Source organism: Alligator mississippiensis, chromosome 4 (genome assembly GCF_030867095.1).
Source record: "Alligator mississippiensis isolate rAllMis1 chromosome 4, rAllMis1, whole genome shotgun sequence".
Lineage (NCBI taxonomy): Eukaryota > Metazoa > Chordata > Crocodylia > Alligatoridae > Alligator > Alligator mississippiensis.
In genome coordinates this window covers 253,982,408-254,108,094 of record NC_081827.1, presented here as the reverse complement: position 1 = coordinate 254,108,094, position 125,687 = coordinate 253,982,408, and the positions used below count along the sequence as shown (strand labels likewise).

Here is a 125,687-nt window from a genome sequence, read left to right as displayed (position 1 = left end):
AGAAAGACCCCGACTGGCCATCGAGGACCGCCTCCCAGCCTGGACAGGTAGCTATCACTCCCATCCTCTCTCCAACCAGGACTTGGACTCTGTTTCTCTTTCCTACCTGGACTCCAGCCCTTCCACTGAGTCTCTTTCTCCTGCTGCCATCGTGTGAGTGTCTGTGGGAGTGCTTGTGTGTGAGTGTGTGGGAGCCAAGCTGTACAGTACAGTGTTCACTTAATAAAACTGGTATTGGGAACCCTGAGTTGGGTTTTGCTTTACTACGGTCCGGGCCTGCTCCAGTCTCTGCTCCTCGCCCCTCTCAGTTCTGTCTTGTTTCTCCCTCTCCTGCTTCTGGCTCACCGCCACCTCCAACACCTGCTCCACGCTCCTGTGGCTCCAGCTGTCCCGAGCTCCCCTCTGCCTGCAAACCCCTGGTTCTGTGCTATTGCCTCCTCCCCACTGCCTTTTCCCCCGGATCTGTGCCACTGTTATTGCTTTGTCCCCACTGCCTTTTCCCCTGATCTGTGCCACTTGTTCTTTAGTTACCAAGCACCCCAAGCCTCAGTTCCTTAGCCGGCTTCTCTCCAGTCTACCAGTTCTAATCCCAGTGCCAGCAACTTTCATTCCCAGCAACGTTCACTCCTTACACTTTCACTCTCTCACCTTAACCTTACCCCAAGCATAGGTACCCCACATACACACACCGTACCATCCAAGTTAGGAACTCACCTGTGTGTACGTGTAGGTGGGTGGTATGCGTGTGAACTAGTGAATATACATATATGGTTATATGTCATTGTGTGTGTGATGTACGAATTAGTGATCTATGTATGTGTATTAGGTGTGCGGGTATTGACAATTGATTTTTGTCTAACTTTTGGTGTGTATAGTGTGTAGGTGCTTGAATTAGTGATAGGTGTGCATATGCCTAGGCTGGTAATTTTGGATGTGTATGTGCCTGAGTTGGTAGTGTGTGTGCACGCGCACCTGGTAGGGGTGTATGCACCTAGATTGTGTGTGTGCACCTAATTGATTTTTGTGTGTCATGTGCAATTGTACACCACACCCTCCTGTCTAACAGTGCAATATTGGGATTCTGAGTGCTGGCCTGACCCCACAGGGCAACAATTTTATTGATAACCGTACACTAAATTAGAATGTATTATCATCCTGTGAGTTGGTCCTTTGTAGCCAACAAAGCGTCCTTAGTTCACTCTATTTCCTGCATTTCTTGATAGTCAGCTGCATTTGCAACGGTGCCGCTGAGGACATGCAGGCTGCCAAGGCAGGCTGCCACTGATGCACGCATGGACAGGGGCAGAAATGTGGGTGCAGAAGGAGGGCTTCCAGGCATTTTCCAGGATTGCCCCCCCCGTGAGATAATGCAGGGAGCGCATTATCAGAGTTCCAGTTAGTGCACCACAGCACTCCAATAGGTGTGTGAAGATATACAGAAGAAATTCATGGGGTGCAGATTTGTGCGAATATTATCAGTGATGGGAGAATTTCGGCACTCTGTTCGTAGGGGTGGTTGTTTGAGTGAAATAAAAAAGAAAAGTGGATTTACACATGAAATAAAGTTTACTCGCTGACCTAGAAATGGTGGGGGGAAGTAAGATAAGAATAAAAATAAAAATAATAAATCAAGATAGGAATGAAAAGGATAAAAAAGAGGGTTTTTAAAAAAAATTGGTTAAATTCAAAATTAAAACATACATGTAAATATATGTGTAAAAATAATTAAATGACATATTATTTAAATTAATCAAAATGCACCTCTTTCAATTATCTGTACAGTTCAGGAAGCTGTGAGTGATAGGTGCTCTCTGCTGTAATTTAGTACAAGGAGATCAGCGGGGTGGGTTGTTATGCAGCACTCCCTGCAGTCATTTACTGTGAATAGCGCACTGAGCAATTTATGAGATTTCAGACTAATGACATGTACACAATAACAGATAAAATAAAACCAACCGCTTCAATTTAAGGTCTAAACTCCCATCACGTGTGCAAGTGCCCAAAGGACTACATGGGTGCCTGTACACATCACGGGGTTTAATCCTCATTAAATGTTATAAACCTATTTAATTTAAACTTGTTTATTTTGGAGCGCTGCATCAGTGTTTGCACATGCCAGGTTTTCAAACAAATTAAGCCCAGTCCCCAGCCACTGCTGCAGGAGACTGGGATGGTCCCATGCTGCCTTCCCAGCCTGGAGCCCCATCCCCCCATGCCCTGCCATGCAGCTGTGGGAGCAGGGAGCCAGCACACAGCACAAGAAAAAAAAAAAAGCAGAAGCAATTCAAAAGTGGCAGCAATTCAAAAGGGATGAACTACAAAAAACTCGCAGTGCCTTCTGGTGGACAAAGAGGCTCATTACCCATCTTTGAGTGCAGTTGGGTTTGCACGCAACAAATCCATGGACGTGACACTTTAATTTGCAGTGAGCCAAACTAAACTACATCCAAGGAGTTTCAGTTTAATGCACCAGAAATACTTTTAAAGCATCTGGAAAACCCACTCATGCAAACATTCACACTGTTGCAGTACAAGAAAGGGCAAAAAATGTGGTATGTACAAACACCCCGTCTCACCACCACTGTCAGGAACCATCACAGGTAGCCCCCACCCAGGCTGCCTGTCCACACCTGGGCTTCCCAACTGCCCAAGGCAGGCAGCAGGTCTCGACCTTTGTGCTGAACTAGAATCCTTTTAGCTTGCTGTAACAGGGTCCATGCCCCATTACTGAGAAGGGAGAGCAAACCCGGGGGCCTGCCAGCCAGACAAGCCTCAGGTGCAGACTTTAGGGTGGAAAATACTCAGTGCAAACACTTACGATGGAACCAGCAGCGACAGCAACACCAGAGGACAGAGGCTTGCATAGAAACCCTGCAGGTCCCGGCAGCAAGAGGCCTCACTGAGACTGCCAAATCAGAGGCAGGTGACCAGAAAGAAGGGTTATGGAAGGGACTGGGAAGGGTGGCTTTTTGGAGGGATCATTACTGCCCTCGGGGCACAGGATTGCCTGGGGTCCCGCTGGGGGCAGGCTCAAGGCAGAGTGAACAAGCAGAGCCCGCAGCATGGCAGCATGCGGGGCTGCAGGGCCCGGAGCCCAGAGCAGGGCAATGTTTGGAGGCCAGAGAGCCCAGAAACAAAGCCCAAAGCGGGCCAGGACAAGGCTGGGCCCCAGAAGCCAGGTCCGGTGCAATGGGAACGAACCAATAGAAAGAAGGGGCTGAGGCTGGGAAGGCCGTGTCCCAACAAACACATACAGGAACCCCAAGACATAGAATTAGCCCGTGAGCCAGTGAGTGAGACCAGGCTTCCTTGAAAGGGCTAAAGCATCAAGGCAAGTGGGGTGAGCAAAGGGGAGCGCTCCCCAGAAGGGTGGGCCAAGCTAGGACTGAGCAACCCCCACGGGGCATTGCAGCCACCCCCTGGACAAGCACGTGGGTACACTTGCATCCTAGTAGGCTTTTATCTATGTTGCCTTTAAGTTAGCATCAGTGAGGCTAAGGGAAGCAAAAGAAACCGAGTCGCAGGTGAGAGAGACCTCTTGGAAGACTAACCAGTCTTAGGACATCTACCCTGGTCAGCGTATGCCATCGTGACTAACAGAGCGACGTGACGGCATCTCCCCAGCACTGGATTTGTTGAAGTTTCTATCACGTAAGGATGTCAGCCTTCGTTTGAGGGAGGGAATAAGAAGGGGCTCGGTGCTCTGAGACAGGTCCCTCTGGCTCTTCTGCTGCGGTTCCCATCTGCACAGGTCACAAAAACCCAGCCTTGTCTGGGATGATGCAGTTGGGGCTGGTCCTGCTTGGGGCAGGGGGTTGGACCAGATGTGACCTCCTGAGCTCCCTTCCACCCTCCTTGTCTATGATTTTATATGCTTTGCATTACTTTATTGCTAGCAATAGTCATAATTAGAAATTATGATAAATTGTCTTATATATTCACTCCACTGAAGGACTCATTTTGCATGAGAACAGGGGGTGTCAAAAGAAACCAGCAGGCCCCCAGATCTCTTCTAGGAGTTAACACAAGGCCCCTGGGCGAGCCCACCTGGGACCATGGAGAACAGGCTGCTCCCCCCCGCTCGCTGCAGACCCAGCGTCAGGCTCGCAGCCCTGGTCTCGACTCCTGGCTCGGTCCTGACTTCAGCTCTTTCGAGGGCATGAGGCTGCCCGTGTCCTGATAGCACAACTCAGGCCATGCGAAGGGAGATCCTGCCGCACGCTCGCACCCACATCTGCAGACAGGGCTGTGGCAGGTGCAGTGGGAGGCGGACCAAAGATAAGAGACTTCTTGTCCCTCTTGGACCAGTTGCTGGTCAGATGTGACAAGAGTGAGGCGGGTTTGAAGCACACCAGGTCCTGGATATGACAGCAGGCCCAACTGCCCCGTGCATTTATTGTCCATGGCCCCAGTGCAGGGTTCCTGACTCGAGCATCGAGCCACAGCTGCTGCATCCCCCGCAGCCAGACACAGCGCACCAGAACCTGCCTCGGGTGAGCTGGGGCTCGAGCTGGCCCAGGGCTGCCCCCACGGGGGGAAGCTTCCCCCAGGGCAAATCTCCACGGGGGAGAGGAGCCCAGAACAGACACATGCGCACAGGTGATAAGTGTTCAACCTGCAGGAACTTCCCCCAGGGAGAGGGGCAGGGTCCAGCATCGGGGCAGGCAGAGCCCCGTTCAGAGGAGCCAGGAGTGCGAGTCTGAACGGACCCTGCGGCACCGGGGAGATACTCCTGCTGCGGGGAGACGGCGAGGAGCTCCGTCTGCGAGAGCGAGCTCTTCGCTCCTCCACACTGGAGGTGAGTAACATCAGCGCAGGGCTTTCCCTTGCAGGACGTGCCCGCTTCTTTCCGTGTCGGGGACCGGTCCAAGGGGGGGACGCCCGCAGCTAAAACACCAGGGCAGCAGCACCCCGGCCCACGGCCGCCCCTTCCCCCTGACTCCGATCCCCTCCTGGCACAAGTCAAACCCCTTTATCAAGGGTCTGGGAGAGCACGGGGAATCGGGGTGCTGACACAGGCAGTATTTCTGGGAGACGGGCAGCCCCCGGCTCCGGCCACGGGCAGCTGGGAGGGGGCAGCAAGTCGCACCACAGGGCAGGCCAGCGCTGCCCCCGGGGCTTTCCCCGGCCCCGGCCCCGGCCCCGGCCCCGGCTGGAGGTGGGATACGGGCTCCTGGGGACGCACCGCTGACCTGCTGCAGCCTGGCGGCCCCACGCCGAGTCCGGGGGTGCTCGCCCGCACGAGTCCAGCGCCGGGCGCACGAGGACGCAGCTGCCACGCAAGGCGACAGGCGAGAGGTGCGTGGCACAGCAGCCGCCCTTGCACACCCGGGACACGGATCTCTGCACATGCACACCGCACACAACACACCTGCAAAGCGAAGCGACATCTGGTGGGCAAAGGGGCTCATGACGCGTCATTCGGTGACGTCCCACGGACACGTGACACATCAGCGGCTGCGTCACAGGAATTGGCGCTGATGCAGCGGGATGTGATTTATTTTGCGCAGCAGCAAACTCATTTAAATCACCAACAAATCCCATTCGTGTGAAGCGTGATGCAATTAAACCGCAGAAAAGGGCACTATTTGTCGCGTGTCCCAGAGCCCTTGGAGACCTTCCCCGAGCTCGGGAGCCGCGTGGGGCAGGCCGCAGCGGGTCCTTGGGCTCTTGCCAGCGCCGTGGACAAGGCGCGCGGAGGCACCACGATAGCAAGCGCTGCCAGGGCGGCGGTGGGCAGCGTGGGCAGGATTCAGAGACTCGTAGATCTCCCGGGTCGGAAGGGACCTGGTGGATCATCGGGTCCGACCCCTGCTCCAGGCAGGAAAGAGCGCTGGGGTAGGTAACCCCAGCCCCATGCCAGTCTAACCTCCTCTTGAAGACCCCCAGGGCAGGGGAGAGCGCCACCTCCCTTGGGAGCCCGTTCCAGACCTTGGCAACCCTTACCATACAAAAATTCTTCCTCATGTCCAATCTAAATCTGGTCTCCTTCAGTTTGTGGCCATTATTTCTGGTAACCCCGAGGGGCGCCCTGGTACACAGTGTCCCCTTTTCCCTGCTGACCCCCCTGATGAGTTTGTAGGCAGCCACAAGATCGCCTCTCAGCCTCCTCTTGCAGAGGCTGAAGAGATCCAGATCCCTCAGTCTGTCTTACCTGCAGGCCCTCAACCATACGAGCAGCCTCCTCTGGCCCCTCTCCATGCTGGCCACATCCCTCCTGACGTGCGGTGCCCAGACCTGGACGCAGTACTCCAGCTGCGGCCTGACCAGTGCCGCATGGAGGGGGATTATCACTTCCCTGCTCGTTATGCTCCTGCTGATGCAAGACAGAGTGCGCTTGCCTAGCCTTGCTTATCACTCTCTCAAGCTTCTCCACATCCTTTTTTAATTGTGGGGCCCAAAACTGGGCTCGATGATCTTCCGAGGTCCCTTCCAGCCCTAATGTCTATGAAATCTATGAAATCACCTCGTTGCACCGACGACTCATGGTCATGTTTGCGTCAACCAGGACCCCGAGATCTCTTTCCGCCGTTGTGGTGCTCAGAAGGGTCCCCCCCCCCCCCAGTCTATAGGTGTGCTGGAGAGTCTTTCTCCCCAGGTGCACACTCTGCATTTATCCTTGTTGAATTGCATCCTATTCTGATCCGCCCACTTCCCCAGTCTGTCCAAATCTCCTGAATTCGCTCCCTGCCCTCCGGTGTGTTTCCTACGCCCCATAGTTTAGTGTCATCTGCAAATTTGGACAAGGTGCTTTCAACTCCCTCATCCAAACCACTGATGAAGATATTAAACAGCACTGGTCCAAGGACAGAGCCTTGGGGGACCCCGCTGCCCACATGGCTCCATCCACCACCACTGCCTGGGTGCATCCCTTGAGACAGTTTTTCACGCACTTTACTATGAAAAAATCCACATCACAGCTACTCAGTTTATGCGTAAGAACTGGGTGCGACACTGTGTCAAAAGCCTTTTTAAAATCCAGGTAAATGATATCTACTTCCTCCCCTGCATCTAAGCACTTCGTGACCTGGTCATAAAAAGAGACCAGGTTAATCAGGCAGGATCTGCCTGCCATAAACCCCTGCTGGTTGCCCCTTACCATGGTGTGACCCGCCGGCCCCCTGCAAATGTGATCCTTAATGATTTTTCTAAGGTCTTGCTGAGAATGGAGGTGAGGCTAACTGGCCGATAATTACCCAGGTCCTCCTTCCTCCCCTGCTTGAAGATAGGGACTATTATGGCCCTTTTCCAGCCCTCTGGGACCTGTCCCGAGTGCCACGAGCGCTCAAACCGCTGCGCCAGTGGTTCTACTATGTCATCGGCCAATTCCTTTGGTCCCCTTGGGCGAAAATCATCGGGGCCCGCTGACTTAAATACGTCCAACCCCTCCAAGTGCCCCTCCACTAGGTTAGTGCTAACCGTTGGTGGATTGGTATTACTCGCACTCCAGACTAAAGACACGTTGGGAGGTGGGTTTGTATCCATGTCCAGGAACACAGAAGCAAAGAAATTATTTAAGAGCTCCATTTTTTCCATCATATCAGTTATGAGTTGCTCTAGTCCATCCTGTAGCGACCCTGTGTTACCCTGTGCCTTCTTCCTGCTCCCTATGTACTTAAAGAAGGACTTCTTGTTATCCTGAATCTTTGCTGCCAACTTGAGTCCTGTATCTGCTTTGGCCTTCCTCACTGCTTCCCTGCAAGCACGACCCAGGCAGGTGCACTCCTCCTTGGTGGCTGCCTCCTGCTTCCTCCCCTGGATTTCCCCGCTCAGCCAAGAAGGTTGTTTGGCTCTCTTGCTTTCCTTTGCATGTACTGGGCTGGTGCCCCTTTGTGCCTGTAGGATCAGTCCCTTGAGGAGCTCCCACCCTTCTTGGACCCCCCCCCTCACCAATGACAGGGACACCCACCAGGATGCGTGAGCTAAGGTTATAAGGCACCCCTACCCCCCTTTCACTGGGAAGGCAACTGGCCTGGCATTTCTGGGGAGCTCCCCCACCACGGGGAGTCCCGCCAGGCCATTCTTCCACAGCAGGGTGCATTTTCAAGCCATACGCAGGACCAGGAGCCTCCTGCCATCCCCACAGCTCCTGCCCTCACCTCTAAGGATGATCCGAGCAGCAGCTCCACGGGGTGAGCTTTCCCTGGCCGCCAGCAGCAGACTGCTGCTTCCCTGCGGTCCCCTGACCCCCTGGTTGGGGCCGGCCCGCACCTGCCAGCTGCTCTCAGCCCTTAAAGCGGCAGGTGCCAAAGGTGCCCGGCCACAAGCTGCGAAGCCAAAGGCTGCCAGCCCCCAGCAGGAGGGGCCGACCCGCCAGTGCTGCCCTGAGGGCTCACCAAAATCTCTGATTCCTCCCAATCTCTCGGCAGTGCATGGGTGTGAACAACCTCCATTTTCCAGGAATGAACCTGGTCTTTCCTGCTACTGGCTCCGATTTCACAGCCCTGAGGATGGTTTTAACTCCAGCTCGAAACCTCCCCTCGGTGCAGCGATGACTTCCACTGAAGCCCTGGCAGCACGGCAAAGATGCTGGAGAAGACCACGTTTTGTTAGGAATGGAGGAAGAGCCGTGCGTTTCACCGCGATGGCTGCAGGGTGAATGACACAATCTCATTGGACTATTTCTGGCTCCGTTTGTGTTTTATAAACAAACACATGATCTAGGGAATTAGAACGTGTTCCAATAGAGGTAAGAGGGGAGCTGGAAAGCGCCGGCCAGGCACCGATGACCACGTCTGACCCCAGGGTAATGAGGATCGGCTCCCAGGCAAGGCAACAGGCAACAGGCACAGCAGCTGCTATTGCAGAGCTAGGAAATCCCGCTGGCTCCAACCCAGGTTCCCAGTCTGTCGAGATCCTCCCAAATTGTGCTCCTGTCCTCCAACGGCATAGAAGTGCTAGCGCCGTGGGGCTGCCAAGGAGCTCCTCACCCCTGACACAGCCCCAGGCATTGCTCCCGCCCCTACCCCCGGGGATATAGTGGTGCAGTGGCCCAATGTCCTGCTGCTGCCAGGGGGGTGGTGGGGGCTGGGGAGAGCCCAGGCCCAGGCCGTGCCCTGCTGCAGAGGGAGGGAAACCCCCCCCGGACAGGCCAAGCTGAGTCAAATCCCTGCCTGCCCCCCACGGCCGCACAAGCAGGGCAAGAGCCTGTAGCCAGGACTCTGCGGGGCTGAGTCCTGTCATGAGCATTGGCACAGCCGGGCACAGCCCCAGCACCCAGCGCCTCTGGGGGGGCTTCAACCCCCTGACCCCATGGGACTATTGAAAAGTCTCAGTTCACAAAGAGATCGTAGGGCCACCCCGGTTGGGTGGCCAATGTTGAAGCCGGCGTCTGGCTGGTTGCCAGACAGATGACGATGTTGGTAGCTGAATGAAAAAATTCTTCGGGGGCCGCCACTGTTTTATTGGGCGGCCGGGCTCCCGACATTTAAATAAACATTACGGGGGACAACTCAAAGAAAAACAGGGTGTGCACGTGGGGGGTCAAAGGTTCAAAACGAGTGCTCCCCCGGGGGACAGTGAGCAGAGCACCCCGGACAGCGCCCACCGGCCCGCAAACTGCTTCAGCTTGCCGGCGGCTACTGCCCAGCGGTGCTCCGCTCGGAGACGGGCACGAAGGACACCAAGGAAGAACGCCCCGAGGTGACCGGGAGCCTTCCCGGCCAGAGCCTCCTTCCTGGATAGCCAGATGACGAGCTTGGCCAGAGCCAGGAGGAGGTTGACCAGTCGGTCCCGGGCCTTGGTGGGGCGATGGATGGGGAGTGCGTAAACCAAAAGGCGCGGGGAATAGTGCAGCCAGAACTTCAGCAAGAGGTTCTGGAGGAGGAGGTGCAGGGGCTGCAGCCTGGCGCACTCGAGGACTATAAGGTGGTGGCGAAGGCCGTCTCGCTGCGCCTGCGGTCCGTGCTGGCGGACGTGATCCATCCCGACCAGACGTACACGGTGCAAGGTCGCTCCATCTTCGACAACCTGTACCTGGTGCGGGACCTCCTGGAGCTGGCGCACCAGGAGGGCCTGTCGTTCGGCCTGCTCTCCCTCGATCAGGAGAAGGCATTCGACAGGATGGACCACGGGGATCTGACAGGTACGCTGCGGGCATTCGGCTTCGGACCGCACTTTGTGCGGGCTCTCCAGGTGCTGTGCGCCTCCGCGGAGTGCCTGGTTGAGCTCCGCTGGTCCCTGACGGAGCCCATCCCGTTCAGGCAGGGGTGCGTCAAGGCTGCCCGATGTCGGGCCAGCTGTACGCGCTAGGCCTGGAGCCCTTCCTGTGCCTCCTGCGGAGGCGGGTGGCCGGGTCGGTGCTGCGGGAACCGGCGCTGCGGCTGGTCCTCTCGGCGTACGCCGACGACGTGCTCCTTGTGGTCCAGGGCCCGGAAGATCTGGAGCGGGTGGCGGCCTGCCAGGCGGTTTATTCGGCGGCCTCCTCCGCCCGGGTCAACTGGGCCAAGAGCTCCGGGCTGACGGTGGGTGCCGGGTGGCAGGTGGGCTCGCTCCCACCCGCGCTCCGGGGCATCGGGTGGAGCACGGAGCGCGGGCCCGCTGCTCTACCTGGGGGTCTCCCTGTCCCCCACGGACCCCTCCCCGCCGGGGAATTGGGCAGATCTAGAACTGAGGGTGGCGAGGCAGATCGGGGCGTGGACGGGGCTGCTGCAGTGCCTGTCCCTCCGGGGTTGGGCGCTGGTGTTGAACCAGTTGGTCCTGTCCATGCTCTGGTACCGCTTCAATACCCTCCCCGTGCCCCCCCGAGGTTCTTGCCAGGCTCCAGAGATGGGCGCTGGGGTTTTTCTGGCCAAGACGGCACTGGGTCTCTGCACGGGTGCTGACCCTCCCCTTGCGGGAGGGGGGCAGGGCCTGGGGTGCCTCCGCAGCCAGGTCCTGCCGTTCCGCCTTGGGGCCCTGCAGAGACTGCTGGACAGTGACGGGAGCCACGCGGCGTGGAGCCTGTTGGGGCGAGCCTTCCTCCGCCGCCTCCGGGGGCTCCGATATGACCGGCAGCTCTTCTTCCTGCGTGGCCTGGAGCTCGTGCGGGTGGCGGGGGAGCTGCCGGTCTTTTACCGAGACCTCCTCCAGGCTTGGGGGCTGGTCTCCGCCTCCAGGTCTCCGTTGAGGGTGGCCAGGGACGGCGACCTGCTGGCCGAGCCGCTGTTTTTCAACCTGCATCTGGCGGTCTCGGCGGCAGCCTCGCCCGAGGCCTCCTGAGGATGGCCTGGGTGGGAATCACCCGGCTCGGAGACCTCCTGGACTACGACGAGCAAGGATGGTTGAGCCCCACGGTGCCGGCCCGGCGCACAGGCCTGACCATAGGCCGCGCAACTTGCTCGCGCCTAGTCCGGGAGGTGAAAGCCGCGCTGCCCGCAGACGCCCTTGCCTACATCGAGCGGACCCTGCGAGAGGGTGGTCCTCCCCCTCCCGAGTCCCCCAGCCCGGTGGAGTTCCTGGTCAGGCCCGCACAGCGGCGGGCCCCGATGCACTCCGCCCCTCACCACCTCTGCAGGCTGGGGGACACCCCGCCGGTCCGCTTCTCGACAGCCCACCGGCGCCAGCTCTACACGCTCGTCCGCAGGACGATCCACCACGCCGCCCTCGCGTCCCGCCAAGACACCAAATGGCAGGACTACTTTGGCAAGGGCAATGCCAATGGTCCTCGGTGGCTCAGCATCTACTCGGAGCTCGTCCCGAGAGCCGCCGGGGACCTAGGCTGGCGGCTCCTTCACGGGGCCGTCGCGACGCGCGTGTATCTGGCGCGAGTCGACACGGTCTCCGACCAGTGCCCGTTTTGTGATCAGAGGGAGACCCTGGCACACCTGGTCCCTGACCCCATGGGGGGCAGCCAGCACAGCCCCAGCCTGGGACACCCCCAGCAGAGCACGGGCATCGCTGCACCTCGACCCTCCTGCCCAGCGCCCGCCCAGCCTCACCTTGCACCCTCCTGTGCTCCCGCGTCTCCCCTGCGGCTGCCCCACTTGGATCCCCATATCCAACCTAAATTGCCTCCAGTCCCGGGTCCGCGTCCCGCTCTCTGCGATGAAATAAAGAAGCTGCTCGCCTTCTTCTTCAGGGCAGCCCCTGGGTATCGGCCGGCTGCTCCCACTTCCCCTCTGAACCCCTTTTTCCACAAAGGGTCCGATGAGGGGAGTGAAGAGCTGGGGCCTGGAGGTGGGCTGGGGGTGGGCCTGGGGGTTTGGAGGTTGGGGACCGGGGGACATGGGGGCATCAGCTGCCCCCGTGCGTGGTAGGGCCCCCCATCTTGGCACTGTCCCCCCCACTCTGAGCCACAGGGTCCTCACCCAGCCCCCCTGACCCTGCTCAGCCCGTGGCCATGGTCCGTGGCAGCAGGGTTCCCTGCCCGGTCCCGCAGCCTCCTGCTCGTGCTGCCCCCCAGCCCTGCCACGTTCCCCCTTGCTGCTGGGCAAGGCAGGGGGGCCAGGGCCCAAGCCCCAGGGCTGCCAGACCTGCTGTCCTCAAGCATCTCAGGGCAGAGTGGAGTCGAGCTGCAGACCAAGGGCAGGGAGCTGGGCCGTGGCTGGGGCCGGGGTTTCAGCCAGGGGGATGGCTTGGGCACCCTCCCCTCCCTGCCGCCAGCCCATACCCATCTTGTGTTGCAGCCGCGGCAGGCCTGGACCCAGGAACCACCAGGAATGCAGCCCCTGTTGCCAGGCAGGGCAGCGGTGTCTAAACCTGCTGGGCAGCACCTGGGAGCCAGAGCCCAGGGAGGAAAGGATAGGCGTCCTGGCAGGGAGGGGATAGTGCGTGGTGGTCTATGGGTTTGCACGTGTCCCTGCAGAGACACAGAGCACAGCACTCCATGTGTTTGGCGTGTGCTTGGCGTGGCCCTCGAGGTCCCTCCCAGTCCTCGGGCCCCATGATGTCACCCATGCAGGCGTGTGCAAGCCCATGCGTGGCTCCCGGGCTGCTGTTCTTCCCACTCCCCGGTCACGGTCCTGCTGCCAGAACAGCCAGCGTGCCCCCAGTGCCCAGACGCGTGGCAGCACCGGGCTGCCCCGGCCCCTGCCTGCCGGGCAGGGGTGTGTGTGGGCCCAGGGGCACGGAGGCGCGCTGCACGTGGCACTGGCCTGTGTTTAGCCCATGAGTCACCCAGCTCCCGGCCGTAAATCAGTCCCCCCAGGCCGCCCCCCCCCACTGGCTGCCTGCCCGAGCCCTGCAGAAACAAGCCCATAAATAATGGCAGCACGGCGAGCGCCGGCCCCGGCCCTGGGCGCGAGGGAGGCGCCATCCATCACCGCCGCGCGGGTACTTTGCAAATTAAAACTGTCACCGCCATCAAGGGGACGTCCTCGGCCCCCTCCCCCCATTCTCCTTCCCCTTCCTCATGCCCTCCTCTTCTCTGCCCCCAGCTCATCCCAGCCCCCCACGCAGCCGGCTCCGGTCCGTGCTGCTCTGCACCCCAGAGACACGGGGGTCGGGTCCTGTGCCGGGTGGGGGGTGGATCAGGCCCAGACAGCCCTACCCTACCCACCCCCCTGGGGGCTTAGACCCCAGGCTGAGTGCAGGGCACCTGGGCTGTGTTCCCCACACCCCGCTCATGGCAGGATGGCCTGGCAGGGGACCAGGCCCTGGGGTCAGGACGACAGGGGCAGCCATGGTGCCCTGGGCTGGCTCCGTCAATACACATGGCCGGGCAGGGAGGAGCTGCCCGCGAGCCCTGGTCCCAGGGTTGGGGCTGGAGCTGCTGCCCCCTCCCTGCCACAGCCTCTCCCAGCGTCCAGGGCCACCAGCCAGGGACCCCCACAGCCCACCCCAAGGGCAGGGGCCTACCTCCCACCCCCAGCCAGCCCAGTGTGACAGGGGTGCTGGGGCAGCAGGTCCACCCCTGCCCCGTGCTGGGCAATGGGGGGTCGGGGCAACAGCCGGGCACCAGGGGCCTGGATTTGCTTCTCCTGGGCTGGGCTGGGTCCAAGTGCCCCCAGGGGGGCAGATGGGACAGAGCTGCAGTAGCATCAGGCACCCACCGGGGGGCACTGCTGCCCCACAGAGGACCCCCCCCCCCCAAAATCCCTCACCCCCAGGTCCAGCCTCTGCCCAGCATCACCCAGGCCGCAATCCAGCTCCTCACAGCCCCCTGGGCTCAATTCTCCCTGCCCTGGCACTGGGCACCGTGCTCCGAGTGCTGCCCTGGGCAAGGATGGGCTTTGCTTTGTGCCCCTCACCCCTTGGCAAGGGCTGGCTGGTGCCTGCTGGCAGGGAGATGAGGCCTGCAGCGGGCACCGGGCTCGGGTGCATTCAGAGCTGGGTGCCCCGACAGCTGTGGGATGCAGGCTGGAGACAGGGGACTGGCCCCCCAACTTTGCCCCCGTGCATGGACCTTCCTGCCCATGCCCGTCCCCTGGGCCATGGGGTCGTGGGTGATGGGGGCAGGCACAGGCTGGGGAGGTGGTAGCAGGGGGTGGAGGTGGGTACACCAGGCCCCGGCTGCCGGGGGGGCAGGGGGGTGATGGGGGCAGGCAGGGCCCAGGGGGGCACGGGACCCTTGCCCACTGGCTCAGCACCTCTGTGCCCGCGTGGCCGGTCCCGGGGCCGAGCCCCCTGCCCAGTCGTGGGTGGACGGGGCAAGGAAGAGCCGGAGCTCGGTGCCGCACGGTAGCAAAGAGCTTTATAGGGGCGCAGGGGGGCCGGCCCCGGCCCCGGCCCGCTGCACACACAGGACACGACACGTTAAATACACTCCGCACACACATAACTTAGGGCTCGGGCCCGGCCTGGGCACAGTCTCTGAGTCTGCTGGGGCGGACGGAGGGGGCACGGCCTCCCCCGCACCCCGGCGCTGCCCCAATCCCCTCAGCTCTGGCCGTGCGGGGGGCTGGGCACATCCTCGTCCTCGTCCTCCCCCGAGGAGCCGGGGCCGCAGCTGCGTGGGGGCAGAGACCCGGGGCCGTCCCCGCCGGGCGCGCGCGGGTCCCCGGGCAGCAGCTTGGGGCCAGGCCGGGCCCCCCCACCCTGCCGCTCGCCCTCGCCCGGCGCCCCCGGCTCCTTGGCCTTGCGGCTCCGCTTCCACTTCATGCGCCGGTTCTGGAACCAGATCTTCACCTGCGGGGAGACGTCGGGGTGAAGGGGGTCCCCAAGAGCCCCCTGCCCTCCCTCCAGGGCCGGGGCCCCCGCGGTCAGCAGGGGTCACTGCCGGGGGGGCTGGTGGGGCAAAGAGCCTGGATGGGGGGCTTGCTCCCCCCCAGCTTGACTGCAGGGAAGCCCCTGAGACCCCCCCCTCCCTTTGCCCCCCAGTACCTGTGTCTCGGTGAGCATGAGTGCCGTGGCCACCTCGAAGCGCTTGGGCCGCGACAGGTACTTGTTGAGCTTGAACTGGTTTTCCAGCTCCAGGAGCTGCTGGCTGGTGAAGGCGGTGCGCGGCCGGCGGCACTTCCCCAGCAGCCCGGGCTGCGGCACGGCTGCAATGACAGGGACAGGCATGGTCAGGCCGGGGCAGCAGGGTGAACCTGTTGCCCCCTCCCTGGCTGGCCGGCCCCGGCCCCAGCCCCAGCCCCAGCCCCTGTTGGGGCGCAGCCGGGGCCCTGGGCTGCAAGCTGCGGCTTCAAGCCATGAGCTCAGGGAGGAGGAGGACAGGAGCTAGAGACCTAGAAGTGGCCCCCTGCTCTGCTACAGGTGCCCCTGCATGCCCTTGGGCGTATCACTTAGCCCAAGGGAAGCGGAGCTTGGCCTAGAGAAGAGACAGGGGTGGGGGTGGGGGTCACAGCAGAGATAAGCTGGGATTTACCCATTTGCTCCTAGGCCCCCGGGGCAAGGCGAGCAGGGCGGAGGGGAGGCCGAGAGTCTCTGGGCTGCAGAGCGGGTGGGACTTCTGGTGCAGGGCCGGGCACAAGCATCCCTAGCACTGGGCACAAGGTCCAAGGTGAGCTGCCCACGGCCTCTGGAGGCTGCAGAGGGAGGGGGTGGCCAGGTCCCACGTGCCCCCCCTGGCACCTGCTTGGAGGCCGTGGGCGCCCCGAGTGTGGCTCTCGTCGCCTCACCTCCCGTAATGGCTTTATGGCCCCACCGCCATGCCCGGGCACATCCCTTATCAGGGTGGGCCCAGGCCGTTAGTGCAATTAGTGCCATTTTATTGGCCCGAGACCTGTTTGATCCCCCCCAGCTGGTGCAGGCGGCACTCAGGGGGCTGCTGGGGGCAACGACCCCTTATCGGTGCGGTGCTGAATCAGGAGGAGTCGGAACAAAGGCGCCTTTGATGGGGCCACGGCCCCTCCCCGAGCCCAGGCCCCGACGTGCTGTTCAATCCCCACTGCTATCTCTGCGCTGCCGCTTTATTGCCCGCTTCCGCTGACACCTGAAAGCTGCTGGGAAGGGGCTGGGGCGTGCGGCTCCGCTCCACGGCCTGGCAGAGCAGGCGGAGGGAGAGGGCATGAGGCCGCTCTGCAGCTTGATGTCAGGAAAGCGCCAGGCGCAGAGCCCACGTGCCCCTGGGGCAGCACCGCGGGGTGGGCACTCTTCCACCGACCCCGGGCAGCAGGGCACCAGCGCCCTGCCGGCCTGGCAGGGGTGCCTGGGCTGGGGTCACCTCTGGGAGGGCTGGAGGCCACAATGATGCCATGTGCCAGCGTCCCAAAGATACAGCTCACGCCCTAGCTTGTGGCTGGGCTGGGGGGCATGAGCCCCCAATACCCACCCTTGGCCCAGAGAGGTTTATGATCAATGGAGCAAGGATGGGACGCTGCCCCACGGTCCTCTCTGCCTCTCAGCCCCATCTCTCCCCCTCCTTCCCCTGCGCAGGCCACAGTCCGCAGCTCTCAGGGATTGCCCCCTCCTCCAAACTCCCCTACAGCTCTCCTTCCCCTCCCTCCAGCTGCCATCAGCTCCAGGGATGCGCCAGAGGGAAGCTGTGACCCTAGGGGCTGGGCCCTAGTGTAGACAGGCCTCTGCCACAGTGCCTGGGCCCAGGTGCGAGACTCTGTGGCCCTGGGAAGGACTCCGCTGCAGGGATTCGGGCACCGTGCTGGATCTAGGGGTGCCAGCTGCAAGCTATATTTACCTAAAGGAAGCAGAGGACAACTAGGCAGGTATAGGGACAAAGTGGGGAAGAGGATTTATAGGGCCAGGACATGGGTTGGGATTGGGCTTTGGTGGAGAAGAGGGTCCTAAAAGGGAGGGATTTCATTAGCTATCCAGGGGGTGCATCTGCTCTGCCTGCCACGGCCCCTGTGACGGCCTGGGGGCAAGGGGGTGCAGGAGGGAGCTTGTTGGCATCAGGACTGATCAAAGGGACACAGACGAATCCTCCCTGAAATAACAGCTCCAGGCAAGAGGGAGCCACTGCCTACAGGGGCGTGAGGGGACACGGGGGAGTTGATGGGCCTCATGTGATGCTGAGGCGAGGTATCTATGCCTACAGCCCACGGCCAGGGCCCCGGAGCCCCTTGGATGGTCCTGGAAACCCAGAGCAAGGCTGGAATCGAACCTAGCCCCCTGCCCCTAATGGCCAGGGCCCCTGGGAGAGTCTCTGGAGACTGTATGGGGCCTATGACATGGCTTCACACATGCACATATGTGTGATCACACTGACGCAGACACACCTGCACCTGCACGTGCAACCTCATGCAAGTACCGTACATGCATGTGCACACGCATGCATGCATGCACATACACGCACCCACATTAATTCAAACACATGCGTCCATGCAGACACACATGCAGGCACCCACCTATGCATGCACACACCCACGCACATGCACATACACACATCCATGCACACCCGCCCACATGCAAACACTTGTGCAGGCATGCACATGTATACATGTGTGTGCATACACACGCAGCTATCGATATGCAGGGATGAACCCGCTGGGTTTGCAGAAGCCGGCTGAGACCTCTTGCTCCTGCTCCATCGTTGCCCAGCTGACACCACGGTCACAGACTGGACGACCTCCCCCAGAGCCCGATGGTCCCGTGTCCCAGGGCAGCGGAGCCAGTGACCCACACAGAAAATGCAGCCCAGTTCCCCACAGCTCGTGCCCCCTGGCCCAGCTCTGGCCCAGCTCCAGGCCCCTGGACATGCCGTCCTGGCTGGAGGAAGGGTCCACAGCTTCCCCCCACTATGTAGAGTCCCAGCACCACGGGGCCAGCAGGGAGCTGTGGGGTCACATCCAGCCTGAGGCAGGATCTGTCCCATCCAAACAAGCCCATGTAAACCCTGTGTGTGACCTTGGACCTGTTCAATACCATTGCCCTGACACAACCCCAGGCATCGCCCCCACTGCTGCCCCTGCCCCCGGGATACAGGGGGGCTGCAGCCACCAACATCCTGCTGCTGGCAGGGGGGTTGGTGGGCGCTGGGGAGAGCCCAGGCCCAGGCCGTGCCCCCGCTGCAGAGGGAGGGGAACCCCCCCTGGCCTGGCCCCCAAGGCAGTGTGAGTGGGGGGCAAGAGCCTGCTGCCGGTAACGTGCGGGGCCGAGTCCCAGCAGGAGGACTGGCACCCCTGCCCGTCGACCGGCCCCAGTGCCTGCTCCGAGCTGCCTGATGGCTGGCAGTGGGAGCATGCATGTGCATGTGCGTGCACATGTGTGCACCTGTGTGCATGTGTTGGGGGAGGGGCTCCAAGGGAGGGAATGTGTCTGCAACTCTCTCGGCCTCCCAGCGCCTGCACCCGGCTGTCGAGAAGACGGATGCCCGGGGCGGGTGTCGGATGCTCTGATCCTGACAAATGGGGTTGTTTGTTCCCTCTGGCGGTGGTGGGAGGCGGCGGGTGCGGAGCTGCTCCGTCTGCAGGGACTGCCGGAGCCCTGACCCTAGCCCTGACCCTGACCCTAACCCTGGCCCAGCTGCTGCCTGGAGGTGCTTGGACCCCAGTATCAGCCAGAGGATAAAGGCAGGCACCGAGATGGGTATTGCCCCAGGGCACCGGGGGCAGGAGTGAAATGAGGCAGTCACATCCCCATAACTGGACAATGCCTCTAAGGAGCGGCAGGTCTCTCAGGGCCATGCTCCCTGCTAACGAGGGGCTGCTCTTCGCCCTGTGGGGCTCTGGCTGGGCTGGCTGGAAAGCAGGACTCCCAAGCCCTGAGCAAGGCTTTCCTGCTGGCAGAGCTGGGGCCGGTGGTGGAGCTGAGGCTGAGCCCCAGGGTTGGAGGCTGGGCACCTAAGCTGCCTCCCCCATCCTCGGGCACCATCACACACCCTGGCTCTGCCCCCTGGTTTGCCCCCTCCTGCCTGCCCTCCACAGCCATGGGCCATGCTGGGAGGTCGCTGGTGCAGCCACCCCTGCCCCAGCAGGCTCCGTGTCCCCTGCCCCTCATCATCCCTCTGCCAGCCTCCATGCCCTTTGCCAGGACTCAGGGCAGGAGATCCCCAGCTCCTCCCCGTGACTGGGCCCTGCAGGGAGGGTGAGGGGGCTGGGACCTGCAGCCAGCACGGTCTCCCCAAGTGCCCCTGGCATGGGCACTGCTCCCCTGTCCTGGGCCTGAAGGAGTTAACATGTTTGGGGGTGGGGGGCATGTGCTCAATGCAGCCGGGTCCGGCCTCACTCAGCCCCAATGTGTGAGCTCGGGGTGCTCTCGCCCATGGGACCCCAGAGCAGAGCAGGGGCCTGGCCCGGGGAGGGCAGCGGGCATGGGTGGTTGCAGCAGGCAGCCCTGAGCCGGACCTCTCCATGCCGGGTGCCCATGAATCTCCAGCCGGGGTCTGTCCTCTGCCCCCATGTGTGGCTCACACTGGCCATAAATCACAGCTGTCACATGCATCAGGGTCAGGCCCCCCCCCACCCCCCGCCTTGCTCCCGTGACTCAGTTTCCCCACCAGTGACATAGGGAGCCAGAGACTGATGCCCATGTCCAGGGTCTGGGAGGGCCAGCTGGGGAATGAGTGAGGTTCACCCCTGTCCACAGCACAGGCCAGGATTTTAGTGCTGCCGCAGGCCGTGTCCAGACCCATGCAGCGCTGCTGAGATGGCCCTTGGGCCGGGCGCTGGGAGACGCTGCCCCGGGTCCTTAGCTACTGCATGAGCTAAGGGCCGGGTGACACAGCCCATGGTCATCTCAGACCCGCATCTCCCGTGGGCTTGGTCTGTGGTGGGGGTTACCAGTCAGGGTCAGCTGTGGTCCCACAGCTCTGGTGCCCTCCTGGGTTCAGCCCAGCCCTGCCACTGACTCCCCGAGTGGCCACAGGCACATCCCTCAGCCCTGGCTCCACACCGCTGTTTCTGATCCCCGGTGCCCGGACCGCTCTGTGCAGTGGGGGAAGGTCCCAGGTGGGAGGTCCCGGCCAGTCCTGGGGGCACATGGGCTGCGGTCCTGGCTCTGAACCCAGGTCTGCTGCTGCGCTCTGCTCCAGGCCTCTCTCTCCGACGGGCTTTGACTCACTTCATCTCCCTTATCAGGGGTTTCCCGCATCCTCTCCCCTGGAGCCAGAGCTTTTCTTACTGGCCTTGGCCTCTTCGGCTGCTCCCACGGCCTTCATGGTCCCTTGCTTCAGCTGGGAGCTGATCTGCTCTGCAGTCTGTGGTGGTCCCCAGTGGCATGGACGGACGGCCTGCCCAAGTCCTCCCCCTGCCCTGGGGGGCTTTGCCTCCCGCACTGGGCTCGCTGCCGCCAGGGCCGTGCTGCTCCTGGTGCCCAGCAGGGATAGATCCATGCCAGCGGTGTTGAGCGACCTGGGGAATCAACCACTGCCTGGACCAGGGTTAAAATCATAGATCCCAGAGCCATGGGGCCAGTGGGGAGTGGCGGGGTCACATCCAACCCGAGGCAGGATCAGCCCCATCCGAACCCGCCCAGACAAACCACATGTGCCATCTTGGAGCTGCATGACACTGTTGTTCCTGACACAGCCCTGGGCATCACCCCTGCCCCTGCCCCTGGGATACAGGGGGGCCATGGCCACCACATCCCGCTGCTGCCAGGGGGTTGGCAGGTGCTGCAGAGAGCCCAGGCCCAGGCCGTGCCCCTCATGCAGAAGGAGGGGAAACCCCCAAGGCCAGGCCAGGCTGAGCAGGGGGCAAATCCCTGCCTGCCCCCCAAGGCAGCGTGAGTGGGGGGCAAGAGCCTCTAGCTAGGACCTTGCAGGGCTGAGTCCCAGCAAGAGCATTGGCACAGCCCCAGCACCTCGGCGGGGGGCGGGGAAATTAAACACCCCTGAGCCTGGTAGGAGGGCAACCAGCACAGCCTCAGGCTGGGACACCCCCCAGAAGAGCACGGGCATTGCTGCATCTCAGCCCTTCTCCTCAGCACCCATCCAACCTCGCCTGGGACCCTCCTGTGCTGCAGCGTCCCCTGGCCCTGGCTCTTCCCATGGCTGCCCTGCTCGGGCAGGTCCCAGGTTTTCGCTCCGTCTTTCCTCAGCCTTCCCTCAGACTCAGCCCCCAGGGACCCTGTCCCCGCGAGGAGGAGTAGCCAAGTGTAGAGCCTGATCCAGGAGCCCATTGCTCCAAGAAGATGCTTGTTCCAGTAGCGCCTCCCAGCCCAGCCGTGCCCACCATGATGCCAATCCAGTACCCTTTTCCCTGGGCTCTCTCTGCTGTCTCTTCACCCCCCACACTCTCCTAGGGACCCTCACAAGCACCCTCCAACATGCCCCCAGCCCCAAACAGCCTTGGGGGTGCAGTGTGCTGCTCTTCTGCTGCCTGGAAGAAGGCACCCCAGCTCCTGGCCTGCACAGGGGGAAGGCAATGGGGCGCCGGACCCCACTGGCCTGGGCTTTAGCTTCACTTCCACACCCTGGGGCGCTTGGGTCCATACAGGGCACAGGCTGGGCTCCCACAGAGCTCAAGGCAAGACCAGATCTGGGCTCCATCCATCTGGGGACAGGCCGGGTGCTGGCAGCTGGAGCCCAGCTCTGGGCAGGGGCTTCAGCTGCAGGTGACAGGCCTGTCCTGGGCCCTGCTGTCCTGCTGCGACAGGGTAACAACCTACTCCAGTGCCCAGCCTCCTGGCATGCATGTTAGGTTTAGGCTCCTGGGAGCAGGTGCAAGATTCACCCCACAAGGGCCAGCGCCAGCCTGTGGCCAAGTCCCCACTCCCGTGTGTGTGTGTGTGTGTGTGTGTGTGTGTGTGTGTGTGTGTGTGTGTGTTTTGGGGGGCGGGGGGTATAAGTCCCATGGTGCCCAAGGACACTGCTTGTTCATCTGTCCCACATCACCCAGTCAGACCCCCCCCACTGCCGGCTGGTTTAACCCTCCCCGTTAAATGACAGAACCAAGCCAGGCGGGAGGTCACAGCCAGCCCAGCCCCCAGCCCTGCCTCTGACCCAGGCCAGACAGGTGCAGGGGGCCCTGCCCCAGCTCCAGCCGCCCTCAGCCGGGAAGGTGCTTCCTCCTCTCCAGTCTCCAGGGAACAGGCCAAGGAGGCCTCTGCGGGACCGGGGGCCTGGGCTCCCCACGCACCAGGCTGCGGTGTCCGTGCCCGGCACTCCCTGCATTTGGCCCCCATGGCAGGAATCCTTCTGTGCAGCCTCTCCCTGCGCAGGGGCCCGTCTCCGAGTGCAGGAGGCCGAGGCCCCAGTGGGGTTCGGGGCCCTTGGTGGAGAGGCAGGCTGGCAGGGCTCTGCTGAGATGTGCCACTTGGCACTGGGGAGCCATGGCCCAGAGTGGAGCCCAGGGCATGGAGGCTGGGGGGGGCACGGCCAGGCATGGGGGTCGTGAGGTGCCTGAGGGGCTCAGCAAAGCCCAGGGCGGCGACAGCACGGGGTCAAGCTCCGTCTGCTGGCGCGGGGGCTGCGGGGGTCAAACGGCGGGTCCAGGACGCGCACAGACGGGACTGACAGGGTGCACTGGAGGGGACACGCGTGCGTCCCAGGGTCCGAGCCCTGTCTGTGTCCCCCCTCCCGGTCCAAGCCCGTCCCCCCCACACGGCGGCCCCAGGGGAGACTTCCCCTTTCCCGCGGGTAACCATTAACCGCGGCGGCCTTGACCCGGCGGCCCCGGCCTGATTGATGTGGGAACCGCGCGGCTCAGGGCGGCTGCGCCCTCGCGGGCCCCGCGGCCGCCCCCGCCTGCCCCGGGCCGGGCCGGGCCGGGCCGCGCCGTCGGGCCACTCACCGTGGAAGTGCGAGAGCCGGGGCGGCCCCACGAGGCCGGCGCGGATCCAGGGCTCCAGCGGGAAGGGCCCGATCGCCGCCGCCTTCAGGTGCTCGGGGCCGGGCGGGGGCAGCGGCGGGAGCGCCCCGCAGGCGAAGGCGGCGGCCGGGGCGGGCAGCGCCGGGTAGAGGCCGGGCAGGGCCAGGGGCAGCAGCGCGGCCGGGGCCGGCGGGGGGCTCCGCGCCGGCCGGGCCGGATCCTGCGCCAGCAGCGCGTCGATGAGGAAGGTGCGAGACTTCTCCATGGCTCCAGTCCCGGCTCTCGACGGCGCCCCCGGCCCCCGCCCGGCCCGGCCCGCCTGCGGCTCCCGGGCGCTGGCTCCGCGCTCGGGGCACTGGAGCCCGGCGGCTCCTCGCCGCCCCCCGCCGCTTCCCCGCCCCTCCCCGCCCCGCCTGCCGGGGCCTGCCCCCCCCCCCCCCGGTTCCCATTGGCTCCTGAGCCCCCCCCGGGACCGGCGGCTGCGGGGCTGGGGGGCGGGGGCGGCCCCCGGGGCCGGGAGAAGGGGCGCAGGGAACGGGCTCGGAGCCGGGAGGGCGCGGGATGAGCCCCGACCCGCGGGCATCGCGGGCTGCCCGAGCTCCGGAGGGGGCACCTGCGCCCGGGCGGGGGGGCTGCGAGCTCCCCTCGAGGGTGCCGCGCTGTGCTGGCCCTGCCCGACGTGCGACCCGGCAGCGCGGCCCCCGGGTCCCCGCGGGGCTCTGCCTGCCCCCTCCACTGCCCTTCCCTCCCCGGGCAGCGCGGACGGGCGAGCAGCCGGCCCCAGCCCCCGACCCACGCGTGCCGCCGGGGCCAGCGCCGGGCTGCGGGCACAGCCCGTCCCATGGCCGGGCTCTGGCACTGGGGCTGATCCCAGCCAGGGGGGATCCCTGCCAGGGAGGCTCGATCCCAGCTGGGGGCTCCCGATTCTAGCCAGGGAGGCCCGATCCCACCCATGGGCGCCCATCGCTGCCGGAGGGTCTTGATGCCAGCCGGGGAGGGGGCGCAGATTCCAGCCAGGGAGGTTTGATCCCTACCAAGGGGGCTCAATCCCAGCTAGGGGGGGCGATCCCTGCCAGGGAGGCTTGATCCCGGCCAGGGGGGCCGATCCCAGCTGGAGGATGTTCATCCCAGCCAGCGGGGGCCGATCGCGGTCGAGGGGGCCCCGAGCCCAGGCAGGTCCCGCACAGGCACGAGGGGGTAGGGCAGCATCGCCCCCCACCTCCCCGCGATGAACCCGCAGACGCCGGGCACCGCGCAGGGCAGGGCGGGGGCCAGTGGGAGGCCGGGAAGAGCCCCGTTGGTGCCCAAGGGGTTAATGGGCAAGGCGAGCTCCCCCCCCCCTTCCAAGCGCTGTTTATTTAATAAAGCGGCTCCTCAAACACGCGCTGCCGCCCGCGCGGAAGAGCTGCCTAATGAAGCGCGGCCCGCGCCAGGCCCGGGGGCGGGGGGGACCCTGCCCCGCTGGCACCAGGACCCCGCAGGATCGGGCCCACGCCGGGCTGGGAGGGTCGTGGGCCCGATACCCTCCCACCCTCCCCAGCCCCACGTAACGGGCTCGGCAGGGATCGGGGCCGCCCGCCGCAGCTCCCAGGACCTTGGGCTCTAATTAATGTCCGCTCATTAGGGAGATAACGGTCGTTTATTACCCGGCTCTGGCTACAGATTAACCCTTCCCTAGTGGGGGGGGGGTGCTCGGGGTTGGCACCGCGGTGCCAGGCGCTGGGGGGGCGGGGGGGGGCGCGGCGCTGGTGGAGGGCCCGGACTCCTGGGGTCTCTCTGCCCTGGACAGGGTGAGGGGGTCCCTTCCCTGGCCCCTTGCCCCCCTCCCTCCGGGGTCCGGGCCCCTCCGGGGGGTCGCAGGGAGCTGGGCTCTGCCCAGCCGGGGGCGGGGGGGGGCAGGGACGGGCGCAGGGGTCGGGGGGAGCGGGGGGCGCGGAGGCGGAGGTCCCCGCGGGAGCGGCGGGAGCTGTCCAGCGCCGAGACCTCCTGAAGTGCCGAGACCTGGGCCGAGGCACGGGGGGACGGGGAGGGGGCAAGGTCCTCGCTGGGTTTGTGGGGCGTGGGGGCGAGGCCCGGGCGGGGATGCGCACAGCCGAGCCCCCCCACGTCTCCCCTCCAGGCTCCAACCGCGGCCGGACCTGCTTAGCTTGTGCGGCCGGTCCCAGCACTGCGGGGTCGGGGGGGCACCCCGTCCCGGCCTCCCCTGAGCCCGCGCTGCCCCGGGAGCAATTAGCGCTAATTGAACAGCCCCAGCGCCCGGCCCTGGGAGACCCCCGCCCACCTCATTTGCTAATTAGAAGCTCCTGTTCCCCCCCTCCCGCCCACACACACACACACACACACACACACACACACACACACACACACCAGGAGGAAAATAAATCGTTGCACGAGGCTGACGGTGGCAGCTGCCGGGGTGGGGTGGGGTGGGATGGGACCCCCCGACCCCCCCCAGGAGCCAGCCCCTTCCCCCGCTCCGGCAAGGTCACTGCGAGCGGCCCCAGACCCGCGACGCCTGGGCTCTCTCCCCGCCGGGCGGGGGGCAGGGCGGTGCCCCCGGAGCCCCCCCCCCGGCCCGGCTCAGTCACCGGGCTGGGAGCGCCCGCGGAGGGCCGGCATCTGGGATCTTCCCCCCCTCCGGGGGCCGCCCACGATGGGGCAGCGATGGGGGGCGGGGGCGGCGGAGCCCGCTCCCATCTGTCGGCCTCGGACCGCGACCAGCCGCGCTGCGGGGCTCCCGCCCCTTCCCCCCTGTCCCGCAGCCCCCGAGCCCCGTCCCTGCCCGGCCGCTTTAACCCCCCTCTGCCCGGGCTGGACCGGCTGAATCCCGGGGTTCCCAGCGGGACCCCCCTTCTCCCGGCTCCAGGGGACCCCATAGAGCCCCAGGGCCGCGGGGCGGGGAGGCGGCGGGGTCCAGCTCGAGGCAGGATCGGCCCCGTCCAAGGCAAACCTCGCATGCGACCTCGGAGCCGCGCGGCACCGTCACCCCCGACAGCCCCGGGCATCGCCCCCGCCCCTGCCCCCGGGATACAGGGTGCCGCGGCCGCCAACGTCCTGCTGCTGCCGGGGGGTTGTGGGCCCCGGGGAGAGCCCAGGCCCGGGCCGTGCCCCCGCTGCAGAGGGAGGGGAACCCCCCCTGGCCTGGTAACGCTGAGCAGGGGGCAAATCCCTGCCTGCCCCTCCAAGGCAGAGTGACTAGGGGGCACGAGCCTGTGGCCAGGACCCTGCGGGGCCGAGCCCCGGGGGCAGGAGCACTGGCACAGCCGGGCACAGCCCCCGCCTGGGCTGCAGCAGCACGCAGCGCCTCTGCAGGGGCTTCCTACATATCATAGACTCACAGATCTCCCGGGTCGGAAGGGACCTGGTGGATCATCGGGTCCGACCCCTGCTCCAGGCAGGAAAGAGCGCTGGGGTTAGGTAACCCCAGCCCGATGCCAGTCTAACCTCCTCTTGAAGACCCCCAGGGTAGGGGACAGCACCACCTCCCTTGGGAGCCCAGTCCAGATTTTGGCAACCCTTACCATAAAGCATTTCTTCCTTATGTCCAATCTAAATTTATTCTCCTTCAGTTTGTGGCCATTATTTCTGGTAACCCCGAGGGGCGCCCTGGTACACAGTGTCCCCTATTCCCTGCTGACTCCCCCCCCCCCACAAATGAGTTTGTAGGCAGCCACAAGATCACCTCTCAGCCTCCTCTTGCGGAGGCTGAAGAGATTCAGGTCCCTCAGTCTGTCTTCATAGGGTCTTGCCTGCAGGCCCTCAACCATAGGAGTAGCCTCCTCTGAACCCCCTCAAGGTTGTCCCCATTCAACCCCTGACTTCTGGGGGCGGGGGGAGGGGGCTGCACAGCCCCAGCCTGGGACACCCCCCAAGCAGAGCACGGGCATCGCTGCGCCTCGACCCTCGTGCCCAGCGCCCGTCCAGCCCCTCCTTGGACCCCCCCCCCCCCCCAGTGCTGCAGAGTCCCCCCGGCCCTGGCGTCTCCCCAAATCCAGCCTCAACCTGTCTGGCTGCAGCCTCCAGCCCTCGAGCCCTGCCCGCTCCGGGCACCTTTGTGGGCACCCCCTGCCCTGTCTCTGGGCACCTGCTCTGGCTGCAGGAGAGAAGCTGCTCTCCCCCGTCTCCGCGCAGCCCCCAGGTCCCCGCCGGCTGCTCCCACGTCCCCCTGCAGCCCCTTCCCCCCGCGGAACATGCCCGGCGCCCCCGCGGGACTTGCCCTTGACCCCCGTTACCACCTCGGCCCCGCGCGGAGCTGCCCCGTGGGCCCGAGCGCAGCCTCCGTCCCCGTCCCCGTCCCGGGTGCAGCCGGGCGCCCCCCGCAGGAGCCCGGCCCGGGACCCCCGCCCTGCCCGGGAGGGGACAGACGGGCGGGCGGGGGCCGTGTTAACAGGCCGGGCTGTGTCGGCCCATTCAGGAGCCCTGAATAGGGGGCGGCCCGGCCCGCCCCGCAGCTGCCCCGGCGGCCCCGCGCCTTTGGCATGGAAATGAGGACAAATGGCTGGAGACGTCCCCGTGGTGGGAGGCCCGGGCAGGCCGCCGCCACCCACCGGCAGCGCCATCCATCACGGCCCGGCCCGGGCTGGGCCGCCGGGGCACGGGGGAGACCCCGGCCCGGGCTCCGCCCCGCCGGATCGAAGCTCACTCCATCAAGCCCCTGACCCCGCCGCCCCCGGGGACCGACGGCTTCTTCTTGCTAATGAGCAGCTAATTCAATTAGCCGAGCCTCCGTCGGCAGCCGCTGCTGCGCGCCGATCCCGGGCGCGATGCTGCGTGGGGAGGCAGAGGGGTGCCCGGCCCGGGCTCCCGCACGTGCCCGCGCCTCTGCTCCCACCCGCGCCCCGGCCCCCACCGCCTGTCCCTATTCCCCAGGGCCCCACTCGGGACCGCCCCTCCCGGGGCACAGACCCCCCCTGCCCCGTGGCTGACCTTGCGCGTGGGGCGCCCGCACGTGTTCTGTCCAAGGGCTGAGTGCGGGGAGCGGGGCCAGGCGGTCTCGCGTGGGAGGGGCACCGTGGGAACCCCCCATAAGGGCATGGCTTGAATGTGAGAGAACGGGCGACCCACGGGCACCAGTGGGACAGTCGGGAGCAGGCGGAGGCACCCCGGGGGTGCGGCAGGTAAAGCCCCCCCAAACCTAACCCCCACCCCCGCGTGGGCCGTGTCCCTGGGACCCCCCCCCCCCCGCCCCCAGCCTAGTCAACCGCTCTCCCAAGCTAAGCAGGGGCGAGCCAGGTCCAGGACTGGATGGGATATGTGGGTCCTGTTGGTTTAGAGGCCGGCAGTCGGGGGTGGCCTGTGCATCCCCTCCCCCAGCAAGACTGGGGGCGCTCTGGCCTTCTCCACAAGGTCCAGGCCCATATCTGGGGGGTCACAGCCCATCCCAGGGCTGTTTCTCCCTCTGCGGGGCACCCCCGGCCTCACGCCACGATCCGTGACACTGTGGGTGCTCCCAGGCAAGAGACACTTTGGACACAGGTGAGGCGATGGGGGCAGGTCCCAGGCAGTGGGGGCTGAACGATAGCTCCTGGCCTGGGGGACGCTGGCACCAGCCCTGGGTCAGATCAGCCCTCCCAAAGGATCCAGCTTGGTCCTGAGCTCGGGGACTGTGGCCCCCACAGCCGCCTTGGGCGGACGGGAGGATGGGAGAACGGGAGCACAGGAGTGGGTGGGCGATCCTGGTGCGCTGGGGTCTGAACTGGATGCCTGTGCTGTCTCAGGGTGCCCCCCCACCCCACCTCACCCCCCGAGCAGACCCCAGTTCAGGGCTTTTGTCCCCACTTAAACCCAGGCCCCGAATCAGCCAACTGCCTCCCGTGGCAGCCTGGGTCTGGCTCCCCCGGCTATGCCAGGCTCTGCTGCCCAGCCCTGTCCTCACCCCGGGCCTATTATCAGTGCCTGGCGCTGGCAGGCCAGGCCACGGCCCCACGGTACCACCCCACACCGGGCAGGTGCGCGAAGCCTCCAAGGCTGGTGGCCGCTCGGACTGGGGGGCAGTGGGAGCCTCCCCCAGCTCCACCTCCCCCCAAGAAGGACGGGCTGGAACCAGTGGGTCAAGAGATTTATTGGACTCGTCCCAACGTCCATCCAGTGAAGAGACAACAGACACGCGCCAACGCCTCCGTCCCCGCAACAGCTGCGCTGCATCTGCCCGTGGGCTTTAAACCCCCTGCCTGGCCGGCCACCCCTCCCCTGCCCCACGCTGCCCCGGCCCCCATAGCTTCCCGGGGCTTCCCAAGAGCAGATCAATAAATAAGGGTGTCTGCTGCGGCAGGGCCTGGGGTCACCCCCCCCTGCCCTCCCAGCTGACCCGGGAGCAGGAGACTGCCAGCAGGAGGCGCCCTGCTCCCCGCTCCAGGGAGAGCAGCAAGGAATGACCCCGAGGGTTGCGGGTTGGAGGCCGGGGGCTGGGTGGGAGCCCGGCAATGGAGACAGGACTGTGGTGGGGAAGCTCCTCATCCCCTCCTGCCGTGCGCGTGACCCCAGGCTGGCCTGGTGGGTGGGGGGCCCTGGGGGTTACCCCCAACCGGCTTCCTCCCTGCAGCCAGAGCTGCCCCTGCTGTGACCCCCCACCTGCTCCTGGGCCCCGGGGTCCTGCTGGGGCAGTGGGGTCATCCCCAGCCCCCGGAAGCTGCCTTGGTGTCAGCTGCTGCCCCCCTGCAGCCTGGGGGCAATGAAGGTCCCCATTGCCTCCACCACGTGTGAGCTGCCTAGGATCGGGGCCTCTCCAGCCCCAGCGTGGCTTGGCCATTCGCTCAGTCCTCAGTTAATGTCGCACCAAACTAGCAGCATGTGGAGCCAGCCAAGAGCATCCCCGCAGCTGTGGGGGCCTGGTGCACCAAGCCCCCCCGGGCCAGGCTGCCTTGAGCCATCCATGACCCTGGATCCAGAGCCCAGGGGACCCAAGTCCCGAGCGTGCTCCGGCCGATACTAGGTCCAGCCGGGGTGGAGGGCTGCCATCTCCGTGCCTGGCATGTCCGGGCCCTTTTGCAGCCCGGATGTGGGAGAGCCAGGAGCCTTGTGGCAGCGATGGCTCCATCCTCACCCGTGTGCCCTCAGCTGTGCAGCGGGGCCGTGCCCAGGGGGTGGAAGCTCTCCGGGGGCAGCAGCAGGCGGCCCAGGTGGTAGAGCAGCCCCGAGTACCAGTGCAGCCCCTCGGGCTGGCCGTAGGATGCCCCGACCAGGCCGTGGTAGAGCCGCAGGGGCCAGAAGGCCAGCTGGGCCAAGGCCTGCTCCTCCACCAGGGCAAAGCAGGAGGCCACGATGCCGTCCACCACCAGCGTCCCGTGGCGGGTGAGTGGGGCGTAGGCGCCCACATCCGTCCGGACCGACACGGTCTCCACGCGTGCCGGCTGCAGCCCCTGCCCCAGCCCGGCCACCAGCACGTACTGGCCCAGGCGCACACGGCTGGCGAAGGTGGCGCGGAAGTGGGAGGCGGGCACCGTGGCATTGTCAGCCACAAAGAGCAGGTGGGACGGAGTCAGGGCCAGGCGGCGCGGCGGGTCCCAGGTCTCCAGCACGTGGAAGACGGGCTGGGCTGCAGCTGCCTTGTCCAGGAAGGCCACAACCTCGCTGTAGGTGGCCTGGCCCCGTGTGTCCATCGCCAGCACACGCTGCCCTGGGCGCAGCGCCCGCACCGGAGTCCGTGCCCCATCCTCCAGCGTCGCCAGCGCCTCTGCTGGGAAGCAGCCGCCCGTCTTTGCTGCTGCCGAATGCTCTGCGCCAGGAGAGAGAAAGAGAGAGGACAGCATAGTTAGCCCGGGGCCTCCAGCCTGGCACCCCCTCCGGCAGGGGCTGATTTATCCAGCCCCCTGCCAGCCCCCTGCAGAGATGCACCCACTTCTGGGGTGCGGCCCCAGGGTGGGGTAGACAGGCCCAGAGGGGGAGACATGGGGGGCAGAGGGGTAGCTGCTCAGAGACCTCCCAGCCCTGGGCAGACATGCGCCCAGCTCTGGGGTGTGGTACAGCTGGCACTGGGAGTTATGCTGTGGGGGGGAGGAGAGGCCAGGCACTGCCGCCAATGGGCATGAATGTAGGCTGGGAATTGCCCCCCCAAGCTGGGGCTTGGCACCCCAGAGCACCGTCCAGCTCCTGCCTGGAGCCGTGCTGCACCTGGGCACCTTCCCCCCCCTGCAGCCCAGACACCAGCCCGAGCCTGCAGCCTCTGCCCAGGCCGGAGCACCTGGGCTGTTGGCCCCAGCTGGGGGAGCAGGTCCTGGGGGGCACGGGGGTGGGATCTGCATGGGGTGAGGAGGGGCTCCAGGCAGGGCTGGGCAGGGCTGGAGGCACCTGGTGGGGGGTATGCATAGGCAAGCAGCCCAACTTTGGAGTCCCAGCTTCGCCCCTCCCTGGGCACCCCCAGTGCCAGCAGCTCCCAGACCCCCATGCCGGCTCCTATGGCTTCCAGCCCCCCCTCCCTGTGACCCCTGAGCAGCCCCTGCAGGGAGGCTGAGGGGGCAGGTCCTGGGGGTCACACTGCACCCCCATGGCTCATGGGCGCGGATGGAGACAAGCCGCAGGTTGTAGGAGAGAAGCTTTTATTGCTCATGGGCCGGGCACAGTGTCAGTCCTCCCCCGCCCCCCGTCCCCCCCCAGTCACTTCCCAGCAGGCAGTGGGGGTCCAGCTGGGGCCACAGGAGCTGGTGCCCTGAGGGGAGCAGGGCCAGGGGGCACAAGGGCCCTGGCAGCACCGTACAAAAATAAAGCCATCTGTGCAGGCAGGCCGGCTGCCCGCGGGCACGGCGCGGGGCTCTGGTGCCAGCCACGCGGGGCGCCGGGGATCGGGGCCCTGCCCCCACTGCGGTGCCTCGGTGCCGTCCCCCGGTATCCGGCTGCGTCACACCGTCGGGTCAGTGCGGGGAGCCGCGGCGGCGTCCGGGCGCGTCGGGCCGGCGGCTCCGGTCTGTGGCATCGGGACAGAGCACGTGGGAGCAGGGCCACGATTGTGCACCCCACACAGTACCGCCCCCCACTCCCCACTGCAGGCACTGCTGGGCAGGGGACAGGGCCCAGGTGCCGATGCTGGCAGGGCCCAGCAGGTCCAGGCCACGCTTCCCCTGTGGGCACAGCCCCAGCCTGGCACAGAGCTGCAGTGAGGGCAGAGCTGATGTGCACTTGTGCGCGTGCACGTATGTGTGATTGTGTGTGTGAGTGCAAGCATTTGTGTGCATGAACATAGGTGTGAGTGTATGTATTTGTGTCTGTGAGTATGTGCGAGTGTGTGTATTTGTGTGAGTGTGTGTGAACATTTTGTGTGTAAGCACGTGCACATGAGCGTGTGTGTGTGTGTGTGAGCACCTACTGCAGTCCACAGGAGGAGCAGGTGTAGCTTTGCATGCGTGTGTGCAGTGCCTCTCAGTGGTGTGTCTAGGCGTGCATGCACACGTGTGATCACTGCACCCTGGTGCATGGTCTCACTGCTCTATTGTGGTGTGGGGATCGCATGGACAAAACCATTGCGCCTTCCTGGGGTGACTGCCTGTGGCTTGTGTGTGCGCACATGCACATGTGGGTCTGAATCATGTGTGTGGGTGAGCACGTGTGTGCATATGTGTCTGTTTCAACGTGTGTCCATGCATCGGGGGGTGCACGCACGCATGCATGGATGCATGTGTATACACATCCGTGGACATGTGTGTATGCAAATTCATGGGTGTGTAATAAATTGATCCCTGCCCCTGCGTGCTGGGCATGTGCACACATGCCTGCTTTCAGTGCAATGTGGACACATGTATGTAAGCCCTACCCCATGCCAGGCTATGTGTGCTTGCATGTGCGGGCACTGGGGGGATCTGCACAGCAGTGGGACATGGCACTGCCCCATGGAGGGGCTGGAGACACAGTGCGGCCAGTGCCTGCCACCAGCACAGAGCCCCCAAGACCCTGGGGCATGGCCCTGCATACTCAGAGACCCCCAGGTGGCACATGGTTGCGGGGGGCACCCAGTGCCCCTCAGTTCTCAAGGCAGCCCCCAGACTATTGCCCCACACTGCTGTCACACACACAGCCCCTCTGGTGCCCCTCAATCCCCCACCCTGCCGGTGCCCACCACTCCCCACCTGCAGCCCCTGCCCCCCCAGCCCTGCCAGTGCCCTTCACTCCCAACCCATAGCCCCTACCAGTGCACCTCACTCCTGACCCATAGCCCCCTCCCCCCCCGCCCTGCTGGTGCCCCTCACTCCCAGTTCCCTCCTCCCACATGCATCCCTCGCCCCCGAGATGGGCGCTCGGTGATGCCACGTTTTACCCCCTGCCCCTGTTCCCAGTGCTGCTGCCTCTGCCAGCATCCACCTCAGGAGCCCCGGGCGCATCAGGGAGGGGAGATGCTCAGGGTAGTGGGGCCGGGGGGCTGCCTGGCTCCGGGCTCTGAGGTGGGAGCCTGGGAGATGAGTTGGCTTGGGGTAGGGGGCACCTGCGTGGGGCAGGGAGCCCTGGGGGGCTAGACCGTGCGCCCGGCCTCACCTGACTTGACAGAGCAGTGGATGTGGGCCTTGGACTCGTAGTAGACCCAGTCGAAGCCGGCCTCCACGGCCAGGCGTGCCAGCATGCCGTACTTGTTGCGGTCGCGGTCGGAGGTGGTGATATCCACAGCACGGCCCTCGTAGTGCAATGACTCCTCCGAGTGGTGCCCGTCCTCGTCCCAGCCCTCGGTCACCCGCAGCTTCACGCCCGGCCACTGGTTCATCACCGAGATGGCCAGCGCATTCAGGCGGTCCTTGCAGCGCTGTGGGGCAGGGCAGAGCGGGGGTCAGCAGGGGAGCCCCTCACTCCTGACCCACAGCTCCACTGTCCCAGCCCAGGAGGTGCCCCTCACTCCTGACCCGCAGCCCCCTACCCCACCAGCTCTGCTGGTGCCCTTCTCTCGATCCGCAGCCCCTGCCCCCCCAGCCCTGCCACAGCCCCTCACTCCTGATCTGTAGCTCCAGTATCCCAGCCCATACAGTGCCCCTTAGTCACCCGCAGCCCCTGCCCCGACAGCCAAGATGGTGCTCCTCACTCCCGACCTGCAGCCCCCAGCAGAGGCCAGGGCCCCGGGTGGGCAGCCAGGCTGAGCCATGCTAGCCCCTGCTCACAGCCCCAGCCCCTGGGTCGGCAGCAAAGGCGGCTGCCCCCTCCCAGCCCCTCCATGAAGGCAGCAGAGCTGGGACCCTGCCACTGCCACAGGCTGCAGGGGTCATGGATCGGGGCGCAGTCCCTGCTTCTGCCCCCCTTAGCCGTGCATGGGCTTGAACTTGCTTTTGGTCCCCCCAGAGCCTCCTTCTCCAGGGGCAGCCCTGCCCAGCCCAGCCCGGCCCCAAGCCCTGGGGAGGGGAGGGGTCCAGCAGGGAAAGCAGAGACCCCAGCGCCCACCTGGCCACACAGGCTGCAGGGAGAGTGCGGAGCCAGAAGGTGCAGGAGCAGAGCCGGAGAGAAAGCAGAGCTGAAGCACAGCGCCCTGCACCCCCTGCCCCACCAGTGCCCCTCACTCCCGACCCACAGCCCCCTGCTTCCCCAACCTGCCCCTCACTCCAAACCTGCAGCCCCTGACTCCCCAGCCCTGCCAGTGCCCCTCACTCCAAACCTGCAGCCCCCTACCCTGCCAGCCCTGCCGGTGCCCCTCACTCCAAACCTTCAGCCCCTGACTCCCCAGCCCTGCTGGTGCCCCCCACCCCTGACCCACAGCCCCCTGCTTCCCCAACCTGCCCCTCACTCCAAACCTGCAGCCTCCTACCCCTCCAACCCTGCTTATGCCCCTCACTCCTGACTCGCAGCCCCTGACTCCCCAGCTCTGCCAGTGCCCCCCACTCCTGACCCACAGCCCCTGCCCCTGCAACCCTGCTGGTGCCCCCCACTCCTGACCCGCAGCCCCCTGCCCCCAGCCCTGCTGGTGCCCCTCACTCCCAACCCACAGGTCCCTGCTGCCCCAACCCTGCCGGTGCCTTTCACCCCTGACCTGCAGCCCCTGCCCCCCCAGAAAGCAGCTGCTGGGCCCCAGCCCCTCTGGGCTGTGCGGTGGGGAGGGGGGAGCAGGAAGCTGGGGGCGCCCGTGCGGGGTCCTTGCCCTGGGGCTGAGGGGAGCTCAGGTGATGCCTTTGCCCCACACTGCCCTGTGCCCTCTGCAGCTCCTGCCCCTGGGGCATCTTCGGCCGCAGGGAGATCAGCCTGGAGATCAGCGGGGCGGCGGAGTCGGGACTTTTGCCCCCATGCAACACTAGTACCGGGATGGGGGTTGGGGGTGCTGGGGGCAGCCACCAGGGGGCAGCGCTGCGGGGGTCGCCCAGCCCCTGCTCCTCCATGCTCAGACCCTGGTGCCCCGCACTCCTGGCCTCTCGGTCCAGCCCGGCAGCACCCCCCGCCCCCGCCTGCTGCCAAGGGCACGTGCAGAGACACGAACACACGTGCACACTCACACGTGTGCACACACAGATGCGTAGAGTCACACTGTCGCACAGATGGGTTCACTCCCAGACATGGGTGTGCAGGCACACACAGACATGAACTCACATGCGCGCACACACGTGTGTACACTTCCAAGGGCACACGCACACTCGCAGGCATATGCCCTCACATAGGCACACACAGGCGTGTACAGTCCCTTGCATGTTCACACTCACACGCACGTGTCCGCTCCCACACACCTGCACAAGCACCCTCGTCCCCCCCCCAGCCCCAGATGCCTGGACTTACCCCCCCAAGCTCCTCAATCGCCCTCCTCTATCCCGGGCAGACCGGCCCGTGCCCCCCGCCCCGGGAGAAGCCGGGCCCGGCCCCTGCCCCATGGGGGAGCCGGCGGGGGGACGCAGTCCCCAAGGGCCGGGCAGGGCGGGTGTAGCGCCCGCGGCAGCCAGCAGGTGTCAGTGCCGCCCAGGGACGGGGCAGGGGTGCCCCCCCGGGGCAGGTTGGGGGGCGGCTGCAGCCGGAGGGGCAGGGGCTGACACGGGCGAGGGGGCATGGAGGGGGCACCCCATTGCCAGGCCTCTGGGGCACGGCTGGGGGGGGTGGGCAGAGGTGCCCGGCCCCGGCCCCTGCCCCTGCCCCGGGGGGCGAGGGGGACATTCCTCCGGACGGGCGCGGCCTTATCAGGGCCGGGCCCCGCCGAGCAAACACGGGACATTCTTCAGGGAGATGCGGCGACGGGAGCGGGGGGGGCAGACCCTTGGACCTGGGCGAGGGAACAGGTCCCCCGGCCCGGCCCGGCCCGGCCCGGCCCGGCCCCGCTCGGCGCTGCGCACGGGGAGCCCGGGGGGCACCCAGGAGTCCGAGCCGCCGGGGCAGAGTCCGCTGCCGGGGGAGCGGGGCCGGCCCGCGGGGCCGGGGCGGGGCGGGGCGAGCTGCTGTCCGGAGCCGGGGACCTGCGGGGCCGGGCCGGGGTGACCCGGGGTGCCCGAAGGAGCCGGAGCGGGAGAAGCTGCGGGGCTGGAGAAGGGCAGGAGCGGGGCGCCCGGGGCCCGGAGCGGGGGTGGCCGGGCCCGGGGTGCAGAGAGGAGCGGGACGTGCTGCGGGGCTGTTGCCCGGAGCCATGGGGCTGCGGGCCCGGGGTGGTCCGGCGGGTGCCCCGAGGAGCCGGAGCCGGGGAGCTGCAGGGCTGGAGCGGGATGCCCGGTACCCGGGGGGTGCGCGGAGAAGCCGGAGGCGGGGAGCGGCAGAGCTGCGCGGCCGGAGTGGGGTGCCCGCGGGTGCCTGGAGGAACCGGGACCGGGGATCGCCGGGGCCGCGGCGGGGTGTCCTGTGCCGGGGAGCTGCGGGGCCGGAGCGGCGTGCCCGGTGGTGCCCAGCGTCCGGGGGTCGGAGAAGCCGGAGCGGGAGTAGCTGCGGGGCGGCCGGGGGTGCCTGGGACGGTCGGAGGAGCCGGGGCCGGGGCCCGGCGGGGCCGCAGCGGGGTGCCCGGTGCCCGGGAGGTGCCCAGAGGAGCCGGAGCCGGAGCCGGAGCCGGCGAGCTGCGGGTGCCCGGGGCCGTACCTGGGTCATGAGCCGGTCGGCGCCCGTGTTCTCCTCGTCCTTGAAGACGATGTCGGGGTTGTAGTTGGGCGTGAGCTCGGCGAAGCGCTCGCCCTGCCGGGCCACCTTGCCCTCGGCGCGGCCGCTGGCGCCCAGCGTCTTCTCGGGCACGTTGGGGCTGAACTGCTTGTAGGCCAGCGGCACGAGCCTGCGCGGCGCCCGGCGGCGGCTGCCCACCACGCGGCCCGGCCCGCACCCGCCCGCGCCCCGCGGCGCCAGCGCCAGCGCCAGCCCCAGCGCCAGCCCCAGCCCCAGCGCCAGCGCCCGCCGCATGGCCCCGCCGCGCTCAGCCCATGGGCGCACTAATACGGACCCGGCCCGGCCGGCCCGGCCCGGCCCAGCGCCGCGGGGAGTGCCGCGCCCGGCCCGGCCCGGCCCGTCCCGGCCGCCGCCGCCCGCCCCGCGCCGCCCCGGTCCCTCCCCGTGCCGCCCCCGGCCCCCGCCTGTCCGCCCGCCCGCCGCACCTGGCCGCAGGTGGGCGCGCCCCGCCCCGCCCCGCCCCGCCTCGCCCCGCCCCGCCCGCACGACGCGCGGCTTCCCGCTCCCGCCCGTGCCTCAGTTTCCCACCGCGGAGCGGCTGCGGCTCTCGGGGGCAGCAGCCCCCTGCCCCGGCTCGCAGGACGCCTGGGTGCCCGGCGCTGACACCCGCCCTGGGGCACTTGAGCTCGGGCTGTGCCTCAGTTTCCCCCTCCTGGAGCTCTGCTTCGGCTCGTAGGACGCCGGGGTTCCTTGCGCAGCACTGACACCCGCCCTGGGGGACTTGAGCCCGGGCTCTGCCTCAGTTTCCCATCTGGAGCAGCTGGGGCTCCTGGGGGCGCAGGGAAAGGCCCTAGGGGAGCAGGGAGAGCAGCCCCCTGCCCCTGAGCCCTGCTGCCAGCCTGCGGGATGCCTGGGTCCTCTGCCCAGCACCGACCCCTGCCCTGGGGGGCTGGAGCCTGGGCTGTGCCTCAGTTTCCCCTCCAGAGGAAGGGGTGCAGGAAGAGCAGCCCCCTGCCCCTAAGCTCTGCTCGCTGGGTCCCGTGCCAAGCACTGACCCCCACCCAGGGGGACTTGATCCCGGGCTGTGCCTCAGTTTCCCCCCGGGAGCAGCTGGAGCTCCGGAGGGCGCAGGGCCAGCAGCCCCCCGCCGCCCTGCGCTGGGATGAGCCGGTGCCCGGGGCCGGCGGAGGGGAGCGGGCCCCGGGGATCAAACAGAGCAGGGCGGCAGCTGGTTGAAATTTAACCACAATATTCTCGGGCTCTATTGTTTCCAGAGAGGCCCGATATTTCCACAACAGGATTATGGGATCTGATTAACTGGCTGAGACAACAATGCGGCCTGGGATGGGCTTCCCCTTCCAGCTGCCAATAGGGCAAAGTAAATACAACACCCTGATTTCGCCAGCCGGGCCCTGCGGGGCCCTGGCCCTGCCCCACCGCCCGGGCCCGGCCCCCCCGGCCCGGCTGTGGTCTGCGCCCCGGATCGAGGCTGGTGCCCGAGGGGCTGGCACCCCCGGCAGCTCTGCACACACCGGCTCCGAGGGGTCACGCTTGCTGCACGTGTGTCCTATGTGCTGGTGCATGAGAAAGCACTAGGTGGGGGGGAGCGGGGGCAGCTGGACCCCTGCCCCTCATTTCTCCCGCCAGGGCTGTTGACAGGTGGCACTGACCCCATCAGACCTCCTGGGGCAACGTGATCCTCCTGGGTGCCAAGCCCCTGCCCCTTGCTGTGCCCGGAGGGTGCAGACCTGCCCAGGCAGCCCCCGGGGAGGGGGACGGGACTGTGCAGAGCCCCCCAGAGCTGCCTTGTACCTGCTCCCAGCCCCGGGGCCATCCTGCCGGGCACAGTGCCCCTGGCTCATGCTGGATGGCATCCTCCCACCTGGGACCCGCCCTGCCTTGCGCCTGCTGGTGCTGGTGGGGGCTTGGCCCCAGAGGGCCTGATCCCATGCGGTGTGCTGCTGAGGGGCACGGGCAGGGGTGGATATGTGCCAGGGTATGTGGACAGCCACCCTCCTGCCCACAGGATGCCTAGGTCCCCCACACAGCAGCAATGGCAGCCCAGGCCCGTCTTAGGCTGTGCCTCAGTTTCCCCTCCAGGCGCAGGGCAGCTGAGTGCAGTGGCCAGGGGGAGAGATCTGGGCCTGCAGACCCCAGGCTCTGGCGCTGGCCCTCGGGGCAGGGGCGGGAGGCTGCTGTCCCTGTCTGGCCCTGGGCTGGGGCAGCTCTCGGGGGCCGGGGCAAACTGCAGCCCAGGGGGTGCTCTATCCCTACTTTTGCCCAGCCGGGCTGGGACCCCCCTCCCCTCCCCTCTGGCGTTTGGGTTTTTTTTCTCTGCTTTCCCTTTTCTAAAAATACCGGCGGGGCTGAAAGGTCCCTTTAATCGCGGGCACAGAGCCGGCTTTAAGGCAGGTCGGGGCACAGGGCCGTGCCCGGAGAGCACTAATATTTATGGAAGCGCCTTTATGGCCGGTCCGCGGCCTTTCCCGGCGCCCCTGGGGGCAGGCAGGCAGCCTGGGCTGGGCCCCCGCCCCGCTCCATGGGAGCCCCCCTGGCTGTGGCTGCCTCCGGAGGGGTCAGGCAGGGCTTGGGGGACCCGCCAGTGCTCAGGGAGGTGCCCCCGGGAGAGGGGGGAGAGCAGCCCCCCACCCTCAAGCCTGTCCCCCCTAGCTGGGGATGGGGGTCCTGGGAAGCTCTGCCTCCAGCCCCTCTGATTGGCTGCCCTTCTCCAGGGGGAGGGGCAGTGGGGGAAGGCAGCCAATGGAGGGGGGGCTTCCCCCTACCCCCAGCACTTGGGGTCTCCATCCTAAGAGCAGGCTGGTGTCCCCCCACCCACCATGCAATGGCCACGTGTGGCAAAGCCAGCTCTGGGCCAGAGCTTGGACCTCAGCCTGGCCCCCCGGCAGCACGTCAGTGCTCAGCCCAGTCGCCCCAGCCCACCCCGGGGTCCCCCCACATCCCAGTCCCCCATGGCCTCTACCCTCTTTGCTTGCTGGGGGCGCAGGGTGGGCAGGGGGGGCTTGGCCAGGCAACGGATCCATGCTAGCAAGGGCAGGGCAGGACAGGGGAGTCCGGGTCTGTGAGAAGCAGAGAAGGGGGCCGTCGTCCCGGCTGCAGCCGGACCTGGGGCGCAGACGGTCCACGGGGCTGGGAGGCCCTGCTTCCATGTGATCCTCAGAAGAAAGCCAGCAGAGCCAATGTCGGATGCCCCCGGCCAGGGACCAGGGCCCTTTATTGCGGAGCAGTGCAAGTGGCCACCAAAGGAGCGGAGACCCCAATACCCCCTCCCCTGCCCTGTAGCCCCTGAGCACGGGTAGTGTCTCCCCAAATATGTGCAGTGTCCTGGAGCTGGGGTGGGATGTGGTGGGGCAGCGACAGGTACGGCAAGGCAAGAAGGGGCCGAATTCGGTGCAGTGTGGACGGGGCAGGGAGGGGGTCAGAGCGGGGGCCGGGGGGAGCGGTGACCCCACAGGGAGGGGGACAGAGCCGGAGGTCAGCTGAAGAGACCCTTGGCCTTCTTGGCTTTGGGCTTGGACACGAGCAGCCGCGGCTTCTGGCTGGGAGATGAGCCCTCCTGGGAAAAAAGGGAGCGTCAGGCATGGGGGGCAGTTCCCAGGCCCGCTGGGGTCTGGCGGGGACCTGGACACCTTTTGAGAGCCCCAGGGCAGGACCGGGGCCCTCCGCCCCCAAGTCAGCTGGCCCCCCTGGATCAGGATCGGGGCCAGGCCTCCACCCCCTTCCCCGAGCCCCTGGTACCCTGCTCCTGAGCTGGGGGGCAGCAAAGGCCTCGGGCTCCCTCGGCACTTACCACAGCGGCTCCGTTGCTCCGGGCTGGAGACTGCGGGGGCTCCGATGTGCCCTGCGGCGGCTCCGGTGGCAGTGCCGAGTCTGTGGCCCCTGCAGCCTCGTCGTGGGGTGCAGCGAGCTCCGGGGTCTCTTCTGGGACCGGGGCAAAAACACAGGTCGGTGCAGGGGCAGGACCGAAAGGGCGAGGAGCTCCCGACACCCCGGCTACAGGGCAAGGGTCTGCAGCCCTGGGGAGCAGCCTCCTCTCACCCAGCAAATGTCCCTGCGGCAGAGAGGGAGGCACAGTCCAGCCAGCTCAGACCCGCAGCCCCTGGCAGAGGCCTGGTGCCCCCAGCGCAGCCCGTGACGCTGTCCCACCCTCCTTCTTGCCCCCCTCACCTGAGCCACGCCGTGTCCGGGCTCCCTGCTGGACCACGGCTATGTAGAGGGGTTGCAGCTCATCTGCAAATGCCTGCCCATCCTCAGGCCCGCACACCTGGGCCAGGCTCTGCGGGGGAAGAGTCACTGTCAGGTCTGGGGACAGCTGTGGCAGAGACCCCCGGGCTCCAGGGAGCAGGCAGGTCCCACCCAGGTGCCGAGTGCGAGGGAGTGCGGCCCTGCCTTGTTACCCCCCTTGCTGCACAGCATTCCCGGGGCAGGGGCTGGCACTGCCGCCTGGGCACGGTGCATTGCAATACACCTGCAGGGTATTGCAGCTGGCAGGGGTGGGTGCCACAGGAGCTGGGGGCAGGAAGGCACAGCCCAGTGCCCTGAACAGAGCTGGCATGCCCCGGTCATCGCCTGCCCTGGGGATGGCAGGGGATTCCCCAGCACCAAGTGTACCAGATGGGCGCCAAACAGCCAGAGCCAGATCTAGAGCCAGCACCAGGTCCCAGGACCTCGAGCGTCCCCGTGGGACCTCCCAGGACCCTGTGCTCCCCACAGCCAGGCAGGGCCATCCTTGGCCCCCACCTCTACGTGCTCCAAGTCAGGCCCCAGCAGGCAGCAGAGCAGGGGTCATGGGCAGCACCTGGCACAGTGCCCAGCTCCCGGCAGAGGCTGCATTGGGTGGGGGGTCCCTGAGGGCACCCCCCTTGTGACAGCCCCGTGGCCTCCTGGCTCTGGGCAAACCTGAGAAGCCGCCCCGGCGCGTGCGTGCCAAAGGTGCGGGCGCTAACCTCTGCCCCACTAGCCGCTCCCTGCCCGGGCAGACGGGAACAAAGTGTAAGAGATAAAGGCCCTGCTCCTCTCGGCGGAGGAGGAGGAGGAGGATGGGGGGCGGCTGCTACTCAAGGCCAAAGTCCATGTCCTGCTCCGAGCTTCAAGGCACAGCCCCCCCCTCATTCCCCAGCTGGGGCTGGGGCAGGGGGGCCAGGTGGCGGTGCAGGCCCCTGCCCTGCCGGACTCTCCCTTCTGCCATCCCCCGGGGCTTCGTGCATTACCCCCCAGCTGTGCCAGCTGCGAGACCCCCATCCCTGAGCCCCAGGCAGCAGGACCCCTGGGGTGTGCTGCCCCAGCTCCCAGGATCAGGGCTTGCAGTCAGGTGCCCCACGGTCGTTGCACTCAGCTGTGCCGCCCCGAGCCGGCCTGGGCTGGGCAGGGCACGGGAGTGCCCGGGCACGGGCTGAGTCACGGCCACCGCTGCCACCTGCAGCCAGCGCTCAGGCCAGGATACGGCTCCTCCGCCTCTCCCGGAGCCGCCCGGGAGCAACTGCGCCGTGCCCAGGCCGTGCCACGCCGCGCCCGCTATCGACCCATCCCCGGGGGCGGCGGGCGAGGCAGGGAAGCGAAGGCGCTTCCAAGGCAGGACAATGGCAGCCCGGAGCCGCCCAGATCAAAGGCACCAGCCGGAGCCATAATTCAGCGCAAAGCAAACAGCAGCTGCCCGGGAGTTTGCAATGTGTGCCCGGAGCGCGGGGGCAGGGCAGCGCCTACCCCACGCCGCATGGGCACGGTGCCGCCGGTGGCCCGCCTCGCCCCGCTCCCCTGGCGCGGCTGGCATGAGACGTGAGGCCCAGCGCTGTGGAGGGCCTGCCCCTGCCTCTCCCCCCTGTCCGAGTGCTCCAGCCTGCACCCAGGCTGCCGGGGCACGGGACCTGCCCTCAGGGCCATGCCAACCTCCCCAGAGCATCCAAGGCTGGAGGCACCGGGCTCGACCAGCCCAGATCCTGCCGCACGTGATGGGCACAGGAGGGACCTCCTCGGAGGCGTCCAGCCCACAGGGCATTTGCCACGGTCCCACGGCCTGGCAAGAGACTCTGGGGATGAGCTCCCACCCTGGCATGGACGGGGGAGACGGTGGCTCCATGCCCACAGCAGCCAGGGGCCAAGGGAGCTGGCAGCCGTGCCTGCCACGTCCTTGGGAGCAGGAGCCTCTGGCTGGGGGTGAGAGGGCAGCTCATCCCCCGCCCGGGACGCGGGGGCCGGCCCAGCTGTTATGACTGCCCGGACACAAGGCCGTGCGCGCCGCCCCTATCGGATGCCGGCGAGTCAAGGCTGCGGCCGTGGGCACCAAGTGCACCCCAAGCTGCCTGGAGCCTTGACTGCCCCCTACTATCCCATGCCCAGGTGGCAGCTGCCCAGGGTGGGGGTGGGACAGACGAGGGCTGCCCTGCCCACCTGCCCCCAGGTTGGGCTGGGGTCCCCTCCCTTACACCCAGGGCCAGACTCAGGTGCACCCCAGAGCAGCCCCCCCCTATCCAGGCTCCTTGTCTCCAGGCATGGAGGGGGCTCTCGGGTGCTCATGGCACGGGCTGCTCCCTCCCCTGGGGACAGGCCACGATCCTGTCTCCATGGCACGAACTGGTGCCAGGGAGGAGAGGCAGCGTGGGTCAATGGTTAGTGATAAAAGGGGATGGCACTGGAGGGGGCACGCGTCTCCAGACTGGTGAGACGCTGGCAGGTGCCTGTGGCATCTGGGAGCGCCTGTGCCCTGCCAGGTAAATGTCACCGACGCTGGCCCTGGGGACAGGGCATCACCATGCCCAGATGGAGCAGAAGGTGCTGGTGCTGCCTGCCCTGCCCCACGGCTGCACAAGGGAGGAGGGGGTAACCCCAGGGTCCCCCAGCCCCTACCCGCTTTGCTGCTGGTACAGATCGTCTCTCCCCTGCCAGCGCCGGGGCTACAAACCCTGTCCTGGCTCCCCCCAGCCCTGGCTCCCCGGCACCAAGCTGGCAGCAAGGAGCTGCTCTCGGTGCCCCCCACCACCTGGCTCAGGGCAGGCCGGGCACCAGGCCAGCACCCGGAGCCGTCTCCGCAGCCCAGCGCCTGGGGCCCTGCAGCCCCCCCTGCTCCCGTTTCCTCGTGTATTTTTAACTGGAAAACAGTGGGCTCGGGGCCGGCGTGGAAATTACAACCCAGCGGCTGCGGCCGGGCGCTGGGCTCTGCCCACATTCCCGCGGCCGGCCTCAGCACATGTTCCACCAGGGGCACGCTTCATAACTCACGCTGCGGCCGGCGCGGAGGGCGTGGGCCCGGGAGGGGAAGCCGCGGCTTTCCCCGGCTCCATGGAAGTGGCGTGGTGGAGCGGGGCGGCCGGGGAATGGCAGGACGAGGGCGCTGCCGAGCCCAGGGCAAAGCCTGCTCCTGGCACCAGCCTCTCTCTGCTCGGGGCCCTCGGGGCATTGCCCCGCACTCCCCACATCACTGCACCGGGGCCCTAGGATGGAGCTGGTGCCTGGGATGGAGCAACCTGGAGCAGGGCACCGCACGGCCCTCCTCTCCCTGCTGCCTGCCACCCAGCACCAGCGTCTGGCTGATGGGCACCCGCAGGCCCGTGCCGCAGCCCCCCAGGACTGTCCCCTGTGCAGCACGGAGCCGAGACAGGAGCCGTGGAACTCCTTGCTGCAGGAAGCCGCAGCCCCACCATCCCCACACGTGCTCACGATGCACCCCCAGAAAGGGCCGGGGGTAGCCAGCCGGACGGGCTATGAACAGCCAAGAGGGCACAGAGGGGGCTCAGCACCCATGAGACATGGGCAGGAAGTGCAGTACAGGCACAGCTGGGCTGCCCCAACCCTCCCAGCACCCCAAAAGATGGCACGGAGGAACAGAGAGCAGAGCGCCGGGGCCCCAAGACAGGCTTCGGTCGCCCTGCTGGGGTGGGGCAGGAGCAGGCTGGGGGCTCCTGGGGCTGGCCCACAGGTCTTTCCTGCTCCCCGGGCTCAGCTGTCCCCTCCCACAGGAAACAGGGGAGCTGAGGCAGGACCCCGTCAGGAAGCAGCTACAGAGGGGCTGCACAGGGGGGAGAGGGTCCTGGCAGGGCATGGGGAAGCAGGGGGTTCACTTGCCCACACCCTGCCTGCACCCCTGCCCGCCTGTTTGCCTTTCCCTGGTCTGGGCAGGGAGCGTGTCAGGTGCAGAACGGCGTCCCTGTGGCCCGGTCCTGGGCCCACGACCCCCAAGCAAGTCCCACTCGAGGCGCATCCCCAGGGCACCCAAGCAGCAGCCGGCTGGTGGGTCGTGTGGGCCAGGCAGAGCACCCCAGCCTCCTCCCGGCCGGCTCTGCCAGGAAGTCCCGGCGGGCTGGGAGCCGGGCACGGCTCACCCTAGTGTCCCCGTCACCGTGGGGCAGGGCAGGGAAGTGGGTCAGTTGTGGCCGCGCCGTCATTGTTATTATAGAGTGGCTCACGCTGCTGCCAGCTCATGCAGGCGGTGGGTGGACATGGGGATGGGCCTCACCCCGAACACCTCACCGGAGGGATTACCCGCCAAGACAAAGGCGGGGGCAGGAGTGGCCTGGGGCCGCGCCAGGCGGGATTAGGGGTTTTGGGGGAATCTGGGCGCGTTCGGGGCACCCCCTGGCCCGGCAGACGGAAGCGGGCATGCACGGGGAGCCACGCTAATCCCACGCATGAGTCAGGCTCCGCCAGCGGGGACATGGCCCCGTGCCCCCCCTCCCAGCCAAGCCCCCAGGTGCCAGCCGGGTGCCCAGGTGCCCCCCAGGTGCCTGCCAGGTGCTTCCCTGGGCCTGGCTGGAGCGGGTCCAGGCAGCCCGGCTGCGGCCCCGGGAGCGAGCGCACAGCCCCTCCATTCATGGCAAAAATAACGCACTGGGGTGTGGCCCCGGGGCTGGCGCGGCCCCCGCCCGGTCCTGTTTATTCAGCATCTGGAAAACACTCCACCCCCCGCCACCGTCCCCAGCCCCCAAATCGCCGCAGTGACCTTTCTTCCTGGCCCCGGCCCCGCGGGCTTCTCCCCCGGCCAAAACACACAGGCCTAGGGGCTGCGGGTGGAAGGGGGGGTGATGTCAACCCCCCCACCCCAAAAGCTGAGGTTTTCCTGGCAGGAGGGGCCGCTCCGAGTGATGTCATGCAAGCTGACAGCAGCCACATGAAAGGGCCTCGCTGCCCAGGAAACCCGCGGCCAGACAGACCCGCGATTCTTCCCGGGCCGGGGAGGAGACCCGGGGGTGCCCTCTCCCCGGCCGGACCCCCGCCCGGGGACCCTATGGCTGCAGCCCAGCCGGCGAGAGGTGCCCACTGGCTCCGTGCTGCCTGGGGCAGGTGCATCCCGGACCCTTTGCGTCCCCAGGGAGTGCCCGCAGCAGCGTGGGCAGGGGCCATCCATCAGATGGGGATTTTCTTTCTAGGGGATTACACGCGGGACAGCTGGGAACACACAGGCATGACCCCACTGGCCCCGCTTCCTGCAGACCCTGGAGGGGGGAGAGGGGCTCCCAGACTAGCCCCTATCCCACCCCGGGGCTCAGAGGGGGTAGGAGTGCTCAGGGCAGCCGGGCAGAGCGGCACGAAGCTGCCCACAATGACTACCACGGGCCCTGTTTGGCACCGAGGAGGCTGGGGTGGGAGCAGCCATCGAGACCCCTGCAAGGCATGGGGCATCACAACCCCATGCCTGTGGCATTTGGGGGCCATCTGTCGAGCCAGGCTAGAGTCTCCTGGTGCCCACAGCCCCGTGCCCAGCTTGGGGGCAAGGGGGGCAGTGTCAGAGCACAGGGCGCCAGGGCTAGCGCAGCACCCGGTGACGGGGCACCGTGAGCTGGGTGCAGCAGGGAGAGCTCGGGGGTGGCAGGGACCCCAGGAATGCCCTGCCCTGGCTCTGGACGGCCCTGCTCCAGGCAGGTGAGGGCTAGGGGCTCTGCCCCCTGCCCCGGATGCACAAGGCTCAGGGCCCGATTTTGCACCCAGGCAGCTCTGGACGCAGCGGCCGCGAGGCCGCACGGGTGTGTGCTTGGGCCCGCGCATCAAAGCAGCCGGCTCGAGTCGGTCTCGGGCAGCGGGCGTGTGGGTTTGGCCTGGAGCGCAAGCCAGAGGCGCTGCGGGCAGCCCGTGGGGATAGGAGGCGCACACATGGACCCGTGCATGCCTGCACACACCTACACGTGTGTGTACATGGACATACATGCACACACACAGGCACACATGCACATGCGCGCACACGTGCCCATGCACATGCATGTGCAGACTTACACATTCCCACACACCTACACATGCACATGGGTGCACACACGCGCAGGCCCGTGTGCACACACACATGCAGGCACACTTACACATTCCCTGCTGCCTACACATGCATACACACTCATGCACATACACAGGCAGGCCCACATGCACACACAGAGACATGTGCGCACACACGCACGCACAAGTGCCCACACGTGCATATGCATGTATGTGTTCCCACACATGTAGATACACACGTGTATGCACACCCAATGCAACACATCCCCCAACTCCCCCTAATAAAGGGCAGCCTTCAAGGCCGCGCGCCGGGAAGGCCGCGGGCTGGGCCGGGCGCGAGATACCTGCCGCGCCGGAGCGCTCGGTCTTATCGGGCAGGCGGCGGGCGGGCGGGCGGGCGGGGGCGGCAGGGGTGTTTGGGCTGGCCGCGGGCCAGCAGCCTCCCGCATTCCAGCGCACGCGAAGCCAGTCAAAGCTACCCGGGCCTGGAGCCACCAGGAAGCGACACCGGAGCAGAGAAGCCCATGGGACCGGGCAGGGAAGCTGGCGAAGCGGGCGTGGGGGGCATGGCCCTGCCGGCAGCTCCCAACCGGGCATGACCGGGGGTGAGGGGGCTGTGTGTTGCACTGCTATGGGGGCAGCAGCCAGGCATGGGGCACGGCGTGATGCAGGGCAGGGAGCACTGGGAGCACGTCAGAGTGGCCCCCCGGGCGCCATCCCCATGTCCCTGCTCTGTGGCACTGCCAGGCACCATCCCCCGTGCACACGTATCCCCATGTCCCTGCTCCATGGCAGTGCCGAGTGCCATGTACAGCAGACATGCGTGGCATCACCACGGGGCACCCAGTGCCCAGCATGGTGGCACCCAGCGGGACATGGACCCTGCTCCACGCTCCCCACAAGAGCCCCCGCGTGCAACCCGGACTCCAGCGCTGGCAGGTGGAGCTGGGCCTCTGCCCTCCACCCCCACGGCCCGCACCAGTGCCAGAGCCCCAGGCAGCGCCCGTGACCTAGTACCTGCTGCAGGACCATGCCCGCCCCACCTCTGGTGCAAGCAGGTCCCAGAGGTAGACGACTCCTTGGTGCTGGGGGCACCAGCAGCCAGGCTTAAATCTTGGCCTAATCCCACCCGACAAGACCCTTCGCAGGGCTGGGGGCGGGCCACAGGGCACCGGGGGGCTGCGAAATCACGCGTTACGCGCCTGTCGTCTGCCTGCCTCCGGCGCCGGGCTGGCACCGTGGGGTGACTCTGGCAGGTGCCCCTGCCCCTGCCCTGGCTGGGGTCATCTCCAGGCGAGGAGAGGGGGGCTCCAATGCGCGGGTCCCATTACAGGCACCTGCCGCCCATAAAACATGCTGTCAGGGGCAGAGGCATTGCACACCCTGGAGGCGCCTCCTGCCCCGCAGACCCCAGGCCTGAGCTTGCTCCAGAGACCGGACTGGGGTGGGGGGCATAGAGGTGCCAGGATCAGCGCACAAATGACCCCAACCCCACCATTGCACCCCTCAGCCCTCGTCCCCAAGGGCTGCGTGGGCACCAGGCTACACTTGTGTGTGACTGGCGTGAGCCCAGGTCACGACTGTCCTCGGCCTGAACCCTCCAACCCCCCACCACTCGTGTGCTGTGACCTTTGAGCCAGGCTCCCCGACTGCCTGCTCCCCAAGATAATCCAAGCCCAACACCTCCTTGCACATGAATCCAGGTGGTCGCACAAGACCCATGTCCCTGAAGCCCCATGACAGGCAGCAGCACATTCAAGGCTATGGACCCCTCACTAATGAGCCCCCCCCAGCCTACTTGGGAGCAGGCCCAGGATTGGTGCCCCCAGGCTGTCTGGCCAGCCCCTCTTTACAAATTGGCTCAGCACCTTCCATCTCCCAGGTGCTCCCAAATTCGTTCAAAAAAGGCTTGGTGGCCGGAGGTGCCCTCGGCCGGCTCTTTCAGAACTCTTGGGTGTGAAGCAACCCGGCTGCCCGGTCAAAGAGGGCGAGCTCTGGTTTCAGATCTTACTGGATGCCGCAGCGCTTCCCCCTTGTTGGGTGGCCCCAGCCCCTCCCCAAGTCTGGGATGGCTTTTCACCAAGTGAAGCCCACCTCTTTCCCCCTCCAGCCCAGCTGGCACCAAGGGTCATGGCACATCCCAGCCCCTTCGGCAAACATCCAGCAGACATCTGAACACGCCGGCTGCCCACCCAGTGGCGGCCCACAGAGACCAGCAGTTTATTCTCTGCGAAATGAGGACACCAAATAGTCCCGGAGGGTGAGGAGCAATCCCCGGGGCTGCCACTCTGATCCCAGGAATCCGGGTGCTGGAGCTTAAAGGAGACCAGGACGGCGAGACCTGCCCTAGAGCTGCCCAACACGGGTCCAAGCAGCCTGGCAATGCGGGAGCCCGGAAGGGGTGGGGCTGCCCTTGCCGTGCCTGGGCCTTCTCCGGAGAGCTCGGTGCCGGCAGCCCGGTGCCATTCCCAGCTCGGCGGGTGCCACGCGTGGGCTGGGGGGGCGCCAGGCCCAGGGCAGGGGAGGGCTGGGGCCGGCGGCAGCTGCCGGCTGGGCTTGGCTCCGAACCCCTGCCAGATGTGAGCAGATGTGCCCATGGTTACTGCGGCAGCCACTTGAAAGGCCCTGGTATGGAACAGCTGGCGAACGCCGGGCCGCCTCGCCCATGCCCACCCGCCAGCTATTTATAGGGCGCCCGGTGCCCACCCCTAACTGCTCAGCCCCCAAACCCCTGCCAGGGCCAGCTGAAGTGGGGGTAGCACTGGAGCTGAGGGACTCCATCCCTACCCCAAGACAGCCAGGCACAGACACGGCTGCTGGCGAGGCACGGTTGGGGCATCTCTAGCCATGTCTAGGTGGGCCAGGTGCTAACGAAGGCTAGGTGCTAACGAGGCCAACAGTGCTGGGGCTGTGCCCTGGACACTGGGGTCCTGTGCATGCCCCCCCACTGCCCCTTGCTGCCTCTGGCCCTGGGGACCCCAGACCCACTCAGCTCAGTGCCCCTTGTCCTGACTGGCAGACAGAGGGGGACACCACCCCCAGGGCCACCAGAGACGGGACCCAGGCGGCTGAGGAATGCCCATGCCCGGCCTGAGTCAGTGACTGGGCTCCGAGGGGGGCAGTAGCCTGTCCTAGGGTCTCCAATAAGAAGCAGGTGTGGGCGCCTGGTGAGCTGCAGCCAGCACAGTGGGGGCCAGCCGGGCATGGAGCGCGGGAGCCCGGAGCCGCAGGACTGTCACGACATGAGCTCGTGGCCTGGCTGGGGGTGGGGGGAAGGCCCAGGCTTGCCCACGCCCCAGCCAGGCCTCGGAGGCTGGCAGCCGGGGCTGGCGCGGAAAAGGAACAGAGAGAAACAGCAAACCTCAGTGCCCACAGGGCGGGCAGCAAAACATGGAGCCAGGGCAGGGCGGGGCAGGCCTCTGGCTCCACCGGGGCGCCGGCCTCTGCACCACGGGCACCGCTGCCTCCACCACGGTGCCAGTCTGTACTGGGGCCTGCCCCTGCCAACATCACCCCCGACTGCAGGACACGGGGGCTCCCACTGAACCAGGGCAGGCGTGACATGCACGCTGCTCCGTGCAAGGCCTGGGCACTGCCAAGACACGCGTGTGACATGCACGCTGCTTTGTACAAGGCCTGGGCACTGCTAGGGCAGGTGTGTGACACTCGCGCTGCTCGATGAAAGGCCTGGGCACTGCTAGGGCAGGCAGGGGACACGCACGCTGTTCTGTGCAAGGCCTGGGCACTGCCAGGGCGGGTGTGTGACGCACACGAGGAGCTGGGATCAGAGCAGCCAGGTCAACAGAGACGAATGGATGGGCTCAGGTGAGAGCCGCAGACACCAGCTGGTCCCCGGGGGCCGTGCCCGCAGGAAAGAGGGAGAGACCCTGCCTGTGTGGCCAGGCCTGGCTGCCCGCAGCCCTCACAGGGCACTGAGGGCACCACCCAGCCACCACGTCTGGCCCACGGGTGCCCTCTGCCCAGGCCTGTGGGTTGCACCGATGCCGGACACACACAGGCCCCCCCCAGGCCTGGGCCGAGCTGGCAAGCCCCTGCATCCCGTGTGCGTGTGCCCGTGCACACATGTGCCAGCCCCAAGCTCCCTGGGGCCGGGGGCTGTGGGAGAGACCTGGGACAGCAGGGCAGCCTCAGCAAACAACTGCTCGTTAAGTTAAAATTAACCTCGCACAAATATTGACCTTTGGAGGGGACGAGCTGGTCCCCACGTATTTACTGACCACGGCCCCGGCCCGCGGCTCTGCCCTGCACACACGTGCCCACACATGCACCCAGCTGGGGGGCTGTCCAGGGATGCAGCACGCCCCACACCACCCTGGGGACCCGGGCTCCATCCCCAGATGCCTGGGCTGACCGGGGCAGCGGGGAGATCCCTTGCACAAGTGGGCATAGGCACTCCCAGCACAGGCTGGGCCCACGAAGACATGCAGCTCACGGACCCAGAGCTGCCGGCTTGAGAGCCAGGAGGGTGCTGGAGCTGGGCTGTGGGGGCTGCCCCCCACCAGACAGGGTCTGCAGCCACATGCTTGGGTCTCCCACAGCTCCGAAAGGCAGACACACACATCCATGTCCCAGAGCACACCTGGGTGCCAGGATGCAAGCGCTGGCACATGGGGGTGCCTGGCAGATGGGTGCCTGCATGCCATCGCTGGCACACGGGGGTGCCCGGCCTCCCCCCGCCCAGGAGCAGGGAGAGGGGAGCGGGCGAGCGCCCCCGGCCCCAGCCGTGCGGAACAGAGTCTCATTGAGGCGGTGGCGGGGCCGGCGCACACAGGCATCCTTTGAGGCCGGGCGAGTGGGACGGAGGCGTCTGTAATTAGCAGGAGCTGCCGAGCCGGCGCTGCCCGGAGACGTGCCCCGCGCAAAACCACTTGAAAAGGCCCCGCGGGGCAAGCTTCCCCCCCCACCCGCGCCGTGGCCTAGCAAAGAAACCCCAAACCTCAGCCTAATCGCCAAGGACCGGGGCAGGGCCACGCGGCCCGCTCCCAATTCAGAGCCAGCTCCCAGTCCCGGTGCCCCAGCAGCCCCCTGCCCACGGTCCCTCTGCCTGGAGACCCAACCGGGGTGCAGGGCTCAGCCAGCACTGCCCTGCGTGGAGGGTGTGGACGGGACCGGTGCCCCCGTGGCGCAGAGACAACCCCCTTTGGAAACCGGGAGGTTTCCTCTCTGTACGCCCAGCCCCAGCTGGCCTGCACGGGGCCAGCCGTACCCGGTACCAGCAGGGTGGGCACATTCGGGGCCAAGCGGAGGGCCAGGGCTGGTGGCACCCCGCTGCTGGGGGGAAGCAAAGCTGTGAACAGGCCCCTAGCTCACACCCCTCGGACCCACAGGCGGGACATGATGGCGATGCCCAGTGTGACCGCCAGGGGTCACCCCACTGCCCACAACCTGGCCCCAGGAGGGACTATTAACCCCTCGTGCCCCGCCAGAGCTGCAGGGCCAGCAGGGAGCTGTGGGGTCACATCCAGCCCCAGGCAGGATCAGCCCCATCCAAACCATCCCCATGTGAGACCACAATGCTGCACGACACTGTCAACCCCGACACAACCCTGGGCATCGCCCCCGCACCTGCCCCCAGGAAAGCAGAGGGAGTGTGGCTGCCAACTTCCTGCTGCTGCCAGGGGGGGTGGTGGGCGCTGGGCAGAGCCCAGGCCCAGGCCGTGCCCCCACTGCAGAAGGAGGGGAACCCCCCCCCCCCCACCCCGGCTGGGCCACGCTGAGCAGGGGGCAAATCCCTGCCCCCATCCAAGGCAGTGTAAGCAGGAGCAAGAGCCTGTAGCCAGGACCCTGCGGGGCTGAGTCCCAGCAGAAGCACTGGCACAGCCCAGGCACAGCCCCAGCACCCAGTGCCTCTTGGGGGGCTTCACCCCGACACATGGTCCCCCCACACACCTGCCTCCAGGGCAGGCACGTGGGCCTGGCTGGGGGGGTCCCATCAGTAATACTGAGGCCGCATGGACCAGGCCAGCACTAGGGGAGGCCAGGAGGCAGAGGGTCCTGGCAGGGGCGGGGGGGTGCAGCCAGGGGGCCTCTGAGCAACAGGGACCCTGCCCCTGCTTCCTGGGGCCCCAAAAGCACCTCAGGCAAATATTAACCCAGAGCCGCCATCAGTAGGGCTCAGAGTGAACGGCCCTGTGGGAGGCAGCATGTGGCTCTTGGAAGCTGGCACCCCCAAGAGGCTGCAGGCCCTATCGGTCTCCCCCGTCCATACAGTTGTCCCCCTCCTCCCGTGGGTCATGATGCTGCAGGTGAACAGATCCAGTGCCCAGGTGCCCGCCTGCGCCTGCTCCTCTCTCCCCTGCCCAGACCCCTCCAGGGGCGACCCAGCCAGCCCCGTACCCTGCGCTGTACCCTGTACCTGCTCCCCGCCTCCAGCCTGGGACAGATCCTCTGCCCCAAGGGGATGCAAGGGCCCCAACTGAAGGGCACGGGGTGAACAGGGCTGCAAGGGCCTTAGACAGTGCTAGGTCGGCTCCAGAGCCCCCAGGAGCCATGGCTACCAGGCCCTGGAGCCCCAGGGAGCAGGGCTGTGGGTGTGCGTGGGTGTGTGTGGGGGCATGCGTGTACATACAGGCACGTGTGTGTGTGCATGTACATGCTTATATATCTATTTGTATGTATGTGTATATGAGTATGCACATGTGTGTATGTGTGTGTGCATGTGTACGTATGTATGGGTATGCATATATGTGTATGTACATACGCGTGCATGCCTGTGTGCATGTACATGCACATACATATGTACATGTGCATACCTGTGTATGCATGTGTGCATGCCTGTGTGCACATACACATGCATGTGTGTGTGCCGGTGTGCATACATGTATGTGTATGGCTATGTAGATGCAAGTGCATGTATAGGTGCGCACGCATGCGCACAGGAGCATGTGCATGTATGTATGCGTGTTCATGTCTGCGTGTGTGCGTGCCTGCCTCCATGTGCATGTCTGTATGTGTCCACTCATGTATGTACACATGTGCATGGGTGTGTCTCCACTACACGGCCAAACAGCTGTGCCAGGGCACGATGCCGGCCCCAGCACCCCCCACACCCAGCCTTGGCACGAAGGGAGGGGGCAGCTCATGCATATGGATGAGGCTCTGTGGGCTCATGAATATTAACAGGCCTGTAGCTTGCCAGGACATCCACGTTGCCCTTGGCCCTGGCAGCACTGCTGCGGCCTCGCCTTGACCCCGTGGCTGGCTTGGTGCACAGACAGACAAATGCACACATGGGGCTCTTCCCCAACCCCCTGCCCCTGTGTCCCACTGGCTTGGGCTAGGGGAAGGCTCCTGGTAGCCCTGGGGCCAACACGTGCCCTGCAGAGCTATGCCCACGACCTGTGGCCTCCTGCTAATGCAAGAGATGAGGGAAGTCAGAACAGCCCCTTGTTGCCCTGCTCGTGGCCCTGGCCTTCTCCACAGGAGAGGTCCAGGGCTGGAGCCGAGGTCCCTTCTGGCCTTACAATTTATGATCTAGAAAATAAAGGGGTGATGGACACTGGGTCCCTGCCAGCCCCCAGGAGAAGAGCCCGGAGCCTGGAACCCGGAGCAGGGCTGAAACAGGCGGCTGCAGGCGCTGCGGGGCCCAGCGTCCGCACCAGACCTTGGCAATGAAGGTCTCCCACTTACACATGCCTTGCTCTGGGCATCAAAGCCCTGGAGCTGCTGCCCACGGAGCCTCGGCCCTGGCGGGCACGTCCCAGCAGTGCCCCAGACCCGCTGCCCAGAGCCCAGGCCTGAGCACCCTGCAACTCCCTGGCCAAGGGCAGCCAGGACTGCGCCCAGTCCCTGCAGCCGAGTCCCGCGCTCCCGGCCAGGCCCCCGGAGCCGGCTCCGGGGTCGCACCCCGGCCCATGCCCCCGGCCACACAATCCCCATATTATGCAGGCGCTAGTTAAAAAAAAAAAAAAAAAACAACCCAGAAACACAAAATAAAGAGGGGGCTTGAAGCCTTCCCGGTGCCACGTAGTAAAGTATTTATAGAGCCGGCGTGAATGGGCTGCACAGAGCCTGGCCCCGGCCGCCCGCCCGCCCGGCGTCAGCGCCTCCCCGACCCATTCTGTGCGGGGCATTGTCGTCCGCGCCCGGCGCGGCCCAGCACCACCGACGCCCCGGCCAACAGGCCCACAGTGTTTCAGCCCAGCCGCGCTCCGTGGGAAAAGGGAGAGCTGGGGGCTGGGGGAGATGAGGGGTGCGGGCGGGGTTGGCGGGGGCAGGGGCTGTGGAGCAGGCACTAATGGGATTGCAAGAAGTGGGGGTTCAGAGCTGGGGGGGGCAAAGGGGCTGCGGATCAGGAGTGAAGGGCATCAGCTGGGGTGGGCGCAGGGGCTGGAAGAGCTGCTCACACACCCCTGGCTCCACATCACACACCCAGCTTTGCCCAGTGCCCAGCCCTGCCCCACACCCCAGTCACACCCCACAGCAGGCAGCACCCCGTCGATCCCCACGGCTCTGCTCCATGCCAGGTCCCGGGTGTGGACAAAGCCGGGCGCGATCGGCCCGGCCACAACAGCCGTGGTGCGACGAGGCCCCGCGAACCCTGCGCAACCTCAACAGTGGCTGCACTAGACGTCCCCAGCACATCCTCACTAGGAGCCGGCAGGCCCCGGCCCCAAGGCAGCAGGTACATGTGGTGCATGGCAAGCACACGTGAACGGGCCCAGGGTGGACACTGTACACACGCACACAGGGCAATACATACACAGCCAGGACGGAGGCGTGCATCACACATACGTGCACACGCCCAGTGTGGGAGCACAGGGAGCCCTCACACACACACCTGGGGCTGCACACACAGTAACGTAGACACCCTGGGGAAGGAGTGTGCAGGACCATGACATGCACTTACATACACACACACACACCTGGGATGGGAGTGCATGGAGTTATTATACATGTACACACCTGGGGCAGGCACATGCAGAACTATCACACATACATACATGCACATGCACACACTGGGGGTGGAAGCATGTGCACATACACGCACACCTGGGATGGAAGCACACAGGGCCATTACACACACAGGCACACACCCAGGGTGGCAGCATGCAGAACCATCATATATGCATACACACGCATGCGCACACTTGGGGTGGGAAGCATGCATGCAAACACCCACACACCCCTACAACACAACTGGAGTAGAAGCACATAGGTCCATCACACACACACACGCACACACTCCCTAGGGCAGGAGCATGCAAGGCCATGACATGCATACAAACGCAACATGTGGGGTGGAAGCACATGCATATGCACGCGTGCACACACACACCTGGGATAGAAGTACATGGGGCCATCACACACACACCTACGACAGGAGCACACTTGACCATCACGCATGCATACGCACACATGTACACACCCGCGGTGGAAGCACATCCATCCATCCACATACCCACACACCTGAGACGGAAGTACATGGGGCATCACCCTCCTGTGCCAGGCTCCCTCCAGGCCCACTGGCTTCAGGCTGCAGGGAGGGGACAGAGACCCAGACCCTGCCTCAGCCATGACCCGCACCCAGGATGCAGCAAGGGGTGGGCTTGACGCCCCTGGTGCCCCCCCCGGGCAGTCAAACACAGCCTGTGCCCGCTGTGGGGGCATCGCCCTGGCTGAGGGGTCAGCCCCTTCCCCGCAGTCCAAGCTGAAGATCCCGATAACCCCCACACCCAGCCCACGAGCTGCACCCCGGCCACGGGGCCGGCCGCACACGCATGCACACGCCGGGCGGGAAGTGAATCCGGTCCGGGCGGAAGCGATGTCTCCCCCCGCGTGGGCCGGCGGGTGAGGGGCAGGCCAGGGCCCGGTCGCGGGGTTATCAGGCGGGATGGCCGAGCACGCCACTTCCAGCAATGCAAGGCGCTTCCTTTGTTTGGGCAAAACAGGACCCGTGGGGACCCCGGCCTCACGTCCCGGGCCCCCCACCCCCGGCACGGGGCGGGACACGCAGCCCTGGCTGCCTTCCACCCCCGCCAGCCTGGACGGGCCAGAGCCAGCTCCCACGGTCATGGCCATGGCTCCCATGAGCCCACATCTCCCAGGCCAGGGGATCAAACGGATCCAGGCCGAGAGCAGAAGCAGGGCTGGGAAAGGCCCACAGCCCCGTCCCCAGTCCCCATCACTGGGGTGGGGGTCAGCTCAGTGCAGGGAATCCCAGCAACCCCAGGAAATAACGGGGCAAGGGGCTCCCCCAGCCCCGGTGCAAGACTCCCCGTGCCCAGCCCAGTCCAGCTCCCACGCCAGGCCCAGAGGGGCGGAGGAAGAGGAGGGGAAGCAGAAGCCGGCAAATAAAATTTATAAGCCAGGCTGTAATTGCAACGCGGCCGCGAGCGCCGGCAGCCGCAGGCCCGTCATTACGGGGCTAAATATAACACCCCGCGCGGCTCCGGCCGTGGGGAGGCAGCGTGGCCCCCCCACCCCTGCAGCACGGCAGCCAGGCGGCCGCACAGCGCTGCTTTAATGCTCTATTTAGCACCAGGCGGGTTTGGCCCGTTCCCTCCCCGGCCACGGCCCCCCCGGCCCCGCGCAGACTGCCCCGTCTGTTCCCTTTCGGGCTCCCCGCGCACCTGGGCTATTTTCAGCGTGCTAATTTTATATGCCGTGGCCCGGTTCCCCCTCACCCCCCTCCTTCCTTCTCTCCCTCTCTTTTTTTTTTTCTCGGTAAATATTTGCCGTGACTCAGCCGGGACGGGACGCGTCCCACACAACCTGGGGCCTTTCACGACGTGCATCTCATTAGCTCTGCCCATGAAAAGAGGCATAGAGCGGCCCCCGCGCCCCACCAAACACCCCGCGCCCCACCAGCTTATATTTAGCTGTGTGTACTGTCCCGTCGCCGGAGGGGACCGTCTGGGCACACGTGTGCCAGGAGAAGAACGGCTGCTTCATGCAGCCAGAGGGGACGAGCGCGCCGGCCCCTGGGACGGGGTCTGCGGTCGGTGGGTTTGGGGACGTCCGTCTGGCTGGGACCCGGGTGCAGCCCATGAGCTGGGCACAGAGCAGTCTCTGAGAGCTGCGTGCCGGTGCTGGGGACGCCCAGGGGGACCCCCCTTCAGGGCTGGGACTCCCCCGCCTCGCCCTGGGCCCTGTCTGTGGTGGAAGGCAGCAGCGGATGCCATAGAGGAAGCAGAAAATCCTAGTCCCAGCGCCATGGGGCCAGTGGGGTGCTGGGGAGTCACATCCAGCCCGAGGCAGGATCAGCCTTGTCCAAACCCAGATGTGTGTGACTTCAGAGCTGCACAACACCATCACCCCGACACAACCTCCAGCATCACCCCTGGGATACAGGGGGGCCGCGGCCGCCAACGTCCTGCTGCTGCCAGCCACAGCAGGGGTCTGGCATGCCACTGGGGAGCGTAGCCATAAGGGAGCCCCCGTCAAATGGGCAGTGCTGGGGGGGGAACAATCCAGGGCATCTGACCCTCAGCACCGTGAGCCAGGTGTGACCTGTGTGTCCATGTGCCATGGGCACGAGCGGCGGCAGGGCAGGGCAGCGCTGAGGGCGCAGTGGGGAAGTACGGCTTTGCGTGCACAAGGGAGCTGGCGTCCCCGGAGCCATCGCAGCCTCTGCCTTGGAGACCTACGGCTCTGACCTCCCCCCTGCTGCTCTTGTAAGACGCGGGGGGACGGCCCCCAACGAGAGTCACAGCCCTGCACCCCCAGGTCCCCTCAGCTGCCACCGTCACTGCAGAAGCACCGGGGTCTGCTTGCGTCACAGACTTGAACCCGCAGCACTGGCTGCCCCAGGCTGGGCGGGATCCCCTGCCCATGTCCATGCCCCAGGCACGTGGCCGCCCCTCGTTAATACTGTCATTAACACCCCGCTGTGGTTTCCCCCTGACCCCCAGCGCAGGCGAGGACTGGGGCCAGGCCAAGTTTCCACATCCACCCGCTCCGAGTGCAGTGGGAGAATGAGCTGTGCCCAGCTCCCCCCACTCCCCTGACATATACAGGAGCACATGCACACACATGCACATTCACACAGTCATGCACACACGCGTGGGCACACTCACATGCATGGATGCACCTACATGCACACACCTGCAGCCACATATACACAGATGTACACAAGTACACACATACACCCACATGCATGCACATACACACCCGTGCATGCACACACAGATGCATACACCCATAAACCATACCCATACCCATTTACAGTGCATACCCGTAAACCCACATACATGCACACCCATTCCCACATGTACACCCATACACACTCACATGTCCACATGTAGCATGCATGCACATGCAGGCACACACGTACGCTTCTACAAGCACGTGTGCACACGTGGCGTCCCATGGCACATGCATGCACTCGCACACACACACGGGTTCTCACACATGCGCACACTCCCCCCGCCCTCCCAGTTCGCAGTGCTCTGAGCCCAGGACCACACGGGGCTGATGGAGCCTGGGAGAAGGGGGCGAGTTGCGGCCCCGCAGCCCAGCCCGTGCACCCCCCACTCCTCAGACCAGCCAGGAACCTCCACTGCCGCATTCCCTGGTCCCTGGCTCTCGTTCTGCCTACTCGGGGGACATGAGACCCTCAGGCTTGCCGGGCACGAGGCAGGAAAGCCTCCGGGGCCTGTGCAGGCCATGCCCTGCAGCCAGGCCAGGAGCCCTCTCCTGCCCCAAAATAGGCACCCCCAGTCACCAGCTTCCCTGATGCCAGGAAGCTCCTGCAGGGCTTCCCCTGGCCTTGCCCTGCCCTGCCCGCTGGGGCACCCGGGAGCCCAGGAACACCCAGGACAGGGAGGAAGAGGTAAGTGGGCACCCCCGAGCCAACTCTGCCTCCCTGGGGTCAATGGGCTGTGAGACCTTCAGGCTACGCACCTCCACGAGCTGCACCAGGCCAGTGATCTAGGCCCCCGGAGGGGAGAGAGGAGGCTCCATACCGCATGCCTCTAACCACCAGGCCACCCAACCCCTGGCTCGCGACCTGCTACAGCCCCAACACACTCACACAGAGGGACCTTAAGGCCCCATCACACGTTATTACACGAGTTGCTGGCAGTCAGACTGGCCACACGTGCAAAGTCATCCTTGGGCCATGGAAATGGCCATCCAGCTACGAAAAGAGCTGACCCGCTCCAATGCTGGGGCTTGAACAGATGGAACAACTCTACGGCTGGTTTCCACCCAGCTTCCACATGAACGTGCCAAGGCGGGTGCACCGCGCACCTCTGCACATGCACTCCCGCATGTTCTGGTCACAGGGAGAGATCCCCTGCAGCCATCAGCTCAGGGCGAGGGGTGGGGAGTCTGGGAGGAAGGGGACACGGACCCCCCCCAGACGCATCATACGGGCTGGCAGACTGGTGCAGACCGAGGCCCAGCCAGCCACTGCCCATGCCTCCTGCCACTGCTCGGGACACAGGAGGGTGCAAAGGCAAGGACGGGCCAAGCCCCAGAGCAAGCGCCCCCAGGTCGGGAGGGCTGGGATCCCCCTCCCCTTCAGGGTCTTGCTGAGGCCATGGGGGGCTGCCTGGGGAGCATGGAGCCCACCTGCAACTCCTCTAGGGGTGGGCGCCCATCCCACGCCCGCCTCTGCTGTGCAGGCTGTGGCCCGGCCTCCCTCCGCCCTTGGCGGCATTCCCAGCCCGGCTCTCAGGGGCGCTGACCCCCGCATGGGGGCTGACGTCAGCGGTCGGGGTGGCCCGTGGCCCGTGTGCCCCGGCCCCGTGCTGCCCGGGACCCGCGCATTGACCTTCCTCTCCGGGACGGCTTGTTTGGACGGCACATCCTCCGGGCGCGGCCCGGCCCGACCTGTGAACCCGCCGCGTCCTGTTTGCCGCGGCCCCGCGCTGCCTGCCAAGCCTGCGCCGGGGGAGACACCGGCCCCCGGATAAAAATACCTGCATGCGGCACCCGGGACCACCAGGGGAGAAAGGGTCTCCAGGTGCCTGCCCGATTGGTATCCCAAACTGCCGTGAGCCCCCAAACCACCTGGGCTCCGGTATCGCCTGAGGCTTTGTCCCGTGCCCGAAGGTCTCAGGGCCCAGAGCGCCAGGGGCTCAGGTTCCTGGCTCTGCCACTGCTTCCCAGCATGCCCTTGGGAGAATCACTTCACATCCACACACACACATTTGAATGTGTATGTGCAGATGCGCATTTAAGCATGTATGTGCACACCCGCGCACGAACATGCACATGTGCATGTGCACACACACATGCACACAGACCTGCTGGGTTGACACGTGTCAGGGGAGGAGGGAAGGGGGTTTTAACCATCTCCTGGCACAGCTGTGCCCCTCAGTGCCGTGCGGCAGGGGAGCCACAACTCCTGCACTGACCAGACCGGCATGCTCATGGCCGGCAGCTTCCAGCCCCCAAAAGGCACGTGCCCATGCCGCTGCCCCACTTTGTGCCGTGGGAGCCAGGCCTCTCCTGGCCAGAGCCACTGCACCCATCAGCCCCTGCCCCCATGGACGCTGGCAAGGTCACTTACCCCCCTCAGTTCCTCCAGCAAGCCCCCCCTCGGCCGCGATGACCCCCAGAACCCGGCCACAGCCCAGCTCCCAATGCAGAAACCTCTCATCCAGACTTGCTGCCCCCAAGAGTCCTAAAAGAGCTGGCTAAAAGGATCCCTGCCCCTCACCAGCCCAGTGTCACCTCCCTGTGTCCTGCCCCAGGGCCTGCATTGGGTTTGTACAGCCCCATGCACAGTGAGGTCCTGGCCGGTGGGACTCAAGGTGCTATGAGAATAATACTTCTCCCCACAAGCAGATGGGCACGGCCACTGCCGGCCTCTCACATGGACTCTGAACTAGACAGGTCCTGGCAACCCCCTTCTGCACAACAAAAACCCTGCTGGGCACCCCTAGGTGCTGGATCCAGCCCCCGCCCCAAATCCTGCAGAGCTCAGGCTGTGCCCTGCGCTGCCCTCTGCCCCCTCCCCACCTCTGCCGGCAGCTGCTCGAGGAGCGAACGCCTGCCAAGAGCTGCGCGTGCGAACGCGACATTTCCTAAACGTATAAATATTCCCAGGGCTCAAGCGGAAGTCTCCATGCGAGGCGTTAACCCCCAGGCGCCCGGGGACCAGCTGGCTCGGAGCTACCGTGCGGGCCGTGCTGGGGGGAGCCAGGGGCATTGACGGCTCTGGTACCTGGGGCTCTGCAATGGAGGGGGGGTGGGGGACGCAGCCTGGCCAGCTCTTTCTTAGTGGGCCTGCACCCTGTTCTGGATATGGCCCCTGCCTGCAAGGCCCTGGTCCAGCTTGAAGCCCCCAGCGCTGCCTGCAGCTGTGAACTGAGGTGCCCCGTTTCCAGATTGAATGAGTCCAGCTCCAGATCCGTGTCCTTGCTCTGGCTTCCCCCACTGGACTGAACACTCCTATAGTCCCAGCGCCATGGGGCCGGCAGAGAGCTGCAGGGTCACATTCAGCCCAAGGCAGGTCCCAGCGCCATGGGGCCGGCAGAGAGCTGCAGGGTCACATTCAGCCCAAGGCAGGATCGGCCCCATCTAAACCAAACCCATCTGCAACCCAGAGCCGTGCAACACAGTTGCCCGACACAGCCCCCAACATCACCCCCGCCCCTGCCCCAGGAAAGCAGGGGGGCCACAGCCGCCAACATCCTGCTGCTGCCAGGGGGGTTGGTGGGCGCTGGAGAGAGCCCAGGCCCAGGCCGTGCACCCGCTGGAGAAGGAGGAGAAACCCCCCTGGCCGGGCCAGGCTGAGCAGGGGGCAAATCCTTGCACGCCCCCGCCCCCCGAAAGCAGTGAGAGCAGGGGGGCAAGAGCCTCCAGCCAGGACCCTGCGGGGCTGAGTCCCACAGGAGCATGGGCACAGCCCCAGCCTGGGCTGCAGCCAGCACCCAGCACCTCTTGGGAGGCCTCAACCCTCTGACCCCCAGGGTGGCAGGCAGCCAGCACAGCCCCAGCCTGAGGAATACAGACCGTGACGGGGAACAGGCGTTCAGCATGAACGTGCCATGGCGGAGCTGTCCTGGTCTCAGCCCCGTTGCCACAGGCTCCTCTTTGGGCTCTCAGGAGTCGGCAGTCACCAGCCCAGCGCACAGAGCTGCAGCCAAAGCCTCCCCGACCCTGCTGAGATGCTCAAGTTCCCTCCAGCCCCTGCCCCTCCACCTCCTCGTGCATCCACCCAGGGGCAGCTCACCCAGGACAGTGCCCACCACCCTCCGGCCCCGGGGCAGGCTCTGGCCTGCAGCAGCACTGACCCCTGGGCTCACAGGGACAGGAGAGAGCGGGTGCTCTGCCTCAAGGACGGAGGTGCTGAGCTTGGATGCCCCTGGCGGGTCCCAGCAGAAGATCTGCCCTGGGGAGGGAGGATTCCTTCCTGACCCCAAATCCAGTGACCCAGAGCCTGACGGCAGGATGCAAGAGAAGTGTGTGAGCCAGGGCCTGCCCCATACTACTGCTCCCAGCCTGGCTCGCTCGGGATCTCAGCTCCCGCTGGAGACGGTCTCCAGAGCTCTGGGTTCGGGACACCCCCAGAACCGTGCACTGGGGGAAAGCTGTCCTGACCCCCAGGTGCCTGTGACCCTGGCCCGAGGCAGGGGGCTGAGCAGACGACCAGCGAGGGCAGAGGCAGGGGGACATGCAGTCACAGAGCCCAGGACCAGAAGTCGCCCCCAACTCCAGTGACAGGCACGTGCCAAGGATTCGCTGCTCTCGGTCACAACTCTGTGCTCCCTCCTGAATCCTCTCCTACTGGTTGCATTTGTCATCTCCACAAAGGGCACAACATGTCTCCCACAGACCCACTGCTCTGCCCACGCCAAGGTCAGGATTGGGGGTCCTCAGCCCATCTCACCAGCCCTTTGGCCCAGCACCAGCCCCCTTCCCGCCTCCTGGAACTTCCCCAGAACTCCAGGGTTCATTATAAACGAGCACCGGTGGCTGGGGACTCCTTGGCCAGCTCTTCTCAAACTCTTGGGTGCAGAGCATCCCAGCTGCCTGGATGAAAAAAGTTTGTCCTTAAATACAGCACTGAAGAGCCTCTGGAAAGAACTGGACAGTCCTCACAGGGCATGAGTCCCTCACCCTGGTTCCTTCCCAACATATTTGTCGACTGATGCTCTTCCCTGCTCCAGCTAGTCCTGGACCTGCGTTTACTTGTTGCCAGTATAAAGAGCCTCCTCTTGTCCTGGCCCTGCCAGCCAGGGGGTTTCCCCAACAGCTCCAGCTCCTGCTATAAGTGGTCAACACAGCAAAAATCCCATCCCCACTGAGGGCATCCCGCTGCCCCCGACCAGGCTTGCCAGCTAACGAATGTCTGCTATCGCTTCCAGCCACTCCAAGGACCTTTCCCTGCAGCTGTCCGAGCCCCCCAGCTCACGGCCCCATAGCAGGGAGCCCCATAGTCCCCACCCTTTCTATCCAGGCCTTCATGAAGTTTAACGAGGTGCTTATGCTGCAGCCTGGATGCTTTCTTGGCCTGCACCCCCAGAGCCATCCCAGGCCGCGATCAGCAGGGACCAAGGAAGCTATCCCAGGACGGGTGCGGGAGCTGTCATGTGAGTCGCAGCATCACAGCATGGCCGGGCTCTGGGGTACCCTCCAGCCGACCCCCATCCCAACCCCCCAGACTTAGCTTGGACTGACCCAGTCCTGACACCCCCCAGCTCCAGGCACAGCAACGAGGCCCGCTGCCCAGAGACATGGAGAGTCTCTGGCCCTGCCACTGCCAGGGGGTTGGTGGGTGCTGAAGAGACCCCAGGCCAAGGCCGTGCCCCTGCTGCAGAGGGACGGGAAACCCCCCTGCTCGGGTCAGGCTGCCCCCTCCAAGGCAGAGTGAGCAGGGAAACAAGAGCCTGTAGCCAAGACCCTATGGAGCTGAGGTCCAACAGGAGCATCGGCACAGCCCCAGCCTGGCTACTAGCAGCAAGCGCAGGGGCAGTTATGGTGCCTCTCACCCCAGGGAGCAGCTGACTTCCACAGGATGGTGGTAAGGGCAGGCCGGGCACCAGGGCGCTGTCTACACTAGGTCTGTGGGGGTCACCGAGCGGCTGAGAGAGCTGGGCTTTCCCAGAGAACTTCTCCAGGGTGGAGACAGCCCATCCATGTGCTCCCGTCCCCAGCTGGCCCCTCCTATGGCTCTGGCACGAGTCCTGGCCCAGCACGGGCAAGGCCCACATAACCCACGTATGACAATCCCACAAGGTCCCAGGAACACGTAGGGCAACCCAAGCTTCAGGGTGCAGAGCCATGGTAGCTGCTGCACGGAGAGGGCACCCAGGCCCCAGCGATGCATGTACAGGTGACGGGTAGGCCCATGAGAGAGCTGTCGTCTCCCCCACAGGAACTGCAACGTCCACTGCACCCCCCTGCCCCCAACAGATACAGGAGTATTAATCCTCTGCACTTCAGGGAGAGAGGTGTCCCGACCCCCCCCTCCCCCAGGCAAGCCTGCCTTGTCCTTGCCATGGGACTGGCCACGGCCTCGAGGGCTTCACACATGCACACGGTCACCAGCCCATGTCAACCACAGCCCAGCACCCTGGGCCCTGCTAACCCTGATCCAGCACACTAGGCCACCCTTGCAGTCCACGAAGCCAAATCAGCCTCAACTGAGCCCAGCGCTGGCACGCCAAGCCCCTCCCCAGCCGCAGCCCTGCACACACTAACTCACGTGTGCTCTGGTCTGGGGTGCCACAATAGGCTGCCCATGCAAGCCGCATCCAGCGGGCACAGAGCCCACGGGCCCCTTACACCAGTACACCTCAGCTCCCACACACTCTTACCTCGGCCAGGACCCTCTGCAGCACGGCCTGCTCCTCGAAGGGCTCCGTCTGCAGGCGGTCTGTAGGGAGACCATCCGTGAGGGCAGGCCAGAGGTCCCCGGGCACGGCCCCTGCCTCCCTCATCCCCTGCCCAGAACCACATGGCACTGGCCTTGGCATCAGGGAAGCCTCTGCCCACCTGCTGCAGGAGCCTAGGGCATGGGCGGCACAGGCTGGTCTACCAGGGGGTGAATGCAAACACCGCTAAAGGGGCTGCCTCCAGCTCTCCCAGGCAGGAGGCCGAGGACTCGTCCCCACAGGGCTCTGGCCACCAGCTCCAGGCACCCAGCTCTGCTTCGGCTCTAGCCAGGACCCGCAGCGCACAGACAGGGCTGGAGCACAGAGCAGGTGCTGCCTGGCTCAGCTTGTCCATGGGTCTGGGGGACGGGAGAAGCCTCCTGAGGGGCTCCTTTATGCTCTGGGGGGCATGCAGCCTCCCCCCAGGCATGTCCCCACCACTAGGCCTTGCCCCGTGCCTTCTGGCTGACCCGACAGCCTCTCCTTCCCCTGTCCCTTGGAGAAGGTCCAGCCGCAGCTTCTCCGCTAGCAGTGAGGAGGCAGGACGTGATGGTGATGGGACAGACCTCCCCACACCATCCCCAGCTCCAGGGAGCCCTGCCAAGCCAGCACATGGGAGCTGGCAGCAGGCATGGCTCAGACAGCTCAGCACCGCCTTTGACCCCGGAGTAGGGGCCACATGTGCCAGCCTGGCCCTAGGCATCCCAGAGGACAGGTACATGCTGGCAGAGCTGGACTCCCTGATGCCCCATGCTGCACAACGCAGGTGAAGAGACTGGCAGAGGTGTAGCCCCGGGCTAGGCCCAGCTCCCAAGGGGTCCCCAGAGGGAGAGGGGCACTGACGGGCAAGGACAATGACCCCCAAGTGCTGCTGCCCCATGAGACCCAGCGCCAGGCCCAGGCAGCCTCAACGCTGCAAATGGGACTCAGGGTCCCCTTCCCCATCCAGGGAGGGGGCCAGGCCCTGGGAAATGTTCCGGTGCTGGCCAGAGGCCCATGGCCCAGCTGTGAACACTGTGATGTCTCAGAAGAAGCCCCTGGTTGTGCTCCAAGCCCATGTGCACGGGAGCTGGCACCTGTCCCAGGCCGCCAGGCCCCTCCCAGCCCCGTGGCAGGCAGCACCAAGCCCCTTGGCAGCCCCCCAAGCCTTCTGGCTACCGGGCGAGGGCCGGGTCTCCCTGGGGGGGCCACACCCCAGGCTCTTGGCTGCCATCAAGCATGGAGCAAGGCCGGCTGGGCACTGGCCAGGTGGCCGTCACAGGCCAGCCTAGGGTGGCGGGGAAGGAAACACAGTCCCTGCTCCCAGCCCCACTCACCTCGGCTGAGCAGAGCGCCACTCTCCCGGTAGTCCTCGATCTCAGCGTCCTTCTGCAGCAGGAGTGAGGCCAGGTGCTGCAGCTGGCACTGCAGGGCCAGGCTCATGCGAAGCAGGGGCCGCGCCAGGTGCTGGCAGACCTGAAATGAGGGAGACAAAGGGGTCGGGGAAAGGGGCCGTGAGCCTCTGTAGGTCACCTCCTGGCAGCAGGCGATACACAGCAGTTACCCTGCCCAGGTGGAAAGCCCCTTGCCATGTCCCAGTCCTGGGACACAGCAGCGGGATGCTGTGGCTGGGGAGGTCTCTGCACATGGGAAACCCCAACAAGCTCTCTAGGCCTGGCCAGCTGGCTGAGGACTCCCCGCACACTCGGGGCATGCGGGTGCTACAAGCCCCCCTGGGAGCGCGAGGGCATCTCCTCCTAGAGCCACATGGCCCGGGCCGGGGTTGGGGGGAGCAGGGAGAACACGGCTGGCAGGACATCCAGGCAGGGCACACACGCTGCTACCCTAGGGCAACCCCGTCTCCCACAGCGTGGCCAAAGGGTTCTTGGTTGGGTGCGCAGCGCCCCCTGCTGCACGCTGGGCACCAGCACAGGTGCCAAGAGCCACGGCAGGCAGGAGCTCGCCCAGCCCCTCCGGGCAGCCTCCAGCACCTCCCAGTGACCCTGGGGCAGGAGATGCCCCCCTGAGCTGCTCCAGGAAGCCCTTGCCTGCAGGATGGTGAAACTGAGGCATGGGGCCAAGCCTTGTAACAGCCATGCAGAAAGTACATGGCAGAGCCCTGTCCCCACACCCACCCAACTCCTGCCCCCAGCACCTGCCCCTGCTGTCTGTGCTACACCAGCACCCCCAGAGACCCAGGTCTCAGGGGGCCGGGCATGACGCACGCCAGGGAGAGCAAAGGAAGAGTGCTGGGGGGGGGGGGGTCAGTGCACCCCAGGAAGGCTCAGTGGGTGTCACCCTTTTTAGACTCAAGCCACCCTCATTAGACTGTAACACCCCTCGTTAGACTTGAAGCCCCCTTGGAAAACGCCAGTTCTTAAATGCCACTGGTTTTATGATAACAGAAATGTAACAGAGCAGTTTTTGCTTTTCCAAACCACCCAGAAAGGCCACAGCGGGCAAGGCTGGATTTTACACTCTGGATTCCTGTTTGAAACCTAGGGTTGCTATTGTGGAACACGCTGGCACACTTATGGGTGCTAATGGTGCGCAGCCCCCTGCAGCGCCCTCAGAAGGATCTCAAGGCAGCCCAACATGCCACCCTGGTTGAATCAGAAATCCCAGAGCTGCGGGGCCGGCAGGAAGCTCCAGGGTCACATCCAGGATCAGCCCCCTGCAAACCCCGTGTGTGACCTTGGAGCCATACAACACAGTTGCCCCAACACAGCCCAGAGCATCGCCCTCGCCCCTGGGATACAGGGGGGCTGTGGCCACCAACGTCCTGCTGGTGCCAGGGGGTGGTAAGCACTGGAGAGAGCCCAGGCCCAGGCCGTGCCCCTGCTGCAGAGGGAGGGGAAACCCCGCAGGCTGGTCCAGGCTGAGCAGGGGGCAAATCCCTGCGTGCCCCCACCAAGGCAGTGTGAGCAGGGGGGCAAGAGGCTCCAGCCAGGACCTTGCAGGGCTGAGTCCCGGCAGGAGCCCTGGCACAGCCTCAGCACCCAGCGCCTCTGGGGGGGCTTCAACCCCCTGAGCTCGGGGGGTGGGGCAGCCAGCACAGCCCATCCTGGGACACCCCCAGCAGAGCACGGGCATCGCCGCGCCGTGACCCTCCCGCCCAGCCTCGCCTTGCACCCTCCCGTGCTGCAGCATCCCCCGACCCTGGGGTCTCCTGCAGCCGCCCTGCTCGGCCGTGCAGAGGTGTCTCCTGACATCCAACCTCAACCTGCCCGGCTGCAGCATCCAGCCCTGCCCCTCACGGCACCCCTGCGCTCTCTGGGCGGCAGGAGAGAAGCTGCTCTCCCTCCTCTCCGCGCAGCCCCCAGGCCCCCCAGCACAACGCGCCCGGCTCCCTCGGCCTCTCCCTGCACGACTTGCCCTTGACGCCTGTTACCACCTCTGCCCCCTCCAGCTTCCCCACCGGCTCGTCACCGCGCGGGGCTGGAGCTGCCCCAGTGCCGTGGCCAGGCCTGGCCAGCGCGGAGCAGAGGCACCATCGCCTCTTGCGGCTGCTGCCGCTGCACCCCGGAGCCGCTGGGGTCGTAACGGCTCGCTCGGCATCGCTCACCACGGGCACGGGGGCCGGGGCGCAGCGGAAGTCCCAGTAGAAAGGCAGCCCCGAGAGCTCGCTCTTCACGTGAAGCGTGAGGTGCTCGGCGTCCCGGTGCCAGGAGACGGCGGTGCCAGCGCCGGCGCGGCCCTCCAGCAGCGCGCGCAGCAGCTCGTGCAGGCGGGCGAGGAGGGACGGGGCGCCGGCCGTCAGACGCCGGTTCAGCTCCTGGGAAGGACACGTCAGCAAAGCTGGGGTCCACGGCCCTGTGCGCCCCCCAGCACCACGCGCGGGGCGGTGGCGCCAGCTCCGCCGTGGCCCCCTGACGCTCGCACGGGGACACGCGGCCGACAGCCCACGAGGACGGGCGGACCGGGGCCGTGCCATGCGCACCTGTGACCTCCGGGCCACGGCGGCGGCGTCCAGGCGCTCGAGCCAGGCGCCGCGCAGGTCGCAGAGCAGCAGGGCGTAGCCGGCGGCGCCGAAGCAGGCCTTGGCCAGCACGGCGGGCGCCTCGGGCAGGCGCAGCGAGCGCCAGGGCTGGGCCGCCAGGCCGTTCTCCACGTCCCCCGCCACCGCCATCCTGCACGCGGGGACCGGGGGGGGGGCATCAATGCCGGGGCTGGGGGGGGCACCCCCAATCCCAATCCCACCCCCCTGCCACCCCTGCACGGGACCCGCACCCGGGAGCCCCCAGGCAGCGGCGGGGGAGGGGCGCTGACCCCCCCGCCTCCTCAAGGGGCCCTCCCGCTGCTGGGGGACTCACCCCCCCTGCAAGGGGCAGTTGTGCAGGGGGGGTAAGGGGGGGTCAAGTAAAGTCCCGCCCCTTCCCCCCCCCCGCCGTCCGACCTGCCCCGCGCCGCTTCCGCACCCGCCCGCCCGCGGGGAGGGAGGAGCCTCCGGCCCCGCCCCCCGCCCGCGCGGCCCTCGCCGGCCGCCATCGTTGCCATGGAGACGCGTCCCGTCGCCGCGGAGCCGGAAGAGCGCGGAGGCCCCGCCCCCCCGCGCCTTGCCGCCCTCCCTCCCCCCCCTCCCGCTCGGCGGGTATCGGCGGGGCGCGGGGGTCTTGGGGAGGGGGTGCCGTGGGGGGCAGTGGCCCAGGCCCTGGGGTGGGGGGCCCTATTCGGGACTCGGGGGGCTCCCGAGGAAGAGGGTGACCCCAAAGCGGGCAGGCGGGCGAGGGTGTGAGGCAAGTGGGGGGCTTTGTGCGGGGACGCCCCCTCCCCCCCACGGGCGGCGCGTGCTGACCCCACAGCCCCCCTCGTCGGCAGGTGCGAGGATGTTGGCGCAGGCGCGGGCGCGCGGGGGTCCGGAGCCGGCCCGGGGCCCGCGGCAGGTGAGCCGCCCTCGCCCTCGCCCGCCTCGGCTGTGGGCGCGGCGCAGCGCGGGGTGCCGGCGCCTGCCCTGACGTGTGCCCTTGCTGCAGCGTGCGGCGCTGTCGCCGCGGAGGCCGCCCGGGCGCGCGGCGCGGTGGGGCATCGAGGTGGCGGCGGCGCTGCGCTGGCGCGGATGGGAGCTGGGGCAGGAGTTCCCCAAACTCCTGGCCTTGAAGAACGTCGGCGCCCGAACGCAGAGGCTGCGCTACCGGTGGGTGCGGGGGACGTGGCCCGCGGCCCCGGGTCTCGGCGGGCTGGCGTTGCGGGTGTCTCGAGGCTGGTGTCGACGACGGCCGAGGCGCTGCTTCGCCTGAGTCTCCTGCCCCGGGTCTCTGCAGGCCGCCTGCCACCCGCTTCTTCAGCACGGTCTTCCCGCAGCCCATCGTCCTGAGCCCCGGCATGTCCCTGACTCTGCCCATCGTCTTCCGCCCCCTGGAAAAGGTAGAGCGGGTCCGTCCGTCGCACCCAGGGCCGGGGCAGGGCTGGCCGAGGGGGCCACAGGCCTCTCCCGCCCCTTGTGCTCTGCTTCCACTTCCCTCTTCCTTGTTCCCTCTTCTAGTGTCGTGTGTCCGCGTCAGGGCAAGCCACCCAAGGGCTGGCAGTGTGACCACGAGGTCGCACACGGGGCTGGTCTGTGCTGGTTTGGACAGGGCTGATCCTGCCTCAGGCTGGGTCTGACCCCGCAGCTCCCTGCCAGCCCCACGGCTCTGGGCCTCTGAAATGGAGAGGAGGATCCGGGCAGGATGAGGCAGCGGCGCCATCACACGCTGCCCTCACTGAGGCATGCAGCCACTGCTGGGGCTTGCGGGGGCCAGCCCTGTCTGTCACACGCTGTCCCCAGCACCCCTCTGCAGGGCCAGGACATGACCCTCGGGCATGCGCAGGGCGCAGTGCCATCCTCAGGAGCCCAGACTCTTCCTGACCGCACCTCTCGGCCTTTCTGTCTGCAGAGAGAGTACAAGGACTGCATCTGCTTTGAGAAGCCAGAGGGCGAGTTCTCCGTTGCCCTGCGAGCCACGCTGCCCCGCCATGCCCTCCTCTGCCCAGACACCCTCCAGCTGCCCACCTGTGCTGCCTACCACTTCTCCGAGGCCACCTTCCCGCTGCGCAACGTCGGGTGAGTGAGCCCCAGCCTGCAGCCGCGTGCACGGCTGGGTCCATGGCAGGACACAGCTCATTTGCTGGCTGCTTGCTAGGGGCCAAGTGCATGCCTGTGAGACGTGCGCTGGATAACTGGGGCTCTGACTTCTGCCTTAAACTCCTCTCCATCTCCTCCAGCGATCTAATCACCATCTTTATCTGGGAGGTGCCCAGCCCCTTCCACCTGGTCCCCACCAGCGGCCTGCTGGAGCCGGGTGCCGTGTGCACGGTGAAGGTGCTCTTCCAGCCCCAGGTGGCCCTGGCCTATGATGTGATGGCAACCTGCCGCTTTGGGGATGACGAGGAGCAGAACAGGATGATCCAGTTGCGAGCTAGTGGTGAGGCTGCCCAGGGCCGGCCTTACTTAGAGCTGCAGGGTGGCTGCAGGGTGCGAGGGGCTAGTGGCCAGGGATGTCACAGGGCCATGAGACCCTGCTGTGTGGGACCTGTGCAGACCAGTAACTGGGCTGGAGGAACAGGGGAGAGGGCTGGTTTGGCTCAGTGGTACAAACACTGGAAGGGCTGGAGTCTTAGCTATACTGGGACTCTCTGGGTGCTCCCAACCAGCACCATTTCCCTGGGTCAAGGGCAATCTGTGCAGAGGACGGTCTTGAGCAGCCTGGAATTGTGGGGTGTGCCCAGGGGAAAGAGAACGGCTCACGGCCTTGCAAGCGGGTTAATGCAGGGGCCCAGGTCTTGATTGCAGGCTGTGATTTACCACAGCCAAATACCTGCACCTGGTGGTGAAGGTGCTGGGGGAGCCATGCGAGGACGTGGGGCCTGGAGGCATTGGAGACGTGCTGTGCTTCGGCGCTGTGGCTGTCGGCACCACCATCGAGGCGAAGGTGGAAATCTGCAACCCATCCACGGTACGTGGGCACGGGTGGGAGGTGGTTCCTATGGGGCTACCTGCCTCCCCTGGGGGAGGGGGACCCGGGTCTTCCATCCCTGGGCAGGTGCCATGTCAGGGCTACCTGCCTGCCCCCTTTGCACTGGCAGGCTGGTAGGATCCTGATTGCCTCCCCAGGTCTGATGGCAGAGAATCAACTCTGGGCTCCAAAGCCTGTGATCTCGTGCGGGTTCTTTGTGTTTTGCTATTGCCCGGGCACCTGTGCAGGGACCAGGAGCCTGCTCTGGGCACTTGGCAAGCATGTCCACCTCTGCCCCAGGTTTAGGGGTCATTGGGCAGATGAGCAGATAGACTGCAGTGAGGGGCTGGCTTCGAGTGGTTCCCTGCCAAGGGCCCAGCTGGGATCGGGACCCAGCCCCCGAGCTGTCAGCCTGCCCAGTGCAGCATGAACAGGTTACAGGCTCTGAGCGGGAAGTGCATGACCCGGTCCTCTTCCCACCTGCCCCCCCACAGGTGAGCGCCCCCTTCAGGATAGAGCGTGCACGGGAGCCGCTGCCCCAGGACAACACCTTCACCTGCCCAATCAGCAGGGCTGTGGTGCCTGCCCGTGGGAAGCTGCTCCTCCCCGTACGGTTCAGCCCGCAGACTGTTGGGGTGCAGAGCGTGGACTACTTCAGTGTGGTACCTGCTGGGGGCCTCACACGTGCTGTGCTGAAGGTGATGGGCTCCTGCAAAGGTATTGAGCCTCCAAAAACACCCCCAGGTCACAGAATCACAGAGTCCCAGGGCTGTTGGGAAGCTGCAGGCTCACATCCAGTCCAAGCCCTGTCCTATCCAAATCAGTAGCCAAACGACACAGTCACCCCGACACAGCCTCAGGCATCATTCCCGCCCCTGCCCCCAGAAAAGCAAGAGGACTATGGCTGCCAGTGTCCTGCTGCTGCCAAGGGGGTTGGTGGGCGTTGGAGAGAGCCTAGGCCCAAGCTCAAGCTATGCCCCCACTGCAGAGGGAAGGGAAATCCCCCAGGCCGGGCCAGGCTGAGCAGGAGACAAATCCCTGCCTGCCTCTCCCCAAGGCAGTGTACGGCTGAGCCTGAGCTCGGGGCAAGAGCCTCTAGCCAGGACCTTGCGGGGCTGAGTCCCAGCAGGAACACTGGCACAACTTGGTCCCAGCCCATGGTCTGGGCTACAGCCAGCGCTCATTGCCTCTGGGGGAGGCTTAAAAGGGTCTCCAGGTCCTTCATCTCAGTGCTGCAGGAAGCAGGTGGAGGGCAGTGCCTAACACTGACCTGTGCAGGGCTCTGTGCCCTTATGGCCCTGGTGGGCTCTAGTGCTGGCTTCCAGGCATGGTGCTGCTGGCACTGCACAGCCAGCTGGGTGCTGAGAGGTGGGAGTGTGGGGTGGGCAGGAGCCTCCTGGCCTTCAGGTCTGGTCTCCAGCATTGCCAGGCTGCAAGAAGCAATGTCAGGAGTGCTAAAAGCACCCTGTTGTACCTTGGGTCCCAGCAGGCAGATGCACCTGGTGTGGGACAAACTCCACTTTAGCTGACAGGGCAGGGGTCTGGACAGCCCCAATGTGAGAGACCCAAGCTCCCCCGGGGGTGCTACTGCTGTTGCAGGTCCGCTGGTCTGCCTGTCCCAGTCTGCCCTGGGTTTCAACTGGCTCCTCCTCGGGGAACGCTCTGCACAGAGCCTGGAGATCAGCAATATCTCGGATGTCCCAGCCCACTACCAGTTCGACCTGGACGGCAGGGACAGCGTCTTCTCTGTAGACCACCCCTGTGGGGTCCTGGAGGGCCAGGCCAGCCTCAGCCTGATGGTGACCTTCCGGCCCAGCCATCCCATCATCTACTACCGTCGAGTGGCCTGCCTCGTCCATCACCAGGTACCAGGGCAGTACAGGAAGGGGCCTGTGCTGGACAGGATGGGGAACACCTTGCTGCAGCCCTGCTGGTCTCTCTAGGGTGGGAGGTGTGGCAGGCCAGTAGGGGGTGCTCCTGCACTGAGCCACTAACCTCACTGCGCCCGCCTGTCCACCTGCCAAGTGGAGTGCCGAGTGCCTCCCTGGGGGCACCTCATGTCTGGCCAGCCCCCTTCCTGGAGCACACCCGATAGCCTGGGGGTACTGTTGCCACCACCCAGGGGTCTGGACTGTTTCTAAGCCCTGTCCCCCCTGGGATATGCAGGCCGCGTAGTTCTTGAGGGTGCTTGACCCACTGCAAAAGCTTGGGTTGCTTCCTCTAGCCTGAAGCACAAAAAGTAGCCTCCCTTAGTCAGCTGGACCAAGGGGGCACAGAGGCATGCCTTTCCCAACAAGTCCACCACGCTTGGTACCGTGAAGAACTTTATTGGTTACAGAGGGAAGGCTGCAGCATAGAGTAGTATTACAGGATAACGCTAGAGCAAACAGGGTGGCTAGGAGCCTTTGATCACACATCTCCTTTACAGCAAGCTATATATCTAGATAGGTTTCAACAATTTACTCACTTCAGCATCTCAAGAGAGAGAGCTGCAGATGTTTCAGCTCCCGTGTCTTCATCATGGCTGCTTTGCCCCACCCCTGGGCAGTCTTAGCTTATATAGGTCTTTTGAGATCACCTTTGAGGGCCCAATGAAGGCCAGCAGTTGTTGGCTGCTAGCCAGCCAATGTGAAATGCATCATCATCAGTACCTGGTGCTACCGGCCCTGCCCCCAGGCCATGAGGTCACCACTTAGAACAAGAGAGCTTAAGCCCCCACCCTGGTGCCTGAGTAAGTGGGCAGAGTTAATAGACAGGTAAGGGGACAATGCCAAGGAGAGAAATAAAAAACTGGTGAAAAGGAGGTGGCTGGGACGGAAATCCTCCACATTTCCCCCCCCCACCTCCTTCAAAAGCCTGGACACATGGCGTCACAGAGCCGTGGGTATGGGCGTGTTTTGTTTGGAAGGGCTACCTTTCATACCCAAAGAGAGATCAGCCAACACATCATAGTACTGTTCATAACAACAATACACATAGAACATTAAGGCAAGTTGGGGTATCCCCGTGCCAGAGCGCTCCAGGGTAAGCCTGAGTCCATCAGGCCCATTACCCATAGTCTTTTCAGGATAGGGAATCTGCTACCACATTCTGGCTTCCCTTGATGTGTTCGACAGTGAAGTTGGACTCCTGAAGCTGCCAGGCCCATCGTTGAAGCTTGGCATTGGTGTTCTGCATTGTCTGCAGCCACTGAAGTGGGGCATGGTCTGAGAGGACAGTGAATTGCTGTCCCCATAGATAGGGCCTCAGCTTGTTCAACGCCCAGATGATTGCCAAACACTCCTTCTGAATCAAAGACAGGCTCCGCTCACTGGGAATTAACTTCTGGCTCAGGTAGACTATGGGGCATCATGTTCCTCCATGCTCTTTCAGGAGTACAGCTCCCAGTCCTGTGTCCGAGGCATCAGTGGCTACACGGAAGGGCTTATCATATTTTGGTGCCTTCAGGATCAGCGGTTTGACCAGAGCAGCTTTTAAAGTGTCAGATGCCTCTTGACACTTCAGTTTCCAGACTACTAGATCTGGGTTAGTTTTCTTTGTCAGCTCATGCAGGGGAGCTGCAGTTGCTCCAAAACCAGGGACAAACCTTCTGTAGTATCTGGCCAGTCCAAAAAAGGCTCTGATCTGCTTCTTGGTTTGTGGGGTTGGCCTGTCTCTGATGGCTTCAATCTTGTCCCATGAGGGAGCAGTCATGCCCCCACCCACACGGTATCCTAAATACGCCACTTCAGATAATGCCAACTGGCATTTCTTGGCTTTCACGGTAAGACCAGCCTGCTTGATCTTACCTAACACAGTTGTCAGATGAATCAGGTGCGATTTAAAGTCCTGACTGAAGATGGCAATGTCGCTGATGTAAGCCATGGCAAACTGCTCACACCCTCGTAGCAGGTTATTAATCAGTCTCTGAAAAGAAGGAGAAATGCGCATATCGAAAGGTAAAACAGTAAACTCATACAGTCCCATGGGTGTGGTAAAGGCAGACTTGGCTATAGCGTCCGGGCCCAGTGCTATCTGCCAGAACCCTTTGGACAGATTGAGAGCGGAGATGAACTTGGCTGGGCCCAGGATATCAAGCAAAGAGTCCGTCCTGGGCATAGGGTAAGCATTGGGGGTGGTATTGGTGTTCAACTTTCTGTAGTCCACACAGAACATGATGGTCCCATTCTGCTTCTGGATGAGTACCACAGGGCTGGCCCAGGGACTAATTGAAGGCCGTATTACTGCCAGCTCCAGCATCTCAGCAAGCTTATGCTTTATTTCTTGCATTGCATTGATTGCATAGGGTCTGGATTGGATAGGGCAATGGCTGCCCATGTTTATGGAGTGTACCTCCTGGTCTGTTTTACTTGGTTTGTTGGAGAGCACTGTCTCAAAGTCCTTGAGTGCTGCACGTAGCCTATCCCTGTCCTGGGAAGGCAGATGATCCGGCAGGCAGAGCTCCTCTATTTCTGCCTCTCCTTCCTAAACACCACACATGATCGGCTCCTCTGGGTCCTCAGGTGACCCTTTGACTGAGGAAAACCAAGATACGACATCACTTCTGTTAAAGTAGGGTTTAAGCATGTTTACGTGTATCACTCTGGGTCTTTGTCCAACCTGCTCCTGGTCACTACATAAGTCACATCGTCCAGCCTGTCCAGGATGATACGGGGACCTTTCCAAGCTGCTCGCAGCTTGTCTGTCTTAAGGTCATGGTTTTCTTGCCACTAATCCCCTTGTTTGAAAGTACGTAAGCGAGCCCTTTTCTCATACCAGACTCCGCTTCTCCTGGGCCTGGGCCAGGGAGTCTCGTGCCACCTTCATCATGTCAGTTAGCTTTTGGCAAAAGCTTAGTACATACTCAACCACAGATGTTTTAGAAGAGATTTTCCCTTCCCATGTCTCTCGCACCAAATCAAGAGGACCCCTAACTCGCCCAAACATCAACTTGAAGGGCGAGAACCCAGTGGACTCCTGGGGCACCTCCCGGTAGGCAAAGAGCAGATGCGGCAGTTTCTCAGCCCAGTCATTGGGGTTGGAGTCCACATAGGCCTTTAGCATCCCTTTCAAGGTCCCGTTGAACCTTTCTACCAGCCCATTCGTCTGAGGGTGGTAGGCTGTGGTCTTGAGGTGTTTCACCCCACAGCAGTCCCACAGGCACTTCTTCACCTCCGCCAGGAAGTTCCCACCCCGGTCCGTCAAGATCTCGGAGGGGAAACCCAGCTGGAAGAAGATCTTGGTCAGGGCTTCAGCAACTACGAGTGCCTCAGTGGAGGTCAAGGCAATTGCCTCTGGGTACTGTGTGGCAAAATCCACAAGAGTTAGGATGTATTTCTTCCCTCCACGAGTCTTATGCCTCAGTGGCCCCACAATGTCTATCCCCACTCTTTGGAAGGCTTGATCGATGATAAGGAGGGGCTGTAGGGGAGCCTTTCTCTTGTTCCCACTTTTGCCTGTCCGTTGGCAAGTCTTACACAATCTGCAGTAGTCTGTCACATTCTGGACTACCTGGGCCAATAAAAGTTTGCCTGCAGCTGCTGGCGAGTCTGATCCCTGCCCATGTGGCCAGCACAAGGTAAATCATGAGCCATAGAAAGCAACTGCTCCCTGAACTTAAGAGGTACCACAAGCTGGCGACAGGGCTTCCAGGACTCAGCATAGCTCCAAGGCACCCACAACCTATAGAGAGTCCCTTATCCCAGATCACCTGTTCCCTTTTATCAGGAGTGAGCTCTGTCTCTTGCTCCTCGGCCATCCGCCGGAGTTCCTCCAAGCTGGGGTCCGCTAGAACCTCCTGCTTGAACTCCTCCTGCCCGGCTAAGCAATCAGCAGGGAGTTTGGGTACTCCTATAAGGCGTGCACCTTCACCTATAGGGCTATCCTCCAACTTCTCCCCGAGAGTCTCGGTTTCCTCTGCCACTGACGGACGGCCCCTCCCTGAGGCTGTCACTTAACCCAACATTGAGGTTGCCAGTTCCCCCAGGGACTGGCAAATAGTTGCAGCCAGAGGGAGTCTCTCTCTTCTCCTCTGCCTCCGCAGCCAACTGGGTGACCAGGCACTGGGAGGTTTCCACTCCTCCTGCCTTAGCCTGTCTGCTCTGTTGACGAGTCACCACGTTACCACGGTAGGGCTCTAGGAAGTGGTCCAGCTCCCTCTGCAGGTATTCGAGCTCCATAACATCGCACCCCACCAATATGGGGGCAGGAGCCTCTTCCAGCACTCCTAGTTCTATGCACATCCCACAGCCTCTCCACTGGGTGGGGAGACGGGCTACTGGTACCTTGAACGACTGGGGTCCCATCCCTTGTAAGGTAAGGGTCCTCCCCGGGACTATATCCGAGGGTGAAACGAGGTTGGCTTTAATTAATGACACATTGGCCCCCGTGTTTATTTCCCCGATGAGGGTTCTCTCTTTTACCATTATCTCAGTCTGGTGGGCGGCCATCATCTCCTCTGGGTTTGTAATCCTGTAGCAACAGGCACGCCCCTCAGAGTGGCTCCGGTCTCCCTCCTCACTGCTTACAGCTGTTGCATGGGTGACAGGCGTGGTGGTGTTGCTTAGCTTTGGGCACTTAGGCCTGAGGTGGCCAGGCTCCCTGCAGTTATAGCAACTCCCCTTCTCCAAATTGGGTGGCTTGACTGAATCTGGGGCCGCCCTGCACTCTGCAGGAGGTGGCCCCCTTTCCCATTTTGGGCCTGGCCCTCTCCTCCCCCTTTTTTGGAACGCTTTCTGTTCCTTCCCAAAGGAGGGAGGCCTTTTGTCCAGCCCCTCTCCATTTAGCAACAGCAGGTCCACAATTTTAGCGGCCTCTTGCATTGTTTTGGGGTCCCTGTCCTTGACTAAGGGTTTAATCTCCCTTGGGCATTGGGAATAGAATTGGTCCAGCGCTATGAGGTCCAGCACCTGCTCTCTGGTGGCAACTTTGGCTCTGTCTGCCCATTTAAGAAGCGAGTCCTGCAACCGGGCCCCGAAATCGGTCATTGACTTTCCCGGCTGTGGGGTGGCATTATAGAATTTTGTCCAGAAATAATCCAGTCCTAACCCAAACCATAAATTCACAGCATTTTTAAAGGCATCATAATTGTCCATTGACTCAGTGGACAGGCTGTCCAAGACAAGGGACAGTTTGCCCGTTATGTGTGCAGCAATATATTTCATGAACTCATCCTTTCCCAGCTTCCACCAGCATGCTTGGTTTTCGAAGTTACCTAGGAACACTTCTGGATCATCTCCATCTCTGTAGCGAGAGAAGACTGGGGTGCTCAGTCTGGAGGGTGCGTCCTGCACCTGCTGAGTCGGATCGATCAGGATGCTGGCATCTTGCTGCTTCTGAATTAGGTCAAGCGCGCACTCGTACTTGAGCCTTGCCTCTTCGGCTTCATACTCGCGCTGTGCTACCTTCTCTGCTAGCTCCATCCTCTTCATCTTTAGCTCGTGCCTGCATTGGGCCTCCTGAGCTAGCTGCAGCTGGTACCTCCGGAGGTCCCACTCAGAGGGTAACCCCTCGGCGGTTGCTGACTGGAAGCGTGGAGGAGATGTTGAGGCCTGAGCATTATCACACAGGATCTTACTCAGGTCTTCTTCCTTTTGCTCCTTCCTCACTGGAAGGCCCCTCTCTTTCACTGCCTCTCTCAATTCGGCCACGGTCATGTGGTCATACTTGTCAGCCATCCTAGCTAGCTACTCTGTCCAGTTGACCTGATGCCAAATTAAGGATGCTCAAGGGTTTTCAGTGACTGTACTTCCTTTCCCCAAATTATGCCTTCTAGACAGCAGGCTGTGGGATCCCACAGCTCCCACCATGTGTGGTGGGTCAGTAGGGGGTGCTCCTGCACTGAGCCACCCACCTCAGTGGGTCCATCCACCTGCCAAGCGAAGTGCCGAGTGCCTCCCTGGGGGCACCTCACGTCTGGCCAACCCCCTTCCTGGAGTACACCCACAAGCCTGAGGGTACTGTTGCTACCACCCAGGGGTCTGGACTGTTTCTAAGCCCTGTCCCCCCTGGGATATGCAGGCCGCGTAGTTCTTGAGGGTGCTTGACCCACTGCAAAAGCTTGGGTTGCTTCCTCTAGCCTGGAGCACAACAAGTAGCCTCCCTTAGTCAGCCGGACCAAGGGGGCACAGAGGCATGCCTTTCCCAACAAGTCCACCACGCTCGGTACCGTGAAGAACTTTATTGGTTACAGAGGGAAGGCTGCAGCATAGAGAAGTATTACAGGATAACGCTAGAGCAAACAGGGTGGCTAGGAGCCTTTGATCACGCATCTGCTTTACAGCAAGCTATATATCTAGATAAGTTCCAGCAATTTACTCACTTCAGCATCTCAAGAGAGAGGGCTGCAGATGTTTCCGCTCCCGTGTCTTCATCATGGCTGCTCTGCCCCACCCCTGGGCAGTCTTAGCTTATATAGGTCTTTTGAGATCACCCTTGGGGGCCCAATGAAGGCCAGCAGTTGTTGGCCGCTAGCCAGCCAATGTGAAATGCATCATCATCAGTACCTGGTGGAGTGGTAGGGGCTACCGGCCCTGCCCCCCCCCCCGGGCCATGAGGTCCCTGCTTACAACAATAGAGAGTTTTTAAGCCTCCACCCTCCTACCTGTCCTCAGGCACTAGGCAGAGTTGATAGACGGATAAGGGGACAATGCCAAGGAGAGAAAAAAAAAAGTGGTGAAAGGGAGGCAGGGAGGAGGCTGGGATGGAAATCCTCCACAGGGGTTGACTGCTGAAGGGCAGTGAGAGGCAGAGACTGACTTCCTCCATGTCAACTGGTTGCAGCTGGTGTTTGGCAAACCAGACCCCCATTTAACAAGCCTGATCCCCTTCCACACCACTTGGCTGCCTGATATGTGTGGCATGCAGGGACCAAGCCTTGTGGCTACCCCGTGTGCTGCCTGGGCTACCCACACTTGCATTACCTGTTAGCACCCAGGAAAGAGCAGTTCTTGGAGGAAAGGGGCACGGGGAGCTCTGGAGCAGGGAATGAGGGTCACGGTCTCTGCACCAGACTTGCCTGGACCCTCAGTGCAGGAGGCTGCCAGGGAGAGAGGAACCGGGGATAGAAACCCTGGTTGTTCCCGGGTCACTCTCCCTTTCAGCCTCTGGATGCAGGAGAAGGGGGCAAGGGGGACCTGGGTCTGACCCGGTGAGTGACAGTTCTTATGTTCTCATTCCTATGCCTGCACCTCCATCTAGGCTTGCAGCCATCTCCTGCTGCCGAGTTGGGCTCTCCTGCAGCCGTCCAGGATAGCACAAGCCTGGGCTGCAAAGCCCTACCAGTGGGATAGGGGGAGCGAGGGGTGGGCAAGGGGCCCAGCTTTACCACACTTGAGCCAGGCCCCAGTAGCTGCCCAGGCAGCAAGGAGAGGCTGCCCCATGGCAGCTTGGCCTGCAGTGGAATTGAGGGAGCCTCAGGGATGGAGGCACCACTGACCTGGGGGGCAAGAGCATGCATGGACTGAGCACCTGGAAGGCAGGGGAGAGGCTGGCAGCAGGAAGCCTGTGCCCTGCACACCCCAGGATCTGTTAATGAGTGCATACCCTAGGGGAGGGAAAGAGCAGGCACCTGAACCCCATGCTAGCTGCTGTCCATGCCCCTCTCCCAGAGCTACCGGGCCATGTCTAGAGAGGCTAGAAATGGTGGGGGAAGCCTAAGGGGCTAGGCAGCCCAGGAGGGCAGTGAGAAGTGGCTGCATCGTGCAGACGTTCCCCATCCCCCCAGGACCCACTGTTCCTCGATCTGTTTGGAACCTGCCACTCGGACACGGCCAAGCCGCCCATCCTGGGGCCACAGCACCTGGCGTGGTACAGGACCCACGTGGCCAGGGGCCTGACCTTCTACCCCCCTGACATCCTGGGCACCATGCTGCAAGAGGGCAAGCTGCAGGTGGACCACAGCAAGGCGCTTCGGCTTCCGCCCCAGGTATGTGCCTCAGGTGTCAGACAGTGCATGCAGCCCACGCTGGCACTGGGTGTCTGGGCCCGTTAGTGCTGGCTCTGGGCACCGCTCTCTTTCTGGCTTTGCTGGTTGCCCCTCACCCTCCCCTTTCTGTTACATTTGTCTGGGGGTTTTCAAGCCTACCCCAGAAGTGCTAGGTGCTGGCTACAGCCCAGGCTGGGGCTGTGCCAACACTCCTGCTGGGACTCAGCCCTGCAGGGTCCTGGCTAGAGGCTCTTGCCCCCCACTTAAGCTCAGCCCCACGCTCCCTTGGGGGGGCAGGTTGGGATTTGCCACCTGCTCAGCCTGGCCTGGCCGGGGGGGTTTCCCTTCCCTTTGCAGCAGGGGCACAGCCTGGGCCTGGGCTCTCTCCGACGCCCACCAATTCCCCTGGCAGCAGCAGGACGTTGGCATCTGCGGACCCCTGTATCCCAGGGGCAGGGGTGATGCCCAGAGGTGTGTTGGGGCAATGGTGTTGTGTGGCTCCAAGGTTACACATGGGGTTTGTCTGGGCTGTTTTGTATGGCGCTGATCCTGCCTCAGGCAGTACTTGGGCCCAATGTGACTTCCGGAGGTCCCTTCCAGACCTACTCCTCTGTGATTCCTGTGGCCATGTGCTTGGGTCTGCTTTGGCTTCAATCACATGTTGGAATTTGGGAAGCAGAAAGGAACCTACGTGGAAGCAGCCACCGCTGGGAGCCAGAGTGCTCCCTGGGAGGTCTCTGGGCTGGGCCAAGCTGACACCAGGCCCCAAGACCCCTTTCTGCCCCAGAGCTCCACCTCCTCCTTGCAGGCCTCCAAGGACAGCCCCCTCGAGACCTACACACCTGTGGACGCCATGACCGAGTACCTCCATGATGGCGTGAGCAGCGACCTGGCCATGTTCCCTCCTCACGTCAGCATCAGCATCCAGGAGTTTGATTTTGGGTGCTGCCTGCCGCCCCGTGGCGCCCAGCCCCTCCCGCTCTGCGTCACCAACCACACCAAGGGCACAGTCGCAGTGGCCTGGACACAGCGCCCCGAGCGGCCCTTCCAGGTGGCCCCAACCACATGCGACATCCCGCCCCTCAAGTCTACTGCCTTCCGTGTGACCTTCCAGCCTCCGCAGCCCAACGCCCTGTACGCCGCCGAGCTGGAGGGCTTTGCCTACTACAAGGTCAGTGAGGATAGTCAGGGTCTGATCTGAGCATGGCACCGGGAGCAGCAGAGCCCAGGGTCCATGTAACTTGGTTTTCTGAAGCACTGGGGCTGGGAGGGTTCCCAGCCAGCCTCCTCCCTGCTGATGCTCTCGGTGTTCAGGCTGCCTGGGTCTATCTGCTCTCAGAGGCCGTTGCCTGCAACCAGCCTCCAGGAGCTCAGGTGCAATGCAGGGAGAATGACTTGAGTTCAAACTCTGCAACTCCCCGTTTCTTTTATCAGGCCATCCAGCCGTCGGTGATGCCTGCTACTCCCAGGGTCATTTGTGGTGTCTTAGCTTAACTACAGCTTGGCATAGCTGAAACCCCTCTGCTCAACACAGCTCCAAAGCAGGGGGCAAGGTGGAGGGCTGGGGCCCTGGCGCACCACTGCTTGGCCTGGTTGAGCTATATTTAAATGATGCTTTGTCACAGGAGATTTCCTTTGGTCATCTTAACAAGTGTCCTAATGGGAATGGTGACAGCCTCTGGGAGCAGCCAGAAAGCACTGCATGGGTCAACACAATCAATGCCAGTTCCTCACCACCTCTTCCCTGCCCTCCCATCATTCAGGGTTTAGCAATCGTCAGTGCCTGAGGGCAACATCGCCTCCTGCCCTGCTCAGCATAGGAGCCAACTGCCATTACAGGCAGGCTCAGCCCTCCAACTGGTAGTTTTTTGCTTCCCGTGTTCGCCTCTGAAGCCCAGGACAAGTGTTTTGTGCCATGCCAGGCAGCAGGTCAGGGCTGGAGGATGAGAGTGCAGTAGAGTGTGCCCCCACCTCCCAGCCCCTCCTGTGTCACATGCCTGCAGCACACTGCCCCGCCTGATGCCACCTCTCCTTGGCCTCCAGGTGCTGAGACACTACAGCAACGTGGAGGAGGACGTTACCCTCTGCCCATCCTGGTGCTTGACACTCAGGCTACAGGCCCACACCTTCGAGCCGGGGCAGCAGCACTTCATCCCTGCGTACATCCTGGATGCCCCCCAGGTGAGTGAGCCGGGGGCCCTGGGGCTAGCTGTGAGCCCCAGCAGGAGAGCTCAGCATGGGGCAAATGTGAGATCTCCTGGTACCTGGAGTTTTAGCCCCTCATCCTGGCAGCTGGGGGTCTGTCTTGTCGGGACGGGATGCTGCTGGGGTTCCCTCCTGCTGTGGAAGCTAGGTAGCTGCCAGTAAGGCCAGCATGATCCGGTGGCACCGGTGTTGTGCGGGCTGAGGGAGCCTGTAAGGTAAAGTGAGTATCTCCAGCTCCTCCAGGAGTGGGGTCCTGGAGGGTCTGTCTGACCCTGCTCCCTGCCCTGCTGTGGATTCTGGCTGCTCAAGGACATGCCTCTTGCAAAGCCAGAGAAGCCCCCACTGGCTCTGGGCCTGTGGTAGGCCAGTGGCACTGGTCACCTGCCAGGAGCGGCACTGCTGTGTCTCACAGCTGCCTGTCTCGGACCTCGGGCAGGCGCAGCCCATGGAAGCCCACCTCAGCCACTCGCACCAGGCACTGATAGGGGGTCACAGAGCTGCCCTGTGGTCCCAGACCAGTGCTCGGGCTCTCTCCCCAGGGGCACAGATGAATGTAAGATACATCAGAGCTGCCATTTTCTAGGTGACACCCTAGGTCCGTCGTGCCCTGTCTCCTTTGTCACATGGCAGCAGAGAGCAGAGCTGGAAGGGAGAGTGCCCAGGTCTGAGCAGGGTTTTCCCCTGTTCCTCTCCCCCTTGCAGCCTCCAGCACTGAGGGTCCAGGCAGGGCTGGTGCAGAGGCCGTACCCCTTGCTCCCTGCTCCAGAGCTCCCCGTGCCCCTTTCCTCCCAGCAAATGTCCAATTCCTGGTGAATCTGGCTTCAGTCTCAGCTGCCACCATGTCTGGGGCCACAAGTCCCCCTTTGAATGCCCTGCAGGGCTTTGGTTTGCAGCTGCCAGCCTGCTTGTCCCATGCCAGGACCCTGCTCTGTCTGGGCAGAGACAAGCAGGAATAAATCCCCAGATACTTTCTCTTCCCCGTTCAGTGCAGTGCAAACTCTGCTCCTGTCCCCCTCCAGTGTCTCTCCTGGACTGCCCAGGCGTGGCCTCGTGAGCCTCTTCTCCTAGGGAAGCCCCTCCATAGCCTCCTTGTTGCCCTGCTTTGTACCTTCTCTAGCTCTTCTCTCTCCTTCTGGAGGTGTGAGGACCAGAAATGAGTATGGCAGGGGCCCAGCCCAGGCTCTGGCCGGGGCTCTCTGCTTGCATTGGCTTCCACCCCAAGCTCACCCCATCTTGCTGGCTTCCCCTCAGACCTTCCCCGTGGTGGATGTGGGCACTAGCACCTACCGCAGCGCGCTGCTCCAGAACACCGGACCCTCACCTCTCACCTTCACCATGGACTCAGACTCCTGCCCCTCTGTCACAGTCAAGCCTCGCTCAGGATACATAGTCCCTGGAGCCCACCAGATCTTCCTCTTCTCCACGCAGCCCATGGATGCCACCCCCCAGCAGCACAAGCTGGCCTTGCAGCTGAATGCCTGCCCCCAGTACACCCAGGTAAGTGCCAAGAGGGCTCCCTCCCCTGGGACACTACTCTCTCCCTTCCGGGGGCCCTGGATGTTGCTCTCATGAGGTCATCTTGATCTTTCTGTCTGGAAGGAAGAGCTTGAAGGGTTACAGTCACCCTCCCTTGGGTGGGATCGGTGCATCGTTTCAGACAGACTTCACGGGTGCCCTTGGGGCCAGGACCTCTTCCTCCTCTGTCTGCCCCACTCCAAGCTGTAGTGAGGGCTCTCCTGGACAGTTCAGCCCGGACTTGGCCCTGCTTGCTCCCAGGTGCCCTTGGGAGCTGCCTGTGGATGGATCAGGGATTTTGAAAAAGGCGGTGGTACCTTATCATATACATCACAACCCTTTTTTCTCCAGTTAAGGAGGAACTAGAAGCTTTATAAATGTGCTGGGGGCTGGCACTGCAGGGTTCAGTTTTAAGATTAAAGCAAAAATAACTATCACCGTTGGCACATGCACTCATTGTGGTAGGGTTGCTGGCTGTGGTAGAGTTGCTGGTAGTTTTAAAGAGAGTTTAGATGGTGGGTTTGTCTGGGATAGTCTGGATAGGGCTGATTTTGCCTCAGGCAGGGCCTGGACCTGATGTGACCCTGTAGGTCCCTGCCAGCCCCCTGGCTCTAGGATTATACATAGTTAAAAAAAAATCAACAAACTAGGAAAAAAATAGTCAAAAGAATCCAGAAATCAGTGCCATTAGTCCCCTAATCAGATTCATAACACAACATCTCTTCTTGAGCGTCTTGACAGCATCTCCGATACTTCACTGTCGGTCATTTCTACACCTGAGTTCATAGGACCACACCTGAACGAAGGTTTTCAGTTAAAGCCAAAACCAGTCTGCAGGGCTGGGAAGTAGAAGTGATGTTCCCAGGCCAGGCTTTCAGACGGCAGCACGGCAGAGGGAAGGATGGTTTGAGCAGTGGGCCATTAAGACTCTTAGAAAGGAGAGGGGGTCTTTCATACCTGTGGCGTGGAGAGAGATTAGCAGGAATCAGAGGCATGATATTGAGCCATGAAGTTGATTGACTCCCTGGATAGAAATGCCGCTGCCTCTGCAAGCTGTTGGGGTTAAAGCTTCAGGGGAGAAGGAATTGAGGGGAGGGAGGGGCAGCTGCACCCCCTGGACCTGCTCTTGGAGGTGCTGCAGCCTCATTGCCCAGCTAACACCCCCTCTTCTCTTTTTGCCCAGGAGATCTCCCTAGAGAGTAGCGCGGATCCCCCACGTCTGCTGCTGGAGGGTGACGGGAGGCTGTACTTCAAACCCACCTGCGTGGGCGCCTCCTCCACTCGCCTCTTCACCATCAAGAACTGCTCTCGGCTGCCCCTTTACTTTGGGTGGAGGATCCAGCCAGCTGATGGCAAGGTCCTGGCAGTCAAGCCCAGCACTGGTTTCCTCCAGCCCAACGAAGCACTGGTGAGTGCTGGCACCAAGACTGGCCCTGATGTGTGGGTGGGAAGTGGCTGCAGGGTCCCCCACTCCTGCCTGCTGCATCTCAGTGGTCCCATGGGCTAACGTACCTGGAGCCACTGTGCTCTGTCCTTGGCACTTCTGTGGGGCAACATGAACCGGAGCATCCCAGAAAGGCTGGGCTGTCTGGGACCCCCAGGTTATCTGGTGCCATCCCCATGTGACAGCTGCTCCTAAACCACCCCTGTCCATTGCTCGTCCAGCCCACTGGGGTTGGAGGGGCAGGCAGTCAGTGCAGACGTGGCCTGGAGCCATGCAGGGTGGCAGTGGGGGGCAGATTTGCTGAGCTAGCAGCAAGGAAGGGGGTGCTCTGCCCCACTGCTGTGCATGGAATGGCCGACCAGCTCAGGCAGTGGAGAGGCTTGGCTCCAGCGTCCTGTCCCATGTGTGCTTGCAGGCTCAGACGTGGACCTTTACCCCTAGGGAGGAGACCAGGTACCTCCTGCACACCTGGGTGTCGGTGTGGAGAGAGAATGCTGCCCCCACGTCCCCCAAGAGCCCCCGCTACCTCCTGCGGGTCATCGGCGAGGGTGCCCTGGGTGCCATCAGGGTAGGTGACGGGGGAGATGGTGCGTGTCCCTGTGGGTATCCACAGCAGAGTCTGTCACCCCCAGCAACATGCTGGGGTAGTGGGGGCCAGGGCATCTGCCCGAGTCTGACGTGCTGCCCATTAGAACGCGCCCTGCCTGCATTCTCTGGTCACTCACGGTGTCCATCTCAGGCTATGATCTTCCATCCAGCTGTCTCTCTATCCCTCCTGGGACTGACCGCAAGCCAGTGCAGCTGCCTGCTCTTTCTGCTTCACTTCATGCAGAGTTCAGGTCCTGGCTGGCAGGGCCCCATCAGCTCATGTGGGGCCTCCTTGCCTCTGCACCATGCTGCGGCTCTGCTCCCCGGCAGCCTACATGTGCCTGGTGACCCTGGCCTGACACTGGTTAGGCCTTACCTAGAGCGTTGTGTGAAGTTTGGGGTTCAATGTTTCCAAAAGGATGTGAAACTGGAGAGGGGCAGAGGCAGTGACAGAGATGGTCAAGGGCTGGGAAGGCAAGTCCTGCGGGGTGAGGCTGAGGGAGCTGGGCATGTTCAGTTGGTAGGAAGGGGCTTCAGAAAGGATATGAGAGCAGCCTGCAGATACCTGGAGGGTAGAGAAGAGGGAGAGCAGCTTTTCTGTCTTGCCACAGAGAGCATGACATGGATCCATGGCTGAATGTTGCAGCCAAGCAGGTTTAGGTTAGATATCTAGAAACACTTCTTTACTGCCTGAGCAGGGAGGCCACGGGGGAGACACCGGGGCCAGGAGGACTCTGCAGCACGGGAGGGCCCAAGGAAAGGCTGGACGGGTGCTGGGCAGGAAGATCGAGGTGCCACAATGCCTGTGCTCTGCTGGCGGGGAGTCCCAGACTGCTGGGCTGTGCTAGTTGCCCCCATCTCCCTTTCTGCTCCATGTATCTGGGGGGTGAAGCCCTCCCAGAGGCACTGGGTGCTGGCTGCATCCCAGGCTGGGACTGCGCCAGTGCTTCTGCTGGGAATCAGCCCCACAGGGTCCTGGCTACAGGCTCTTGCCCCCTGCTCAGGCTCAGCCCCACTCTGCCTTGAGAGGGGCAGGTGAGGATTTGCCCCCTGCTTAGCCTGGCCTGGCCTGGGGGATTTCCCCTCCCTCTGCAGCGGGGGCATGGCCTCAGCCTGGGCTCTCTCCAGCACCCACCAACGCCCCTGGCAGCAGCAGGACATTGGTGGCCGCGGCCCCCCTGCTTTCTCGGTGGCAGGGGCGGGGGCAATGCCTGGGGCTGTGTCAGGGGTGACTGTCGTGTGTCTTCAAGGTCACACATGGGGTTGGTCTGGGCTGGTTTGGATGGGGCTAATCCTGCCTCGGGTTGGATGTGATCCTGCAGCTCCCTGCTGGCCCCGTGGCTCTAGGGCTCTGTGATCTATGATTTCTGTGGGTTTGTGTCCAGGCTCAGGAGGAGCAGCTGGACCTGGGCAACATCCTTGTTGGCAGCCTGCAGCGCTGTGACCTGGTGCTGCTGAACGATGGGATCTGCTCCCTGAACTACGTGCTCAGCGTGGAGCAGACAATCACAGGCCCCTGTGACCCCGAGGAGGTCCTGGATGACCCACTTGGTACTGACTTCAGGGTCTGGGGGGAGGGAGACAGGGATGACAGGGGGCTCCTTTTTGTTGTTGGGACTTGGGGAACACCTGCTCTTGAGATGGCCAGTGGGCTTTGCTGGTAGCCACATGGGGCCAAGGAGGAATTTTCCCCCGTCCTGTTGCTACGTCAGGGATTTTTCCTTCTATTCTTTCAAATCAATGCTGGGTGCTGGGTGCTGGCTGCAGCCCAGGCCAGGACTGTGCCAAGGCTTTGCCAATGCTTCTGCTGAGACTTAGCCCTGCAGGGTCCTGGCTAGAGGCTTAGGCTGGCCCATCCCTTTTACAATCAGGTCACAAAAGCATTGGATGCAGGTGTCACCTTGGATGTAGTCTTTCTGGACTTCAGCAAGGCCTTTGACACTGTCTCCCACCCCATCCTCATTAAAAAACTAGGCGACTGTGGCATCGATGCCTACACGGTCAGATGGATTGTGAATTGGCTGAAGGGTCATACTCAGAGGGTGGTGGTGGATGGGTCATATTCGACCTGGGGGGAAGTGGGCAGCGGAGTCCCCCAGGGCTCGGTCCTTGGGCCCGCGCTGTTCAATTTCTTTATCAGCGATTTGGACGAGGGGGTGAAAAGCAACCTGTTCAAATTTACTGATGATACCAAAACTTGGGTTGAGGTGGGCACGCTAGGAGGGAGGGAAAGACTGCAGCAAGACCTGAATAGGTTGCAGGGGTGGGCTAACAAAAACAGGATGCGTTTCAATACGGACAAGCGCAGGGTGCTGCATGTGGGCAGTAGTAACCAGCAGCACGCTTGTAAGATGGGAAACTCCCTTCTTGAGAGCACGGAGGCAGAAAGGGATCTTGGAGTCATCACTGACTCCAAGATGAACATGGACCGACAATGCGAGGTCACGGTCGGCAGGGCTAACCGGACCCTATCGTGCATCCACAGGTGCATCTCAAGTAGGTCCAAGGAGGTGATCCTCCCCCTCTATGCGACACCGGTCAGGCCGCAGTTGGAGTACTGTGTCCAGTTCTGGGCACCCCACTTCAGGAGGGATGCGGCCAGCATGGAGAGGGTCCAGAGGAGGCCACCCACATGATCCGGGGACAGCAGGGCAGGCCCTACAATGAGAGGCTACGGGACCTGGACCTGTTCAGCCTTCACAAGAGAAGGCTGAGGGGGGACCTGGTGACCATCTATAAACTCACTAGGGGGGACCAGAAGGGGTTGGGGGAGACCTTGTTTCCCCCAGCGCCCCCCGGGGTAACAAGGAATAACGGCCACAAGTTGTTGGAGAGTAGGTTCAGATTAGACATCCGTAGGAACTACTTCACAGTCAGGGCGGCTAGGATCTGGAACCAACTTCCACGGGAAGTGGTGTTGGCTCCTACCCTGGGGGGCTTTAAGAAGAGGCTTGATGCCTACCTGGCTGGGGTCATTTGATCCTGGTTTTCCTCCTGCCCAGGCAGGGGGTCGGACTTGAAGATCTACAAGGTCCCTTCCGACCCGACTTCTCTGATTCTATGGTCCCTGGGGGCTCGCAGGGCTGGGGGGGGGGCAGGCTGGCTGAGAGCTAACCCACATGCCCCTGAGAGCTCAGGCCCTCTCGTGTTCCCATCCCTGGTCTCTTGCAGCATTAGAGCTGGGACACTACGAAGGCAGGATACCCGCCAGGTCCAAGGCCATCGTCCAGGTGACAGCCAGCCCGACCCGCCAGCTGCACTACACCTGGGCCATCAGCTATGCCATTGCCACCCCCCAAGGTGAGAGCTGGGGCTGGGAGGAGAGGGACAGACCCTGCCCAGGTGGCTCTGCTGGGCGCTGCCCAGGCCCAGGCTTCAGGACCACGGGGGAGGTCTGCTTCCTTCCATCCTCTGCCAGCTCCTGCAGAGAGGATGCTGGGGGCTATCGAGCCAGGCGTGCAGACACAGAGCAAGCCCCAGCCCCAGCCAGTCTCCCCTGCACTCCTTCCTTATGCCTACATGCTCATGTTCGGGGTCCCTGGCATTCATGCCATGTCACCTAGACGGGGCTGCTACCCCTCAGCTCCTGCTGCTGCACAGCTCCTTCCCAACAAGCCATCCTCAGGCTTGGCACTGACCAGTTCTGCTCCCCCCCCCCAAAAAAAAAAAAAAAAAAAAAGCTCCAGATGCCACCAGGATCGTCCGGGCAACCACTGTGCCACTGTGCCACGTTGGAGCCACGGGCGTCTACCCCACCATTTCCATCACGGATGTGTGCGCAGCCGGGAGCGCCAGCGGCATCAGCAAGCTGCATCTCTGGAGGCTCTTCTGCCTGGACACACTGAACCAGTACCTGGCCCGTGAGCCTACTCCTGTGGAGCTCACCTACAGTGTGCCCACGAGGCACAGGTGAGGGGAGACCTTCCGTCCCCAGGTACACCCTGGCAGCTTGGGGCCACATGGGCACTTCCCTGCCTGGTGCCAGCAGCCCCCCACCTGCCTGGCACCTACTGCTTTCCTTGCCCTTCTGGTAGGGTTAATTCCTTGGCATCTCAAGGTTTCCTTGGGCACAGCCTTGTCCTGCTGTTGGCATGGCTGGTAATGGCAGCAGAGAGAAGGCATAAGTCACAGGTTTGGGGAGCATGTACCCTGGGTGCAGCCCCTCAAAGCCAGTGTGCTGAGGCCATGTCAGCAGTGCCCGCTCCACACCCTGTCCCCGGGCAGCAGGTCAGACCCAGACCTGGGGGCTGGAGTGGTCCATGCTGCAACCACCCTAGATCATAGAAAACCTAGAGCTGTGGTGCTGGAAGGGACCTCCATGGGTCACATCCTGGCCAAGCCCTGCCTGAGGCAGGATCAGCAGTGTCCAAACCCGTCCAAAAAAAGCCTGTGTGAGACCTTGGAGCCGTGTGACACAGTCATCCCTGACAGCCCCAGGCATTGCCCCTGCCCCTGGGATACAGGGGGGCTGCAGCCGCCAAAGACCTGCTGCTGCCAGGGGGGTTGGTGGGCGCTGGGGAGAGCCCAGGCCATGACCCTGTTGCAGAGGGAAGGGAAACCCCCCAGCCAGGCCAGGCTGACCAGGGGGCAAATCCCTGCCAGGCTGCCCCCCCCCCCCCCCCCCCCCCCCCCCCCCCAAGGCAGCATGAGCAGGGGGCAAGAGCCTGTAGCCGGGACCCTGTGGAGCTGAGTCCTGGCAGGAGCATTGGCACAGCCCCATCGTGGGCTGCAGCCAGCACCTCTGGCGGGGGGCCTTCAACTCCCCCGACACATGGAGCAGAAAGGGAGTGAGAAGATGGGGTTCTGAGCATGCTGTGCACCCCCTTTTTCCCCACTCTGGGACTGGGCTGGGTGTTGGGAGTCCCCAGTAGCAGCTCCTGGGCATGGACAGAGGAGCCGTGGCAGGGGGGCATCCCCCCACACCCATGGAGCATTAGCTTCTGTGGGAGGTGGGTCACTGGCTTCAGGCTGGCCCCTGAGGGAGGAGCCTGCCCCCAGCTCAGTCCCATTTCCCCCCACACAGCGCACACCCCGTGCCCCCTGTGCACACCCCCGTCCTACTGGACTTTGACTTCGGGGCCGCTCCACTGGACTCGGCGCCTTCCATGGTCATCCTGATGCTGGAGAACCAGGGCACGGTGCCTGCTGACTGGTACGTGGCTCGCAGAGACCCAGGGCCTTTCCAGGGGCCCACAACAGCTCCCTGGCCGTGGCACCACCCCCACGGGCTGCGGTTTGTGTCCACGATGGGGCCAGGATTATGCCACGCGGGGGTCCTGGGGGGACCATCTCGTTTCGAGGGGTCTGTCGTAGGTCCTGCAGAACCTCGACTCCCGGGTCTGTCTATGTGGATCCAGGCAGGAATGCCTAAGGGTCCCAGTGGTCCCCGCAGCCGGGCTGTGGGTCAGCCCCAGTATGTTTGCCTCAGGGAGGCTCTGGACCCTGCTGCAGCTGACCAGCCTCACCGGCTCCTCTAGGGCCTTCCTGTTCCCCGCAGACCAGAAGATCGACATGGAGCACTGGGCGGAAGATGTGGAGTTGGGCCCCTGTGAGCTGCACCACATGAGGGTGCAGGACAACCAGCTCTTTGACGTGTCCCCGCGGGCAGGACATCTCCTCCCCGGACAGGAGCAGCCCGTGCAGCTCATGCACAGGTGACAGTACCTCCCTAACCCCTGCCCCAGGGCAGCAGGGCCCTGATTCACAGGCAGGAGCTACTCATCTAGGATGGCGCATACCCAGCTGTGACTATAGAGGCTCTCAGAGCAAGTCCCAGGCCAGGCCCCCAGGGAGCTGGTCCTGGTGGGAGTAAACTGAGGCTTGCAGGAGCGTACTCTGAGAACGTGGCCTGCCCCAGCCAGCCGGGGGCAGTGGGGGAGCCGGTGCCCTCCAGCTCTGTGCTTCCACCTCTGCTTTGAATGTGGAGCAGAGTCATGGCCGTCCTGTGCCATGGGGATTTCCCCGCCCCACGTGGGTTGTGAACGCTCTGTCCTCCAGTGCCCGGTCCCCAAAGGCCCTGCATCTCTGCTGCCTTCACGCAGGCAGACTGGTGAGGGCTGGGCTGGTGCATTGGGGTTTCTGGCTCAGCACCATGCCTCTCTAAACGCCAGCAGCCCTGGCCCCACTTCCGGGTCCTCATGCAGCAGCCAGTCCATAGCAAGGCAGTGGCTGTCTGCTGTGTGTGGGTTTCTAGTGCTCCCTGCTCACTCTCTGACCCCACCGGTTTCCTGGCCTCCCCAGGCATGACTTCCTCAGCACTGATTGCCTCCCGGTCCTGCTGAAGGTCTCCCATGGGCGTGAGGTTCTGGTAAGGCAGCCAGCGCGGGCAGGGCAGTGAGCCCCTAGGCCAGCGCGGGCAGGGCAGAGAGTCCCTAGGCCAGTGCGGGCAGGGCAGTGAGCCAAGTCCCAGGCAGGTGCTTTCCACAGCAGCCACGTGGCACTGCCCTTGCCATGTGCTCCGGCACACGGAGCTGTAATGAAGGGGCTTGACCCCCATGAGGGGCACCCCTGTGGCTGTTAAGGCAATGCTTTCCCTGTCCTAGGTGGAGAAGGGGCTCGGTGGGCCTGTCCTATGTTGGGCTATGTGCTAGTGCTCGGCAGCCTCCAGTGGTGACCCACTGGCCCGCTCCTTTCCAGTTCCAGCCCAGAACTGCCCCCCTGGGGTTCTAGATCCGCCTTGCACTTGCCCCTTCTTCTGAGAACCTTGTCCCTGGCCACCTCTGCTGTCGCCCACTGGGGCAGGGACCCGCGCCATCTACCCTCTGCCCGTGCCCCTCTTCATCCCTGGAGCAGGCATCCCCTACAAGCGCCTGCTGCCCTGGATCCCCACCCCGGCCTCACCCCTCCTGCCCCCTGTGCTCCCAGCTCCCTTCTCCTTTCCTTCCATGGCTGCGGCAGCTGCCAGTCCATCTTGAGCTGCAAGCAGGGGCGTAGCTGTGCTCCCCAACAAAGCCCTTGGCCTGGTGCTCTTGGGCCTGCGGAGAGGCTGCTGACAGGTGGAGGTCAAGCCAAGGCTTGGGTTTCCTTTGGGTTCCTTCTCGGCCCCAGCCTGCTGGGGGGTCTTGGGTGCGCTTTGGGGGCTGCATGCATGTTAGTCCAGGCACTCCTCCACTGGAAGCTGACGGTTCCCCCTTCCCTGCCTTTGCTGCAGCTGAACTTCGTTGGCATGACGGTGCAGCGTGGGCAGCCCTATCTCCACATCACCACCACCAGGCATGTCTTCACCCCCGTCGCCATTGGCAGCCCCAGCCCCCCCAAGCAGGTCAGCAGGGGAACCCACGCTGCTGGCCAGGGAGGGTGAGGGAAGGGCTCCACAGCTGTCTGGCAATGGCCCCATGAGGACAGCAGGGCAGGCCCCGGGGCAGGGCGTGTTGGCATGGTGGGGGACTGTGTGGCCCCTTCCTGCTCTGGCCAGGTTTTGCCAGGCTCTGACTCTGCATGAATCCCGCTGGACCGGGCTGCCTGTTCCCTACAGCACTGGTTCCCCTTGTTGGCTCTGCCCCACGGTCCTGCTGGCTGTGCATGCAGGATCATCTACCTGGGATGCTTGGGAAAATGATTCCTAATTAGGTCTTCCAAGTGGATTAACGAAGCCCCATTAAATCCCTGTGTGACTCGCTCCTTCAGACTGCAGTTCTTGATGTTCAGCCTTATGTCATAGAGCCACAGAGTCGTAGGTGAGCCAGCATGGGAGGGTCCCAGGAGAGGCTGGACAGGCGCTGGGCAGGAGGGTCGAGGCGCAGCGATGCCTGTGCTCTGCATGGGAGTGTCCCAGGCTGGGGAGGTGCTGATTGCCCCCCCCCCAGCAGGATCTGGGGGTTGAAGCCCCTCCAGAGGTGCTGGGTGTCGGCTGCAGCCCAGGCTGGGGCTGTGCCCGGGCTGTGTCAATGCTCCTGCTGGGACTCAGCCCCACAGGGTCCTGCCCTGGCTGCAGGCTCTTGCCCCGCCGCTCATGCTGTCTGGCAGGCAGGGATTTGCCCCCTGCTCAGCCTGGCCTGGGGGGTTTCCGCTCCCTCTGCAGTGGGGGTACAGCCTGGGCCTGGGCTCTCTCCAGTGCCCACCAACCACCCTGGCAGCAGCAGGACATTGGTGGCCATGGCCCCCCTGCTTTCCCAGGGGCCAAGGTGGAGGAGATGCTGGGGGCTGTGTCAGGGAGACTGTGTTGTGCGGCTCCAAGGTCGCTCACGGGGTTTGTTCGGGAGGGTTGGACAGGAATCATTGAATCCTAGAGCCGTGGGGCTGGCGGGGACCTCCAGAGATCACATCTAGTCCCCTCCCTGCCTGAGGCAGCATCATCTCTGTGCAAACCACCCCAGACAAACCTCTTGTCTAGCCTTGGGGGTTGGCTGCACCCCAGGCTGAGCTGTGCCAATCCTCTGCTGGGACCAAAGCTGGGGGGTCCTGGCTAGGGGGTCTTGTCCCTCCACTTAGGGTCAGACCAACCCCATATTTGAGATCAGGAAGGAATTTCCCCCTCAACCCCGGTGAGATTGTTCTGGGGATGAGGGGTTTTGCCTTCCACTGTGGCAGGGGCACAGCCTCTGCCTGGGGTCTCTGGGCCATCTATTGATGTTTCATAGAAGCAGGAGCTTGGCGGCTCCGTTCCCCCTGCTTTCCCTGGGGCAGGGTCGGGTGTGATGTCTGCTGTGCCAGAATTTAGATGATGGTTTGTCTGGCCTGGTTTGGACAGGGCTGATCCTGCCTCAGGCAGGGCTGGGGCTGGATGTGACCTCTGGAGGTCCCTGCCAGCCCCACGGCTCCAGGACTGTGATTCTGGAGGTGGGTTAGGCTGCGTTGAACTCGGACTCCTTGAGCTCAGAACGTGGCTGCTTGGTGCTGTCTAGAGTTGCCCCTTTAGTCCTTTTGGATGAAGTTGCCCAAGCAGCCTAGTGTAGACCAGCCTGGGGTTTATGGGCCCCACTGGGGAAACTCAATGGCCAGGTGACAACACACTGTACCATGCTGTGACCCACTATGACCTTGGCCACCACGACACCAGCATGGCCACCTCTCTCCCCCACCTCACCTTTTTCTCTGTTGGATCCCACGGGGCTGAACCGGCCTCTCCCCAGGGCCGTGACAGGCACCCTTTGCATGTCACCTTCAGGTTTATGAGCTCTACAACGGGGGCTCCGTGCCCGTGTGCTACGAGATCCCACCTGAGCCTATGCAAAGGATCTGCGAGGAGAACTTCCAGCATCCCGTGTTCGTCTGCCTGAATCCCAAGGGGCAGATCGGCCCCGGCACGATGGGGCACATTGAGTGGGTCTTCTCCCCGCTGGAGGCCAGGACGTACTCGGTAGGGTTCCCCAGCACACAGCTGAGTGATGGGCCATGGGGCCGCCCTTGGCGCTGCCAGCATAACTGAGCAGGACCCCACCAGCCTCCCTAGTTACCTTGTAAACCACGGGACTGACTCACCAGGCAGTCAGGACTCATTTCCCCAACTCAACTAGTCTTCTCAGATAACAGGTTAGTTGCAACCTATGCTGGGGAAAGGAGAGCCTGGCCAGCGGGCTGCCCAAGCAGTTCCTTCCTGAAAGCCATCAGCCAGCCCATTGGCACACTTTCTGATTTGCTGTACAAGTGCCCTCATCTCTGCCCACTACCGGACGCTGTCGATGCTTCCACTTCCTCGACCAGGTCTTGCAACCCTCAGCCAGGCTGAGTCAGACCCTCTTCCTGGTCATGGCAGGCTGGACCTCGTTAGCCAGCCATCTTTCATTGGGTTCCCCCCTCCCTGATGTGCAGACAGGGTAAGACCCATGGAAGAACCACTTGCATTCAAGAACTCGTCTAACATGGTCCAATAAAAGCTGTTGCCCCCACCTCAAAATCCCAGGGGAGGAGTCGTCCCACAGGCGGGGGTCTGAAGTCAGAGAGCCCAGAGCAAGCTGGTGTAGGCTGCGATGGGGGCAGGTGAATGGGAGCTTCCTCCCTTCTACACTGCAAGCTCCCCTCCCGCCCTGGAGGAAGGGTCCTGCCCCAGGTCTTGGCTTCTCCACATTTTCCTCCCTCTCGAGACCCCATGAGCTGCCTCCCTGCCCAGCTCCATTCTGGAGGTGTCCGCCACATCCCGCTCTCCCATCTCTTCTTTGTATTTAATTTATTAACAAATCCAACCTGGCAAATAACAAGCCTCCCATTTAAAAGGGAGCTCCAATCCCCTCAGCTAGCCATAGAGACATAGGCTGACTTTCCACCCCCAGCACCCCCTAACCCCACGTCCTGTGTCTGGTCCTCTGGCCCCTCCAGGCTCTGACAGCTCCTGTGTTGCAGTCGCTGTTACGCTTCTGCGTTTCTTCCTCTCTGCTTCTTGGTCTGCACCTTCCCCACAGAGCTCTGCGCAGCACAGACCTCACCTGCGTCCACTCATCCTTGCTTTTAAATTCCAGATTTATTCCAAATCACTTCTTCATTGTGTCTCCTCCGGGGTCACCTGCTAGAATTGCTGCTGCTCCTTCCCAGCATGCTGTGCTGCGGCCCTTAGTCCCCATCAATCCACATCCCCAGGATAATTTGGTGTTACACCAGGATGACTCTGGAGGCTTTTATTGTACAAAAGCATCCCAAGCAAGTTCCTCCAGACTAGACCCTGGTTTATTGGGATATTAGCAGCTGGCAACATGTCCTAGAGCAACTACATCCAGCAGAGAATACACAGACATCCCCGTTGGGGAGGTGAGGTCTCTGTCCCCATGGCTGAGGCACATTCCAGACTCCCACCTCTCTGCCTTGGTGTGGAGGAGTATGATACAGTTCAGGTTCAAATACCTGTATTCCCATCCATTTCTCCCAGAGAACTGTCAGGGAAACTGAGTCACAACCTGTGAGCATTGTTCTTTCCTGGGGTCGCCTTATGGGGCATGATCATTGGCCTGTGCCTCTCAGCTGGAAGGCTTAGCTGTGTTTAATGCCCATGCCCAGCCTTTCTGGAGAGCAGAGTGGGCAGCTCAGGAGATGAGTCCCCACGGCTGGGTCCTGGGTGGTGTTGGCGGACAAGACTCTCCTGGCTGCCCGCAGAGGTGTGCCTGCTTCACGTAGCTCCCGCAGCAATGGGTTCAACTGACCTGCTTCCTGGCATGGTCAGCAAAGAGGCCAGAGCCAGGGCCTGGGAGAACCCAGGGCCATGGGTCATCCCTCACCTTTTGGGGTGGGTCTCTAGGTCAGTGCCAAGCCAGGTCACACCTGTCTGTGACCATCAGAATGGCACCTTGAATCCAAACCCCCGGCCTTCCCTCCTGTCACACCCGTGCACGTGCCCATGACCAGGACAGGAGGAGAGAAGGAGGGAGAGTCAGTGCCAGAGCCCTTGGGCCTGAGCAGCGTGACAGACCCGCGGTGCATGCGTCTCAGCTGGGGTCTGTGGACACTTAACACCCTGAGACTCTCAGAGCCCAGCAGAGCAGACGGCTCGTTCCCACAGAGGTAGCTCCAGCCCTGAGCCCTTGTCACCGAGCCCCTTGGGTCACGCTCTGGATCTACCCTCCTTGTCTCTCCCGTGCAGGTCGATGTCTCCATCCACGTGGCCGGTGGGGAGTCAGCACTGGTCACCTTCCAGGGCATCGGCTACGACCCGCATATCACGGGTGACACTGCCCGGTTCGACACTGTGTCGTCTCCCTTGGTGACCCCAGGCTCCTCCAAGCTCACCCTGCCTGGGCAGGTGAATGCCAGGGGCAGCAGGACCAGCTCCAGGGCCCCAGCCCGGGTGGGAGGCGATGGGCCCGGCCCTATGGAGGGGATTGGCGCTCAGCCCCTTTGTAGCGGACTCACTTGGGGACAGGGCCCTTTGCCTCCCTGAAGGTGGCTGGATTCCTGCCTGGGCCCCTCGCAGCTGAGCTTCATGCCAGCATCTCCCTCAGCCACCTCTTTCCCCGGCCATTGCTTGATTAGAGGGAAGCTGCACTTCCCTCCCAGTCACAGTTGGGGTATCCGTACCTGGGGCAGCACAGCAGGCCCCCGCCATCTGCACACAGGCATCCAGAGGACTAGGTCCCTTCCAGCCCAACTTACCTATGATTCATGCAGGCAGGAGCAGGAATCCCCTGCCAGCTGCTTGGTTCTTCCAAGAGTTGCCTGCTGAACTTGGTCTTGACCAGGCTGGCCAGGCCCTCTGGGGTCCCCTCCAGCCTGGCCACATCGAAACCTGCCCCCCCATCCCCCTTCCAGTGCAGCCTTGTGTGACCCATTCCTCACACTACCCCCAGCCCCATGCACAGCAACGTGGCCCATTGCTCAGAGACACAGAGCCCCCAGCCCTGCTTGGGAGGTGGGGGCTGGTAGTTCGCTGACACTGCCAGAGGGTTCGGTGCCCTCAGCAATGACTAAGCCATCCCAGCACAGCAAATGGCGCTGGTGCCTGGAGCAGGATGAACCAGGCTGCAGGCAGGGGAAGCCATCTGCTCATCAAAGTCTGCTTATTCCCTCCAAGGCCTCTAGTGTCCTTGACAGGGCTTGTGTAGCTCCTTCCTGCTGAGTGTTAACAGCCGCCTGAATTTGGTGCTCTTGCTCTGAGTTCTCCCTCAAGCCAGGGGGCTCCTAGCACCAGCAAAGACTCCCCAAGGCTCAGCCCGTTTGAGTCTGGGCCTTTCCAGCTCTCACAGGAGTGGGTCAGGATGGGCTGTCGTCAGCTGTACCTGCCCTGGAGGGATCTTGGCCTCCCCAGTCGCTCCTTGAGGCCACAGCCCAGCCTGGAAAGGGGCATTATTTCCAGCCTGGGTAAAGCAGATGGAGAAGCAGCTGCCATAGCTGGTGCCCGCCCCCGCAGAGGCCAGGATGGGCATCCAGCCTCAAATGGCCTCAAATGAATGAGGCAAGCAGATGTTGCCAGCTGTGCTGCCCACCACCAGTGGGAAAGTGTGGCCGGAGCAAGGCAGCAGGTCACGCCCGGTGTCTTCCCTCCAGGCAGCCTTCTTGTCCCAGTCCAGGATTTGCCTCGGGAACATCCCGGTCTACAGCAAGACCAGCCGGCTCTTCTTCCTCAACAACCCCTCCGAGGACCAGCCCCTCAGCTTCACCTGGCACGTCGGCACAGGTCACAACAGTGCGGTGAGTCCTCCTCCCTCTCCTGCGGCTGCTTGGCCCAACTCTGTCGTTCTCTTCCAGCCAGGCATGGCCCTGGACTTTGACTGCCCGTCAGCTGAAATCATAGAGGAGTTGACCTGGAAGGGACGTCCGGAGGTCACGTCTAATCTGACCCCTGCCTGCGGCAGGATCAGCCCTGTCCAAGCCTGGCTGTGCCTGGACGCTGGGAGAGCCAGCAGTCTGAGCAGGGTTGTGTTGGCACAAGCAGACAAGAGAAGGAATTAGAAACCTGAGGGGAAGGACGGGGGCATGGGGCAGACACCAGCTCTTGGAGGAAGCCAGATGGGGGAAGCCTGAAGGTTTGAATTCGCTAGAGTCGCATCAGCCCAGAGCTGGAGCGGTGTGGCAATGGGCAAGCCTGGCCCCTGTCACCCTGCACATGGGGAACCCTGTTAGTCCTCACTCGAGGGCACATGCTTGACAGCTCACGGGAGTACCCCAAACCAGCAGAGGTGCCCTGGATACCAGGCAGGGTCTGATTCCTCTCTGCTTGCAGCTGCTGAAGATCTCACCAGAGAGAGGGAGTGTGCTGCCCGGGGACAGCGTTCCCTGCATCCTCACACTGCAGGCGTTGGGCACCGCTGCTTTCTATACCGTGGACCTGGTGTGCGAGGTGAGGTGCGGGAGGGGCCAGGGCTGGCTCGAGGCTGAGAGGAAGGAAGGGCTGGAAAAGCCAGAGAAGGGAGAGAGGGATGGAGGGGAGGGAAGAGGAAAGAAAAATCCCAAAGAAGTGGGACTGGCAGGGAGCTGTGGGGTCACATACAGCCTGAGGCAGGATTAGTCCCATCCAAACCAGCTCAGACAAACCCATGGGTGACCTTGGAGCCGCACGACACCATTGCCCTGACCCTGGCATCACCCCCACCCCTGCCCCAGGAAAGCAGGGAGGCTGCAGCTGCCAATGTCCTGCTGCTGCCAGGGGGGTGGTGGGCGCTGGAGAGAGCCCAGGCCCAGGCCGTGCCCCCGCTGCAGGGAGAGGGGAAATCCCCCCGGCGGAGCCAGGCTGAGCAGGGGGTAAATCCCTGCCTGACCTCAGCTGTAGTGGGGTCTGACCCTGCGTGGTGACGTCCACGTCTGCAGTCCTCGCAGGATGACCGTGGAACGAGAGCTCTGCTGAGTAGGTCAGTTTCTGGGCTGGGATGCCAGAGGGATCCCCATGGCAGGAGGGAGTTTGATATCCTCCTCCTCACCCCCTTGTTATCATCCGGTACCCGCTAGCTCAGGACAGGGCTGGAGGAAGTCGCCCGGATGCTGTGCCACATCTCACGCCGTATGGCATGGGTACTTCAGCCCCTCCTTGCTCCTCAGCCCCCTGCGTTGTTCCCGCAGGTTTTTTCGCAGCAGGCACTGGCCACGTACGAGGCAGCGTTGCAGGCATGGGAAGCGGAGAGAGCACGGCAGGCCACGGAGTTCACCATCACCGAGAGGGACCTGGAAGCCCAGGGTGGGCCAGAGCCACCGGCACCAGTAAGGACGCATCTGTGTGACCAGAGCGTCAGCTCTGGCAGTGGCCGGGCAGCCGCTCCGAGCTGGCCGGCCCCCTGAAACCTGTCCAAGAGTCACTGGGAAGCTGCAGCGGCTGCTGCTAGCCCAGCGGAGGCAAGCGAGACCTGCACTCCTGTGCTTCTTCCTCTGCTCCACTCACTGCAACCTCCTCCCTCTTTTTAGAAGTCAGCGAGCTCCTCTGGGCTGGGAAGGCCTCACGAGCCTCCAGCTGTGAGCTATAAGTTCAAGGTAAGCCTGGGCTGCCTGGGGCGGGAAGGGGAGAGCCTGGACAGAGAGGGGAACCGGGCACCACATGCACGTGCCCGGCTGGGGCAGGTCGAACCCTGCTGGGTGAGGGATTTCCCTAGCTTCACATCCGGGATCTCGAAATAAGCAGTCCAGAGGGAAGACTGAGCGATGGGGGCACCTCTTTCAGGCCTTGACTCTCTTCGGGTTTCAGCTCGGGGGGACGGACAAGTGGGAGTTCTCCCCAGGGGAAGGCACCACTGAGGCCCTGGCCAGGCAGGGAGCGGAGCCAGGCCAACCCCAGGCCCTCAGCCACTTTGTGGGCTTGCCTCAGGGTAAGACCAGAGGGCCCCATCGGTGTTGCCCTCCCTGGGGCAAGCTCTCACCCCCAGCAAGGGGGACAGTCACAGCCGCAGGTGACGGGCTCTGGGGATGCAGCTGGCTCTGGATGTCCGGTTGCTGGCTCAACACAGTGCTCTGATGACACCCAGAGGCCAGGTGTCCCCTGCACTGCACAGCTGCGTCCTGCCTTGCCCGGCACTGCTCTGACCCCCTCCCACGACTGGGGGGGAGGGGGGAAGGAGGGGGCTGTGAATGAGGCCAAGCTGGCTCTGGTGTGGAGGTGGGGGGAGAGCAGAGCCTAGTGTTGGCTGGCTGGTGACCCATCCTCTGCCCTGACTGTGCAAGTCGGGCTCCTCCATGGAGGTGGCCAGAGTCCTGGAGCCGCGGGCTGGCAGGGAGCTGCAGGTCGCGTCCAGCCCAAGGCAGGATCAGCCCAATCTGAACACACCCAGACAAACCCCGTGTGCGACCTCAGAGCCGCACGACACCGTCACCCCTGACACAGCCCTGGGCATTGCCCCGTCCCCGCCCCCAGGATACAGGGGGGCCACAGCCACCCATGTCCTGCTGCTGCCAGGGGAGGTGGTGGGCGCTGGAGAGAGCCCAGACCCAGGCCATGTCCCCACTACAGGGGGAGGGGAAATCCCCCCAGTCGAGCCAGGCTGAGCTGGGGGCAAATCCCTGCCTGCCCCCTGTAGCCAGGGCCCTGCGGGGCTGAGTCCCAGCAGGAGCACTGGCACAGCCCAGGCACAGCCCCAGCTTGGGCTGCAGCCAGCACTCAGTGCCTCTGCGGGGTCTCCAACCCCCTGATACATGGAGCAGCAATGGGGGGGGGGGGGGAGAGCAACCAGCACAGCTCAGCAGCCTGGGACACCCCCCAGCAGAGCACAGGCATTGCTGCACCTTGACCCTCTCGCCCAGCGCCCATCCAGCCTCGCATTGCACCCTCCTGTGCTGCAGCGTCCCCCAGCCCTGGCATCTCCCCGCGGCCACCCTGCTCGGGCAGTGAAGTGTCTCCCCAGATCCAACCTAAACACACTTGGCTGCAGCTTCCAGCCCTGCCTCCCTCCGGGCACCTTTGTGGGCACCCCCTGCTCTCTCTATGGGCATCTGCTCCCAGCAGCAGGAGAGAAAAGGAGTCTCCTTCTTCATCCTCAGTGTAGGGCCCACAGGTGGAGATGGGGCTGGGCACTGCCATGGCTCCTGCTGGGACCTCCCCCTAAACAATCCTGGCTGGGGGGAGTCTTCCCTTCAGCCCAGGGCCACACTGGGCTCAGGAAGAGATTTGACCCCCCAACCCCGCACAGACTGTGGCCTTCGCCTGTCTCTGCAGCGTGTTGGCCTAGCAGGAAAGAGCCTGCTGCCCCGAGGGCAGGTTCAAGGGGGTTCCCGTGGGCAGAAGTGGGAGGACCACGCTGTGCCAGCAGCGGTTCATGGCGTCGCTTTCCCCTCCGCAGACTCTGCCTCCCATCGAGACCCTCCGTGCGCCCCACCCACCGGCCAGCCGCAGCCAGCGCGGGCACCCGAGGAGCCAGGGAGCTGATGTGTGGTGGGCCAGGCCAGAGCCCCCCCAGCCTTTGTTGCTGCACCTGGGCATGACAGCCCGCTTCCACGCCATCGATGACTTCCTTGCCAGCTTCAGCGACGACTTCCCCAAGCACTTCCTCTGCCGGTGAGGATGCCGGGGACCACCACAAAGCCCCAGAGCAGGCGGGGAGAGAGGATGCTGCCCCCAACCCACGGGGCAGGCCAAGCCTGAGTGGGACTGAGTTTCATCCCCTTCTGCTGCAGAGAATGTGCCCGGGACTTTTGTGCCAGGGGATCTGGGCCCGGGGCATCTGCCGTCCCAACAGTGCGGCGGAGGGGGCCATACCCCGCCTCCTTCCTCCCTGTACCTGCCCCTGCCCAGCCCCACAAATCCCTGTGACCCCCCTGCCTTGTCACCTCTCCAGGCCACTCAAGGAGCTGGCGGAGGGGGCTGAGGCCACAGCCGGGAGAAGGGGTCAAGGAGCCACCGGGACGGAGTGTGTCCTGCTGGCCTTGGCCGGCTCCTCGGAGCAGGAGCAGCAGGTGGTGATGGACCTGCTGGCCATGGTGATCAGGTAGAGCCCCCTGCTCCGCTCTGGAGCCTGCCCCCGCCATGAGCCCTATCCCAGTGTGGCCTGGATGGGAGCCCAGTGGTCTGAGCAACGGTGGAGGTGGTGTCTCGGGGCCTGGGCAGGGCCCGCCTGGGAGCTGTGGGGTGCGGGGCGATGGCTGGAGGGTAGCAGGGGACCGAGCCAGGCTGGCCGCGGCGCCCGTGGCATTGGCAAGCCTCTGACTCTGGCTGCTGCCGCCCTGCCAGGGGCCTGTTGGAGGACACCCGGTTTCACGAGGCCGTGAGCCAGGGTCTGGCCGAGCCGACGCCCTACTTCTGCCAGCTCCGGAGCGAGGAGTCAGCCCCGCGGGCTGCCGGGCCCCCGAGCCTGGGCAGTGCCTCCGCCGCACCTCCGTCTCCAGGGTCAGGCACCACAGTGGAGCCGGGAGCAGGTGAAGAAGAGGAGCAGGGTGGCCCTGAGGTGCCCCAGGACCTGCAGGAGAGCCTGGGCGAGATCCTGCACAGGGAGCAGGTCCAGGAGCAGAAGGAGGCGATTGCCAGGTGAGTGGGGGCTCAGGAGTGATGGGGTGGGGGGCACAGGTTGGCGTGGGGACCTCTCTGGATGGGAGTCTTGCACCTCACCCTTCCCCCTGTGCCCAGCTCAGCCAGCCCAGCTCGGGGACCGCGGGCATCTCTCCCAACACGGCTGGTGCCCACCAGAGACAGGAGCAGCTGTGCCCAGCCCCCATGCGGGCTGGTGGCAGCTGCAGTGGTGGGTCAGATGCCCCCTGCCCCTCCAAGTAACCCTGCCGTGCCCTCCATGCCCGCCCAGGCTGCCGGCCTTCAGGACCCTGGCAGAGCTGGTGCTGGAGAACACGCTGCAGAACATCCTGCACGAGGCCAGCCGCGGCGAGGTGGTGCTGACGGCCCGGCCCCGCGTCATCGCCCTGCCACCCGCCACCCCCCGCAGGTTAGCGCCCGCCTGCCCCTGCCCCCTGCCTTGCCCTGCTGCCAGCACACAGGAGCACGCAGGTCGCGACGGGGGGAGACATGGGGAGGGCAGCCCTGCCGTGGGTACCGTGGCGGGGAGATCCAGTGCTGCGGCTGCTGGCACCGAGTCCAGATTGGGTGACGGTGGATGAGGGGGTCTCTCAGGAGAGTCTGCACTTGTCCGAGCCCCTCACCCACCTCCTGGAGTGAGGGGATCGGGACCCAGCCAGGAGGCAGCAGGCACCCCCCTGCAGCGGGCACCTTCTCTCCTTTTTCAGGGGCACCAGCCCCTCCACCCCGTCCCAGAAGTCGATGACCGTGGGGGCACGCCCCGAAGACCCCAGCCAGAGCAAGGACCCCGAGGACCAGCCGCTCATCACCTTGACCTTCTAGACAGCTCCGGCAGCCGCCGCATGGATCTCAGCAGCCGCCCACGCCTCGGGCATCCGGCGCTCTCCCCCCGGGGATTTGGCCATGGCCTGCCCACGTCCATCAGGACCCGGAGGCTGCTGGACCGCTGGGCTTCAGGAAGGGGGGGCAGTCCGGTCTCGCCCGCGTTTGTACCTGGGGGATGTGGTTTTTTAACATGCCTCTGTTTGGAAATGTGGCTTGGTGTTGGGTGCCCGGGCCCCCGGGGTAGGTATGGGTGGGCTGCTCCCGTGGCTGGGAAACCCCCTCCTTCCCAGGGCTGCTCCTATGCGCGTCCGTCCATCCCACTGGTTGCACCGGGCCAGGCCCCGAAAGCTGCAGGGCGAGCGGCTGCCAGCAGGTGGTGCCCTCGGCGTGGACCGGAGCCTGGCGGTGCTGACCATGCGCGGGTCTGGCCACGCCGGGCACCGGTCTCAGAGCTGAGCGCACGGAGTCCGACCAGGCCCTGCACAGCTGCCAGCCCCGGCACGGAGCGGCAAGGGCCTGCCCGCAGCCTGCCACGGGCCCAGTGCCCAGGGCCGCTGGTATGGGGGCTCTGCCCTCAGTGTGGGCCCACCTGCCCCCGGCCAGGCCCGGGCTCGTGCCACGCGGAGGGCAGGGCTGCCACTCAAGCCAGGCCCCGCTTCTCCCCGGCCGGCTCAGCCCAGCGCTGGCCCCGCAGGTTTCCTCCCAACCCCGACACTGCCCAAGACCCCCTGCCCTGCTCACTCTGTGCCCCCCAGCCCCCCATGACTGTGCCAGTCTGACCCCCCCACTCTCTGCCAAGGCCCCTGGCAGCCACGTCACGTGCGGGGAGTTGCAGCCACTTCTAATCCAGGCTGGTGCTGAGCTCAGCAGGCTCCGACCCCCCCAACCCAAGCCAGACAGGCGTCATGGGGGAGGGCCGGGCACTGCATGGGCAGCTCCATCCCGCTGGCATTGGGCACCGTCCCACCCCCCCTGCCCACGGCCCTGGGGAAGACAAGATACCCCCCCACCACTGCCTGGGGTCCAAGCTGTGTGCGTTGCGGGGTAGGCGGGGGGTCTGAACCCAGGTTCGCGCCCACCCCCCTGCCACAGCCCGGGCATCCGTGGGCAGCTGCCAGCCGGGTCCCGGGCAGGGGCTGGACACGGGCCCACGGCTGCATGTCTCTGTCTCCTGGCAGGAGCTGCTCTAATGAGATTCCCCCCCGCCGCCCCCCTCGTTAGCAGGTCCCCGCCTCCGAGGGGGGGCACAAGGCCTCGGGGCAGGTGGGAGACAGCACCGAACACCTGGCGCAGCCGGCGTTGTCGGGGCAAGGGAGGGGAACAAAGCGGCACGTGGCTCGCCTGGGCCCCACACGTGTCGGGGCTGGGGGGGTTGAGACCCCTCCCCAGGCACTGAGCTGCAGGGAGAGCCGTGCCCCCCCATCCTCCCCAAGGCAGCCAGGGGGCAGGGGCTGGGTCCAGCCTGTCCCCCCCAGTGTCTCTACCCCCCCACCCAGCGCTGAGCAGCTCGGGCTCGGGGGGTGAATGGCTCTGGCAGACCCAGCCTGGATCGGGCCCCTTGCGCCTGCCCGCTGGCTCCGCGTGTCCTGGACAGGGTCCCCAGGCGGGTCTTGGGGGGGAGCAGGTGTCGGTGCCCCCCAGCCCCCTTCCTCCCCAGGACCCAGGAGGCAACCGCTGCTCCCCTCGCTGGGCCACGCTGCCCGCAGGCCCTGCCTCAGGCCTTCCCCTCCAGGGTGCCAAACTGGGGGTGGCGGGGGGCACATCCTGGGGCAGGCCCTGCCGGCTGCACCTGGGCAGCCCCCTGCTCCCATCCCCAAAGCCCCCCAGCCCAGCCCCTCCGGGCCCAGCGCCCTCCCAGCACCCCCTCCCCCTGGCCGAGCGGGGAAGGGGCGGCCGTCCCCCGCTCCCTGCCCAGGTGGGTGGCAGCGACAGCTGGTGTTGTTCCAGCAGGTTGGCGAGCGCCCCCCCTCCGGGGGCTCCTGGCTCCTATCAGCCCATCAGCGCAGGCAGCGGTTCGCATGGAGACCCGCTGCTGCCCTGGGTCAATATTTGCTCTGAGCAAACACAGAGCCCGGTGACAGGTGCAGGCAGAAGCGCTGCGCCCACAGCCCGGCCCCTGGGCTCCGGCGCCCGCGCGCCCGGCCCAGCCCAGCCCAGGCCAGGCCCCAGCCCCTGCCCCTGCCCCTGCCGGCTGGCGCTATTTATACCGGGCCTATAAAAGCCCCCCGCGCAGCCGCCGCGCTCACTCCCTGCTCAGGAGCTGCCGGGGAAGGTGAGTGACTTACCTGGCACCTGCTGACGTGGCCCTGCCGGCTGCATGGCCTGGGCACGCAGCCCCGGGGCTTGGGCCCTGGATCCCCCAGCTCCCCCGGGGCAGGGAGATCCCTGAAGCTGCCCCTTGGGCACGGGGACCCCCAGTCCCTGATTCCTCTGGGTCCCCCCCAGGAGCATCTGCTGGCTGCACCCTGCTGCGCTTGGGACCCTCTGCATCCAGGGGGGCATTTTCCCTGCCAGCGCCCGGACCCTTGGGTGCCCGGGGACAGGGCAGAAGCCTGGAAGCCCCCTCCTCTCCTTCCCTCCCCTCCTGCCCCGGCCCAGCTCACCTTGCCCTGCTCCCTTTGCTTTTCCCAGGGCCCAGGAGGAACCGGAGGCGACACCTGCTCCAGCCCGGAGGCAGGCGGCGGGGGTCCGCGGAGCCCCCGGCCTGGCCGCCCTCTGCGCCTGCCTGGCGTCGAGCCCGACGTGCAAGACCTGACGTGAATGTTTTGTTCGTTCGGCTCGCGTTAGGCAGGCCCAGCCTGTCTGCACCCCGCCACACGCGTGTGCCGCACGCCCAGCTCACGCCGGCACCCGTGGACCCCTGCGTGGCCAGGCCCCTGCCTGCAGCCCCGGTGTGACCCTCGCAGAGTAGAAACGCCCCAGGCAGCGGGCACGTGTGCAACAGGCGTGTGACACGCCAGCACCTGGGGACCCTGGTGTCATCCGACCCCTGCCTGCAGCCCCTGTACCCAGCTTATGCGTGACCCCTGCCAGGTAGAAACACCCCAGGTGCGGCAGGCAGCGGGCACGTGTGCCACAGGCGTGTGACGCACTGCAGCCGTGTGCCGGGGATGGGGAAGGCCGCAGCCCCTTCTCCGTGTGCCCTCTCTGAAGCTGGGCAGGGTGGGGTGTGGGGGACCGGGCACCAGCTGGGATGGTGGGGGCAGGGCTTTTGGGGGGTTAACCCCTCGCCGCCTGCACTTGCTGCTCCCACAGCCCTGGACATGGAGCAGCCCCGAGGGGGGTGGCAGGGAGCCGGCTCCATGCCCCCATGTCAGCTGCGCCCCTTTGTCCTGCTGCAGAGACAGGCCTCGCTCCCCGTCCCGTTGGCCCGGCTGGACCTGCAGCCCCGGGACCCCCCCAGCTCCTCCGAGCTTTGCATGGGGGGGAGAGGGAAGGGCAGACAGGAGCCAGCTGCAGCGTTCCCAGCCCAGCCCCGCTCGGAGCCACAGCCTGGGGCGCAGGCCCCGATCCCTGCCAGGAGCCGCTCAGGGGTGGCAGCTGCGCTGGGGGGTCTCATCTCATCTGTCTTGTCTTGGGGAAGCTGAGCCCCCCAGCACCTCTCCTGGGCAGCTCCAGCCACCCCCAGCAAGGCCCGAGGGGGCGCTGACCAGGCTGGGGGGCCGTGGCTCAGCCGACCTGGGCCCCCCACCCACATCTCGCCTGCGCCAGGAGTCCAGCTGCCTCCGCAGCCAAGTGAAGCAAACACAAGCACAAGCACAACACTCGGGTCAGGGTCCAGGCTCCCCCAGCTCCGGCTGTAACCCAGACCCCAATAAACAGCACCGATGGCCCCAGCCCTGCACCTCCATCTGTGTACAGCTGGGCTTCCCGGGGTGGGGGTGGGTAGCATAGGGGCTGGGTGACACACCCGAAGCCTTTCAGGGGGGCAGTGGCAGGGCCTGATGTAGAGCCCGGGTGTCCCCTAGCACCAGCCCATCCACCAAGCCACCAGGAGGCATCTCCCCCCGACCTCGCCCCACAAGAGGGACTGGGGTTGCCCCCCCCCCAGCCAAGGATGCTGGGGCAGGGGGGGCTGGGAGTGGGGCCTCTGGGGGATTTGCATGGGACGGGGGGTGCAGCAGCTGGGGCATTTGCATGGGCAGCGTGTGGCTGGCCTGGTCCTGCTGTCACTGGAGGGGCTGGGGGTGGGGTGTGCAAGTGTGAGTGCATGTGTGTGCTCTGTGTGCACAATGTGTGGGTGCATGCATGTGTGTGCATGTCTGCATGTGTGGGTGTGCACGCACACCTGTGTGCATATGTATGCATGCATGTGCTGTGCACACATGCCTGTGTGCATGAGTGTGTGTGCATGCCTGTGCATGTATGTGTGCTGCACATACACACTTGTGTGCACAAGTGTGTGTGTGTGCATGTCTGTGCATGTGTGTATGCATGCCTGTGAGTGTGCATGTGTGTACTATGTATGCATGCTTGCATGTACACATGTGTGCCAGCAAGGGAGCTAGTGTGACTGATGGGGTTTCCCTGACTCCGTGTACTTGGATGTGATTGTATGTGATTGTACATGTGACTGTGTAGTGCTGCGTGTGCAAGCGGCTTCCTGTGACTTGGTGTGTATGTGTGTGTGCACGCAATGCTGCCCCTGAAGCTTTCATGCTCTGCACGTTACCATGTGTGTGCATGTTGCTATGTGTGTGTGCACGTGTGCTGTGTGTGAGCCTGGCCCTGGGGAATATGCCCTCTATGTGCACACACGTCCTTGTGTGCACATGTGTGATATGCGCATGTTGTCTTCTGTGCTTCTTACAGTGTGTGCGCTGCCATGTGGGCATGCATGTGTGGTGCGTGTGTTGCAGTGTATGTACATGTGTGCACGTTGCTGTGTGTGCTGTTGTACGTGTTCCTGTGCATGCTCATGGGTGTAATGCATGTGTTGCTGTGCCCTCTGTGCGTGTGCCTGTGAGTGTTGCAGCATGTGCATGTGCAGTACGTGCACACGCATGTGCACTGCGGCTGCTGGGGCTGTGCCCGGCCCTGGCTCCCTCCCTGCCAGCTGTGGCACCATGCCTGTAGGCTCCGCTCTGGCAGGAGCCGTTGGTGCCAACCAGGGCTCTCCCCCCTCGCGCCCGCGGCCGTGCCCAGGCTCCTGCCACGCTTGACCGCACAACTGCAGCCTGGGCACAGGAACAATGGGAACTGGGGCATTGTGCCCACCCCCCCTACGCCTGCCCCCTTTGCGGGGGCCTGGTGCCCACGGCTGTGGTGCAGCCAGCTCTGGGGAGGAACTGGCGGCGGGGGCAGAATGAGCCCCCAGGGATGGGGGGGCAGCCCTGGGCATTGGGGTGCAGCAGGGAGCCATGGGGGGGGGTGCTGGAGCCAGCTGCACCCGCGGGGCTGGGCTGAGCCGAGTGCGGGGGCGAGGGGGGGCGCAGCCAGCGCCAGGCCCAGCGCCAGGCCCAGCTGTCACAGCAGGCCCCGAGGCTGGACCAGGATGTTCTGTTCTTCCCACCCCGCTCCCCCCGCCCCCATGGAGGGGGGGCAGCTGCACCTGCCAGGGCTCCTCCCCCTGCAGGGATGGGGGGGCAGCCCACACCCCGCCAGGGCCCCTCACTCTCAACCCAGAGCCCCCTGCCCCCCCACCCCGCTGGGGGTCCTCACTCTCGACCCGCGGCCCCCGCCCCCCCGGCTGCCGGTGCCCCTCACTCCCAACCCGCAGCCCCTTCCCCCCTCGCTCGGTCTCCCCACGTCTGGCCCTGCTGGTGCCCCCCCAGCCCCTGCGCCCCCATCCTCAGCGGAGGCTGCGAGGTGGGGGCGCTCTGCACTGGGGGGGGTCCTGCCCCTCCTGCTCCACCCGCAGCCCAGGTGGACCTCAGGCCCTTGGGGCAAGAGTCTCCCACCTCTGGCCCCATTAACCCCTTCCACTCCATGCAGGGCACCTTTGTGAGGAGGGGGGGTCAGGTCCCTACAGCCCCCAAAAGAGGTTGGGGGGGCGTCTGTGCCCCGTAGCTTCCAGCCCCTCCCGGCTGCACCTGCTGCCTGGCGTGTTTGCCCAGGGCCGCATCCTGGTGACACGCCCGGCACACGCCGGGTGCCGCGGAAACAGCCGTGTTCCTGGCATGGGCAAGGCCTGGGTGGGTGGGGAGGGGCTGGGGGGGTCTGCCGTGTCCCCCCAGCTTCCACCTACCCCGTGCCTCAGTTTCCCCAGCTGTGCCAAGAGGGTGAGGAGCCCCCCCGCCGCACCCATAGGGCTGGGGGCTGCAGTGGGGGGGCACCTGTTCCCAGGGCCCCCCCATGCCTGCGCCAACCGGTGCTCACACCTAGGCAGTAATCCCTGGGGTGGGGGGGTGGGGGGGGCAGCAGCTGGCGGCCGTGACCTTCAGGGGGGATTAGTCCCCATGGGAACTGCGGGAGCTGCGCTGACGCCAGGCCTGGCTGCACCCAGGGACCTGGGGGGGTCCAGGCTCCTGGCGGGGGGGTCATGCATGCACGGGGTGGGGGGTTGTTCTGGGCCTGCATGGAGCAGCCTGGGCTCACGGAGGTCCATGAACAACAGACACGTGTGCACGCGTGTGCACCAGGCCACGCCTCTCCATCCACATTCAAAGCAGCCCAGCGGGGTAGGGGGGCAGATTTGCATTTTGCCCCAGAGGTGATTTGCCAGGGAAATGAGCTGGGGGTGGGGTGGGGGGGCTGGAGCTGGGGGGCCGCGGGCCCCGGATCTAATCGGCCAGGCCGGCAAACAGCCGCCACCTGTGCGCGCGGCAGGAAACGAGGCCCCGAGCAAACACGGCACCAGGCAACGCGCAGCAGGACAAACAGCCCCGCGCCAGCTCCATCTGCCGGGCGGGGGCGCGGGGGGGCCGCCCCAGGCCATGTGCGGGGGCACCGGGCTCACGCGGGCCCAGGCCGTGGCTCACGGCCTCTGACCTCTGGACCTGGCACGTGGCCAGAACCCCCCTCCTGCTGCAATGGTCCAGTCCAGAACCCCCCTCCCGCTGCACTGGTCCAGTCCAGAACCTCCCTCCCACTGCATTGGTCCAGAACCCCCCTCCCGCTGCAATGGTCCAGTCCACTGAGCCCAGAACCCCCATCCCGCTGCACTGGTCCAATCCAGAACCTCCCTCCCGCTGCAATGGTCCAGTCCAACCCCCCCCCCTCCTGCTGCACTGGTCCAGTCCAGAACCCCCCTCCCCCTGCACTGATCCAGAACCCTCCTCCCACTGCAATGGTTCAGTCCACTGAGCCCAGAACCCCCCTCCTGCTGCACTGGTGCAGCTCGGGGCAGGGGGCTGTGGGGCTACACTGCCCCTCCCAGACCTGGGCCAACTCCATGGGGTGCCAAACCTGGCACCCCGAGGCCCCCGCAGGGCACCCCCTGGCCCCGGTCCCCCTCCTGCCTGGGCCTGGGGAGAGGGGCCGGGAGGCTGCCGGGGTGCGGGGGTCCAGGTGGGGTGCGGGGGTCGGCTCTGGGTTGGCGGCACCAGGTCTGTGTTGCTGGGGCTGGAGCCGGCTGCGCTGCGGGGGCCGGGGGGGCTGATTGCATTAGCTGCGCAGCAGGCCTGGCGCTGGCGGCCGCGAGCTGCCCCCCCGCACCGCCGTGTGCTGTGTGGACAGACAGCGGGGAGGGACGTGGGGCCAGCGGCTGGAGGGGACAGCTGTGCCCCCCCGCTCCAATGCCCCCCCGCCCCGTGTGCCCGCATGCAGTGCCTTGGACACCCCCCAGAGCCCCGCTCCTGCCCCAGGGGGTGGAGGGGCCTCAGGTTGGGGACCCCCATCGCAGCCTCAGCCCCCCATGGACCCCCAGCCCGGAGCCTGGGGGGAGCAGGGACCTGCAGGTCTCCGGCCATGGGACGGGGCTCAGCGCCCACGGTGGGGCGGGGAACGGGGGGCAGCTGCTTACAGACAGACAAGGGTGGGGTGGATGGACGGACAGACGGATGGATGGGTATATAGGTAGCTATTGAGACAGACAGAGAGATGAGACCGTGGGTGTAGGGAGAGAGACAGGTGACAGAAGGGCGTACGGGGATGGAGGGACAGACAGACATAGGGGGGTGTATGGAGGCACAGGGGCGGACAGCGTGGGTATCGGGATAGACACACAGACATGGCGGGGGCGTATGCAGACAGACAGACAGACGGCAGGGTAGGGGGGTGAGTGGAGGGACAGACAGACAAACACAGCGGGGTGCAGGGGGGTCGACAGACACAGGCAGACAGGGCGGGGTGTACGGAGAGAGCCGGACAGACAGCGGGGGCGGTGGGCGGTGGGGGGTGGCTGGACAGACAGACGGGCAGACGGGGTGCACGGAGACTGGAGGCTGCAGCTGGCTGCATGGACAGACAGACACCAGTCCGTGGGGCTCTGCCGTGCCCCGGTGCCCCCCCGCCCCCAGCTGTGCCCCCAGCACCCGCGGCGCCGACACGGCGCGGAGCCCAATCCCGGCCCTTGGGCACCCTCTGCTGGGCGATGGAGGCAGCAGCCGGGCTAGGCCGGCCCAGCCCTGCCGGCTGCAGGCGGGGAAACTGAGGCACGGAGCAGGGGGCAGACGGTCAAAGTCTCCCCCAGCAGGTCAAGGGCATGGCAGGGGACCCAGGAGTCCTGACCCCAGCGCCCCTGCCCCCCCCCCAGCCAGCCCCGGCCACAGAGCGGGGATAGAGCCCACAAGTCCAGGCAGCCCCCCACCAGGCTGCAGCAGCAGAGGGGACCTCCGGGGACCCCTCCAGGCCAGTCCTGGCTCCCTTAGCAGGCCCAGCCCCGTCCCGACCCCTAACACCCCCCACCCGAGGCACGGCGACACCGAGAGCCCCCGGCCCTGCGGCTGCCAGGGGGCTGGCGGGCGCTGAGGAGACCCCAGGCCCAGGCCGTGCCCCACTGCAGTGGGAGGGGAAACCCCACCAGCCTGGACAAGCTGAGCAGGGGGCAAATCCCTGCCCCCCGCCTCCCCCCAGGCAGCATGAGCGGGGGGAAGAGCCTGCAGCCAAGACCTTGCAAGGCTGCATCCTGGCAGGAGCATTGGCACAGCCGGGCACAGCCCCATCCTGCCCCCCCGGGCACTGTCCCTCAGGGGCAGACCCCCCATCACAGCCCCCCGTACCCCGATCTCCAGCCCCATCCTGCACCAGGCCGTGTGCCTGACCCAGCCCAGCTCCGGCTTCCCTGGGGGCACCCCCGGCACAGCCCCCCCTGGCTGGCACCAGGCCTGGCCGTGTCCTGGGAAATGCTGCGTCTCTAATCCCGGCCCCAAAGGAAAGCGGCTCGTCAGGGCCTTTCCCTTTGTGCCCTGAGCCCCGGGGCGACAGCCCAGCACTTTCTATTGTGCGCCCGCGCAGGGGCTGGCGTCGCCCCTGGCCCCCCGCCCTGCTGACACAGCACGGCCGTTTGTGCACCGCTGGCAGGGGCCGGCGCGCTATAAAAGGTTGCGACGCCACGGCCTGGCACCGCTGCCCTCGCCGCTGTGTGCTGACACCAGTAAGTACCACAGTCCCCCCACCCCTGGGGCCTCTGCCCCGGGGAGGGGGCCGCAGCCTCCCACTGCCCTGGGGACGCAGATCCCAGCTCGAGGGCGCCCCGCTGTGGAGGGGGCAGAGGCAGCTCCCGCAGCGCCAGGCCAGGCTGGAGACTGGGGGCGGGGGGCTCCGACTGGAGACCCCGGGCCTGGGGCAGGGGGTGCAGCAAGGAGCCGAGGGCATGAGGCTGAGTGGGGGGCAGCGGTGCAGGGGCTGTGGGGGTGAAGCTCAGTGCCCCCCAGCCCTGCTGGAGGGAGCATCGCAGGGGTCTGGGGGTGCTGCCCCACACCCAGTGTGGCCAGTGCTTCTTGCTCCCCACCCGCAGCCCCCCGCCCCCGCAGCCCTGCTGGTGCCCCTCACTCCTGCCCCCAGCCCCTGCCCCCAGGGGCACTTGCTGGAGCCTGGCACAAGAGGGGCTCCGGGTCCAGCATGGGGGCAGGGGCAGTGTGGGGGCTAATGCGGGGGCTGCGTGTGTGCAGCAAAGGCATTGCCATGACGACCCAGGCCATGGACACGCTGGGGCAGTTCAAGATCACGGTGTGGGAGGAGGAAAACTTCCAGGGCAAGCGCTGCGAGTTCCTCGTGGAGTGTCCCGGCATCCTGGAGCGCGGCTTCCGCAAGATCCGCTCCATCAAGGTGGAGAACGGCCCGTAAGTGCCCCTGGGGAGCAGCCCCGGAGCCCAGCTCCCCGCGGGCCCCTGCTCTGGGCTCCAAGCAGCTCCCCTCTTGGCATCCCCGTGACGGCAGCACCCCAGGCCGGAGCCCTGGCACGGCACTGCTGCAAAGGGGCTTGCACCCCGCCTGCACCCGTCAGCCGGGGTTTATGTTGCTGACCCCCCGCCGTGCCTTGCAGCTGGGTGGGCTTCGAGTACCCCGAGTTCCAGGGGCAGCAGTTCATCCTGGAGAAGGGCGACTACCCGCGCTGGGAGGCCTGGAGCGGGAGCAGCGGGTACCGCACTGAGCATCTCCTCTCCTTCCGGCCCATCAAGTGTGCGGTGAGTCGGCGGGCCCGGGGGGATGCAGGCCCCGCAGCGCCTGGGCAAGGATGGGGACGTCTGGATGCAGGCTGGGTGGATGCACAGCGGAGGGGGAGGGCTCGGGGGGATAGGAGACGTGCGCAGCCCCCCTGGCTGCTATCGCCGGCTGCATCGCGGCCTCCCCGCTCGGCGCGGCCCCCGCCCCCGGGTTTTAATAACTGCCAGGCAGATACGAGGCGGTTTAATAAAGGGGCCCAGATACCATCGAGCCTGGCTGGCAGGGCCGCGGGGAGGGGGGCAGCAAGGCCCAGGCGTTAACCCCTCGGGGCCCGGCAGCCTGCCATCCCGGCCTGCGTCCCCCCCATAGAGCCCATGCCGGGGGTCCAGGGACCTGCCTGTGTGGGAGCCTGGAGAATGGGAAGAGAAAGGGGGTATGGCAGGGGCTGTGCCCCCGCGACCCCTGCCCCTTGACCCCTGCCCCCCTTGCAGAACCACAACGACAGCAAAGTGACCCTCTACGAGGGCGAGAACTTCCAGGGCCGCAAGTTCGAGCTGAGCGACGACTACCCCTCGCTGCAGGCCATGGGCTGGGGCACCAAGGAGGTGGCGTCCATCAAGGTCAACTCCGGAGCGTGAGTGTCCCCGGCCCGGCCCGATGGCAGGGGCAGGATCAGACCCACCTACCCTGACCCCAAGGGTCATTTGACCCCACTGCAGCAAGGGGGCCGCAGGGGCTGCAGGGGAGACACCAGGGCAGACACCAGCCCCGGGCCCCCCTGCCCCTGCAGCACTGGATGGCTCTTGCCCCCTGCTCACGCTGCCTTGCGGGGCAGGCAAGGATTTGCCCCCTGCTCAGCCTGGCCCGGCCGGGGGGGTTCCCCTCCCTCTGCGGCGGGGGCACGGCCCAGGCCTGCACCCTCTCCAGCACCCCCCCCCCCGGCAGCAGCAGGACGTTGGGGTCTGCAGCCCCCCATATCCCAGGGGCAGAGGTGATGCCCAGGGCTGTGTCGGGGGCGACGGTGTCGTGCGGCTCCAAGGTCACACACGGGGTTTGCCTGGGCGGGTCTGATCCTGCCTCGGGCTGGATGTGACCCCGCAGCTCTGGGCTGTCTGTGCCCGCAGGTGGGTGGCCTACCAGTACCCCGGCTACCGGGGCTACCAGTACATCCTGGAGCGCGACAAGCAGAACGGCGAGTTCAAGAAGTACATCGAGTACAGCAGCCAGGCCCACACCAACCAGATCCAGTCCATCCGCCGCGTCCAGCACTGAGCCACCGCCAGGCCGGACCCCCCCCCGCCCCCCCTCCGACGCCCCCACGCCTGCCCTGCGAGTGACCAGCTGTACCTGGTAGCGAATAAAGGCATTCGTCAAACAACCCCGTGCCCGCGCTGTCTCTCTGCGGGCTAGGGGCAGTCCCCGGGGTGGGGCTGGACTGGAAGAGAGGGGCTGGGGGCATGTCCCTCGTCTGCATCTAGGGGTCTTAGCTGCCCACCTCGACTGCAACGCCCCGGGGCCCGTGACCCACCAGCAGCTCTGAGCCCTGGGCCCCCCGACCCTGCCAGTGCTGCCTCCAGGTCGCAGGGGCCCGGAGCCAGGGCACGGGGGGGGCCAGGCCTGGGTGCAGGGGAGCTGAGTGGGGGGGGAAGAGATCGTGACCCTGGTGGCTCCGTTGGGGGGGCTGCCCCGGATCCAGGAGCACATGCACAAACATGCATGTCCACACCCACGCATGCACATGCATACATGCACTAACACACATCCCTACCTGCACATACACGTGTATACATGCCCACGCACATGCACGCCCACACACATGCATACACATGTACACATGCCCACACACATGCATGCACTTTTATACATGCTGACGCACATGTGCATGTGTGCACAGGCACACGTGCCCTCACACGCATGCCCACATCCATCATGTACACATCCATATGCCCACACACCTGCATGCACATGCCCTCAGGACCTGCACACACGTGAGTTCACAGACATGAGTCCACGTACACTTGTTCACATGTGCACACCCATGCTTACCCCCTGCATGTGGGCCTGGGGGCTGGATCCTTGCATGATTTGCCCCCAAGGGCCAAAGGAAGAGACCCCTGCTCATTTACACAGAGGGTGTGTGCAGCTCCGCAGAGGGGACAGAGGCCCAGAGGGGCCGGGCTGAGCGGTGCCTGTGGGCCCGATCCAGGCCGGGGGGGACAAGGCTCCAGGGACTGGGGTGTGTCGAGCCACGTGTCACATCCGTGCAAGGATCCGGCCCCGCCTCCAGGCACAGGGGAGGGTGGGGAGGCGGCTCCCAGGTGCCACATGTCTCTCCTGCACAAACCCCACGCGTGGGGTGGGTGTTGCGGGGCCAGAATCATGGCGGAAGCCTCCAGGCTGGGCGAAAGCCAGCTCAGACGCCTGGGTTCCAACACTGCGTGGTGTGGGGGGGCCACGTGTGCACATGTGAACGCACACCCCCAAGCATGGACACATTTGGGCACACCCCTCCCTGTCTTTGCACATGTGTCCCCCATGCATGTGCACACCCCCAGGGCCTACACACCTGTGTGCAAAGCTCCAAGCACCGGCGGGGCTGCTGCAGTGGGGCTGCTGCCCCCTCCCCCTGCCCTGCCCCCCTGCTCCAGCCCCCCCTGCACACGGAAGTGCTGGCGGCCTCTCCCCTTGCACAAACATTCCTGCACTCCCTGCACCTGCCCAGCGCCTGCCACAGACACGTCAGCCTTGCCCGCTGGGCCCACCGTGAGTAGGGCTGTGGGTGGGGGGCTCCAGCCGTCAGTGGGGAGAGCCGGCCTGGGGGTCTCTGCGGGGCTGGAGTTGGGGGGGAGAGGAAGGGGGTTTCTTTGCAACTTTTCTTTCCTTGCATCAGGGGTTTCCTGCCGGGAGCCGCCGGGAGCAGGAGAGCGCTGCATGTCCCCGCTGTCCCCCCCCAGCCCGCTGCCCTTGGAGATGCCACCCCAAAGTGTTGTCAGGACCGACCCCACATCTGGTCTCCCCCATCCTATCCCCACCGGAGCGGGCAGAGGCCGGGGCTGTATGGCGCTGTATGGGCCTCCTGCTGCGGCAGGTGCCCCCTGCTCCCTGATGCCCCCTTGCCAGGTGCCCCCGGATCAGTCCTGCCTTGTGACAATGCAGCACCCCCCCCCTCGTCCCAATCCCCCCGCACAGAGGTGCCCCCACCCTGGTCCCCTCCCGGGTCCAGGGCAGGGGCCTTGTCCGCTCCAGCTGGGCCCTGGCACCGTGCCCCCGACCCACATGCTGCCCCCCACCCCGATGCAACCCAGAGGGGCTTGAAGTCTCCCCTCCTGCTCAGAAGCAGGTGAGACCCCACGGGGCACCCCCAGCCCCCTGCCCAGAGCAGCTGCCTCCCCCACGCCCGCCGCGTCCTGGGCTTGTTTTCAGTTGCCTGCGGGTTTATTTGGACGACTCAGGCAGCTAAAGCAAGTCTGGGACGGGTGAGGAGACCCAGCCTGGGGGTCCATCACCCCCCGTAACCCCTCTCTGCGGCTCTTGGGGAGGAGGAGAGGGGATCTGCTGCCCAACCCCACCACGCTGCCTACCCTCTCTCTGCATGTACCACGTCTGTCAAGACCCCAAGATCCTCCGGGCTGAGCCTGGGGTCTGTTGCATGCAACGAAGACAGCAGGGAAGGGTATCGCCTCGTGGGCACCACTGCAAGCCTCCAGGTAGGGCTGGAGCTGGCACCTGGGCAGGAGCAGGCCACTTCTGCAATGATATCAGCTCCTGGTCAACAACAGAGACCAGGTGGGAGCTCGAGCTGTGCGGAAACTGGCCTCTTTCCGGACTTCATCCCCATTTCCTTTAATAAAGGCTCCTTGTTGTAGGGCAGACTGTGAGTCCGTGGGGGCAGGGAGGGCAAACGGGGTGCTGGCTCCAGGTAGGGGTGCCAGCTGGCTCAGGATGAGGACCGGAGATAGAGGCTGCTGCTCTGGGGAGCTGGTTGGAGCGGCTGGAGTCAGGGCAGTGCCAAGGAGTCAGCCCCTTGTCTCCCTTCCCAGCCCAGGGGGGAGGCTGGAGCCAGGGATGCTCCCTGCTGTGCCCCGCTGCCAGGGGCTGCCCCAGCTGGCCCAGGGGGTGGAAAGCTCTGCCCTGTGCTAAGAGCAGCCCTTCACACCTGGCTTTGCACAAGGGGCCCCAGGGTGTCTGTGCATGTGTGTGTAAATGTACATTCATGTGTGTGTGTGTGTGACCACGTAGGTAAGTGCATGAGTGTGAGAATGTGCATGTGTGTGTATGTGACCACGCAGGTGAGTGCATGTGTGCAGGAATGTGCATGGAGGTGTATGTGTGCAAGTATGCATGTGTGTAGGTGCACAAATGTGCAGGTAGATGAATGCCAGTGTTCAGGTGGGTGTGCATGTATACGTGTGTGTGAATGTGAATGCAGGTCTGTTTGTGTGAATGTGTATGTAAGCGCATGCCTGTGTGCGAATGAACATGCGTGTGCAAATGTGCAGGTATGCACGTGCCTGTGAATGTGCATGTATGTGCCTGCGTGTGGAGCGCAGCCCGCACTCTGCCCTGAGCCGGGGGAGCCGGGCTGCCCCATGGTCCACGTGCCCCTGCTCCCAGAGCCACAAGGGCGAGGACACCGTGGTCCCTGAGTCACTATCGACCTCTCCAGGCCGCGGGGCAGGTGCGTGGCAGCCCGGAGCCCCCACCCCTGGGAGCAGGAGGGGTCCGTCGTGGGCATCCCCAGCCCCTGGCTCCAGCATCTGCCCCCCAGCCCAGCACCCCCAGCCCCTCCTGGAGCAGGCAGCCCAAGCGGGCCATGCCCGTGTCCCAGGGTCCAGCAGGCCGACCCCAGCCGGGGCAAGGGCAGAGCAGACCCGGGGCTGCCCCCCCATCCCGGCCGGTCTCCAGGCCGCCGGGCAAGGGGCTGGCAGCTGTTTGCAAAGAGTTAAGGAGGCGGAAAGGCGGATGCGCTCCATAGAAACCCGCGGCCTGCCAGGCAGATCGGGCGATAGCTGGGGGGGCTGGGAGGGGGGGGCTCGGCCTGCAGAGGAAATTGCACCCGTCGGGCCCCGCAACCCTGCCCAGTTGCTTGGAAACTGCCCCCCTCCCCCTGGAGCTGCACCCCCCTCCGCCTCCCCCTGATAAAGTGCAATAATAATAATAATAATAGGGGCAGGAATAATAAAGCATGAAGCCGGCGGGCAGCGCCCACAGCTGCCATGAGACACGGCGCCCCAGCCCAGCCGCTGCTGCTCAACATGTACCTGCCAGGTAGCGGTGCTCGGCGCTGCGCCCCGCGCCCCCTGCCCCGCCGCCCCGCGCCCCCCGCCCGCTGCCCGCCCCTCCCGGAGCCTGCCCCGGCCCACGGCGGAAGGCGGATTTCCTTTTTCCTGGACGCGTTTCCTGGCGTGGGCCAGGCCCGGGGGGGTGGGGGGCTGTGCTGGCCCCGGCCGGCCCCGACGTGTGTCCGCTTTGCCCCCAGAGCCGGTCGGGGAGACGCTGTTCAAGGACGGCAAGAGCCAGGCCTGGGGGGCGCTCAACCCCGGCGTCCAGAAAGGTAAGAGCCCCGTGCCCCGACGGCTCCGGCGGCGCGACCCGCTCCCCGCCGCGGCCCGACGGCGGCAGCCCGGCCCCAGCCCGGTCCTGCCCTTCCCCGGGTCCGGCCTGGCCCCAGCCCGGTCCTGCCCTTCCCCGGGCGCAGCGCCGGGCCCGTCGGGGCAGCCTGGGCTCCAGCTCCGGCGCCCGCAGCCGCCCGCGGGGCCCGTCCGCGCGTGTCCCGGTCTCCCGGGGCCGGGCGGAGCCGCGGGGAAGGAAGCCCACGGGCGCGGCGGGACCGGCCGGGAGACCCGCGGGGGCAGCGGCCGGGGCCAGGGGCGGCTCCGCGGGGACCGTCCTGCGGGGCTCGTGCGGGGCGATGACGGGACCAGCACGGGGAGAGGGAAGGGAAGGGCTGCGGCAGCGGGAGTGACCGGTGGGAATGAGGACAGTAATAATGGGAACAAGAATTACAGCAATGATAAGAATAATTACAACGATCCTGATAATAACGGTGACAGTAGTATTGTTATTAACGGTAGTAATGGTATTATTAACAATAAGGGGAGTAATAATAGTAATAATGAGCATATCGATGGCAATAATGAAACTACGATGGCAATATTATTTTTCTGATGATTGGCGCTATTATTATTATTATTATTATAAATAGTTTTAGTAATAATAGTAATCATGGTAATTATAATAATAATGATGGCAACTATGATGACAATATTATTACTGGTACTATTGGTATTATTGTTAATAATAGTCGTAATAATAATAACAGTAATAATGATAATGGTAACAGATTCATAGATTGTAACAGTAATAGTAATGATAATAACAACAATAACTGTAACTGCAATGGCATTAATATTTACAATAATGATAATGATTGGTATAATTATAATAATGATTATAAAGATGGCAATTATCAGAGTAATTGTAACAATGATAACAATAGTAGTAATAATAAAAACTAATAATAATTATAGGAAATTTTTAGCAATAATGATAATAATAATAATGCAAAGTATTGTTGTTATTATAATAAATAACCCTGATGACAATGATGATGATGATAATAATGATAATAAAATGAATGATAAATAGCAATCACGGTGGTGGTCATAGTAGTAGCAGTAAATAAGTAATAACGGTAACGATAATAAAAGCAAGAACAACAATAATGAAGATAATGAAAACAGTAATACAGTAATACAATAACACAATGTAATAATACAGTCACAATAATACAATAACACAACAGTACAATAAAACAATAATACAGTAACAACATTAGTAGTAGTAGTAACGATAATAACAGCAACAACCATGATAATAAGGCAGCTGTTATTTGTAGTATTTCTAATGATCATTAATAATTATTATTATGATTAATAATTCTTATTGAGGTAAAACCTCACTTCAATGCACCAGTAGTAAGAACAGAGGAAGAACAACCGAGCTGCCCTGCGCTGGCTCAGCCCCGGGTCCGTCCGGCCCCGTCTCCCGTGTCCCGGCGGCACAGAGCGGAGCTGGCGGGCGAGTGCCCGGGGCTGAGCTGGGTTTTCCCCTCTTCCTCCAGCACGGAGGGTCCAGAAATAATAATAACAATAATCTTCATCATCATCATCATCATCATCATCCTATTCTAATAATGTGCTATATGTAGCGGCGTAATAATAATGATTATCAGCATATTATTGCCATTATTATTATAATGACACCGCTACAAATAACACTAATAGAATATACTTATTATTATTGTTATTATTATTATTATTATTATTATTACTGCACGAGCGGCACTAAGGCAGGACAACAGCCCATTTCCCGCACAGACAGCCCCTCCCCGTCTCCCCCATCTTGTGCCTGGACCAAGGCCAGGTCCTGGGCTGTCCCCACCTCCATCCCCCACCCGGCCTGGTGCTGAGACCCAGGGCTGAGCTCCCCATCCCCGTGTCTGGGCTACCGGCCAGCCCCCCCTTGTCCCCAAGAGCCGTGCCGTGGCCGGGGGTCGGCTGCAGAGATCTGGGCACGCTGGACGGGGCGGGAGGGCAGAGGGCACTGGGTGCCTTGCACAGGATCCAGGCCTTGCCCGCGAGCTGTGCCACCCTCCCACCCTGTCGCCTGGGCCAGCCCCGGCCTCCCAGAGGTTCTCGGGCACCGGAGGGTCCCTGCTCGGTAAAACAACCCGACGACGACAAAGAAGGGGATTCGCAGAGCTGGGAGGTGACGGCGGCACAATTAGGGCCTCTCTCCTTCACACACCCAGGCACACACCGGCTCCTGCCCGTCTCCCGGTGCCCACCCTGGCCCCGCTGCCCAGTGCCGCACTGCGGGTTTGCAATGGGAGGAGGTGCCGGCCTGGCCAGGCTCGGGGTCGAGGTGCTGCTGGTCCCATCCCCTGTCAAGCCAGGCCTCTCTGTAGCCACCCCCCAGCTCCTGGGTGACCGGGGGCAGCGCCCAGGGCTGGGAAATGGAGCCCCTTTTGTGCACGCCACGTCTGC

At 64.4% G+C, this 125,687-nt stretch overlaps 6 protein-coding genes across 9 annotated transcripts in view; 3 read left to right on the top strand and 3 right to left on the bottom strand.

Moving 5' to 3' along the window:
- Positions 1-14,796: 14,796 nt before the first annotated feature.
- On the bottom strand, positions 14,797-23,274 carry LOC132250109 (motor neuron and pancreas homeobox protein 1-like). Its single transcript, XM_059726309.1, has 3 exons — positions 22,992-23,274; positions 15,241-15,401; positions 14,797-15,045 (listed from the first exon to the last, which is right to left on the bottom strand). Exons 1-3 carry the CDS (start codon positions 23,272-23,274, stop codon positions 14,797-14,799), a joined length of 693 nt encoding a protein of 230 aa, XP_059582292.1.
- A 5,778-nt stretch (positions 23,275-29,052) lies between these two features.
- On the bottom strand, positions 29,053-37,353 carry IHH (Indian hedgehog signaling molecule). Its single transcript, XM_059727549.1, has 3 exons — positions 36,945-37,353; positions 33,468-33,729; positions 29,053-30,723 (listed from the first exon to the last, which is right to left on the bottom strand). The coding sequence occupies exons 1-3, from the start codon at positions 37,254-37,256 to the stop codon at positions 30,062-30,064; spliced, it is 1,236 nt and encodes a 411-aa protein (XP_059583532.1). The 5' UTR covers positions 37,257-37,353; the 3' UTR covers positions 29,053-30,061.
- Positions 37,354-40,162: 2,809 nt separating this feature from the next.
- On the bottom strand, positions 40,163-70,385 carry NHEJ1 (non-homologous end joining factor 1). 4 transcript variants are annotated; one of them, XM_059727548.1, is made up of 8 exons: positions 70,338-70,385; positions 69,882-70,071; positions 69,507-69,716; positions 67,279-67,417; positions 65,906-65,964; positions 41,148-41,256; positions 40,771-40,901; positions 40,163-40,536 (listed from the first exon to the last, which is right to left on the bottom strand). In XM_059727548.1, the coding sequence occupies exons 2-8, from the start codon at positions 70,068-70,070 to the stop codon at positions 40,456-40,458; spliced, it is 918 nt and encodes a 305-aa protein (XP_059583531.1). In that variant the 5' UTR covers position 70,071; positions 70,338-70,385; the 3' UTR covers positions 40,163-40,455. The 4 variants fall into 4 exon arrangements, with proteins under 4 accessions (XP_059583531.1, XP_019348750.2, XP_059583530.1 ...); XM_019493205.2 differs by having other exon boundaries at positions 70,255-70,339; XM_059727547.1 differs by lacking the exon at positions 70,338-70,385 and adding an exon at positions 70,172-70,312.
- Positions 70,386-70,493: 108 nt separating this feature from the next.
- On the top strand, positions 70,494-107,358 carry CFAP65 (cilia and flagella associated protein 65). The gene is made up of 32 exons (XM_059727546.1): positions 70,494-70,824; positions 70,915-71,075; positions 71,203-71,305; positions 71,815-71,981; positions 72,143-72,342; positions 72,728-72,873; positions 73,368-73,590; positions 74,473-74,738; positions 82,577-82,777; positions 83,586-83,948; positions 84,821-84,958; positions 86,234-86,479; positions 87,681-87,905; positions 88,357-88,509; positions 89,915-90,080; positions 91,701-91,829; positions 92,210-92,438; positions 93,553-93,681; positions 94,007-94,183; positions 94,770-94,836; positions 95,680-95,790; positions 97,636-97,827; positions 100,036-100,194; positions 101,436-101,579; positions 102,112-102,228; positions 102,945-103,082; positions 103,284-103,349; positions 105,146-105,360; positions 105,641-105,790; positions 106,033-106,326; positions 106,598-106,735; positions 107,034-107,358. Exons 1-32 carry the CDS (start codon positions 70,768-70,770, stop codon positions 107,146-107,148), a joined length of 5,385 nt encoding a protein of 1,794 aa, XP_059583529.1. The 5' UTR covers positions 70,494-70,767; the 3' UTR covers positions 107,149-107,358.
- Positions 107,359-116,559: 9,201 nt separating this feature from the next.
- CRYBA2 (crystallin beta A2) lies at positions 116,560-119,017 on the top strand. The gene is made up of 5 exons (XM_059725561.1): positions 116,560-116,626; positions 117,144-117,314; positions 117,518-117,659; positions 118,131-118,273; positions 118,764-119,017. Exons 2-5 carry the CDS (start codon positions 117,157-117,159, stop codon positions 118,909-118,911), a joined length of 591 nt encoding a protein of 196 aa, XP_059581544.1. The 5' UTR covers positions 116,560-116,626; positions 117,144-117,156; the 3' UTR covers positions 118,912-119,017.
- A 3,101-nt stretch (positions 119,018-122,118) lies between these two features.
- Positions 122,119-125,687, top strand: part of FEV (FEV transcription factor, ETS family member) — a 10,995-nt gene continuing 7,426 nt past the window's right edge. The window contains exons 1-2 of the mRNA XM_019486981.2: positions 122,119-122,138; positions 123,054-123,193. Coding sequence (XP_019342526.1) covers positions 122,119-122,138; positions 123,054-123,193 — 160 coding nt within the window. The remainder of the gene's footprint in view (positions 122,139-123,053; positions 123,194-125,687) is intronic.

What these genes read in the sequence shown, in the direction of transcription:
- LOC132250109 (XM_059726309.1), bottom strand. Translation starts at nt 23,274, where the DNA reads ATGGAGAAGTCTCGCACCTTCCTCATCGACGCGCTGCTGGCGCAGGAT. An exon ending in CCGGCTCTCGCACTTCCACG is followed by an intron (nt 15,402 to 22,991) that starts GTGAGTGGCCCG and finishes CTGTCATTGCAG; the next exon opens with CCGTGCCGCAGCCCGGGCTG. An exon ending in TCATGCTCACCGAGACACAG is followed by an intron (nt 15,046 to 15,240) that starts GTACTGGGGGGC and finishes GTCTCCCCGCAG; the next exon opens with GTGAAGATCTGGTTCCAGAA.
- IHH (XM_059727549.1), bottom strand. Translation starts at nt 37,256, where the DNA reads ATGCGGCGGGCGCTGGCGCTGGGGCTGGGGCTGGCGCTGGGGCTGGCG. An exon ending in CCGACCGGCTCATGACCCAG is followed by an intron (nt 33,730 to 36,944) that starts GTACGGCCCCGG and finishes CCTGCCCCACAG; the next exon opens with CGCTGCAAGGACCGCCTGAA. An exon ending in CCACTGCTCTGTCAAGTCAG is followed by an intron (nt 30,724 to 33,467) that starts GTGAGGCCGGGC and finishes CTCCTGGCGCAG; the next exon opens with AGCATTCGGCAGCAGCAAAG.
- NHEJ1 (XM_059727548.1), bottom strand. Translation starts at nt 70,070, where the DNA reads ATGGCGGTGGCGGGGGACGTGGAGAACGGCCTGGCGGCCCAGCCCTGG. An exon ending in TGGCGCTCTGCTCAGCCGAG is followed by an intron (nt 65,965 to 67,278) that starts GTGAGTGGGGCT and finishes GTCTCCCTACAG; the next exon opens with ACCGCCTGCAGACGGAGCCC. An exon ending in GGAGCAACGGAGCCGCTGTG is followed by an intron (nt 40,537 to 40,770) that starts GTAAGTGCCGAG and finishes CTTTTTTCCCAG; the next exon opens with GAGGGCTCATCTCCCAGCCA.
- CFAP65 (XM_059727546.1), top strand. Translation starts at nt 70,768, where the DNA reads ATGTTGGCGCAGGCGCGGGCGCGCGGGGGTCCGGAGCCGGCCCGGGGC. An exon ending in GATCCAGTTGCGAGCTAGTG is followed by an intron (nt 72,343 to 72,727) that starts GTGAGGCTGCCC and finishes GATTTACCACAG; the next exon opens with CCAAATACCTGCACCTGGTG. An exon ending in CAGAAGGAGGCGATTGCCAG is followed by an intron (nt 106,327 to 106,597) that starts GTGAGTGGGGGC and finishes ATGCCCGCCCAG; the next exon opens with GCTGCCGGCCTTCAGGACCC.
- CRYBA2 (XM_059725561.1), top strand. Translation starts at nt 117,157, where the DNA reads ATGACGACCCAGGCCATGGACACGCTGGGGCAGTTCAAGATCACGGTG. An exon ending in ATCAAGGTGGAGAACGGCCC is followed by an intron (nt 117,315 to 117,517) that starts GTAAGTGCCCCT and finishes CGTGCCTTGCAG; the next exon opens with CTGGGTGGGCTTCGAGTACC. An exon ending in ATCAAGGTCAACTCCGGAGC is followed by an intron (nt 118,274 to 118,763) that starts GTGAGTGTCCCC and finishes CTGTGCCCGCAG; the next exon opens with GTGGGTGGCCTACCAGTACC.